Below are 144,179 nucleotides of genomic sequence, written 5' to 3'. Positions count from 1 at the left end.
GCTCCACATCCTTGTGAGCATTTGGGGTTGTCAGTGTTCCAGAATTAGGCCATTCTGATAGATATGTACTGGTATCTCATTGCTGTTTTAACTTGCGTTTCCCTGATGACACATGATGTGGAGCATCTTGTCATATACTTATTTGCCACGTGTATATCTTCTTTGAGGTGTCTGTTAAGGTCTTTGTCCCATTTTTAAAAATTGGGTTGTTTTCTTATTGTTGAGTTCTTTGTATATTTTGGATAACATTCCCTTATCAGATGTATCTTTTGAAAATTCTTTCTCCAATTTCTTTACTATATATAGGCCTATCCAGATTGTCTATTTCCTATTGTGAGAGTTTGACAGATTTTATGTTTCAAGAAATCTGTCCATTTCATCCAGATTATGAAATTTGTGGCATAGAATTGTTTGTAGTATTCCTTATTGTCTTTTTAAATTAATGGGATCTGTACTGATATCCTCTCTTCCATTTCTGACATTAGTAATTTGTGTCCTGTAGAATTACTTTTCTCATTAGCCTGGCTAGGGGCTTATTGATTTTACTGATCTTTTCAAAGAACCAGCTTTGGGTTTTGTTGATTTTCTCTATTGATTTCCTGTTTTCAATTTCATTGACTTCTGCTCTAATTCTTATTTCTTTTATTTTGCTTACTTCGGATTTAATTTGTTCTTCTTTATCTAGTTCCCTCAGCTGGAAACTTATTGATTTTAGAACTTTCTTCTTTTCTAATATACACTTTCAATGATATAAATTTCCTTCTAAGCACTTTTGCTGTATCCCAAAAATTTTCACAAGCTGTGTTTTCATTTTCATTTCATTCAGAATATTTTTTAAATTTCTCTTGAGATTTCTTCTTTGACCCATGTGTTATTTAGAAGTGTGTTGTTTCATCTCTACATATTTTGGGATTTTTTAGTTATCTTTCTGTTATTGATTTCTAGTTTAATCCTATTGTGGTCTGAGAGCAGACATTGTATAATTTCTATTCTTTTAAACTTATTAAGATATGATTTAGGGCCCATAATATGCTCTATCCTGGTGAATGTTCCATGTGAGCTTGAAAAGAATGTGTATGCTGCTATTGTTGCATGAAATCATCTATAGGTGTCAATTACATCCAGTTGATTGATGGTGTTGTTGAACTCAGCTACGTCTTCACTGCTTCTCTGCCCTCTGGGTCTGTCTATTTCTAATAGAGGGGTGTGAAGTCTCCGATTATGATAGTGGATTCATCTATTTCTCCTTGCAATTCTAGATTCTGCTTTTAGGGGAACCCATGCTAAGATAATTGGCACCAGGAGTGGTCCTAGAAAGTGGTCCCTCAGGATGGAACTTTACAGATGGGTCATTCACAGGACATAGGGCCATCAAATCCCCATAGCTGGTGGTAATGGTGGTGATAACTCCTAACACACATTGACATCACAATTACCAAGTCTCTCACCTATGGTTAACTGGGATAAGGTATAGATGAAAGGTGAAGTGTTGGGTTTGGAGGGACGGGGGCTTGAATTATCGGAGGCAATTGCAATTATAAGGATTTTGCAGTTTAGTTTTTGTTAACTGCATTCAAAGTCGTGAAAAAAGAAAATGATGGAATCAGGACAGACAACTCTCAACATACAAAACAGGCTGAATTAGCCAGATTGCTTCTAGGGAAGTATTTAGTGAGACCCCACCCTCATTTCCAGCCCCTACAGGACACACCATGCCAAAAAGCAGGCCCAGAATCTAATTGTAAAGGTACCAGAATAGAAAAGGAAACAATATGTATCTACAATAGATGTCACGTGTTAGAGTCAGGGCCCTGATACAAAAAGAATGAATTTATGAGACATGGGAGAAGGACATTTAGATGTAAGACTCTAATGATTTTAACCCCCTAGATTCCCCTGAATTGTCTATACTAGAAGAATGGCCGCCTCCCCCGTGTCAGGGAGAGCAATCTCCTCTTGCCTGGAGACTCTGCAAGGACTTCACCTGAGGCGGGTACCTTGCAATGTCGACCCTCGTCATCCTAGTCATCTACAGCCTGACAACCATGATCATGTCTCAGAGCAGCCTGAAGTTATAAATACGGTTCTTGGTCCAGGAGGAATTGTAGGGCCTAACTCCTCAGTATTGGCAGGAACCAGGGAGCACATCTGGAGTGGACCTTGAAGATAAGAGAGGTGGGGATGCAAAATGTAAGGCTGGGTAGGGAGAATACACTGATAAGGAGCACTCACCAGTGACTTGGGATGTAAGATTCTGAAAGGACAGATCCAAACAATTTACTGAGAGTTATTTCAAGCCTTTAAGAAAAAATAATTAAGAAAAAGGTTTTTTTTAATTGCTCCAACGAATACAAAACTATAAAGGCTTTCTGATTTATAAAATAAACTCAGTTCATAAAATAAAGCTAACAGAGCCCTGACGGCAAAAATGACAATAGAAATTACAGATCAATTTCTATTATCAATACAAGGGGAAATTCCTAAATAAAATATTAGCAAATCTTTTTTGAACATATGTGTATTTTTAAAGATATACCACACAGTGTCCAGATAAGTGTTTATTCCAGACTCTAGTGGAGCTATCAGAAAGAGAATACGTTCAGAGGGAGGGGGTGCTCCTACCTGATGGTACTGTACCAAACTGTTTTCAGGATTCATCTGTCATCTTTTGGAATAAATGATTATTCTGCTTTCTATGAAAGAGCATTTGAACTAATAGGAGAGTACTTAATTGTTATGTTCTAAAAATATATATTAAAAAGTCAAGGGTTTTACTACATTAGAAAGTCCAGATACAGATCAAAATATACATAACACCATGATAAAGGTGATCCTTCAAACTGGTTAAATAAAGGATAAAATTTTCAATAATTGGTAAAATGGCTAACCATTTGGGGAAAAAATGAAGTTCATATCTCACATATTAGATTTACTGGTATCGCAACCAATAAATCTAATATGTAAATGTGAAAAGTGAAATTATAAAAACCTTAAGGAAAATAAAGAAACAGTTATATATATTTTGGGGGTGGGGAAATACTTTCTAAGAATGATACCAAACACAGAAATTATAAAAGAACTAGGTCACTAAATTTTGACATAAAAAAATACGTATATCAAAAAAGAATCTTAAATAAGATCAACAGGCAAATAACCAACTGGAGGAAAATATTTGCAACTTGTAAAGGAAGCAAAGATTTACTATCTATTATATAGGCAGTGCTTTTATAAATTAATAGGAAAAAGACAAATGGTCTGACAGAAGAATGGATGAAAAGCATGATGATGCAATTCACAAAAGAAAACAAATGCTGCTGAAAAAAAAAATGGTCAAGGTCAATAATGACCAGGAAATGCAAATTTTTTTAACTTTTTTTTTTTTTTTTTTTTTTTTTTTTTTGAGACAGAGAGAGACAGAGCATGAACAGGGGAGGGTCAGAGAGAGGGAGACACAGAATCTGAAACAGGCTCCAGGCTCTGGGCTGTCAGCACAGAGCCCATTGCGGGGCTTGAACTCACTGACCGCGAGATCATGACCTGAGCTGAAGTCGGCCGCTTAACCGACTGAGCCACCCAGGCGCCCCAGGAAATGCAAATTTTAAAATACGAGATATCATTGTATACCTACCAATTTGATAAATATTTAATAATGCAAATAATAACTAGAATTAAAGAAGATGTAGGAAATGAGTCCTTTCATGCCCTGCTAGTTTGAGTATAGTAGGCATAAACTCTTTGAAGGACAATTTGGAAATAAGTATCAAAAATCTGAATAATGTTTATATATTTTTGAATGAGAAATTTAATATCTGGTGCCATTCTAGGGCATTTATATTAAAAATATGCACTTTGACTTCAAAAAAAAAGGCTTTGACCTCAAAAATCTCAGGGCCAGTAGCAAAAGCTATAGAGGCAATCTAAATCTACAATAGGGAATAGATTAATATTAACATATACTGTCAAATATAATCCTATGCAAGAATTAAAAATAATGTGTTAGAGGCATCCTCAGTGACTTGGAGAGACTGTAATGTTAAGTTAGAAATCAGTCTACTAAGCATGTGTACCACATTTTTATTTTTATAAAACAAAATATAATAAAGATACATGTCAATAGTGGTTAACACTGGCTTACGGGATTCTCGTTTAATTTACGTTATCTTGCATTACTTTCTGCCTTTTCTAATAGGCAACATGGCACTTTTATAATTTTTTAGGAAAACCATAAATGCTAAAACAAACAAACATACAAACTATAAGGTCATACGCCAGAAGTGGCTAAATTCTTTCTGTTGGGCTTATGAGCTGCCCGGGACAAAAGTGGCAATAGGAAATCGAAAATGAAGTTATTATTCTTGCATTAATTACTATTATTATGGAGGCACAATTGCAGTCTGTCGGTTGCTGAGTTCCTGTTATTACCTAAGTCTAAATCTTCAGGGAGTCTCTGTGCCCCTCTGGTCTCTTTCATCAGCAAATCTCAGAGCAGCACACAAACATCCCCTTCCGGGTGAATTAGCAATGTGGCAAAGACTGTCCTGACTTCCGGATGGATAAACGGAGGCTCAGAGGGGAAAGGGGGTTTCCCCACCACAACAGAAGAATCCTTGAACCTCAGAGCTGGAAAGCACCCAAGGAGGCATCTGTCACCCAGTGCCCTGCGGAGTCCCCAGTCCCCTTCCTCGGTGGAGCTCTGTGCTTGAACCAAGAGCCAGGGAGTGGACCACGTGACAAAAAACATTTCTTTCTCTTCCTGGGCCTTGCTGATAGTCAGAAGGCCTTTCCTGATATCAAGACAAAACGCGCATCCCTGGAATTTCCACCCACTGGTCTTGGATAGAGAAAACGGAATTTCTTGAGCTGTTCCATGCGGCTCTGGGTTTTGCTGGGGTCACCAACAGTTGTTCATCCTGCAGGAGAAATAACTCTTTGTATCTATAATAGCTCTCTGTGCTCTGCCTTTTTTTTTTTTTAATTTAACAGCTTTTGTGGTAGAACTCAGATAACGTAAGTGTGCAATTCAGTGATTTTTAGTGAATTTATGAAGTTATGCAACTACCGCCACACTCTAATTTTAGAACACTCCCATCACCCCGAAAAGAAATCCTATGCCCCTTTGCAGTCACTGCCCTGGACCCTGCCCTTTTTACCTGTCCCCTAGGCTTCCGTTTTCTATAGGAGCCTACATCTAGAACATCTCTTGATTACATTTGAGACCAGCATTTGCCTCCATACATTTTTTTTTTAATGTTTATTATTTTTGAGAGAGAGAGAGAGAGAGAGAAAACAGAGCATGAGTAGGGGAGGGGTAGGGAGACAGGGAGACACAGAATCCGAAGCAAGCTCCAGGCTCTGAGCCGTCAGCACAGAGCCCGATGCAGGGCTCGAACTCACAAACAGTGAGATCATGACCTGAGCCAAAGTCTGACACTTAAGCGACCCAGCCACCCAGGTGCCCCGCTTCTCTTTTTTTTTGTTTTTAAACTATTTACAACAGTATTCCCTGTTTTTCTCAGGCCCAATTCTAAAGAATCCCAGCTAACCCAGGTTTAGAAACTGCAGAGGGCTAAAGGTCAAAGGGATATCATGCCCACACTATGCCGAGATGCATGGGTGCTGGGCCCGTCTCCACCAACACACTTTGCAAGCGTCTTTTGAATAAGGTGGCCAGTGTGCTCATGAATGAACATTGGGTGTGAGGTAGTTCAGTTTACCAGGGGTCATTAATACCCAGGAGAGGACAGGACACATGGTCCACCTTTGAACCCTGCATATAGATTGTTTTTCAAAAAGAAACCCTTGCTTCACACTCACCTTGCTGTGGCCAACACTGATGATTCAAGAATGATGTCAGCCCTACATGGCACTGAATTGCGAGGGTGCTGGGTATCTTAAATTTTTTTTTAATGTTTATTTATTTTGACGGGGGGTGGAGAGAGAGAGAGAGAGAGCGAGCGAGCATGAGCGGGGGAGGGGCAGAGAGAGAAAGAGACACAGAATTGGAAGCAGGCTCTAGGCTCTGAACTGTTAGCACAGAGCCCGACTCGGGGCTTGAACTCACAGACCGCGAGATCATGACCTGAGCCAAAGTCAGACACTAACTGACCGAGCCACCGAGGTGCCCCAAGGGTGCTGGGTATCTCAAGCAGAAACCCTTTGTACAGCAACTGGAGGCCAAGAAAAGCCTTCCCACATCTGTGTCCAGGATGATTGGGGACGCAGTTGAGGTAGAGAGAATTTGGGGAAGATGTAACCGTCTGCGTGGGCCCTGAAATGGAGATGTGTGTCCTGTTGCTGAGTGTGTCAGGCAAAGCAAGGAACCTGAGGAGTTCTTTCCAAGTTGACTCTAACCAGGGACAGAAATCTTAAACTGCGAAAATACTTCTGTAACATACTACTCTGGCCATATGTTCCTAATTAATGCTGTTGTGCCCCCCCCCCCACTTCGTGTTAATGTCATCAAGCTAATCCCTTAATCAGCTACCCACTTCAGCCCGCCCCCACAAACGCTTTTTGGTTATATTTCCTAATCCTCCTTCTTCCAGAAACCCTGCAGCCATTATGTTTAAACTAAACTGAGATGTTCAAGGTCTCTTTACCTCCCAGCTTGTTGAAAGATTTCACTCAAACTACCATTACCCGACCTATTTCTCAGAACGTGCTTCACCCACTGAAGTCTCAAATCACTATTCTTGGGGGTGTAGTGAAGGTAAGTGGTGAAGAAAGCCTCTGAAAAGCAGAAATAAAGCCCAGGAAAGGGTTTAAATTTCCCTGGGGTTTACTTCTGAATCTAAAGTTTCTGCAGCCCATGTTAGCCATCCTCTTCCACCTAAGGGGAGAGAAGGAAAATTTTTAAATGCTTGTGAAGTTCACAGTCCAGAGGCACAAGCTCACTAAAAGCCTGAGACCCAATCACAAGATTACAGAACATTTCCCCTCCTGCCACCAACACCTTACCACCACATTATTAAAGGCAATTCCTTTTACTTCATACATCACGTCCTGCTATGAAGAAAAAATTAGGAGGCACACCAAAAGGCACCCCATTCAAAGTAGAAGCGCAAACATCAGAACGGACTGTGAAGGATGTTGGAATTATCAGGCCAACAATTTTTTTTTTAATTTTTTTTAATGTTTCTTTATTTATTTTTTTATTTTTTTTAATGTTTCTTTATTTTTTTTTAATTTTTTAACGTTTATTTATTTTTGAGACAGAGAGAAACAGAGCATGAATGGGGGGAAGGGCAGAGAGAGAGGGAGACACAGAATCGGAAGCAGGCTCCAGGCTCCGAGCTGTCAGCACAGAGCCCAACGCGGGGCTTGAACTCGTGAACCACGAGATCATGACCTGAGCCGAAGTGGGACACTTAACTGACTGAGCCACCCAGGCACCCCAATGTTTCTTTATTTTTGAGAGAGACAGAGACAGAATGCGAGTGGGTTAGGGCAGAGAGAGAGGGAGAGACACAGAATCCGAAGCAGGCTCCAGGCTCCGAGCTATCAGCACAGAGCCCGACGCGGGGCTCGAACTCACGAGCTATGAGATCATGACCTGAGCCAAAGTCGGACACTCAACTGGCTGAGCCACCCAGGCGCCCCTCAGGCCAACAATTTAAAACAAATATTAATATGCTAAGGGCTCTAGTGGATACAGTAGACAACAGGCAAGAACACAAGGATAGTGTAAGCAGGGAGGTGGAAATCTTCCAAAAGAACCACAAAACAAAAAAAGTAGAAATAAAACACTGTAACAGAAATGAAAACTCCCTGTGAGGGGCTTACCAGTAGACTGGACACAGCTAAAGGGAGAATCTCTGAGCTTGAGGGTATGTCAATAGAATCCTTCGGAACTGAAAAACAAAGAGAAGGACTAAAGAAACAGAACAAAATACCCAAGGACTTGGTGTCATCACAGAAGGTGTAACACACATGTAATGAGAATACCAGAAGGAGGAGAAAGAACGGAACAGAAGAAATGTTTGAAACCATAATGACAGATTTTCTCCCAAATTAATGTCTAACACCAAACCACAGATCCAGAAAGCTTAGAGAACACCAAGTAAGGTAAATGCCAAAAAGATTATACCCAGGCATATCATTTTCAAATTACCGAAAAACTTAAGATAAGAAATCGTGAAAGAAGATACAGGTAAAACAAACTATAAAACAAGAAACGCCTCGTCAATAGAGGGACAAAGAACGACATCTGACTTCTCTTCAGAAACCACGCAAGCAAAAAGAGTAGTGAAATATTCAAAGTGTTGAGGAAAAGGGTGCCAGTGTAGAACTCAGTGCCCCGTGGAACCATCCTTCAAAGGTGAAGGAGAAGTAAAGGCTTTCTCAAACAAAACTTGAGGGAATTTATTGCCAGTAGACCGGCTTTGCAATAAATGCTAAAAGATGTTCTCTAAAGAGAAGGAAAATAATAAGTCAGAAACTCATATCTACATAAAGAAAGGAAGAGCATCAAAGAAGAATTGAGTGAAGATAAAAAGCATAAAGCACAAAACAGGGTTTGAGGAAGACGAGTAGTTCAGTCTGCCATCTGTGATTTGCAGAAGACACATTGAGTGTGCTTCTGCTTTTTTTTTTTTTTTTGAGAGAGGGTGCAAGTGAGCGAGGGTGGCAGAAGAGAGAGAGAGAGAGAGAGAATCCCATGAGGAGCAAAGAAAGAGAGAGGCGGGGCTCACCCGAAGTGGAACTCAAGATCATGACCTGAACCAAAGTCAGATGCTTAACCGACTGAGCCAGGCACCCTGTGCTTCTGGCTTCTGAGAGAAGTCATCTGATGGTAGAACAATTAACTGCAGAGTTCAACGTTTGGAAAACGTGAACAGTGAGCAGGAGGAGCAGGGAAAGGGAAAAGAGAGAGGAAAGGAGGATGGATCTCTGCTTGATGAAAGCAGCTTGAAAAACCTTTTAGGTGCCCCAAGTAACAGCTTATTATAATTCATAATCTTGCCACATTCCCTACAGGACAGGATATCCCACTTAAAATCAAACTACTTATGACTTCCCAGGGTTTCCAATGCCAGGCTTGTGGCTACTCTTTCCAAAGATATATCTAAAGATGCGCATAAACTCAGGAAGTGTTTAAGAAGCTCCATCTCTGTCTTCTGATTTGGAGTTTTCAGATTCTCTTCTTCACCAGAACTCTGCATCCGGCATTGCTGAATCAGCTTTGATCACAGGAAGGGAAATTGTGAGGCTTATGTTTCCCGTTGGAGTGCAATGCTTGGGTGTAGAGATAACACTATCCCGCAGATTTTAAACATTTGCTTACAGTTTGGCAGAAAATATATTTTATTATTCTGGTTGGTTAGGAAGGGGAAATATATATAAGCATATATACAGCAAGCATATATATATATTTACAAATGTATGTACACTACATATACATATACATATACATATACACTTTCTTTTGTTGGCATAGAGGCAGAGATGGATAGCAGGAGAATTGTTTTCAAGTGGGACATTAGGATAAAGATCAATTTTATGCAGTCGAAATAGAGGCTTTAAGCAGCAGAATGGGGGCACATTGGGAGAGACTTCATCACGAGACTTATTGGATGGATGTTCCCTGGGCCCCACTGATCTCCTATCAGGGCATTTCTAAGCATCAGGTCCTGCTGAAAAGTGACATCATGATCCTAAAGTGTCAACCGCTTTTATGCTCTCTCTTAGCACCAGGCGGTCAAACTGACAGTTTAACACGGAACTGTTCCGTTAGGGATTCCAATACCCCATCCTTCCTGCTGCGGATCAAAGGTGGATTTTGTTGATGTTCAGTTGCTCCCTTTCAAGCTCTCAACATCCTAAAGAGCTTATACAGAATGCCGTATTCATCTATTAATTCATTTATGGCATTACCTAAATTGTGGCATCAGGGTGCCTGCAGTCAGAACAATTTTTGTTGGACCACCAGGGTGACAGTCTCTATAACTTCAGCAAGACCGTGGGGCTGATATGAAGCAGCACAGTGCTGTGTAGACTCTGAGTGTGTCGAAGGTGGATTCTTTTTCCAACTCTTCCAGTTGGACAAAGTCAGCCCCCACTCCAAATGAGCTTGTAGGGTTTCTGATAGCGTGCTATTAACTGTTTGGGAAATACCTAAACTAGGGTGACCGCAAGGGTGTGATTGGTTTGCTTAAGATGGCTTTTTATTTCCCCCAGAAATTGTAGCATTTATAACCTTCAGGGGCCCTGGTTGTTATTTCCTCATCATCCAGTCCTGTCTTCACCTACCACGGCTAAATACGTAGAAGGTGTAAGAAGGTGAACAGACAGTAAGTTGGGTGTTTTGGTTTTAGGTATATTCAGTTTTGAAGACTGCAGAATCCAAAATGCAAAAGTTGATTAGGTTCATCAGTGTTGTGCAGGTATATCTTGTCATGAGGCCATTCAGAGAAGGATACGACTGTGGATATCTTGCTTGGGTTACACAAGCCCCACAAATGAAGCACATGCATAATATTAAAGATTAGAATGAAGCCTTCTTCATCTCCTCCAGATGGTCATTCATAGAGTCGAGGTTGACAAATTAGCTCGTTTAAAACATCAGACACACTTAAAGACTGCTACTACCAGAAATGAAATAAAATATTCAGAAGAGAGTGCTAAAAGTATATTTAGAGACCGTTTATAACAAGAAAGAACACATTGCTCTTACAGAGCAGACAAATTCAATTCATGGTCTACTAGAAATAAAAGTAATGGGCTATGCATATCAAGAACTTTGGTTGAAAGTGACAGGATATAAAGGAGAAATAAGAACAGCCAATGAATATATTAAGAAATGATCAACCTCACTGGTATATGAGGAAATGCAAATTAAAAATTGGCAAAGATGAAAAAATAGTGAAAAAGTTGTTTGCAGAGTGCTGATGAGAATATGAAAAGTGATTATTTGTAAGTTTCATGTGGCAACACAACCTCCAAATCGTCATTTGGGTCACCCTTAATTACAAGCCACGGTCATACCCAGGAAATCCTAGTGTTGCCCTTGGTGCCCAAACCAGGCTTCAGAAGCCAGAGACAGCAAGGCTGAGACTGGAGAAACCCTCAGGCACGCTCATCATAACCACCACGGACTGCTGGAGGTCCTCTGACCTTGACCTTGACCATTATGTTTTTTCTTAAAAGGGAAAAAGTCTGAGAAAGGCACAGAAACAATTTTAAAATAGACTAATAATATTAATTTTTTCGTTTGTTCATTTCATGAACTCAGGTCCTATAACAAGGGCCCATAGCATCTGTGGGTGACTTCCCAGAATACATTGATCTTGAGGATATTTTTCACCTTCAGCTCCATCACTCTGACTTAATTCACTGATATCACATTAGTTAAAAACTGGATACTGGTGTTTTTCTAGATCACATTTCAATGTGCTACATAGCAATAGAGCAATTCCTGTGGATGTTGAGGTTAACACAATTGTGGTCTGAAGCATGGGTGGAGCCCCAGATGGATGCAATCTGTTATTTACAGCTGTGTGATTGAAACTAAACCACCTAATCCTAAAAGCTTTAATTACGGAAATGATAATTTGCCTTTTCCTGCTTGTTTTCAGTATGAGGACAAAATTTCAGCTAATAAAGCAGACCTTTTGTTCCATGAAGGTTTAAAATTCATATGTCCAGCCAGACTGGTATATTCAACTGCTTGCTCACTTGACATCTTTGTTTAGATATCTACTCTTAAACTTACCTTGTCCAAAACTGACCTTCTTACCCCACCCCCCAAAAAGTTCTAGTTCCTGAGCAACTAGAACACAACTGTCATTGTCTTCCCCAGGTCAGTAACTGGCTTTTCCAACCTGCCAACTGCTTGGGCCAAAAATCTCTTTCTCCCACACATTCATCAGCTCATCTTGCCATTCCTATCTATCATCAATATTTTTCCAAAATTCAAGCTTTTATCACAAACTCCATAGGTATCACTCTGTTCCAAGTAACCTTTTTCTTCCACTTGCATTATTGCAAGAGCTTTCTGCCTGATCTTCCTACATATACTCCTGTACCCTCATTCTGTTGTCAACATTGCAGCCAAAGCAATCCTTTTCAATATAAATGTCCTGTCACTCCTCTGCTTAAAACCTCCAGCAGCTCCCAACAACTCACTCAAACAATGGGCAAAGTCCTTAAAATGGCCTACAGGGCTTTTCACACCCTGCCCCATGATCAATTACAGGTCTACTACTCCCACTGCTTCTCTTTGATTCTCTTGCCTCGGGGCTTTTGCACTTCCTTAGCCTGGACCACTCTGTCCCAAATATCTGTAATGTTTACTCCTCACCTCCCTTAGATCTTTGCTCAAATGACTTCTCTTAAGGAAATCTCTCTGACTACCCTTTTTAAAAGAGCTACTCAACCCCCGCCCCGCTGTTCTCTCTCCCTCTTCCCTGTTTTACTGTACTCCATGGTACTTATCATCATCACATAGTTTATATTTTATTTATCATCTGTTTACCCACTAGAATGTGAGCTTCATAAGGGCAAGAACTTTTGTGGGGGGGTTTTCTACTCCTGTGTAGTGAGCAACTAGACCAATGCCTCGTGTATAAGTGCTCAACATTGAGGAATAAATGAATGAATGAACTTTGATAGTCTCTCAATAGTACTTACATCAAATTGAGTGTTATGGTTCTCTTTGGGTGCTATTAGCATGTTTTCTAATAAAGAGGACAGCAACATTTTGCTATGGGAGTCAACAAAATGGGCAAACATTTTTGTTTTTACCTCATAAACATCAGGCGTCCCCAGTGAAGAGGCTGGGTGCTTATGGATGTGATTACTGTCATTCTGCTTAAGGACATAAACTCAAAACTGCTGTGTGTACTTTTCCAGAACTTGTTGGTTGACCACCAACAACCTGAAAAGAATATGACCCAATGTTCTGCCATTGCTTGCACTGTAGCCCTTGGGGGGAGAGCTGGTTAAAACGGTTTCTTTGTTTGCTACAGTCCTAGGGGACCCACAAATGCAAGTCCAGCTGGCCATAGGAGGCAGGCGATCAAGGGCTGTGTACCCTGGGCAGCGGCCACAAAAGCCAGAGCACCAGACAGGTGCACAGCTTCTTCCAGGAAGACACTGATGACCTGGAGCAGTCTAGGGAGAGAATGTGGAGATGATACCTGTCAGCCTCCCCCGTCTCCCATCTCTGGGACGATCACAGTCAGCTCCTAGATGTGTGGTAAAATAGAAGCCTGGCCCTTGACAGCAGCTTTTGAAGTATGCAGATAGGTTTTATTCAGGGATAGACTGGGAGATGGGCACTTCTGTCTGCTCCCTCTCTGCTGAGCTCTGGGGGGATAGCCAGAGTCCTCATGAGTCCCTTAAGAAGTATTTGGGGTTTTTTTGCTATAGTCTTGTGGGTCTCATGGATGAAAGCCCCACTGACTTTAGAGATAGGTGCTTTGGGGTCTGATCCTCAGGTGGGGGTCTTAAAAGTTGTGGTGCTAGATGCTGAATCCAAACCCTTTGCTCCTCACGGAGAAGCTGGGGGTTGTGTGTTCCCTCCCAAATGTACGTCACTGTGAGGTTTATGACAAGAGTGTATCTCAGCCTTTTCTACCCATTTTGATGTGGGTGTTTTCTCATTTTCCCAGCATGTAGGAATCATGTAGCTAGTTTCTAGATTTCTCTCAGAGGGAATTGAGGGAACTGATCCATGTGTAGCTATAGATTAGGTGGGAAGTGAGTTCAGGAGCCTCCTAGGTTGCCATCTTGGACTGAAACTTCCAGGAAAAAGTTCCTTGGCATGGTCTGGGTAGTGATTTTTTATTTTTTTATTTTATTTTTTTTCAACGTTTTTTATTTATTTTTGGGACAGAGAGAGACAGAGCATGAACGGGCGAGGGGCAGAGACAGAGAAAGACACAGAATCGGAAACAGGCTCCAGGTTCCGAGCCATCAGCCCAGAGCCCGACGCGGGGCTCGAACTCACGGACCGCGAGATCGTGACCTGGCTGAAGTCGGACGCTTAACCTACTGCGCCACCCACGCACCCCGGTAGTGATTTTTTAGGTATGACACCAAAATCCTAGGCAATAAAAGCAAAATAAGGAAGTGGGCCAACATGAAAAAAACAATCTGCACAGCAAAGGAAATCATCAGCAAGATGACAAGACAACCTAAAGAACAGGAGAAAATATTTGCAACTATATATCTGATAAGGGGTCAGTATCCAAAATATATAACAAACTCCTAAACTCAATGGCAAAAAGAACAAATAAGATTTGTTTTTAAAATGGGGAATAGATCCAAATAGACATTTCTCCGAAGAAGACATGCAAAAGGCCAGCAGGCATATAAAAAGGTGCTCAGTATCACTAATCACCAGAGAAATACAAATCAAAACCATAAACACATATTACCTCACTCCTGCTAGGTTGCCTCTTATTAATTAACAACAAAAAAAGATAAGTGCTGGTGAGTATGTGGACGAGGGTATACTGAGATGGAAATGTAAATTAGTTACAGCCATTATGGAATACAACATAGAGGTCCCTCAAGAATTAAAAATAGAGCTGCCATATGATCCAGCAATCTCACTTCTGGGTATTTATCCACAGGAATAGAAATCAGGATCTTGAAGAGATATTTGCACTCCCACGTTTAGTACAGCAGCATTCACGAGGTATGGAAACATAGCCAAGGTATGGAAACAACCTACAGCCTGGTGACAGATAAATAGGAGAGAAAATGTGGTATATACATAGTGTTATAGCCTGAGTGTTTGTGCCCCCCACCGCCACAAATTCATACGTTGACATCGTAACCCCCAAGATGATGGTATTAGGAGGTAGAGCCTTTGGGAAGCAATTATATCATGAAGGTGGAGCTCTCATAGATGGGATTAGTGCCCTTTGAAAGAGGCCCAAGAGAGCTCCCCTTTCCCTTCTACCATGTGAGGACACAGCAAAAATATACCAGTTGTGAACCACAAATGGATCCTAACCAGACAGCAGATCTGCCAGTACCTTGATCATAGATTTCCCAGCTTCCACACCGTGAAAAATAAATTTCTGTTGTTTATAAGCTACCCAGTCTCTGGTATTTTTTTTTTTTAAGTTTATTTATTTTGAGAGAGAGAGTATGTGTGGGAGGGGCAAAGAGGGAAAGACAGAGAATCCCAAGCAGGCTCCACACTGTCAGCACAGAGCCGAACGCGGGGCTCAAACTCACAAACATGAGATCATGACCTGAGCCGAAAGCAACAGTCAGACGCTTAACGCAGTGAGCCACCCAGGGGCCCCAGTCTCTGGTATCTTGTTATAGCAGCCTAAACAGACTAAGACACATACAGTGGAATGTTATTCTGACTTAAAAAAGAAGGAAATTCTGCCTTTTGTGACAACATGGATGGACCCAGAAGACATTAAGTAAAATAAGCCAGCCAAAGAAAGACAAATACCGTGTGACTTCACTTATATATGGAATAGTCAAACTCATAGAAGCGTGGGGTAGAATGGTGATTTCCAGGGACTGCTGAGGAAGAAATGGGGAGATGATGGTTAAAGAGTACAAAGTTTCGGTTACATAAGATAAATAAGAGATTTACTATACAGCAGTGTATGTATAAAAACAATACTGTATTTTATACTTAATTTGCTAAGAAAGTAGATCTTATGTTAAGTGTTCTTACCATATATACATCATACCATCATCATTATCTTCATCATAATAGACATGGGAGGAAACTCTGGAAGTTGATGGATATGTCTATGGCCTTGATGATGATGATGGTTTCATGGTGTATACTTACGCCCAAACTCAAGTTGTATACATTAAATATGTACAGCTTTTTACATGTCAATCATACCTCAGTAAAATGGATTTAAAAAATAAAACAATGTAGTGACTTAAAACAATAATTATTTTATTATCTCCTTTTGTTGCTGTGGATCAGGAATGAAGGAAGGACTTAGCTCTATGCTTCTTGGGTTTCGTGCAGTTGTAGTTGGATGATAGCTGGAGCTTGAACACCAGGGAGCTGGAGCCGCTGGGGGCTGACCAGGTATTCACATAGTCTTCTCTTTACATAATCCAAGGGACTTTCTGTGTGATCTCTTTACATAGGCTAGTTTGGGCTTCCTCATAGCATGGCACCTCAGTGCAGTTGGAAGGCTTACGTGGAAACTGAAGTCTAAAAGAGTGAGTATTCCAATAATCCAGGTTGAAGCTGCTTTGCCATTTATGATCTGTCTAGAAAGCCATACAGCATACAAACCCATTTGGATTCAAAGAAAGGAAAATTAGCCTTCATGTATCGATGAGGCAGTAGCAAAGTCACATTGTAGACAAGCATGTAGGATTTGGATTGGGACTGCAATCCTATTTGGAGAGAAGTGATATCTAAACAATATTATATATTTTGATCCATGAACATGGTACATTTCTCCATTTCTTTGGGTCTTTAATTTTTTTCTCTCAGTATTTTGTAGCTTTCAGTGGAGAATCTTGAACATCTTATATTCATTTCTAAGTATTTGATGATCCTGATGCTATTATACATAGTAATTTTCCTTCATTTTAAATTATATATTGCTAGTACCTACAAATTAACTGATTTTTATATTGATCTTGTATTCTGCATCCTTGCTAACGTCACTTATTAATTCTAATTATACATTATATTGAATTTTATACATATGGAATCAATCATGTCATCTACCAATAAAGTTTGGCTTCTCTCCAAGCTGTATGTTCCACCCCTGCCCCCAAGACTTCAGGTTCTATGTTGCATAGAAATGGTGACAGTGGACATCCCTGTCATGGTTTCAATTTCACAGGGAAAACATTTATTAACTCACCATTAATTATAATACAAGATATAAGTTTTCTGAGATATACTTCAACCAGATCAAAGATGTTCCCTTCCATTCCTAGTTTGCTGAGAATTTTATCATTCTTCTATGTTCGATTTTATCAAGTTCTTTTTCTTCATCTATCAAAATTTTTTTTCTCTCTATTCTGTCAATACATGAATTACATTGATTTTTGCAAAACTAAATCAAACTTACATTCCTGGAAGAACTTCATTTGGTCATGATGTTGTGTCTTTTAAAATGTCTTCTCTGGGTTCTATATGCTAAAATTTTCATTAGAAGTTTTTATCTTTTTATGAGAGATACTTCCCTGTAACTGGTGTAATTATTATTAAAGCCCCCCACTTCACTCTCAATTAGATAAATTAAATGATCACCCTGATAAATACTACATCTTCCTTCAGTTTACTGAAGTTGTAACCTTTCTGAAATGTTCTTCTGGTTCTACCATATACTGTTTAAAAGAATCTTCGGAATTCTATTCCCTTTTCCTCATTCTGTAGGATTTTTTACATATGGCCAGTTTTCAGGTATAAATAGTAGGATTTGGGTGTTTTTTTTCTCATCTTGAACTAAGCTGGTCATCAGTGAGTTGCCCTTGGCCACATGCTTAGTCTACTGTGTGATGAGTATCTCCTTTTCAGACCTGGAATACAAGCTGACATGCACAATGTTCATACCAAATTTCAGTTTTTAGCAGGCATGCACCAAGCCTGGCTCAGTTCTACTGAGGTAGCACATTCCCCCACCTCATTCTCTATTCCTCTGACCTAAGGAGTCACCTGCAAAACTGCAGTTGATAGCATAATAGCATATACTGGTATTAGTGATCTTCCTGTCCCCACCCTTGCCTGTAGTGTTGAACTTGTAAATATTGCACCTCCCAGGATATAATGCAAAATTGCTGGTTCTCTTTCCTCCCGCCCCTCCCCCACATATATACACACTTCATGACCAGTTATTTCCTGGGAGGGGCTACCTCCTGATAGATGTAGGATCAGCATCCTCAAAAAGCACTTCCATGGCATATGAGTATCCACCTCATCTTCTACTTGGTACAGACCTTGGATCTCTGTACCTCTAACAAGAAGTAGGGCAGCTAGCTTCCTACTGACTTCTGTTGCATGAGATCTTACGCGGATAGGTTTGTATCAATCCAATGTGTCTCACTTTAGAATTAACGAAAATGCTCCCTAAATCTAGGTAAGCCATTGACTGGGTCGAAGTTTCTAGTATTCCTTTGAGTTCTTGTCTTTCTCTTTGTTTTCATAAGTATCACTGAAAAAAATTTGGGAGAGGCTCTCATACACTTACAACTAAATGGCATTTAAAGCCAGAAGTCATTTCTCTGTGGCTACCTATTTTTATATGTGTGTCATTAAGGGGAGAGGCAAGTTGCCAGAAATCTGTGAAATAGGACCGTATGGTTTTGGTTGGGCAAGAATGGTGTAAAGGAATAGAGTCCAGGCCTCAGAGAATGCTATTATCTTGTCACTTAAAATAAGCTATTTATATAGGACCTGATTTGCTCTGTACACATCGGAGGTCACTCCACCGATTTCAGCACAAAGAGACCCCTTTTGCTGTCTCTCCTCCCCCAAGCCCCTCTTGACGAGACACTTTTCTAACCATTGGACCACTGCCTTTCCCATCAGTTGAAACTCCTAGAATGCAGACCTCTTGTCAGTACTTTCTCTGCAAAGTGAAAACTTCAGTGTCTGCTGCTTGCTTCTCAAGTCTCCCTTGGTTTATTCTCTCACAAACATTTGATCAGGTGGTTAAGGCTGGAAAAATACAAGAAGAGGAAGGGGTGGTCTGGCAGGACCCATCAGAGGTAGAGGGTGAGCCCTTGGTAAACATACCTAATCCATAGGGACTGAGGCCCATTCTTAGCAAAAGTCTTTATTCTTCTTACCTTAAAAAAAAATAACCCAAAAACCTTTTTCAAAATTTGTGATTTCATACTTGCAGGGCCGATATAGATTTCTCAAAAACATGGATCATGGTAGTTTTATGATTTTGCTTTGGTAAAAGTTTCCAACAAGAGGGTTTGTTATTATTGGAGGATCACAGAATTTTTTGAAGATTAATTCACATATCCATTGAATGAATATTTGTATCAATATTTGGATCAACGACATTGTAGCCTGTTCTAGGCATATAAGCTTCTAACAGGGGAAAGTAAAAAGAGGTTAGAGTGGGAGAGAGCCAAAGCATAAGAGACTCTTAAAAACTGAGAACAAACTGAGGGTTGATGGGGGGTGGGAGAGAGGGGAGGGTGGGTGATGGGTATTGAGGAGGGCACCTTTTGGGATGAGCACTGGGTGTTGTATGGAAACCAATTTGACAATAAACTTCATATATTGAGAAAAAAAAACTAACAGGGGAAAGTAGACATAAAACTGACAATTTTGGAAGTCCTTACGTAATTATAATTGTGGGATGAGTATAGTAGTTATGAATTTAGATAAAAGACCCTTTACTCTCCCTAAGTCAAATTAAATATTGCCTGAGAACCTACTTGCCCAGGATGGTGAAGTTCTCGCTGGTGACTCCTGTTACCCTGGAACTGATGCCGTCCAGGAAAACAGGGCAGGGCCCCATTGCTCAGGCTGGACGGCTCCCACCCTGGCTGACATTTATCCTGACCCACATGTCCCTCAGTGGCAGGCGATTCTTCTGGAGGTTCTACCCTCTCCATCCAAGCTTGACCACGAAAGGGTCAAGGGTCAGAAGGGTCCACGTTGGCAGACTTAGTTCCTGGACTCCACAGGCCTTTTAGCAGTTGTCTACCAGAGGTGTTGCCTCCAGAGAAGACGGTGTCATCTGTTCAGGCTCACAAAATCAGCAACTTTTCCAGCCCCAATCCCTCATGTTTCCAATGCCTACTTTGGCTCCCACCCACACCCAGGAGGGCCATCACCTCCACATCCTTCAGGGGATCCTTCTATTTAACACCCCAGAATACTTGTCAGCCCAAGAGAACCTAGTGAGGGGTGAGGTAGAACAGAAGAGCATCCATATCTGCATTTGGGGGTCAGATGAAATTCCCTGAGATGGGAACAAAAGAAATGTTAGGAGTGCCCTTGAGAAGCCTGCAGGGTACTGTCAGAGTTCATGGGTGGCCCTGAGCATGTCTGAGGAATCAGAGGAGGCTGCCTTGAGGAAGTGACATTTAGGCTGAGCCATGAAAGGGAGTCGGAGTTAACTAGGAAAGTTTTAGATTCAGTGGCATGGAAGGGTGTGTGTGTGTGTGTGTGTGTGTGTGTGTGTGAGAGAGAGAGAGAGAGAGAGAGAGAGAGTTCTGAGAATGTAGCAAGGGTGAGAAGTTTGTTAATTACTTAGAAGGATGACATTTTGATTGTGATCATAGCTTGGTGAGTAGGGCCACTTCAACTAAATCTCATATTTAGATACTTCTAAATGACTTTTGGAGACATTCCCAAGGAAACAGGTATTGGTCCTTCCTTCTCAGCTGAACTGTGCAAGAGTCAGGGAATTCCAAGATGTCTCCCCAATTTTAGGTTGCCTAGAATGATCTACAGGGATAAATCATTAAACACGTTCCAGACTCTTCTTTGTTCTGACTTCAATTTCTCTCAAACTGCTCACCACCACCATACATGTGAGAGCATGTTTGGTGCTGAGATCCCTTGTGTGTGACGATGCTCGCAGGTGGAGCCCCTCCCAGAGGAGGCATGCGTGTCATTCCTCACTCTCTTAGTCACCTGCCTCTCTATCAAACTTCTTTTGGCTGTTGAGTTTTAAAATGTTTTTTTTTCGTTGTTCCTTTCTTTTTTGTCTTTTTCCCCCCAAGTTTTTAAAAATAAAAAATGGGCAAAGCCAGCTTTCTTTTTCAGAATCAAAATGTAAACAAAAAAAAAAAAAAGGAAAAATTACAGTATTTAACCCCTCCCAGTTGGAGTCCCCACAAATAATGCAGCCAAGTCTTACATTTTCATCAGCCCTTCGACATATACTCCATTATCTCTAACTTGGTGCCAAGTTTTACCTTCACTCCCAATTTTGCCAATCCCGTTGTCATTTGAAAGGAAAAATCTTTCCCAGTTGCCCAGAAAACTCTAGAGAGGATGACGTGGAATGTGAGAGTCGAATGTGGTTCATGAGGGCCAGACTTAGTCCTCATGTGAAGCTGGTTGCTAACATTTCTATTAGATTGTGCCAATGATTCTCAACTGTTATTTCTGTGAAAAATGGGAAAATTCCTTTCTTCTTCATGCAGGTAGTACAGAAAACAGTAGTCTCATCAGGGGAGCCAGAAGGGAAAATCCAAAGAGGCCAAGAAAGTTTGGAGACCTAAATAATTAATATCACAGCAGGACCATGTTTTTAATTCTTCTTTGCTGCAGGTCCTGGTAGTGGTAATGTCCTCTCCTGGAGAGGTGGCCCTCTAAGAGAGAAGCAGTGACTTTTGTTTAGCTTACAGAAGGTGTAATAGGACAGATCTTTACTGAGCCTACTCTGTGCCACGCCCTGGATTTGGAGTTCAGAGGCCAGTACTCAGATGCTTGCCCTGACACTTCCTTGCTGTGTAACCCTGGACAAATCACTTAGTCTCTCTGACTCTCAGGTCATACATCTATAAAACAGGGCTACACCCATAGCTTCACCACACATGGTTGGTGGCAGGAGCAAATGAGATAAGAATTCAGAAGCTCTTTGTAAGCGGTACCATAAGAGAGAAAGGTTGGTTATCTTATTCGGTGTGATCCAACAGCAATACCATAGAACCTGTCCTTCCTAGGAGGTCCCGACCAGGGGAATTCCAAGGTCTCACCTAACTGGAGAAGCAGGTCACTTGGCAGATTCCTGTCTGGCATCAGGAAGCCTGTAATAGCCAGCAGGCCAGATCTTAGTGATACTTAAGTCAGGGATCGGGCAAGAGGTACTGTAGGCAGGTGTGTTTGCTCTTGGATTCGGGATGCGGTTTCAAGATGCAGGTAAAGGTGAGGTCACGGGCAGGAAACCAGTTGTGCTAAGCTGTTTACTACTATCTTTGCAAACATGTGCCGTTAGGTTTATATGAATGCTCACAAGAAAAAATATTAAAAATCAGAGGTCCAGTTATATTAAGAGTAAGAAATAAAATAACTGCATAGAGTATCTTCCAGACCAGGATAGAGATCAGAGGGTTTTTATTGTTGTTGTTGTTAACTGAGAATGACATACCCACTAAAAGGGGAAAAAGTGAAGTGAATCACATCTGGACAAAGGCCAACTAAATTTAGACTTAAAAAAAAAAAAAAGATAAAATATTAACATACTCTCCTGAAACTAAGGACAAATTCTAAAACCTTACTTGTTTGAATGAAGTAAATAATCGTTGGACTGCTTAATTTCTTGTGTGGCTGGTAAACAGAGGGAGAAGGTGAGAGATGACAGAATGAGAGGAAGAGGCAAAGAGGGAGAGGAGAGGAGAGCAGGGCAGGGTAAGGGGCAGGGTTAGGCAGCAGGAGAGCAAGCTGAAACAGAGTAGAGGGGAGGGAAAGGCGAACCAACAGAAGGTTCTGGAGTCAGTCTGGAGCCAAAGAAACTGCACTTGCCACTTGACACGTGGACTTCCAGATAACTTATGACTGACTTTTGCCTTCTGGTTATTTGTCCGAGCAATCGCTTCTGCTCTAGAAATAGCTCATCTACCCATTGTAGGAAGAAATGCTGGTTTCCACTGGAACTCTGAGAAGTGTGTGATAGAATGGCTTAACACTTAGGAGTTTTCTTTGTGTGATCTTAGTTCTATCTTAAAATCCACTGGCTTACTTTTTTTTCTATGTTCCTGCTGGTGGCCAATAAAAACTCAGTGGCTAAAGAGAAGTGGGAGCACCCACCTCACCGGCTAGCTAGCTATTCTACTGCTTGGTGTCTCAGGGTCTCAACTCTAAATAACATCCCTAGAAGAACTGAATGAGGGACTCTCTGGATCTGGAATGTGACAAGCAAATGTCCCTTCAGGTATTTGCCTCTGGTGTTAGTGACTGGTGAGATTCGACAGCGCCGGGGATGATCACATGGATGTAAACCAGTGTCTCACGTTTCCCCTTTCGATACCGTCCATTTGCACACCACACACCCCTGATGGGGACACCTCACCTCACAGGTGGCCCTTCTCAATCTCACACTGCTAGAAGAGCTCGTCAGAGGGCAGGGTCAGATGTGCAGCACAAAAGCCCCTCCCCTAGGTGTCCACCCCCTTTGACCGTTACTGATGCTATGGTAGCTCCTCAAGAAGGAGCTGGTGTCAGGCAGAACACCACTGTCCATGCAAGCTGTGCTTTGCCAGAGCTACAAGCGCATCGGTTTGGCCCCATCGGCCCAAAGTGGGCAAACACTGCGACTGCCTGTCCCATTCGAGGCGACAACAGCTGCAGGTCACAGCAGTAACACGGCTGTGATCATACCCTTCACACACATCGCCTCATTTCAGCTTCATCCAGGACTCTCTGTGCTGGGTGTAATGATTATCCCCATGGTGCAGGTTAAAAAATGGACAATTAGAAAGGTTTAGAAAGTTGTCTTTGGCTCCTCAGTGCCAGAGCTAGGATCTGAACCCAGAAACTACACGCCTGCATACAATTTGTGTCACCATCACCTTCAAGAGCCTATTCCCTGTAGTCTCAGGCACAGTCTCTCAATGTAGAACCACCTTGACTTTTATGATGTAAAGAATCCTTTGCCTGATAAAACTTCGATCCTTTCGTGGGTCTCATTTCCTAAGAGATGGGGCTTTGAATGAGTATCCGAGAGGAAAAGAGTATTCCGATGTGTGGGAGGTTAGACGGGAGGGAGGGAAGACAGGGCGTGGCCATGAATCTGTGGGTGCTTCCAGCCTGTAATGGGCTTGTTGCAAAAGGTCAAAAGTCACTTGTTCCAGCTGACCAAGGTACTGGGAATGCCCCATTTCCTGGGAAATGAATGGACAATTCAGGGGCCTAGTCAGTCACTGCTACTTCTTAGCTTTTATACCATAAACCTAAAAAAATAATAAAATAAAATAAAATAAACAAGGGAAGCTCTTGAAGACTCCCTCGGCAATCTAGTCTGATTGATTTTTATTCAGGGAAGATGCCAAAAAGTGCCCAATTCACATTTTTTTTGGTAAGAAACTGAAAAGAAGGAAAATTCAAATGTTTTTGCTGTCCTTCATTTGAACGTTTCTAATCCAAAGTAAACAGGGGACCTCTGTCCTTTGTGCTGGACAGTGGCAGACACAGGGCCCTTGTTCGAGGAGCGCGGTATCGGCCCATCACAGGCCGGGCACACACTGAGGCCCTGTGTCTCGAGAGTGAGATGGGGCCCATTCCTGCCCCTGCTGGGGCAGCAGTGCAAACAGTTGGTGTTCAAACTTCATCTCTCCAGACCCACCCATGGTCACCTCTACCGTGAAAAGTGGCTCTTTCTCGGCAACCCTGAAATCCACCACACTGCCCCTCACTGCCTTTCTTTCTGAAAGAAATCAGTTTCTTCATTGTGGAATATTTAAATCAGGAGAAGTACAGAGAAGAATAGACAGAGAATCCCTCACTTTAACCACCCAGACACAAGGGTCAGACGTTTCGGTATCTCTATAGCCTTTATCTGTTTCTCTATGTGTGTTTGGATCATACTGTACATTTGTTAGGAATGTATTGTAAAGAATCCCTCGAAGCATGTCAGTTGGATTTCAGAATTAAATGTAAAAGGTGGTGGAATAAGTATAAATGACTATTTCAGTTGCTGTTAACCTGGGGTCCATGCATAAGCTTCAGGGTCTATAAATGCATATAATAATATGCAAATTTGGTATATAAATGTAGATAGAAGCAGATAAGGATACAGATACAGACAGAGCGGTCTGGGGATGGTGGGGAAGACACTTCATAGTTTTCATTAGATTCTCCAAGGTATATGTGACCCCCAAACCTATGATTTATATTATCTTGGCTTGGGGAAAAATACCTAATACAGGAAACTGCCTACCACACAGCTGGTTGGAGTGTTAATTTGTTAAACTTTTCTGTAGGACACTTTGGGTACCCTCGTGTGTGTGTGTGTGTGTGTGTGTGTGTGTGTGTGGTTTAAAATACACATAAGAACACATTATGAAGTTAAAATAATGCAAAACAGTGTAAATTAGGGGACAGAGATAGACAAATTAGTAATATAGAGTATAAAGCCTGGGATGGGCAGGACCAAGAACATAACAGATTTGTGGTATGGTGAAGGTATTATTGCAAATCAGTGCAGAAAGAATTGGGAAAGTTAACGAGTTCCAAAAACCTTAAAGTTCTTCACTACCAAATCAAATTGTATGCAGAATGTTAATTAGCATTCTTGTTTGCTTCCTGCCTGCTAATGGGAATGCTTCTAATGTTTTCAAATGAAGGATTTTATGCATGCTGATTTGACACAGGATTTCCTTATGTTAATGAAGTAGCCTATTTCTAGGTAACTAAGAACTTTTCCCACAACTATAGAGATAATTACATCTTATCTTTGATTTTAAAATGTGAAAAAGTGGGGGTGCACTTGGGTGGTTCAGTCGGTTGGGTGTCCGACTTGGGCTCAGGTCATGATCTCACGGTTTGTGGGTTTGAGCCCCATTTAGGCTCTGTGCTGACAGCTCGGAGCCTGGAGCCTGCTTCAGATTCTGTGTCTCCCTCTCTCTGCCTCTCCCCTGATCGCGCTGTCTCTCTCTCTGTGTCTGTCTCTCTCTCTCAGAAATAAACATTAAAAAATTAAAATGTGAAAAAAAGGGCACCTGGGTAGCTGAGTAGGTTAAATGTCTGACTCTTGATTTTGGCTCAGGTCATGATCTCACAGTTCGTGAATTTGAGCCCCACCCTGGGCTCTTTGATGACAGCACAGAGCCTACCTGGGATTCTCTCTCCCTCTCTCTCTCTGCCCCTCCCCTGCTTGCGTGCACTCTCTCACTCTCTCTCTCAAAATAATAAATACATAAACATTTAGAAATAAATAAAATATGGAAAAAGTGTAATTACACGTGGGATGCATTTATCTAGACTTATTATGGTGATCATTTTGCAGTATATACAAATATTGAATCATTACGTTGTACAGGTAAGATTAATGTTATATGCCCATTACATCTCAACTTAAAATGTAATTATTTACCTTGATAAAATATTACCTGAATTACCAGAGCAAACTCTACTTAGTCATAGTAAATTGTTTTAAATAACGTTTTGGATTTGATTTGCTAACATTGTATTTTACTTTTTTTCATCTGTGCTTTTAAGTCAGATTGGTCTTTAGTTTGGGTCCCCCCCCCCTTTTTTGTTCATTTTTGCACTTTTGTTAGTTTGGGATATCAGGGTTATTTTAGTTTAAAAGATTGAATTGGGATACTTTTTATCCTCTTTTATGTTCTAGAACTTTTTATTTATTTTTTTTTTAATTTTTTTTTTCAACGTTTATTTATTTTGGGGACAGAGAGAGACAGAGCATGAACGGGGGAGGGGCAGAGAGAGAGGGAGACACAGAATCGGAAACAGGCTCCAGGCTCTGAGCCATCAGCCCAGAGCCCGACGCGGGGCTCAAACTCCCGGACCGCGAGATCGTGACCTGGCTGAAGTCGGACGCTTAACCGACTGCGCCACCCAGGCGCCCCTCTAGAACTTTTTAAATAGCAAGGACATTAAAGTCCTCGAGGGCTAAAAGAAATATACTTTATAACTGTGGAGAAGGCATCTTTTACAGAGTAACTGTTTAACAACTTTTCCATTTCTTCTCTGATTATTTGTCTTTTCAAATTTCTACTTCTTCTTAAGCCAATTTGGCAATTATATTTTCCTAGAAAAGTTAATAGTTTTAATGAGATTTTTCAAACTCATTGAGTCATACATACTATTTTCTTATAATTTAAAGATCTTTTCTACATATGTTCTATCCTACTTCTCATTCCCAATGCTGTAAAGTTTTCCTCTTTTTGCCATACTTTTACCATTCTTCTCAAAAATGTTCTCGCATTTATTCTCTGATTTTTTTGCTTTTCCTAATTCATTAATTTGTGCCTTAATTGTGTGACCTCGTATTTCTGCTTTCCTTAGAGTTTTCTTTTTTTAATTTCTACTTCAGTTAAATTGGTACTTCCTTGTCTATTATTTCTTAATAATAAAAGAAAATTTGTGGCTACAAATTTTTCTTTGCATAGCTTTGGCTGAATCCCCAAATGTTTTCATTACTTACTTCATTGCATAATTTTAATTTTTCTCTTAGATCCAAGAGTAATTTAGGAAGACAAAATTTTATTTCCAAGTGATTGTACATTTAAGTTGTCCTTTGTTATTAAGTTCTAATTTAATTGTATTGTAGTTAGTGACTGTAGCCTAAACAGTTTTTTCTTCTTAGAATTTTTTAAGGTTTCATTTGAGGGTCAGCATACAATCGTTTCTTAAACATCTTCTATGAATATTTGAAAGGAATGTGTTTATATTTGCAGAAGAGAACGTCTTGATTTGTATATATGAAATTAATTGTGTTAGATAAATTATTCAAATTCATCACAACTTTACTTAATTTTTACCCTTTTGAGGTGCCACAGATACAAAGAAATGCTCAGATTTCAAAAAGCATATCCATTATCTATCGCTACATAACAAACTATTATCTATTGCTACAAACAAACCCAAAATTTGTAGTTTAAAACAATGACATTTGATTATTTTTCATGACTCTGTGAGTTGGCTGGGTTCACTCTTCCAACTGAATTCAACTGGTGGACCAGACGGGGCTAGGTTAAGGAATGGTGGCTTCTTTCTGCACACGTGGCTTCCCATCCTCTGGGAGACTAGATGGGGCTTCTACCCATGACGGCAGAAAGCAAGCTGTAATGCACAAAAGTGTTTTTAACTATTTGCTTGGACCATCCTTCTTGTTCACTGAAGTCCCACTGAACTAAGCAAGATACATGGCTCAACCCGGATTCAGTATGGGAGGGGACTACTCAAAGCCATGGGTGACAGGAAATATGCTTCACTGGGGGGCCATTAACGTGACATTCTGCCACACGCGGACTATAATTTGTCTCTTCAGTTCTTCTTATCTCCTTATATTTCTAATAGTTTTGACCAAAATGATCTGGTTTGTAATCTAATTCCTCTTTTTTTTATCCTACAAATTTTAGTTTTCTCATAATTATATTGCCTCATCAGATTTCTTTTGGTCTGCACTTACAGGGCAATTGTTTTAGCTTTTTTTTTTTTTAAGTTTATTTATTTATTTTGAGAGAGAGAAAGGGAGAGTGGGACAGGGGCAGAGAGAGAGGGAGAAGAATCCCAAGCAGGATCCACACTGTCAGCACAGAGCCTGGTGTGCAGCTCGAACCCATCAACCATGAGATCATGACCTGAGCCAAAGTTGGATGCTTAACCGACTAAGCCACCCAAGCACCCGTTTTTGCTTTTTGTATCACTGTTGAGTATGTTTCTTAAAAGCTTCTAGTTAGATTTTGTCTTTTAAAAGGTCAGTTAAAGTTATTAATGTTTAATGGGAATACAGATACATTTATGCTTGCTTAATACCATCTGATCATATATATGCTTTCTGGCTTTCACATTTCTTGCTAACTCCATGTCCCTCCCTCCCTCTCTCTCCCCCTCTCTCCCTCCACTCCCTTTTTCCTCTAGAAATTTGAATGTTGCATGTTCAATTTTTGTTCTGTTACTAGTTACTTTTAAAAATGTTTAGTGATTTGATGTATCTATCAAACAAAAGAATTTTACAGCAGCTCTTCGAGGAAAAAGGACAAAATAAGCACATTTTTGCGTTCCCTTCTCCTATGCCATCCTGTCCTCCAAGTGTCTATAATAACCTGGCCCTTTAGATTTAGATGATTATGATTACTTAACTCTAAAACCTAACCAATGCATATATGTGTTCTTTCAAGAATTATCTTCTATAACTTTATTAAATTTCCAACCATACCGTCAGCTGCACATATCAGACTACCTAACAGTGGCTTTGACATGAAGGGCATTTAATTACACCATACAGAAAGGAGGGTGGAGGGAGGCAGGTCCATGTTGGTTCAGTAGCTCTTAAATGTCAAGGTGCTATGTGGGCCTCTCTCAGATTCTCTTGGCCTTCTCCTCGTGGTCCCAAGGTTGATGTCATACTCCAGATATTTCATCCCTAGACAACCATCTTCAAGGGAGGAAGAGAGGTCAGGCCACCTCACTACCCGTCTATATCAGGAAGCAATTCTTTCCCCAGAAGCCTGACAGGAGACTTTCCCTGACATTTCATTGGTCAGAACTCAGTCACATACCCAGCCCTCGGCCAAACATCAACAATGAGCAATGAGTTGTCTTGCTTCACCCTCTGGGTCAGGGCATGTTGTGATCACACAAAATTGGGATTCTCTTAGTAGGAAGGGAAGGAAAATGTGCATCCTTCTGGCATCCACAGGAATGCCACAATGTATTCAAAATCAGGCATAAGGTTCATTCATTAAGTTCTATTGTTTCCATCACTCACTGCCATTTCTTTTACACTATTTCTCTTGCATTGTTGAGTTTATTTGCTTTTCTGGAACACTTTTATGTAGAGTCTTTTTTTTTTTTTTCTCAGTTGGGTGGTATCTGAAGAGTTTATGTTTTTTAGAGCTGCTTGTCTAAGATATCTTGATAAGAAACAAATTTGTGTCACAGTCCTCTCCCCTCAAAATTCCATGCATATTGCTTTGTGGTCTTTGGCATTTATGTAGCAAATGCAAAGATGATTTTTTTTTCTTTCTGAGGTAAGCTGAATTCTTTTGAGTGACTTCACAAAACAGAGAACACTCTACTTGTCCATTGTTGAATCCCTAGTGCCTAACTCAGTGCCTGGAACATAGCAGGCTTGTCATGAATGAATGGATGAAAGAAAACAATTAAGAGCCAGTTGTCTGTGGAGACTCTCAAAAGAGCAGTTTCGCCTTCATATTAAAGAGTTTCTTTTCCCTGCATGTAACCACATCAAGCTAGCTCCTTGGCAATGTTCTCTCTGTGCCAGGCATCAAATGTGAGCCCCCAGTGGGACCCTTGTCCTGTGTGCACCCCCATACCTGGGCATTCCTGCATGCTTCAGGACGAAGGAGATTTGCCCCTCCTGACTTTTCTGGGATTCATTTTTGCCCACAGCCCTTGTCACCACCAACTCTGGGAGCATCGCTGGGTCCTGGTGGGGGTCCCTCCCTGGAGAGGCGGTTCTTTTCTGTGAGGGGAATTGAAGGTTGTCAAACCCTTCTCTCAAACTGGTTTCATCTGCATTAAGTCTCACAGAAATTCCTTGAAATGTCTGGTATGTGGGTGTAATCCTTCTTCAGTTTTGAAGAATGACAGATTTTCCCCTATCATTATTTTCCTTTGGCTGTTTCAATGGGAGTTTGGAAGAAAGGCAGGATGAGAAGTTCAATGTGAGGGTTTAAATGTCTGTCACAGAGTGCAAGTCTGTCCTTGTACTTTTCATAGGCCCTTTAGACAAAGTCCCCTCCACCTTATAGACCTATGGGATGTAGAACCCCTCCTGGCGTCACCGACTCCTCCGATGTAGGGTACAAGAACAGTTTCTCCTCTATCAGCTCTATGCTCCCTTTCTGGGCACGTTATGAAAAGATTTTTAATATCTTGGCTTTGTCTTTCTCGGTCTCAACTTCTATCTCTCACAATTTCTTTTGTCCTTTTCCTCTGAGCTTAAGGAGAATTTCTTGAGTTTATCAGGCAGATTGAGCCACCACTGAAAACTAAATTACCCAGTCCTCCTTGTACCTCTCTTTCTTTGATTTCTCCTTGCTCAGTTCTTTATGCTTCCTTTTCCCTGCCTCCCTGTTGCTTTTCGGGATCATCACTACCCTATTTCCATCAAAACTGTTAGTTTTGCTTGCCTAAGCATTTCTAGGTGTTTAATTTAGGGCTTTTCCCTCCCACTCCTGAGAATTCTGGGGCCAGTCTTCTTCTCAGAAAGCTGTGGCTGTTGGGGCAAGGGCAGCAAAGACAGGATCGAGGGCATAGCTCTTCTGCCTCCAAGCGTGCTAGCTGGAATGGTTTGACATCAGCTGAGCTGCATCCTCTGGGTACCTCTACTGCATCCTGGTCAGCTAGGCAGTTCACAAACTATATGAGCAAATGAATGTCGTTAGTTGTAGCAGCCAGCTGGTAACTCCTGACCCGTGCCTTAATGTCCTGGAGCTGCTTAGACCACGTGTAGAGCCATCAACCTCCAGACTTCATGACTGGGCATTAGAGCCACACTGTGATATCCCTTGTGGAGGATGGAGTCAAGCCCAATATATAACTTCAGTGTGCATTCCGGAAGTAGGCTTGAGAGCTGGAGGGTGGAAGACATTAAGCAGAAGGTCAGATCAGTCTCTGGAGAACATTGGCCATGAAAATCACCCAGGTAGCTGAGGATGAAGCAAATGCCTCTCAGCGCTTCACACCCCACCCATTATGCTGATGAAAACTGTAAAAAACGATTCAGCACAAGGTTTCCTATTTTTCTTTTGGCTACAGGTAAGGAGGACACTGATAGCTAAGGCTGCAGAGGGGGCTGATACTTGGACAATACCTTACATTGGACTAGATTTCTGTTCCTAAATCCCTCGACACAGTCAAATCTCCTGTCTAAACACAGTTCTCCAGAGTTCTTTATAAAACCTTTCTTTCTCTTTCTTTCCCTCTCTCTCATACACAGATGACATTTGACTTTTGCCATCCTATTGGGCCAGGCACCCCTTCCTGTTTTCCCTCAGAGCACCCCATCTGCGGCTGCCACCCAAAACCAACTCTGGTCATTGCTCTCTGAAGCTTGTCTATAGGAATCGCAGTCCATTCAGTGCTGTGGCCCAGAGCCACAGAGTGCTTCCTCCCCAAGAGTGTCCAGGCCATTTACTCCCTAATATCTTGGGTAACTGCCGAGCTCAACAGCGAGCTTAGCTGGCCTGAATCACTCAGGGAAGACTCTGGTGCTTATGGCCCCATAATCACTTCCCAGATGAATCAGGAAGGAGGGGGAGGCTGATTACAGTGAAGAAGGGGACTCTTTAAACCATACACTCTGTAATAAGTATGTAGAAGGAAGGGGAAAAGTGACAGTGGGATTTTACCAGCTTCTGAGTAGAACATAACATAGTTCTCTTGTTTGCACAGGGAGGAGAGGCTGTCACTGGCTTAGTACAGAAGGGACTGTCCTTGAGCTCAAGGCCAGCTGAAGCAAGGGTGTGCAAAGGCAGCCCAGGCGTATTCCTGGTGGGAAGGCCACGCAGTCACCAGGCCCCACATGCACACAGAAACCAGGTGGCCTGGCGAGGGAGCTGTAGTGCCTGTAGGTGAAGGAACACACATCTCCACAGAGCTTTAGGGGCCGCAGCTAAAAAGAAAACTTCATGCAGCTCAGACAGCAACATATTCCATACGGCTAAAGCACAAAAAGAGCACACCACCCTTTAAAAAAAAATGATTTTTTGGCTCTAAACAGCATTCTGTAATTTCCCCCGCCCCCCTTTCCTCTTATACCACAGGCTGAGAAACTAATTCCATGGCTCCCAATGAGCCTATGAAACTATCCCCATAGGAAGGCACACACACACATACACACACATGAACAGGCATGAGCAAAGGAACTGATACGGAAGTGATAACGGTAATGGTAGGAAATTGAGAGAGGAGAAAATATGTCCACTGAGAGAGATTTTCTTTAAACAATAGCTATATTTTTTTGATAAATACTGTGCTACACATGCAAATAAATTCTTGCATCTAGTCCCCACAACAACCCAGTGAGTTCAGTATTATCCTTATTAAAAATGTGGTAACTGAGGCAGCAAAGCATAGAAGCCAACATATCAGCCTTGAACCAGCTCGTTTTGCTTTCAAAATCAGGTTCTCGCAGGCTTTGGAACGCTGGTTATTTTCTAAGTTCTCTGGGTCTCAATTATTGTCAAATAAAAGGAAGATGGACTCTACCTCATAAGGGTTGCTATGAGGATTCAATGAGATGTGGAAGACGCCAAAGGCAGAATGTTCACATTTTAGGATATTAGGTTTCCTCCTACTTCTATAAATAAGTGTTCAAAAACTACTTCAACTCAGTTTACCAAGAAATGCTACAGATGTTTTTTTAAGAACATGTTGATTATCTGTTTGACTTGAATGAGTTGGAAGGTTTATAAAACTGCACATGTGGGCTGGCTCCTGAACATGTTGGTGGAGAATTAATGATTCCAAAGCATTCGATGTACTTTGATTTGAGTACTCTTTAATTTACAAGATATCAAATTATCTCTTGATTAAAAAGATTTTACAGACCTGAAGGGGATAAGCTCATTGGTTTGATTCTGCTGCTACTTCCCCCCACCTACGACTTTGTGTGTGGGCAGGAGAAAGAGAAGGGGAGACTGCTCAACCCACTCTTGCCAGCCTGGACAGCTAGCTCTCAGCCACAGTGAACTTGATGTGTGCATTCTAGCAGGAAACGGGGCGATGGGTCCATTCTCCAGTCCTAGCTGGGGGTCCTGGAGAACAGGAGAAGGCCATTGAAAATGGATTTCTTCCCTCCTGTAACCAAGGCAGGCCAGTCTAGGAAGGAGATGGAAAAGCCATCAAAATAGGTTAACACCAGCCTAAAGAGGTGAACACTGAATCAGGGAGTAGGAACCACTTACTAAAGAGAGAGTCTGTGTGCATTCACCCTGTACAAGCATGGTATGGATAGAGGAAAAGGTGCACTCTGGGACTTAGCACACAACCCTCACTGCAGATTATTAAAGGTTGAGAGAACAGCAAGGTATCCTCTGACAAATGTATTGAAAGGAATGGCTTCTCAAAGTAAATTTACACTGTTTTCAAAATCCCTTTCTACACTGGTATTTCCTGCCAAATGTCAAGGCCAATGGCCTGATGCTTCCTTTTCAGAATTGGGCCCCTCAGCTCATATGAAACAAACTTAACAAAAGTCAAACCTGAGAGTCTGAGTTTTAGGCCAAGAAAACATCAAGAGACTCCCCCCATCCCCATCCTCCAAGGAAAGTGGGTGTATCTCCTCCTAGTCTGGAGGGGCCAGGAGAAGAGTGTCCCTCAGCTTGGGGCATCTGGTATAGGATGGGTCACTGCCTCTTGGGAGCATACTGTCCCCTATGGACGGTCCTAAGGGAACTTATGGATGGTCCCCAAGAAACCTATGGGTCGTCCATTCTCTACCCAGAATGTCTTCCCTCTGTCCCCTCTCCACTTCCCCAAATTCCAGCACTGGGGGAGAGCTCCAGGCCACAAATCCTGAAAGGGACACCCAGGTGGCTCCAGCCCATACATCCCTCTCTCTGGGCCCACCAGGCTGCATGCTAGCTACCCTGTTCTTGGCCCCGGCTGCCTGTGGCGGGGTCGGGGTGGGGGCTGGCCTGAATGGTAGTAATAATGGTGGATAACCAGGTGCCCCTTAGAGACCCATCTTCATTATTAATCCCAGGCCAGATGTGCGGAAGCTCGCTGATCTCAACAACGCCGCCTGACAACTTGGGGTGGCTGTGCCCTGGCCGGCATCCCTAGAATCGAGAATTCTCAGCTGGGATAGGGGTGCAGGTTGGAAACCTGGTTTAACAAATTCTTTGCTGGATACTGGGGAGCCCTTTCCTCCCGCCAAGTCTTTGGCAGGCGGCGGGCGAGGCTCTCAGGTCCCGTTCCGGGGCGCGTCTGCAGTCCCAGCGGGGAGAGCCCCCCGCAGCGGCCGTCCGCGCAGGTGCCGGACGCCCGGGCGGCTCCGCTCCCCTGCGCAGAGCCTGGAAGCGACCACCGCGCCCGGACGCTCGAGCCCCGCCGCGGCCGCACTGCGCTGCTAGTCTGAGGGTGGTGTCTGAAGTCGGGCGCTTCCTGCCTTTCCCTCCGCCTGGGTGCCAGGCTAGCGCGGCGGGGTTCCGAGATTCCCCGCTCGCCCCGCCCCGCCCGCCGCCCGCGCCCTGCACTGTGCGCGCGGCGTCCCCGCCCCCAGCCCCAAACCCCCACCCGCTGTGGCCGTAGGGGGGCACCCCCATCGGGGAGGGAGGGTGGTCCGCAGTGGCCCGGTCCCCGAGTGGCGGAGAGGTGACGGTAACCGCCTTCCCATTTCCGCCCGGCCGGCCGCGCGTCAGGGTGAGTGCAGCAGAGAGCGTTCGGTCCTGCCTCCGCCCGCCCGCGCCGGGGGCTGGCCTTGCCTCGCCGGCGCCTTTTTCCCCCGCAGCGCGGCGCCGCTTCGCCACTCGGGCACCGCAGGTAGGGCAGGAGGCTGGAGCGCCTGCTGCCCGCCGCCCGTAAGATGGTCCCCTCGGCTGGACAGCTCGCCTTGCTCGCGCTGGGTACGTACGCTGCCTGCTGCGCGCCCTGAGCCACCTGCCCTCGGCGACACCCCGCTTTCCGCTGGCCCCTCCATTTCTTTTTCCTGGGGGGTTTCTGCGCCCGCCTAGGAGAGTCGAGGGAGGTTCATGCTTTTCAAGGGTTGGAGGCCGGGGGTGGGGGGCAGTGGAAGTCACGAGGGCTTACTAGGGTTTTGGAGGAGCCCATTCCAAAGAGGGGGACCGTCGAGCGCCCAGGCTTTCCCCGGGGAGTGGCCGCCTGGGCCGTGCGTGAGAACGCCGGCCGGGGAAGGGGAAGCGGTGTGCAAACGGGCTTGAACTTTAATCCGCCGCGGCTCGGTGTTCGTACACTTGCCCACACCTACCTGCATACCTGGCTGTCTCCAACCAAGCCCGTCCTCACTGGTGGCGGTAAGCATAGACGCGGAGAAGGTGGCTGGCGTCAGACCCTATGCCTCTTCCCTGTCGTATCCCCTGCCTACCCCTGAGACCCAGTGACGGGCAGAAGGTCACAATCAGCAGAGGAGCCCTCAGTCTTCTAACTTCAGGAGCTCTTGAGCTTTGGGGTATGTTTTGGATTTTTGTGCGGATTAATTGTGCTTTTAATTAACTTCCCTGGGAGAAGTGGTTTAAGTGTCAGCCGAGGGCAGGAGTGAAACCCTAGACGGAGCGTTGCCAATTTCCTTTGAGTTTGTTCTTGGAAGGGAACGCGAGTTGGGGGAAGGGAGGGAAAGTTAAACTCGCCAAACCTGGGTGTCGTCTGTGGAGCCCGTGAGTTTTTCCGCGGTGAAGTTCACAGGACTGTATGTAAGGGGTAAGGGGCGCAGCGCAGTGCGCTGCCTGGCGGGCTCTCGCCCCTCTCCGTGCCGGGCCTCTCTGCTATTGAGATAGCTGGTTAACAGCCCAGGTGTCCAGGTTTATTGGTGCAGCTTCCGTAAAATGAATTGCTCAGTCGACATCCCCTGAGCTTAACCCTATAAAGCAAGTTGCTCCTACCTGGATAATTTATTGTAGCCTGAGAAAAGCTGTGGAGCCCTTCCCCTCAAAAAATGCCCAGAGCCGCAGCCTCACCCAGTTCCTGTACAGTTTCAGAGGGCTCACGGACCCGCCTGTAATTCTGCCCATGAAACGCTGGTTAAGAACCGCAGCAGAAGGGGAGGCATCGTTTTAGAGGGAAACGGAGCAGTGGTGGAACCCAGGCTCAGAGATGTAGCTTACCCTGAAACTCACCAACAGGTGGCATGATTATGGATGGCTTTTTCTCCCCGTTTACAAAACCTTTTTAATTTTTTGTATTGACGGTTCTGATTTTAGATGGTTTTTAAAGCAACAAAACATTACCGGTACATCAGAAGCCTCCTGTCTGCAGGTGCCTTTGTAGTGTTTTTTGTTTGTTTGCAAATTCTGGTAGTAATAATAGCTTATGCTATTTGAGCACTTACTCTGTGCCAGACACTGTTCTAAGTGCTTTACATGTATTCATTTAATTTTCCCACCAACCTGATGAAGAAGGTATTATCTTCCCTGTTTTACAGAGGAGGAAGGTGAAGTACCCAAAGCCCACAGTGAGTAAGTACTTGGGCCAGGATTGTTAGAGTGTGGGAGAATCAAGGGTTTGAAAGGTCACCTAACTGTGGTTGGTCACTAGAGTCCCATCTCCCAGTTTGGGGACTTTTCCTGAAGGTGAGATTATATGGAATACCCTAGAACTTGCTGTTAAATTGGGTTTTCTGTTGGACCCCTAGGATCTGAAGGTGGTCTTAGGTTATTCAGTGAAAATTAGAGGCAGGAAAAGATGGTGAACAAGTTTGAAGGCACCTTTGAAAGTTGCCCTGCCCTTGCCCATGAAGATTGCATGCATTCATCATGTTATTTTTCCTTTTTGCCTAGGAGTTCAACCTGATCTTTGTTTCTTAAGAAAAGAGTGTATAATCTTAAAAAGATTGATCAGTATGTAAAAGCTGGCTCATACAGTTCCAAAATATGAGCAGTTGGAAAGAAAAAAAAAAAAGGAAAAAGAAGGCAGGAATACTTTACACGAGTTTATTTATATTTCTTTTTTCTTAAGTCTTTAGTTCTGATCATTGACTACAACTTCTGCCTCCCACCTCACTTTCCGCTAGATTACTGAATAGCACTCATCAGTGCCACATGCATCTTTAATTTGCACATTTCCTCCAGAGCTGCTTTCCTCTCTAATTTCTCTTAAATTGGTTGAAGGCAGTTCCAGGCAAATCGGCAAATCTAGAAAGCCGAGATCTCTCCCCTCCTCCCCAATCTTCGTGGAGACAGTCTGAAAAGAAACTGGTTGTTTGGAGTCTCAGCTGATGCTCCTGATTACTTGGAACCTGAGCGATGATTGATGTTTTGGCTGGAAGAGTGTGGAGACTGTTGCTTAAATGGCAACATTGGAAATGTGATCCGGGTTCCTGTGGTGGCTGCCTCCATGTCAGATTTCCATCACTGACCAGGCACACCTCATAGGAGCTTGGCACCTTCAGTCCCACATCCTCCTCTGTGAGCAGGGAACAAGATGGTGTGATCCTGGGCAAGTTACTTAGTTTTTCTGTGTCTTGTTTTGCTCATCTGTGAAATTAACAGGCCTGTTGGATATATTTAACGAACATAGAATGGTGCCTGTCACGTAGTAAGAATTGAATTAATCTTAGTGCCATCATCACCATTGTTGTTATGACTTTGAACCCCATAGAATTCCAGATGTTAGAGCAGATTGTGTCCATTCTGTAGCTGGAAAGTTTGACTGTCTTATCTTCTAGCTCCCCACCTTTCCTAAGCCAGAAAATACCACCCAACCTAAAAATCCACTTAATGATTTAGTGAGGGTCATTTGGCAGATGCCAATTCAAGCAAGTTTGGGATTTTTTTTTTTTTGGACGTCATGAATTCTTTAATTTTTGATGCAAAACATTTGTATTTCCTCAGTGTTCGGTGGTCCGTTTATTGAAGTCAGCACTAAGTTCCAGTTTTCTTACCTGTAAAGTGGGAATAATAAAACTGCACCCACCTCACAGGCTGTTAGGAGAATCAAATGAGATGGTAAATATAGAAGCTATTTATAAACTATACTTATAAAGGACTGACTGCACACAAAATGAAATTGATTTTATAATACAGAAATGGATTTTATAATCCAGAAATAACCATTATGTTTATGGCAGTTCCCAGAAGTAGGACTGGTTGTAACCTAAAGAAGGGTCCTAGGACCCCAGGTGTCATTAAGGATGGGTAGAGATGAAGCAGGTCGGCTTCCCTGTGGATTTGGGACTGAGGGACCAGTAGAGGGCATGAAGTAAGACAGCCCTCTTCTCCATTACATGGAAATGATGTCTTTCAGAGTAGACAGTGGAGGTTTGCCCAGGACACATGTTTTCCTTATTGGGCAGCCATAATTAGGGAAAGTTCACTTAGAACATGGGCTGTAAAGGTGTATATGGAAGGCTTAGAGGCTAAGTTTCCCATATTTGCTTTTCCAAAATTTGGTTTCCTAGGATAAAGAGATCTTTCTGTAAATATTCAATGTCCCCTGCAAAGGGGACCTTTCTTACAGGAGTAAATGATGCTTCCTGTTACTATGGTAACATAGGAAAAATAGCTGACTTTTCCATTAGACCTATCTCTAAGGGCCTTTTGAAAGTGTGTTTGAACAAAGTCCTACTCTGTGGGCTGCCCGCTGAAAGGGATTGGGCATTGGGAAGTGGAGGTTGGGTCAGCCAAAATGGGATTAGCGTGGCACACTGAATTGGGTATCTTGTGCCTGGCTTCACACGTAAAACCTCTGTAGGACCTTCCGCAGCGTGCCTCAAATCACAGCCACCTGGAGGGCTTGGTAAACCAGTTGCCTGGTAGGAGGTAGGAGTTTGCATGTCTGACAACTGTCCAGGTGTAGCTTAAGCTGCTGGTGGGGTAGGAGAGGAGAGGGGCCCTTGGAGAACCACTGCTCTTCAGCCGGTTCCTGTTAGGGAAGCTTCTGGCTTACCCAGTTGCGTTTTATCTAAAGTACGTGCTGATGTTTCTGAATGCTGCTGTGGATTTACGAGCCATTATTAAAGGTGCTTCTGTGGCCTGTCTTGCTGACCAGAGCAGAGTTAGAACTCTTGCTGAGATCTCTTAATTGTCATAAGTGTCCTTGACCTTTACCTCTGGAAAATGTGACCATCTTCTCTCATTAGACTTAAGCTGACCAATGCTAAGCATCTCCCGCTTTCTTTTTTGGGGGGTTGCCAAAAATTGACCGTTGTTTGGCTGTCATTTCAACTATTTTTAATCACCTCATTTTAAAGTACAAATTTAATTTTATGCTGAAGGCTAATATATTTAAGATTGCATCTAGATGGAGAATTCGAGCACTTTTACAGTGACTTCTGGTTTTGTTTTGCCTTTTTTTTTTCCCCTTGTGAAATGTCAAGTATAAAAAATCTTTCATAGAATCAGGAAAGCCTAAAATCTAGGCTACCAGAACCATCTCTTTGGAGCTCTTCAAGTACAAGGTACATTCTCTTTAGACCAACTCCAAAAATCTGGGTAGTCTTTTGAAACATTATGAATTGGTTGTACTGGGGTGCCTGGGTGGCTTAGTCAATTAAGTGTCTGATTCTTGGTTTCAGCTCAGGTCATGATCTCATGGTTTGTGAGTTCGAGCCCCACATTGGTGCTGTCAGCCCGGAGCCTGCTTAGGATTCTGTTTCTCTCTCTCTCTCTCTCTCTCTCTCTCTCTCTCTCTCTCTCTCTCACACACACACACACACACACACACACACAATAAATAAATAAACTGAAAAAAATGAATTGGTTGTATTGAATATGACGTAAATAGTTGTTACCTGGGCTTGGAAAAAGAAGTTTGTTGAAATGGAATTTTATATTTGCTAGTGCCTTTTTCCCCCCTCAAGTCATAGGAAACACAATTTCACATGGAGTCTCTCCCCTAGTCAAGTGAATTCTATGCTCAGCACTTTTGCTTTTAATTTTTTGTTGTCTGCTTCCTTACCTTGAAAAGCATTCAGTTTCCCCCACTCTAGTGTTTGCATTTCTCAAGTACTTGTAGAGAAATGGTTAGGACTTCCTCAAGAAGGGATGTATGCGTAACTCCTTTGTGTAACGAGCTTGTATAACTTACAGAACACCAGCCAGCTATTGTCTTACGTTTTTTGGTTTTATCTTTGAATGTGTTAACTTTTCTGTCTGGGAACCTCAGCAGCAGCACTCTGCTCCCTCCATGTCCTGCCTTGGATTAACATTGGTTGGTGCTTGTCCTCTCTAGCAGTTGGGGATTCTTTAGAGGCAGAGATCCTGGGTCTTCATCTCTGCCCTTGGCCCATCTAGAGTACAAGTGGAACCTCAGAGGAGACCACTACGCACTTGAGGACCCTCTGGGGTAGTGTAGACTCTGTTGGCAAACACTTGGCCACATAGTTAACATTTATCCTAAACTATCAAGGGTGGTTGCATATAAATTCTACCAATGCTGATACAGTTAGTCTTCAGAATAATTGTTTTATTGTTATTTTTCAAAAATAGATTAGGATTTAATGTTTTTAATGATTGCAGAAAAACATTTTTCCCCTCTTCTAGACCATTTGCAAATTCTGGAAAGCATAAGAGAAAAAAGTGTTTCAGTGACCTGTGGTTCTAACACCCAAAGATAACCATGATTAACATTTTGTTATACAGCCTATGGATGAATATATAGGTAGATATGCTTTGAAAGCATTTCTGAATTTTGATGGATTCACACTGTTTAACTTACTTGTTTTTGCAATTTAACAACCTTCATAATAAACACTTTTTAAGTCATTCATTTTTTAAGTCATTAAACATTCACCCACTACATCATTCCTAGTGGCTGGGAAATAACCTCTTGACTAGATTTAATATAATTTAACCAATTCTGAAACACTTTTGTCCATATACATTTTTCCCATTTCTCACTGTGAAGAATCTGCACACTATTGGGAATATAAGTTGATACAACTGTTTTGGAAGGTAGTGTGGCAATAGCTATCAATTTTAGGCGGGCATAACTTGGGTTATCAGTTCCACTTTTTGATATATATCCTATTAAATAGTTGCCTAAATATGCAAATAAAAATGTGAAGGATGGTGATTATTGATTAGTTTATAACAAGTTGCCAGTACCCACTGTTATAACTATTTAAGGAGATTCCTTAAACAAGTTATCTTTATATAACAGTACAATTATTTGCTATGTAGCTATTTGAAAGAATAAAGGTTTCATGATCTATTAAATTTAGAAAGCCATAGAACTGTATATATAGGACAGTGCCTTGGTTTCAACTGGTTAATTTTTTTATAACAAGCTTATATTAATTAAAATGCCTGAAATCAAGGAAGATAAATGATACAACAGACATTTGTGTACATAAATGTTTGGCACATCTTTAGAAAAATTCCTAGCAATTGGTCTTTTCTCCCACCAGCAGTGTATGAACACCATTTTCTTGAATCTTCCATAACTCTAGAAGTTAGTTTTAACATTTGCCAAGTTGATTGGAGACCTCAGTCCAGTCTTCATATTTAATATTTGCTGAGATGACTAAATTATTTTTGTTGGCCATGTCATCTTATTTGCAACTTAATCTTTTCAATTTTTTTTCATATTGATTGAGCATCCTTAGAGCTTTATAATAACAATTTATATAAAAAGAATATTAATATTTTGCAGGTGTTTCCCCCATTTATTGTATATCTTTTTTGGTTATGGTATTTTTGACATACCAAAGGTTTTTATGTAGCAGAAACCAAAAAAATATATCTTTCCCCTTTAAGCTCTCTACCATCACTTACACAGTTAGGAGAACCTTCCTAAGACAAGGAAAATCTTGCCTAAGATAAGGCAAATATTTACTTTTTTTTTTTCTCCTAAGTCTCATATATTATGTTCAACTATTCTATCTAGAATCTATTCTTGTATATGGTATGAAGTACAACTCACATTTCATATTTTTTTAATAGTCAACCAGTTAATGGTCTCAATTGCTATTTGTGGAATAATCTATCCTGTCTACTATGGTTTTCATATTCCATTTTTATCCCATGCTAAATTCCTATAAGTACTTGAATCTGTATTTAATTTGGTTCTATTATTTTGTATTTTTGCACTTACTGTGAATTTGTTCATTCATGTATTCTGCAAATGTTTATTGAGCCCCTATTCTGTGCCAAGACAGCTTCTAGATGCTAGGGAATCAGCCAAAAATAAGACCTAGAGCTTGTGTTTTAGCGAGTTAGACATTTCCTCCTGCTCTCTATTATAACCGGTTGTTGCTATTATTTAAAAATATATATTTCTGGGGCACCTGGGTGGCTCAGTCGGTTGGGCGTCCGACTTCAGATCACTTCATGATCTCACGGTTTGTGAGTTTGAGCCCCACGTCGGGCTCTGTGCTGACAGCTCAGAGCCTGGAGCCTGCTTCAGATTCTGTGTCTCCCTCTCTCTCTGCCCCTCCCCTGCTCATGCTCTGTCTCTCTCTGTCTCAAAAATAAATAAAAACATCAAAAAAAATAAAAATAAAAACATATATTTCTTTTGTAATGGGTTTTGTTAATTCTAATAGTCCTTCAGTTTATTCTCTTTGGTTTGCTGGTACATGATCATGTAATCTTGAATAGCGATAGCTTTTCCTCCTTCCATTCCATATTTTTAGCCCTTACTACTTTTTCTTATAGCTGGCTAGGATTTGAAGAACATTTTTTTTTTTAAATATTTATTTATTTTTGAGAGGAGAGAGAATGAGTGGGGAAGGGGCAAAGAGAAAGGGAGACATAGAATCGGAAGCAGGCTTCAGGCTCTGAGCTGTCAGCCCAGGGTCCCATGCGGGGCTCGAACTCCAGAACTGTGAGATCATGACCTGAGCCGAAGTGGGACGCTTAACTGACTGAGCCAGTCAGGCACCCCAAAGAACATTTTTTAAAAGGCAATAGATATCCTTTCATTTTTCTTGACTTACTGATAATATTTGTAGCATAAACAGTTAAGGATGACTTTTGTGATTATATGTGAGGACATATTATATATACATACGTGTGAAAATGTATATATAGTAAAACCGTGGTTTGTGAGCATAATTTGTCCCAGAAACATGCTTGTAATCCAAAGCACTTGTATATCAAAGCGAATTTCAAGAACCATTTGGATCAGTTGTGATCACGTGACATTTACCGTCACGTATTACTCACATTGCAAGACGTCACTCATTTATCAAGTTAAAATATATTGGAAGTGTTTGCTCATCTTGCAGAACACTTGCAGAACAAGTTACTCGCAATCCAAGGTTTTACTGTATGTGTATATATACAAATAAACTTTATCATGTTAATAAAATGCACTTTATAACCTAAAAGATTTGGCATTTAGCTTTGTTTTTTAAAGCAGAGGAGATAATACGAGTTGTGGGTCTTGCTTCTTTCAAATGCTTTGAGGACTTTTATTGACCTGATTATGTTAAAGCCATCCTTCACTTCCCCGGAATGAACCCTCCTTGGCTCTGTGGGATTATTCTCTGTACATACTGCTGGATTTGATCCATTCTGAAGTTTGGTGGCCTTGTTTTCTTTTTTAGTGTTCTGTTTTGTGTTTTGTTTTTTGTTTTTTATTTAAGAGAGTGTGAGCGAGGGAGAGGGGCAGAGAGGGAGAGAGAAAGAATCTTAAGCAGGCTCCACGCTCAGCAATGAACCCAACACGGGTTCTGTCTTATGATTGTGACCTGAGATCATGACCTGAGCTGAAATCAAGACGCTCAACCAACTGAGCCACCCAGGTGCCCCTCCTTTTTAGGTTTTGATATCAGCATTATGTCAGCTTTATAACATACATTTTAAAACATTCCGTCTGTTATATACTCTTAAGTAGTTGAGATATGGAAGCAAATGGCTCTGTGAAGGCTTGAAAGAAATTGCTAGTGGTCAGTTTAAGTTTTCCACCTCTTGAGTCATTTTTGGTCATTATTTCCCTCACCATCTATTCAATTCAGATTTCTAAATTTTTAGCATAAATTTGTAAACAATCTCATTTTAACTTAGTTTTCTTTTGCATCTGTGGTCCCAGCTAATGTGACTTTACCAAATATGAAAATAAGTAAGTACCTAGGCCCCCAAAACAAAATACATTTTTAAGTTTGTTTTTCTTGATAATAACTTTGGGGGGAGGGGAACCCAAAACCTTCTTCTTTTTTTTTTTTTTTTAATTTTTTTTTATTTTTGAGACAGAGACAGAGCATGAGCGGGGGGCGGGGGGGGGGGGGCAGAGAGAGAGAGAGAGAGACACAGGATCTGAAACAGGCTCCAGGCTCTGAGCTGTCAGTACAGAGCCCGATGTGGGGCTCGAACTCACAAACCATGAGATCGTGACCTGAGCCAAAGTCGGACGCTTAACTGACTGAGCCACCCAGGCGCCCCTTCTTTTTAATCTTAAACCAAATTCAAGCGAAGACTTCATTTTAATAGTGTTCCTAGGAGCCCAGGGAAATAACCAGTTTATTTGCATAACTGCATGTGCCAAAGTTGTTATAGTAATGCCATTTCTGATTTGGATGATGTGTGGCATTGTAATTTCTAGCAAAGGCTACTAACTAGCTTCCTGTTGGCTCAAGCTTTAAAAAGTTTAAAAACCTCCAAATACACTACTGTGTCCATGAGATGCCACTAGAGTGTTTGAAGCAAGACAGCCAGTACTGGTGTGGGAGATTTTTGCCGTTTGCTCATTTGCTTTTTGGTTCTTTTTTGTTTTTACGATCAGAACTTCTCAGTAAAAAAAATATTGGATTCTTACAAAGAGACCATATCTTCAGCTTGAGTTCTTTAGGGCCTTTGATCTGAGTTTGAATGAGGTCAGTAAACAATTCTCCTGGGCACTTAAAGGACAGATGCACCTTTACTGCTGTTTCGTCATCTCTTGCCAGGTCAGAGGCATTCTCTGGGTAATTACTTCCAAGAGGTGCAGGAGATTAACTGGCTAAATGGTACACGTAATGCGGTGACACAAAAGTGGCTGAAGCAGATAAATGAGAGGTTTGCAATTACACACTCTGCTCCCCTCCCTCTGCTGGGCCTTGGGAACCAATACAGCGAACACAAACATAAGATACTTTTCTTGGTTGAAAGAGAAAGCGTAAGACCTATAACTTTGACCATGGCAGTGGCTCTGAGGAGCTGGCATGTGAACTATGGAGGGACATAACCTGTTCATCTTCTATGTCACTGAGCTCAGTTGGAAACTCTGGGCTTGAACACTTCTCACCTTGGGACAGTTTCTGGGTTATTATTTTTGCTTTGGAGGAGCGTATCATCAGGCCTGTTTGCATGCTGTACACATTCCCTGCCAGCAAATTTAAACAATGACAGATGTTTTTTGCACATAGCAGACCTTGGGTGTTATAATTAGGGTTTCAGGGGATGAATCATAGGCCCCTGAACTGGAATGAAAGCAAGCTTGGAGCCTGAGCATTATTTAGAGAGGTGAGGTAAACTCATAGATCACACAGATGGGGAATCTTTCTGGATCTGGACTGTCTCTAAATCTCATCGGCCCCTCCCTTGCCACACAAAGAAAACCCCAAAACGGGCGCCTGGGTGGCTCAGTCGGTTGAGCGTCCAGCTTCGGCTCAGGTCATGTTCTCAGGGCTCCTGGGTTCAAGCCTCACATGGAGCTTTGTGCTGACAGCAGGGAGCCTCCTTCGGATTCTCTGACTCCCCCTCTCTCTGCACCTCGCCTGCACTCGCTTGCTCTCTCACCCTCTCAAAAAAACAGTAAAAAGAAAACCCCAAAACAAACAGGCTTCTTAGTGTCCACAGAGCACATCCACCCTCTGGTCACCACCTCCCCACGTGGGTCATTCGGGGTACACACCTTCTCTGCTGGCCTCGGTTAAATCCCCCTCACTCTTTTTCCGAAATGAAGTTCAAATCAGAATCTATAAACGGAAGAATCAAAAAAGCACCCCCCAAATTTGACATCATTTTACTAGGTTTAACTGGCAAGTATCCTACCAGATCTCTTTCTCTGTATGGATACAGATATTTGTAAACTCACTTCTTCCTTCAAACAAAAAAAAAGCATTTGGTATTTTTAAATCTGCTTTTCACTTACAGTATGTAGGGAAGATATTTCTGTAGCAAAAATGCAAAAAAAAAAAATCTATCAACCTATCCTTTTTATGATGTCTGTAACACATTCCATTGTACGACTCTATCATTGTTTATCCATCCTTTATGGGTAGAGATACAGGTTGTCTCAAACTCAGATATTCAAACCTGAAATGAAAATTCTTGCAGCTAAATCATTACTAGTATCTTCTAATTATCTTCTATGACCAAATCCCCAGAAATGCACTACTAGGTCAAAAGGTACACACTTTTTCACCTCTTAATATGTTTTGACAATCTGCCCTCCAGAAAAGCTGTACAGATTTATATGTCTACCACCTACGTGTGAATGCCTATCTGTTGGCAAACTTGCCTATGATTAGTATTTTAATTTTCTAGATTCTGTTAATTGTGTTAGAAAAAGGGTGTCTCATTGTTTTAATTTGTATTTCTTTGGTTAAAACCAAAGTTTGATAACATTGCTTCTTTTCATGTTTGAGTGTTTGAATTTTCTTGTGAATTAGACCATGTTTCAGGTAGATTATTTTCTTATTGATTTGTAAGCAGTTTTTTAAAAGATCTATTGAAAATATTTCCTTCATTGTCCTGGGTACATTTATATGTGTTGTGTTTGGGTTTACAGAAGTATCATTTTGTTTTTGTTTTTAACTTTTAAGGACTTAAAATCTGTTCATTTTTCCTTTAGGATTTCTACTTGGGATAGGAAGGAATTTGCTGTGACTCTTTGTCTTATTTCCCCTTCTACTTTAAAAATTTTTATTAACGTTTATTTGTCATTGAGAGACAGACAGAGCATGAGCAGGGGAGGGGCAGAGAGAGGAGGAGACACAGATTCCGAAGCAGGCTCCAGGCTCCCAGCTGTCAGCGGGGCTCGAACTCACAAACCGCAAGATCATGACCTGAGCCGAAGTCGGCCCGCTCAACCGACTGAGCCACCCAGGCACCCCTCCCCTCCTACTTTTATGTTGTTACTTTTTGGATTCAAATTTCAATTCTTGGGGCACGTGGGTGGATCAGTTGGTTGAGTGTCAGACTCTTGATTTTGGCTCAGGTCATGATCCCGGGGTCGTGAGATCAAGCCCTATGTCAGGCTCAGCGATGAGCATGGAACCGGCTTGAGATTGTCTCTCTCTCTCTCTCTCCCTCTGTCCCTCTCCCCTTCTCGCTCTCTCTCTCTCACTCTTGCTCTCAAATAACAAATAAATCAATTTCAATTCTTTGGGAATATATTTCGGTGTAACATGTGGGATAGGAATCTAACTTGCCTTTTTGCCAAATACTGATCCAGTTACTCTGTGCCATTCATTGAATAATTTATTCTCTAATCACTGATTCCAAATCCTACTTTTGTCACTTGAGACAGTTTAGGAGTATTTGAGTCTATTTGTGGAGTTTTCATTCTGTTCCATTAATTTGAGGCTCATCCTATAGTGAAACATTGTTTTGAGTTGGGAATGCGTCATTTGCCCCAGGAGGTGGGGGCAGAAAATATTGAAAACTGGGAAAGTAGGCAGTGTAGTACAGTAGATATCCCTTCACATTCATGGCTCCCTTTCATGACAAGACTTCTACTTCTGTCCCACCTAGAGCCTGTTGGAGGAAGAAACACTTGTGGTGGTGGAGAGAAGGATTACTTACCATGTTTGAATGCCTGGGGAGAAAGGATGACTGACCTCATTCCTTAGCTTGGCTGAAGACTGATGGGCACTCGGTCTCACTGTTCTGAAAGGCATGGTGAAACTGCTTGTATGTTCTTATTGTTTCTGGAACTTTGTGCTTTGCAGGAACTGGGGGCATGAGGCAGGCCTGCAGTCCTCCATGTGATGTTCTGGTTAACGGAGACTGTGTATTTTCACATCCCCTTTTCAGAGGGGAGTACTGTGGAGTAAGTACGCCATGGCATTCTCAGAGCCACAGACCGAATCTGGTGTGCCTCCCAGGAATAGAGAATAATTAAAGAATCAAAGAAGAATTTAGCAGAAAAAAATCATCTATTGTCTTCTATATTAAAACAAACTCAGGGGCACCGGGGTTGCTCAGTCAGTTAAGCATCCGATATTGGCGCAAGTCATGATCTCGCGGTTTGTGGGTTCTGGCCCCGCATTGGGCTCTGTGCTGATAGCTCAGAGCCTGGAGCCTGCTTCGGATTCTGTGTCTTCCTCTCTCTCTCTCTGCCCCTCCTCCGCCAAAATAAATAAACATTAAAAAAATAAAATAAACCCTCAGCTGTATTAGTTAATAGAATGCAAGATTGAAATACCAAAATTAATTTTTAGGATATAGGACTTCAGATAAATTTCTATTCTTTTTTTCCCTTTGGAATGTTTCAGGGTGTGCCTCCAGACTCTTGAGGAATAGGTATGAGTTCCTTCTCTTTGCCATTTAGGGGGGTTTAGTGGCAAAGTTTGAGGAGTACTGTCTCACGTGGATGACTGATTTTCAGATATTTAAAGTAGTAAAAACAGTAACTAAACCTATTATTCTAGCTTCGTTATTCTTCTGCTTGTTTTAGATTTAATTTGCTTTTCTAAGTTTTCCCAAGATGAAAACTTAGACTACTGATTTTAGATTTTTCTTCTTTTCTAATATATTCATTCAGTAATGTAAATTTCCCTCTAAGCACTGCTTTTGCTGCATCCCACAAATTTTGATGAGTTGTGTTTTCATTTTTATTTAGTTCAAAATATTTTTTTAACTCCTCTTGAGATCTCTTCCTTGACCCAGGTGTTTTTTAGATGTATTTTGTTTAATGTCCAGTATTTGGGGGGTTTTCCGGTTATATTCCTCTTACTGACTTCAGGTGTAACTCCATTCCGGTCTAAGAGCAGACCCTGTATGATTTCTAGTATTTTAAATGTGTTAAAGTGTATTTTATAGTCCAGAATATGGTGTATCTTGGTGAAGTTCACATGAGGTTCTGAAGACCGTGTATTCTGTTGTTGAATGTAGTAGTCTGCGAATGTCCTATCCAGTTGGTTGATGGCGTGTCCTTACTGATTTTCTGCCTGATGAATCCATCCATTTCTGATAGGGGGTTATTGAAGTCTCTGAATATAATAGCGGATTCATCCATTTCTCCTTGTAGTTCCATTAATTTTTTCCTTCGGTATTCTGACATTCTGTTAGGCACATACACATTAAGATTAAGCCACTTCATTCTTCAATGATTTAGAAGCTGTTTCAGCATTTCTCAGTGACTTCAGTGCCTGAAGGTCATCACTAGTAAACTCTTTAGCCCCACATGGTACCCGTAGTTGATGCAAAACTTCCCATGTTATCTGTAAATGAGAAGTCAAGTCTTCTGACTTGAATAGCAGAACTCTGCTCTGTTTTAACTTATGGAGAGAAAAAAATATAAAAGTTATTACTCCCAAGTTTCTGACGAGTGCTCTATTAGGGTCAAAGAGAGTGGGATCTTCTTTGATAGAGATCATTTCAAGTACATTCTTATTTTGAATCCTATCCTCTGTAGGTTGTAGAAGATCTCCAAATGGACTGGGTATGCCCCGGTGAACCACTTGAAAGTTAGAGATTTACATTTAGGAAAACAACACCAACTCACTATGTAGTGTGAGCTTATTGTCTTGTGAAGTGCCTCTTTTCCCTACTGTGGAAGAGAGGGAAAAATAAAACAGACCTTTAAACTAAATGGGATTTTTTGGATTTTCAGATAAAAGGCAGGCCATTTTTCTTTTAACAGTAATAACAGAGGCATTTGGAGTATCTCTGCTATCATCCCATTTGGAATATATCCAAGGGGTCCAACAGTAGTTGTGATCTTTGTGAACCAAGCCTAGTGTAACTTTTGGTTCTTAATTCCCCCAAACTAGCTACTTTATTCATTTAATGCTGTGCTATAGAGCCAAAGGGATGAATAACCAAAATGAGATCTATCAGCTTGTAATGAGGGGTGCTATTTATTCACTTTAGGTCATTTGTTTTCTACATGGAATTGTTCACTGCAGCAAACATTTAATGTGTATCAGATCATCTGCTGGGTTTGGTGATATTAATGCAAAGAGGGTCATGCCCTAGCCTTTGCCCTCAAGCCCTGAATTCTTGGTAGATTGTGGCAGAAGCAGACATAGTTTTTTACAATATGACGTGAGGTACACAGCGAGCACCTTGCACCCAAGAGGAAGGTTAGGGGTATGACAGGACAAGGCACAATCTGAACAGATAATGGCCATCACTTACAACAACACCTGCTAAGTGGTAATTTCTTTAGAGTCTTATCTGTTGCACAAACTCCTTTAACCCATCTAGCAACCCTTGGGCTATATGGTGATTATCCCCATTGTACAGATGAGGAAGCCGAAGCATTTACTTGCCCAGTATCCCACAGCAAGCAAGTGGCAGAACAAGAATTTGAACCTGGGACCCTTGACTGCTGGCCTAGTAATCCTGCTGCTCTGTGTCCATCACAGAAGGCTGTGGATGCTGAGATGCCTAGACCTGTTCATGTATGAAAATGCCATTTTGTAGCAGACATTAAGCTAAATGTAATCAGATTTAAACAGCTGCTCTCTTAAGTTTTTTCTGTCATAGTGACAGTAAGTGTCATGCAAGTAATTGCCATGCTGGCTCACAAGAAATATTGCCACTTCCCAATGCTGTGAAATATAAACAAATGTGGTCTGGTCCTTTCTTCTCTCCTTCAGGTCAAGAGTTAGCTGTTCGGAAGACAGTCACATGAGGCATGCCACTTAACATGTTGTGTTGTGACCAGGGAACCTCTAAAATGAATTCATTAATGGAGGCTGCTATGCATTTCTACCATACAGTTCAGAAAAATTTTTTGCTATTTTATTTTTGAGAGAGAGAGAATGCATGCATGGAGAGGGAGGGGCAGAGACAGAGGGGGACAGAGGATCTGAAGAGAGCTCTGTACTGACCGCAGCGAGCCTGATGCAGGGCTCAAACTCACTAACTGAAAGATCAGGACTTGAGCTGAAATCGGACTCTCAACCAACTGAACCACCCAGACACCACCCCTCCACCGTACATTTCTTAAAAGGTTTTTGTTATAAAGGGTGATTTCTTCGATTTATGCAGGCAGGCTGTCCTCCAATGCGTGATGTCCCTGAAAGTCACAGTGTGTGTGCGCTCTAGCCTGTAAGACCTCTGCTGGAGTTCGGCTTCACCTCCTCACCCTACCTCCGTGTCTCTCCAGTTGACATTTCCCCCAAATAATAGTGGGAGATGGCAAAGTCTTTACTTCTTTTACATTAACACCTTTAGTTCTTCACAGCCCAGCTAAAGATAGAATCTGTGTTAGCACATTTGCTAATAGCTGGCTTACGTTCAGACTGTTCACCCTTAACTTTAGCTGTGACGTGTACCCACAAAAGAACACAGGCACTTATATTGACTTGATAGGACAGTAGATCAGGAAGGAAAGAACACTTAGTATTTCACTTGTATCTGGGAACTTCCTTTATTTGGCCGGCAGCACTTTTTGATGGCCTTTGCACCTCCGAGTAGATAATTTAATATCTGGATCCTCGGGTGATGGAGCAGTGCTGTAGTGTGGACATTTTGCAAATGTGTATTAAAAGTGCGGGTTTCCCCTTTAGGTAAAGAGGTAAGACCCTTTGTCAAGTCGTCTGCAGGTACCCCCTCCCTGTGTGCATTAGGCCACTTCACTTTTACAAAAGACCTACATTAGTACCTCTTTTCACGAACCAAAAAGAAATCAAAAGAGAAATTGTAAAAGTTAAAATAGCTTCTGGCATTTGTTTTGAGCTTTTATAGAGGCAGCATGTGCCCCAAGCAGCAAGAACGGCCATGCCAAGCTTGTTCCCCAAACTATGCTCAGCATCTAGCCGCCATATTTTTGCACTGTGTCTGTGAGCATCTGTGTTTTATCTCTATTTATTTTGTGCATCTGTTAGCAAGATGTGTCCTATAGTATCAGAAAAGCCCATGAGGTTATTTTTGGGGTCTAGGAATGCTCAAAAATGTTTCCATATAAATTAGCGGTGATTGCTTCTTCACTTCACGCCACTGTGGCTTACAGAAGATTTCATGAGAATACCCTTCTTTCAGATAGCGGCAGAAACCTGTGTGTATTGCTAACACAAAACAGCCAGCGGGATGGACTACTTCTGCAATGACACACCTCTTTCTGGAAAAAAAAAATGTGGCTTTAAAAATCACTGTCTAGGGGCAAGTGGGTGGCTCAGTTGGTTGAGCATTCGACTTCGGCTCAGGTCATGATCTCATGGTTCATGGGTTCGAGCCCCGTGTCGGGCTCTGTGCTGACAGCTCAGAGCCTGGAGCCTGCTTCAGATTCTGTGTCTCCCTCTCTCACTGCACCACTGCTTGTACTCTGTCTCTCAAAAATGAATAAATGTTAAAAAAAAAATTAAAAATTTTTTTAAATCACTGTCTTATTTAAAGGACTTTTCTAGAACATTCTCTCCTTTGCTTGTAAGTCCGAATCATTCATATCTCTAGTTTGCTTGGATTGCCTCCACTGTAGTACCTTCCCAACCCCTCTAGAAAAGTTGACCAGTTGGTAATTCTGTAAAAGCCCATCCTGCTGGCCCATGGGGGAGGAAAAGTTGATGTTTTAGGCAGCCAGGAAACTAAACTATCTCCTGAGATTTAAACACCCAGATAGCACCTCCTCATAAAAATTCCGTTGTTCTCCGAGCAGAAGGCCTGCTTGTATTTTCCATGGGGCTTTTCCTCACTGCCCTGTAGGCTCCCTTGATCTATATTTGCGTCACCTCATCTCCAGCAACCCACTATCTAACATTTCTTCCTCCGATTGATGCTCTTCAGTTGTGACATTCATCAGGAGAAAAAGAAAGAAAGGTTTAACCTTTTGGAACAGAGCAGTCCCTTTGGGTCCAAATGCCCTCATCCTTTCAACTTGCACCTCAGACCCCGATGAACCCAAATTGCACGGAGCTAGTGAGTGGTAACAAGGACAAGATGTTGGTGGAATAACCCCACTGTTTTCCAGCAGTAAAGAAAATAAATGCGCTTAATCATTCGTAGATGTGCTTCACCTACTAATCAGGGCACAACCCTCTCCAGCTGTTTTCTCTTCCCCTGTGGGAGGCGCCGCCTGCAGTGGGGAGAGGGCTCTGCTCCAGTGGGTGACTGTTCCCGGGCCAAGGATGGAGCCGCTCTGTCTGAGAGCGCCAGCTCTTGCAAGCCCGCCCTGCGGACAGTTGATCTGAGCTCTCAGCCTTGAGAAGTGAACCAGGGAGGTTGCAGGGGCGGGGGGATTATCCTAGAAAATAGGATATGATATGTGTCTTCCCTTGAATATGCCTCATTAAATGAGACAGGTACCTGTGGCCCTTGCAAATGGAGAAGAAGGTTGGACTGCAAGGTAGAAGCCCTTCCTCCACCTGTGGTCTTCATCCTGAGGGCACCACGGCCCCCAGGCTGGTCCTGGCTCAGCCAAGAATGCCCTCTGGGGGCCGTGATGTCATCTGACTCCACTGCTGGCCGTGCAGAAGTGGGCGAATGGCCTCACTGTTTGGTCTTAAAGATAAAGTCATTAACTTTGTATAAAAGCATGTTTAGGCGCCCAATGAGGTCATTAGAAAGCATTGAAGAAGTCTGGATTGTTCTAAACCACTACCCATGCACTGTTCTTGGTTTTCCCCCACTTTAGCTTCTTCAGAAAGGGCCTTGTTGTTTTACCTGGGCTGTTTATCACTTGATAAGCTATTTTAGACGCTCCAAAGGCAGAAATTTTCTGAAAATCTAGAACTTTGTTTATAGAAAAACTTTCACTTTGAGGATGGAGATAAATTGGTATGAATAGCTATTGGTATTTTTAGGTACTGCCTCCCTTATACTGGGGGGAAAGAATCCACTTTAATTTTGTCATACCAGGGAGTGTCTGCAGGTGACCTCTTGCTCCGTTGACAGTAATCGTGTGTGTGATGTGCGTCTCATCTAGAGGTTTCTGTTCCTACTTCTTGGCATTTTCTTTCACCTTCGCTCTTGCCCTTATTCTCAACTTCTGCAGTGCCTTGCATAATACCTAACATTTAATGGTTGACTGATACACTTTTATTGATGACGAATAATTTACTTCGAGTCTCTTTCCTCTTCTCTCTCCTCTTCCTTTCCCTTCTTATCCTTACTCCCAAAATAGCATCGACATAGCAGCAGATAGGAACACTGACTTCTACCTTCCTTGGGGGGAAGGACTCCTTTCCCAAGGCTATGTGGCCTGTCCTAGCATTCTAGCCCCACACGCATCTCACCATCATGACACCCGCATTAGTGGGGGTGACCATCTCTGTTTCTCTCCCACAGCCACTGTAGGGGAGTATGAAGGACAATTGAAAGCTGGGCTATGCTCGTACAGGGCATAAAAGGTTGCTACAGAGGCAGGACGTTTACAGCAGAAAAACCCAGAGCAGAGAATAGTCTCCTGGTCTGTACATTTGCAGCTTGTGTGTCCTCTGGTCACAAGTGAGTGCAAAGCCTGTTTGCTTTGCTCCTTGTGGGCCCTTCTGTCTTGATCCTGGGATGCTTTAGTCCAGCCTGCAGGTCGTAGTGGAAAGGATATGTGGTAAGTAGGGTTAGATACCGTGTAAGCTTCCAGAAAGCCTTGCACACAGCTACCATCACCCAGAGACTGACTTATCCTGGATGTTGTATGTGTGTCACACAGATGAGCCTGTGATTAACTTGGACAGAGATTCCTTGGACATGCCTGGGGATGACCAGGGGAGGAAACTTCATTCCAGTTTGTAGCATTCTGGAGGATCCGAGGGATCCTGAGAAGACTCTGGAAGGGAACTGTCAGTAAAAGCTCTTTAGAGAAGTTTGAGAACATCAGGACCAAGATAAACTGACTTGTGTGGCTTTGACTCTTGTGGGTATTGAGCCTCTAGGCCTGTGTTCTTGTTTGTTCAGTCATTTTTTTTGCTTTTTAATTTTTTGAGGGAGATGAGGTCCTCCATCTGAGGGGGTCAGGAAAGATATTTGAAGACGTTGGTGTTTGAACTGGGCCTTGAAGGTTGACCATGACCTAGGAAGGTGAAGAGAAAGCAGAGGAATAGCAGAGGCAGAGACAAGGTGAAGAGAGGAGGGCCCCCAAAACAGCCCCCAAAATAGTCTTGTCAGCTCTGTATCTATTCTGTTCCATACCTGACCACCTCTTATGTCCTCCCCCGCCACCCCTCTCACCTTTCACCTGGACTTCTGCAGTGGTCTCAGCCCCATTCTTCCAGTTTCCACTCTTGCCTCCATAAGGTTTCTTCCCTTCACAGTATCCCAAGCAATTCTTCTAATACCTACATCGGGTGCCTTTGTCCCTCTGCCCAAAACCTGCCAGTGGCTGCCCATCTGGGAAGGAAATCCAGACTCTCAGCTCTCTCTATGAGAGACATCTGCCCTGGCATCTCTCCAGCCTTGTTTCTCACCACTGTCCTGCTCCAGCCTTCTTGCTCTTCCTTGAACAGGCTGAATTTACTCTTACCCCGGTGCCTTTGCACTTGTTGTTTCTCAGCTTTGGTTGCTCTTCACCCAGATATTTGCAGTCCTTTTTCCCTCGTTCAAGTTGCCATTAGATGTCACCAGTTCAGAACATGATGACTCTATTTATCTGTCCACACACACACACGTGATGAAGAAGATGCTCCAATGTCTGAGTTATTTCTTGAAGACCTGTCACCACAGAAAAGTTCTACTGGTGTCTTCTTCCAGAATGAAGAACCTAGATTTTATAACGTCCTTTTAAAGCGTTCCTGCTCAAATAGGAATTCAAGTGTTGGCTTTTGTGGTTCACACACCCTGGCCATCCCTGGAACTGTCTGACAGGTTTGGCTTAAAAAGGAACTGAATTCATTCAGGAAGTATTGTTGAGAGCTATCTATGTGTCAGGTACTGTTCTCGGCACTGAGAATACAGCCAACCGAAAAATTCCATCTCCCCCGCCCTGACTTGATCCCAAGGAGACAGAAAATAAACAAATAAGCATATGATAAATTGTCAGGTTATGACCATGCTGGGGATGGGGAGTAAGCCACTTGCTTCATTACCTTGCTGGTTAGGTCTTCACAGAAGGATGATGTTGGACAATTAAAAAGCTCCCTGCAATGTCTTGTTCCTTTCCTGCCTAAATTACAAAAAGGACAGGAAAAGGGGGATGGAAGAGTTCTCTGTAACTGTAGCTTCATCTTGATGTGATAAAGGTTGTGCTTGACCCCCACTGGGAGTCCACTCTTCCATGTAGCTAGGGGGTCACGAAATTGGATTAAACCACCCTTCTAGCAACTCTTACATTCTGCGTCCTTGGTCTCAGAGCTGACAGCCAGATGACAACAGACTGAAAATTGTATTCATGACTTGTCCTCAGCTGAGAGATAGCATGTCTACAATATGTCATCTATTTTATATTAGAAACCACCAAAGCAAGGCCAGTTTCCCTGAAACCAAGATGCTGGATTTCCTTGGTTGTTTCAAAGGCCTCAGATTCCTGATTGTACCTCCAGCCTCTCGTTGGAAGAAGACCCCTCACTTTCCCTCCCGTCCTCTCTCTCTGGCCTATTTCTATAGGGAACATGATTCTCCTCCGCTTCCTCTCATCTGACAGGCTCTCGGTTTGAGAGTGAGGCTCGGGGTACGTGGCAGCCCAGACCAGTCACCGACCCAAGCTGCTCATTGCCTCTCCCTGGGAGCCGCGGTCAGTAAAAGTTTATTGAGCACACCCATACAACACACTTCAAGACGTAAGAGAGCTGATTGTGCTTCTTGCCCTCTGAGCTTTCAGGTGGCTGGAATTCATAGTGATGGCAGAGCCTGGCCAGGGGAGCAGGCTTTGTCCTCTGTACTTACCCCCCACGAAGGTGGTGGGCAGGGGGTGGTGCCGAGAGCTGTGGGGCTCCATAGAAGGCTGAGCAGCGTCTTGTCTGCATTTCCAGAAAAGCCCGATTCGAGCTGCTTATGCCATGGTCTTCCTAGGAGAAGGACATTTTACTTGAACTTAGGGAAGCAGTATGACTGGACAATTTAGAATGTGGAGTAAAATAATTCAGCTTCATCGTGTTATCATTTTATCAGCTATTTTTTTTAATAGATTTTTTTTTAGTAGTAGTTTCAGGGTTCTAGAAAAATTGAGTGTAAAGCACAGAGAATTCCCATGTACTTCCTTACCCCACCCCACAAAATCTCCCCTACTGTTAACATCTTGCTTGAGTGTGGTACGTTTGCTACAGTTGACGAGCCAATATTAGTCCATTACTATTAACTAAAATGAATGTTTTTTTTAACAAAATGAATGCGTAAGCAAACAGCAGAATCAGACCTATAAGAACAAACTGATGGTTGCCAGAGGGAGTGGGGGGATGGGCGAAATGGGTGAAGGGAAGTGGGAGATCTAGGCTTCCAGTTGTGGAATGAATGTCACGGTAATAGAAGGCACTGCACAGGGAATACAGTCAATAATATTGTAATAGTGATATATGGTGACAGAGGGCATCTATCCTTGTGGTGAGCACAGCATAACCTACAGAGAAGTTGAATCACTGTGTTGCATGCTTGAAATTAATGTAACATTGTATATGGACTCAAAAACATAATAATAAATGGGAGAATAGCATAAATAGTAGCTGTAAGCTCAAAGGTATCAACCACACTGTTATTACAGATCATAAATATGGTGGCCAACCATAGAGAAAATGCTGAAGAAAGTATGGGAGAGCTGCAGGGCCAACCATTAAGTTCCAGGGCATAGAAAATGGCAATTCTGAAAACTGGGCAGTGCACGAACAGTGCTTGTGGGAAAAAATCAAGATCTAAACCTGCAGGAAAAATATTCAGAAGGTGAAACAGTCAACTGCTATAGTGGTATCCCCCTCCCCCCCCAAAAAAAGTTAATGCTTTTTTGAACTAAATTTAAACTAAAGTCCTGGTTTAGACAAGAGCTTATTCTTTGTGTTGTGCATTCTTTGAGTTTTACAAACGGATAGTGACCTGTATCCCCCCATCGTAGTATCCTACAGAGTAGTTGCTCTGTCCAGAAGCCCTCTGTGCTTCCCCTATTGCTCCCTCCCTCCCTCCCTCCCTCCTTCTAAACCCCTGGCAGCCACTGATCTTTTTACAGTCTCCACGGTTTTACCATTTCCAGAATGTTGTATAACAGGGCTCCCACAGTCACAGTTCGGAGCCTCATCTGATTGGCTTATTTCACTTAGTAGCACGCATTTAATGTTTTCCCCGGGGTCTCCTTGTGCTCGATAGCTAGCTCATTTCTTTTTAGTGCTGAATAATATTCCATCATCTGGATGCACCACTGTTTATCCACTCATCTACTGAAGGACCTCTTGTTTACTTAAAAGTTTTGGCAATTATGGATAAAGCCACTACAGGCATGTGTGTGCAGGTTTTTCTGTGGACTTCAGTTTTGAGTCATTTGGGTAAATACCAAGGAGCTCTATTGCTGGACCGTATGGTGACGCGATGTTTTGTTTTGCCACAAACCACCCAACTGTCCTCCAAAGTAGCTGCACCATCTCATTAGCTGGGTTTGGTTACTACACCACTTTCATTTAGAGGGGTCTGATTTTTCTAGGTAATGCTTCAGAAATACGCTAAATATTAATCAAGACCCTCTTCTCTCTGCCCTCCTCCCTGGGACTTACATGTGCAAGGTTGCCACCCATGTTGTTCTGTCATTCTCCTGTTCTTGCCTGAGCTAAACCATCCTGGTGGAAAATGCCCTCTTTTCCCTGCTCCCTCTTCCCTTTTGCTTCTCATCTCTACCCTTGTCTCCCTCCAAAAATTCAAAAAAGTAAGTAGAGAAAGGGGCGGGAGCAGGACTGGCAGGGGAGACCCCATTCCCGTTTCCCCGTAGGAGAGCTATCATGTCCTCCCCAGGCTCTTGGTCTTCCCTTAAAATGCTTTAAGTTGACACCGCTAAGAGGTACGTGATGCTCTCCACCCCCAAGCTGCGGGGACAGGCCTGCCCTCTTCCTTACTGATGTGTCTCCTGGCAGCAGACGAGACTTCTTCCATGTGACTAAGTGCTTTGGGGGCATTCACTGAGCAGCTGCGCTGCTTGTGACCAGAAGAACATGTTAGCCAGAGAAATTCATCAGGGGCCTGAAAATGAGGCAGTGGGCCAAGAGACAGAAGGATGCATCCCTACTCCTATCAGTTCCTTCCCCTTAGGGCTTCTGGGAGTCTCTCTGGAACCCCGTGACTATAAAACACTGGGAGTGGGTTCTGTTTGTGCTTTGTCAGTCTCGTTCCTTTATAGGTAGGCTTCGTATTGTGCAACCCAAATGCTTCAGGTTAATACAGAGAGACAGATGAACATAAGAATAGAGGGAATCACTGAAGGGGGAGGGGAGCATCCCAGTTAAAGGAGAGCAAGCAGTTGAGCAGAAACCCTTTGTGAACTTCTCAAAGACCATTCACAAGGCTCTAACGAGTGACACTGTCCATTCATGTGACTTCTGCTAGCTTGTTCCATTTCCCCTGAGTTTTTGGTGCTTCTGCCCATGTGCATTTGAAGGCTGAATGCCTTGTGGTTGAAGGGACCATCCCTGTGGGGGTGCAGAATTTCTCAACAGGGTGCTCTCTGAGCAGGATAAAATCCTGTGCATTATAGCAATTTAGCAGCCCTGTTCTGGCTGCCTAAATACCAGGAGTGCCCCCCAGTCATTGTGACAATCAAAAACTACTCCCACAGGTTTCCAGAGGCATGCTAGGGAGCACCACCAGCGATGAGAACCCCTGGGGTAGAGGTGGCCTGCTCAGGGTCTCCCAGTGCAAGGAGGTCAATCCAGTACCTCCTGCCCACTCCTTGCCCGGGTCCTTTCCAGCTGCTGGCACCTGCACTTGTCACCCAGGCCCTTTCTCACCCATTCTTTCCTCTTCCTCTCCTACCCCTCACTTCCAGAGCCCAAGGAAAAGCACTTAGATATTTTCCCAGTCAGCAATGTGATGTGGGTTGAGAAATGTAGGGTTACAAGAACTTCGGGGTGTTTTCCCCTTAACTCTTAAAAATCCGTAGTTCCAGGAATCTGTTTCCTCTGTTTGCACCTCAGTGGCCCTCATCTGATCAAGAGAGTTCTCCCAAAGGGTGTTCTGTGGCCAGCCTTGAGAACACAGAACACAGTGGAAAGCTGACAGTGGTGATTGGCATTGGGGCATCGCTGACCCCTCTGTCCACCACCCCCTTCCTGGGATGATGTTGCATTGATCTGAAATTCTTCCAACTCATACTGGTATTTATCTTGGCCCAAGCACCCCAATGCCTTTTTCAGGGTGGTTCCGGGGGTGTCCTGAGTGAAACAGTGGGAAGGGATGAGTTTGTCACCACCAAGCTATTCACATGGAGGAAATGAGGCAGGGTTCAAGGATTGCTTATTTTTTATCTCCTCCCAGCACATAGCCTGCTTCTAAGCCACTAGCTGTGAGTGCTGTGTACATATAGCTGAGGGATTGGCCTGGCTTTGTTGGGACTTCTGAGAGGCTACCTCTGCTGGTCTGAGGTCCAGGTGGAGCTACTGCTGACCCTTGGCCTGGAGGATGGCAATTCTGGGGCCAGAAGGCCCGGGGAAACTAAGACGTGGCCATGGGCCTCTGTGGAGGGGAAGGGAGATTATAACATCCGGCAGACTCTTCCAGAGCTGGCATTTGATTTCTGGGTTTTCTGGCAGCGAGGGCTTAGCCCATCTGGTCCTGGTACTGGGGGGACTGAGACCTGCGGATAAAGCCAGCACCTCTGCCGCTTCACCCTGGCCTGGTCTCTAGCCCAGTCCTCCACTCCTTCTATCCTCTGGGACTCTGGCAAAGTCAAGCATGGCCTTTTCCACAGACACTTTGATGCCTCATATCAGCTGGCACAGGTTTCTGAGCGCCTCAGCTTGGCACAGTTTCTTGCGACCTTAGAGCTCAGCCCTGGTCGAGCCTGTTGGTGATTCAGCAGCCGGGGATCTCCAGCCGGCTCGAGAGGGCTCCGGGATCCTCGCCCTGCTACCCTGCAGTCCCTGGACAGGGCCCTCGGCCAGCCAGCATGGGAGCTGGCCTGCCAGAAGAGGAAGTCTGACTCAGTACCCGGGTCTTTGCTAAGGCTTTAACTCTCCCCGAGAATGACTGCTTCCTCCCAACAAAAAAAGGACGTGGCATCGATCTGTGTGGGTGGGAGTGGGCACAGGGCCTTTCCCAGCCAGAGGAGGTGCTTGGTGCATCCTGGTTAACTGACTTTTTGATAAAGATATTTATGCTGTTTGCTTCGGCAGAGAGGGTCCTCTTAACCACGAATCAGTGGCCGCATTGTGCTATGAGACTTTGGAGTGGGTGGGGGTATTGGAAAAGGAAGATGTCCGCAGGGCGGTGTGAGGTGCGACATCACCTACCAGACCTTACAAACAAAGGTACCTCAACAAGCAGCCTCTGCATCCTCCTGTGAGGGTCTCTGTGGCTTTTTTTATTTGGTCCTTTTTTTTTTTTTTTTTTTTTTATGCATGCGTTTCCAGAAGTCGGGAAGAGCATCCATCATCCTTTGTAGCTGCCCTGCTTCTCTGATGCCTGTGCACACAGTGTCACTCCTGGGCGTTAATCAAGTTCTTGACTAGAAAGAACTCAAAGCACTTTGCAAATGTTTGCATTTGCCCCTTGATGTAGGGGAAGAAAGACTAGATCAGAGGTGGTGGGAAATGAGGCCTGGGCTGAGAGAGGGAGAGTGAGGGAGACGCGGCCCATGTGAGTGACTGCTCTGGGCCCCACACCCACCCAGTGCTGAAGGGACTGACGGTGTCAGGGGGGTGGAAGGAGAGGGTGTGCCTGCGGGAGAGGTCTGGAGGGCGCTCTGGAGGATGTTTGGGTCTAGCGGGCCCAGAAGGCTGGGCGGAAGAGGCCAGGGCAGCAGGAAAGAACGAGTGTATTTAGGAGACCTGAACCAGGTAGATACATTGGGTGGAATAAAGGGCTTGAATGGGGAGCATGAGAGATACTTGCAGAACATGGGTGAGTGTGTTTGCTTCACTTGAGTCTCCTCCTCCAGACTGCAAAGTCCCTGTGGCAAGTCCTGCCTTTGCCCAAAGAGCCCCTGGGCGTGTAGTGCTCAGCAAATGCTGGGGCTGGCCATCCTGCTGCACCAAGCCATTCTCTAGGCTCTGTACCCCTTCTGACACTGTGCCTTCCTCCTTGGGGTCACCAGGTGCAGGTCTTCCTGTTTTCTCATCAAGTTTTCAGGAAAAGCCTACAAAATGAGTTAAGGATGTGAAAATGGAGGTTTCTGGGGTCATGTCATCAAGTGACCAAGCAAGTCAGGGTCATCTTCGCGTGCAGGTTCAGGAGACTCGCTCCAGGCTCGGGGGAAGGACGGCACTCCCCGCTTTTCCTCTGCTGAGGCTAGTTCACTCTGTTATTGAAATAGAAGACACACTTTAACTCCCCTCCCACCACAATTGATGGTGCGGTCAGACATTTATAATGTAGTTCAGTGTGAATGGTTGCCAAAAATTGGAAGGATTATTTCTCACAGGAAGGATATGTTGCAGACACTGTAAGAGAAAAGACTTTTAGTCCTTTTCTTTGTCTGCAGCACTCGGAATGGTGTCTGCCCTGTACTGGTGCTCAGCAAATACTTCTTGAATGAATGCATGCACGCATGCCAGGTTTCAAGAGTTCTTCATCGTCGCTGAAATCTGATTAAGAACCAAGACTGAGAGCTGTAGCTCTGGAGGGTCCCACATAGAAGTGAGGAAGGAATTGTGAGGATCAGCTGGTTTTCCCATTCCCCCTCCGCACACTCTCAACACTCACCTCCCCCCGCCCCGACTCTGTTTTCAAGCTGGTGACCTCTTAGAGAAATTCAGTTCAACCCACATGTGTCAAAAACCTAACTCGGTGTGGGGCGCCTGGGTGGCTCAGTCGGTTAAGCCTCTGACTTCGGCTCAGGTCGTGATCTCACAGTTCGTGAGTTCGAGCCCCACATTGAGCTCTATGCGGACAGCTCAGAGCCTGCGGCCTGCTTCAGATTCTGTGCCTCCCTCTCTCTCTGCCCTCCCCCACTCATGCTCTGTCTCTCTCTCAAAAATAAATAAACGTGAAACAAAAAACCTAACTAGGTGCAAGGCATGGTGCCTACTGTGACGGCAGAGATGAGCGCTGCATGGTTCCTGGCCGCACCAGATGGGGAGATGAAGATGTGAAAAAACTTCCAAACTACAAGGCAGAATCCGATAAGGACTGCTCTAAAAACGAAATGATTATTTCTGACATTTGGGTGGGGATTTGACAGGCGAATTTGACTTCCATGGGTGGAAGAAGGGGCATGCCAACTTGAGAGATTAGAATATTCATGGCATCTCTCAATGACAGCTACCGGGTGTTGTGTGTTTATTATGTGCCATTCAGTACACGCCACGTTTTCCATGTGTCCCCTCCCCCATTTAATCTTCACAACCCTGTGCAGGAGAGGGATATCTTTATCTCTTTCTACAGCAAAGAAAACTAAGGCTCAGACAACTAAGCAAATATCACAGAGCCACAAGGATTGGAGTCGGGCCCTGGTAGCCTGAGCCCATGGCACTGAGCTGAGTGAGGGCAGGTTGTGCACAGGGAAAGAGGGGGAGTGACAGGCAGCTGGAGTCCATGTGTCCAAAGAGAGTAGGCAGGAGGAAGCAGATGGAAATGGGGTTTGGGACCAGGTTCTGTACCTTACATCTCTGCTCAGGACTTCAGACTGAATTCTCTGAGCGGGGGAGCCTGCGGGAAGTTTAGAGGAAAGAAGTGCTATGGCCCAGCAAGTGTTTCAGGAAGCTCACTCTGGCAGCAGGAGCAAAGGTAAAAAAAAAAAAAAAAAAAAGGCTCTTGGCAGGCAAACCAGTTAGGCAACTATTATGATAGCTCAGGAGGGATGATGAGGCCTGAATTGGGGCATTGGCAGTAGGGACATGGGGTGGGGGTGGGGGGTGATGGATGAGATGGATAGTGTGGGGGTGATCTGTGTAGGAGGCCTTGGCTTGAATATGGAGTAAAGGGGAGGGAGGGGTAGACGATGTCTTTCGGGTCCTCGGCCCCACCCAGAAGCCAGGTGGAGGTGGAACAGGTCAGGGATGAGACGGAGTTTATTTTTGAACACATGGTTTGAGGTGCAGTCTTCTGGAGAGTGGTCAGGGTGCTTGGGGCATGGGAGCAGGGGAAGTGTCTATGGAGACATGTGACCTCCATGGGTGCCTTTGGCAGCCCATACTCCTCTTCCTTTGCTTTAGTATGGAAGGTTCTATTTTTTTCTGATTTCGTATACTCCATTTTATTTTATTTAATCCTTGCAGTGGCCATGTGAGGAGTTATCCTTATTCATGAATGAGGATATGCCAAGGCTCAGCAAAGTTAGATAACACACCTTGAGGTGTCACAGGTAAGGAGTGGTAGATCTAGGATTTGCACCCAGTTCTGACAGCAAGGCTCCTTTCTGTTCTGCCATAACAGGCCCTGAGTCAGAATTAGAAAAGGGTGGAGGGCTGCAGTCTAGGCACCCATCTGCTCGTCTCTTCCTCCCTAATCCTGAAGGTTCATTCTGAATACGTTGTTTTTTTTCCATCTGCAGATATATTGAGATGGTTCTAGAAAATACCTATGAGCATGTGGGTAACACTGGCTTATCTTCCATGATGTCATAATCATGAGGTATTGCCTTAGCCTCATCATGGTGGACTTTGCCACTTATGGCCACCCCAGGGGTCATCAGGAAGGGCACCCTGGTCCCAAGCGCACTGACCTGAGTGCATTGCATTCCCCTGTGGATGGCGAGCCTGTAGTCTATTATTAAGACTGTGTTGAAAACGTAGAGATGGAAAGTGCTTGTTTAGGATTAGATTTAGGGTCTCCTCCATCTTCTGATATTTGATGTAAATGCCATGCTAAATTGAAGGACAAAATTACCATAAACCAAGTTCACTCACTGAGACAAGAACACAAAGCCTTTACTTTGTCTGATCCTCCTTCAGGGCAGGGATCTACCTACAAAGTGTTGGAATGAAGCCAGTGGGCCCCCTTGTCCCCCAATTAGATGGTTGAGGAAGATGGACAGCCTTGTATCTTCATAGATGCCTGGAATTTATGGACTGGGCAGATATTCTGGCCCAAGTCTGCCATTTAAAGACAAAGAGCCTAAGATTGAGAGAGGTGAAGTGACTTGCTAAAGGTGACCACATTCATAGTTCACCCTAGTCTCTGGACTCCCTGTTAGCCTGTGTTCCCTAGGTCACAATGGATACCTGGCTTCTAGGCAGGACAAAAAAAGGAGGAGGAGGTGGTCTTCTCTAGCATGTCTGTGTTCTTTGTACTTCACGAGACAAGCAAAAGCAAAGTGAGGCCAACTGGACCTTGTGATATGAGCTTGCAACGTCTGTCACTAATAAGCTAGGTGACCTTGGGCAGGTTATTTAATCTCCTGTACCTCTACTTTCTTACCTCCAGAATGGGAGCCTAATAGGACCTACTTCCTAGGACTTGCTCTGAGTACTGAATGAAACTATGCAGGGCATGTAGTAAGTGCTCAAGCAAATGTTCTGCTTATTACTATTACTAACGCCATCAGCCGGAATGGTAATCGTGACTGAATCATGTGAGGAGGGAGCTTGGGAGACCAATCAGACTCCAGTGATTTTCCCTCTGCCACCTGCCACTGGCATAGAAACATCTTCCTGATTAACTTGTCATGTCATGGCTGTGTTTGGACAAAGGGGCCAGGACCTCACCTGTATGGGTTTGTAACTAAAAGCTGCCCCCTCCCTTGCATAGTTGGTTTTCTTTCATGAGCACCGGGACCTGCCACCTGAGACACAACACTAACTTTTTCAGATAATTTCTCTGTAAGGCTCTCTCCTTGGGTAGCAGGGTCCAGCTTGTGTTTTAAAAGCAGTGTTCCAGATGCTGGGATGGCAAAAGAAAGAGCCCTCTGTCCCATAAGCCCGTCTGCCCATGGTGATTCATTCCCATGTCACATATTTCTACACTCTCCCTGCTATCCCCAGAGTATTCCTAATCCTGTCTGGCCAGTTCTTCCACAAATTCCTCTGCAGCTTTTCCTGACATCCTCTGAAGCCGGTGTCACTGGTGTATCCATAAGCAGGGGCAAATATGAATTGTCGCCCCTTCCTTGGAGAGAAACCATGGACTCTCTGAGGGCCATCCACCCCACACCCGGACGATGGAGGATGCCATGTGGCTGCTTTCTGCTATGACCTGTATGGATATCCTCTCCAGGGGCAGGCTCTTTGTCTCCTGGTCCTGCCAGCTTTCTGCCTTGTCCCTACCTGCAGTGTGTTCTTTTCTTTGTTTTCCTTCCTAATCAGTTCTTATCCTGAAGCCAGCATCTTCACCTAGATCAAAACCTTTTGCATTTAAAAATACTGATAAAGTCATACAATATTGCAGTTTTTGCTCTGCAGTTAAAACCCTGCCACATTTGCAGGTAAGATTTAAATGTTGGGATGTAATTCATCGTATTTTTTTAATGTATATTATTTTTGAGAGAGAGAGACAGAGTGCGAGTAGGGGAGGAGCAAAGAGAGGGAGACACAGAATCAGAAGCATGCTCCAGGCTCTGAGCTGTCAGCACAGAGCCCAAGGCGGGGCTCGAACCCACGGACCACGAGATCATGACCTGAGCTGAAGTTGGCTTAACCAACTGAGCCACCCAGGCTCAGAATTGGGATGTAATTCATAAAGGAAGAGGCCTTAGAAGCTGTACCGGAGGCCCTGGGTACAATGTGACCCATTTACACAGTTTTGTGCCCACACGATTGCCCCGTGCATGTCCCTGTAGACCTCATGCTGAACTCAGGATGCTCGCTCTAGGTACCACCCACCACTTCCTTAGTTCCTGGCTGTGTCCCTTATGACCTTCCAATCCCGAGTATGGTAGGAGAGGAAGGGGAGATCTTGGCTCACCCCACCAGCACCCACCCTCCCTGCTGCCTCTCTCTCCCGCCTGCATTGTTTATTTACCCATAGGTCTTTTCTCAGAGCCTCCTTTAAATCCAGGGTACACTTTATCCAAAAGGACCTCCTGCAGCCTCTCTCCATCTTCTCCACATCTCCCTGACACCACCACCTCGCCTTCACCCCTTCACTCGGGCAGCCTGACTTAGGGGATCTGAAACTGGATGGCATATGGAACTCTCGATTTTGGGGGCGGGGGGCGGCGGGGGGAGGGGAGGGAGAGGAACAACTGATCCAACCAGTGGAGTAGGTCAGAGCCTGGAAGCAAATACTGGCTGTCACAGAGGCCAGAGCCTGAGGCTGCTTCTCCCCTATCTGGGCACTAGAGCTGGGTATCCACAGAGGGAGGTGGCCACAGGCTGGCAGGTGGGATAGGATAGAGAATGTCCCATGCTAAAGGCCCAGCCTGGGGCCCAGTCCCATACATGAGTTAGGGGCTGTGTTGAGGGGCTGGGGAAGGAGGTGCTCCTCTGTGGCCCAGGGAAGATAGGGACCCAGCACCTCTCAAAGCATTTTCCATTGGTACATCAGTGGATGGGTTTCATGGTGGCTTCAGTCTGTGAACTCATGAGATAAAAATGCTAACCTCTCTTATGGCATTCTTGCTATTGTAAACTTTTATTTACTCTCCAAACAGCTGAATTATAAGCACTGCAACCCTTGTCCCCCCTTGAGGGCAGGCCTGGGTTTCTACTCTACTTTGGGTGGGGGATCAGCTTTCATAGGTTTTTTCTTCCCTCCCTTCCTCCCCTTATTTTTTTTTTCTTTTTTGGAATCCACACAATCCAGGGATTCCCCTGTTTGGAGCTGTTTAAGCAGAAATATGCTGGCAAGAGCAGCCTGGTAGGGATTCTTGCCCCCGAGGGAGGCCGCTGGGGGATCCCTGCAGCCTCCAAGCTTCTGCCTGAACTCAGGGTTGTCTTCCTGGAGCCACTGCATGTGGCAGCTGTACTGTCCCCACACAGGTGCCCCAGACTGTACTGTTCTGATGAGCCTCAGAGCCTTCCAGGGCCACGTGTTTCTGGAAGACCTTCACACAGCCCGACTTTTCCAAGCATAGCCACGGGGCTGGCAGTCCAGGCACCTGGGCTTACACAGACTAGGCAGCAGGGGGTCTGGGTGTTCACACCCTGGCTCCTCAGACCTTGCTCAGAGCGGGGTGCAGGGGGGATTTGGGGTCTGCTTTCAGAATACAGAGATCAAGCTTAACTGCGGGGCCTGCCGAATCTGTTGTGCATTTGGGGGTTGTAGCTGGTGAGTATACACCCACCAGTGTTTTGTGACAGACTATGGTTAGAGGTCTCCCGAGTGGTGTGGTAATAAAACAGTGTCTCGGGCATGGGCATGGGACAGACTTGAACTTGACTGCAAGAGCTTGGGCAAATTCCTAACCTCTGTAAAGCCTCCGTTTCCTCACCTGTTAAACCGTGTGTTTCCAGAGGCTGGACCAGAAGGCAGGGAGGCTGGGAGGTGCCTAGATTGTGGGTAATCATGAAGAAGAAATAAGATAGCACATAAGTGGTACCCGCCCCCACTTGGCTGAAGGAGGTCTGACCCCTGTCCTCTGGTCTGGGCCCCTCCGGAAAGCAGAGGCCTCACCTCTCATCACCAGAAGCTGTGCCTGAACAGAGATTGCAGAGAGATGCTCGGGCATTAAGCTATTTACCAGGGGACTTGGAGGGTATAGAGAGCAACTGTTCTATTCCGTGTTGCTCAAATTATGAATAAAAACCCAGTCGTCTCTCATCTGTGGAACATGGTGGTTTTTACAAACTCTGATTAGTTCCCAGAACGCCTTTGTGAGTTTGGCAGCTGGTAGCTTATGGTGAGGGACCGAGCGGATGGAGTAGCTTGCCCCACAGCTGGGGTAGTGGCCCCCCATGTATTCCAGAGAGTCCGTGTTCATCCCTGCTCCGTCCTGGCTGCATTTGTACAGTATTTGCTTTCCTGTCTTGGTTTTGCTCTAGCAGAGATCGATACGGAGACCAGAAACGGTGCTGGCTCTGCTCTCGATGACTGACCGGATATGGGGCCAGGGAGGGAGGCTGCAAGGTAAGTTCAGGGACAGTTTGCGACAGGCCAGCAGTGCCTCCTGAAAGATATGCAAAGAATTCCTGTGTTCTTTATGTTACTCTGGGTCACTGGCTGACTTTGGCCCAGAGTGGTTTGTGGCAGTACCAGCGAAGTCAGGTCGTGACAGGTTCCCAGCTGGCAGTGTGGAACCTCTAAAACCTTTCCTGGCCTTGGAAGGAATGCTTCACTTTGATGCTTAGTGTGTGGATTGCAGACTCGACTGTTTAAATATATCCAGAGGAACCCTAAGAGCCGTGCTTCCAAAATGAGCAGCAAGAAAGAATTGCACGGGGAAGGCATTTGATTTTACTCCCGTTCTCTCCTTGCCCCCCGCCCCTACTCTAGCCCAATATCTGGTTCCAGGATGGTGTAGCAGTACTTGGGAAATCCCTGCCAGGCCTCCAGGAAAAGGAGTTTGAAGTTTTTATGATGTTTCTTGTTTCAAAGGCCTAAAGAAAAGTCATGAGCGTGATTACTTTACCTGTTGCGAGTATCTTTCTTGCCTGAGAGTCCAGGCCTTCTATGTCTCTACCCTGAGTGAAAAGGGGAGGGGAGTCCTGGCAACATGCATAGCAGAGGTTTGGGTTAGTCCTGTGCAGCAGGCGGTGACAGCACAGAACCTTGCTGGTTTTCTGTTCTGCCTTGATTCAGCTGCCTTCCAGGCTAACCCACAGGTGGCCCAGCCTGTGCGGGGCCACCATGGCATCTTTTTGCCTTTCAGTTTTAGGAAGTCAGTCTAACTTAGTTCATGCTGATTGCATAACTCCCAAGAGGTTCCTTCTTCATTAGAACTTTGCTGCTGTTTCTGGAAACTTTTGGTACTTTAACATGAGGTCACATAAGGTCATCTATCTAAGAGGCAGCTTCATGGATGTGCGACCTCTGTAGTCTCACAGAGTCCCATGTTCAGATGTCCCGAGCTTGGGGTTTTAGTGCTATGCAGCGGTAGTCTTGAAATTGTTAGTGATTTTATCTTTGAATTTATAGTTTGTAAGTGAACTCCAATGGGACAATGGAGTGTGTCCTGGGAACTTGGAGCCTTGGCCCAAGTTGATCGTATCAACTACCGTCTATCAGTGGGTTCTCGCCCCTGCCACACTCTGCCCCTGTTAGGGCCTGGACACAAGAAAAGTTGGTGTTAGGTGCGTGTAGCCCATGGCATCTCAGGGCAGGGCATGGTGGCAGCTGTTCCCACACTGGGCTGCTAGCTCCACGGCCTGCCTGTTCAGTGGGTGACTAGACAGGGGCAAGGCTCTCCTCCACCCCTGATCGAGGTACCTGATGATGCTTTCTGACCACGGAGGCTCTAATACCCTCGGGGGTCAGCTGTCTGCCTCAGTTGGGGTCCCTGAGAAGAAGAAATACCTGTCTGGATTGCCCTGCCCCATCTGGGTCACAGCACATCTGTCCAGCTTCTGGCAGGAAGGAAACCCAGCGGTGGGTGGTCGCCTGTGTATTCACTCACTTGTCACGAGGGCCCCCACGTGCTCAGCCTGAAAGAATCCTCAAGCCTCAAAGAGAGAGATCATGACATGCACAACAACGTGAATGGACTTAATGCCACTGAACTGTATGCTTGAAAGTGGTTAAAACAGTAAATTTTATGTATGTTTCACCACCACAAAAAAATTACATGGTATTAAAAAAAACACCAGAACAGGTGGAGAGAGACCGTGGAAGGAAAGAAGGAAAAAACTTGTGAATAGGGGACCCACATTTTCATTTTGCACTGAGCCCCCCGCCCCCCAAGCTATGTAGCCAGGCCTGCCTTTTGGCCACTTTGTAAAGTTGCCTGGTCTTTACCTTTCAAGCAGCCTGCCCTCGAGTCCTGAAAGTGCTTTGCTGAGCAGATGCTTACCTTTCCTCTCTTCTCCCCACACAGGTCTTCTGTTGGCTGTGTGCCAGGCCCTGGAGAACAGCACGTCCGCCCTGAGTGGTGAGTCCTGTCCCCTCCACGGGAGATGGTGTGGGAATACAGGAAGGGGGCAGGCCTTGGCTATTTTGTGGAGCCTGCTCTCTGAACTTCCTCTGGGGCTCCTGCCCTCTATGGTCACACGGGGCTGTCCCCTGAGCCCTTGCTGCCCTCCATCCCAGGGCCCGATTGCATTCCTGGGGGGTCTCCACTGCGGGAGCAGGAGGGCTGTTCCCCCTCCCTCAAGGTTCGCCATCTCCCATCTCTGCTCTGACAGTCTGTGTGGGCAAGCGTCGTGGACAGCAGAGCCTGCAGGACCCGAGATCTCGGAACCATCCTCAGTTTCCCCACTCATGTAATCATGCATCTAAAGTGGAACCCACATTCCTAAACCCTTTTGTCTGCTTCTGCCTGGTGATCTGTGTTTCGTTATTTCATGGCTTATCTTTGACATTTCTAGTAGTATTTCCCTTATTTCATTTTAAAGATCCTAGATCAACATATTGGAAGGTTTGGGAAATGTAGGAGGCAGACCTCCCCTGGTCAGAATACCACAGACACATCCACTATTGCATTGTGCATTGCTTTTAGCCTTTGTCCAGGTGCGCTCATGTTTTTATACAGTTAGTCATGGTGAGAGAACTGTTCTGATTCCTGCTTTTTAAATGCAAGTTTTGGAGTTGTGCATTTTTCCATGTCGCTGGAAGGTCTTGAAATGTATCCTTTTAAAATGTCATGATGTTCCATCAAGATGGATAGATGTGATTCAATTAAGCATTCCCCATTGGATATTTATGCTACCCCCACTTTAAATTATGGTGCTACCTGTTCATACCTAGAAGCTTTTTCTTCTTAGGTTTCTTTCCTCAGGATATATCTCTGGGAGCAAGAACAAATTTATTTATGACCCTTGTAACAAATCACCAGATAGCTTTCTGAGGGAATTAAGCTAACTTTAATGTCAGCAGTGCATGAATCTTCCAGGTTCACTATTCCCTTGGTGACATGGAGTATGCTGTCATCTGTCACTGCAGTGGACACCTGCTGTATCTCCCTAGTTATTTCAGGGAGGTATATGTGGGGGGGGGGTTGTTCTTATATATTCATAAATTCTCTCACCAACCACACAGTGTCCCTGGTACTTTGCTCTTCTCTTCCAGACCTTTCCCTCCAAACACACTGGAGGTATGACTCCCACTGGGTACCACTGATTCTGTAGCCCCACAGACTGCCCCTTGGAGCTGTTGTCCTTGATGCAATTGAACTCTTAAGGTGTCCAAACCACTTGGTGGGGCCCATGATGCTACAGAAGAAAATGCCTTACTTTCTCTATATTCTATATTTCTGGGGCTGGGGTGGAAGGGTGTGTCCATCCCAAAGCAGTACTTCCCAAAGTTCAGGATCTATCAGAGTTTCTACTTTTTAATGACCTCCCCCATCACAAAGGGCTCAGATGTGAATATATTGGGGGTAAAGGAGGGGCATTGGTTTATGACTCCACCATGCTGGTCTCAGAATTGTCCTATCTCCCTTCCTAGGATCCATTTACCCCCAGATGCATCCTCAGCCTCTCCTGGTCCTCACTGTAGGACCTGGTAGGTTAGAGCCAGATCGTCTACTGAGTCACTCAGTAAGTGATGTAGGCGGTAAGTTGCAGTGATGGCAAATACTGATGCTACCATCCATGGGGAGAGGGGGCTCTTCTTCCCAGTCTCCAGCCATTCATACAGACTACAGACAAGAAAGGCCTGGGGGATGTTGTACCTGAGCCCTATTCTCTCAACTGTGGCTCCTGCCAAGATCCTTTGGAGTTTCCCCTGTCTCTCCTGGGCAGACATGAGGAGACCTGCTATATTCATCCCAAAATTACTGTCTTTGGTGCACTAGTGAGCAGCTTCTGTTCCATCTTCTGGACTTGCTTCTGTGAGAATGCCTCTGATATCAACAAGTACTTGAGGTTTAGTCTTCTGCATTGTGTATCTTCAAAGAACTAGTCACACCCTACTGTGTTGCACATTACCCTATAACTGGCTGAGGGCCACTCTGTGACCCAATGTGGTGGGTGAGAGCAGGGGCAATGCCACAACTTCTAGTGTCCAAGGGACCTGAGGATTCCAGTGCTGGTGGACAGTCTATGGAGAAGGGAAGTGCGCTGCCTGCCTGGCCTCTGCATTACTCTCTGTTTGATGGGTCAGTTAGCCATGGGACTTGTGCCCCAGAGAGGTTGATGGAATAGCTCTATCCATTTTTACTTACTCTCCACCCTGCCTCTTTGGACCCAGACATGAGTCCAGAGAGAGCTGGGCTGGGAGACAAGTCCAAATGGCAGTGATGGTATCATAGCCACCTCTTCAAGGACTAGGGTTTTGTGACTGAATCAGGCTTGTTTGCTTAACTTCCTCTTCCTTTAGAGTGACCTTCCTTCTCCCCGAAGACTCCTCAGGCCCTGGGAGGCCTTGAGCACTCCCATCCCACCCCCACTCTGACCTTACCAGACATAACTGAAATCCTGTTGTGGGTGCAGTGCAAATGGGGGACCACCCCACCAGCCATATTCACCACCCCAACATCAAAGTGTGTGTATTGAACTCTAGGCTAATTCAATAAGTAAAACTATTTGTTACTGTTAACTATGGAAATCTTCATACCCAGAAGTAATAATGAAATCAGTCCCCACATACCTGTCACCCAGCTTCAGCAGTTACCATCGCTCTGCCATTTTTCTTTCATCTGTTCTCACGCCATTTTGGTTTTTTCCCTTTGCTGGGATATTTCAAAGCAAAGCCCATTTCACTTGTGAATGTTACTTCTCTCTCACAGATAAGGACCTTAAAAAACAAACCGATAGTCCCGTTACACCAATAAAAACAACAACAATCCCTTTTTGTTCGATCCTTAAATATGGAGGGTAGATGATGCTGCATTCAGTTTTTCAAGCTGTACTTTCAAGCTATATTTAATTTGCATTTCCTTTAATGTTTTCATATTTTGCTTTCTAGTTAATTTCCTTTTTGGTGAACACTGTTTTTGTAAAGTGTGCTCATTTGTATACTGGATGACTGACTCACATCTGAGTCCCTCCTAACCCCTTATCATCTGGATGTTGGCAGGCTCACTTACCACTTACTGAGTCTCAGAGCTGTGCATTGAGGTATAAAGATGGGTTGTTGTAGGACAAGAGCTACAAGGCTTTACCCATGATGTGAATATTCAGGTCTCTTCACTCAAGCGTTGACAGGAATGAGAAACAATATTGGTTATGAGAAGGCTTTGATACATTCTGTGCTGGAGCATAGACGTACTCAGGATTCAGCTCTCACTTCTTGATGGAGCAGCATAGAGAGAAAATTACAAACTCTGTATGCCAATCAAGGGTGGTGTGTGCACTTGAGGGAACATGGGACTGATCCCATGTGGCTTTCTTGTGCTTTTTGGGGAAAAAAAAGTTCCATGCACTTATTACTTAACAGTTACCCTTGGCCTTTCTTGTTGAAGTTTCATTGGTTTCTTCCAATCTTCCTCTCTCTTAGACCCCCAAATGTGAAGGGTAAATTATGCCAGAGGCAGAGGAAACTGGCATCGTTGTCGTAAGTGCTTTTCAGACCTCCATTTTGAGTGGGACACTGGAGCGATACATGCCTTAGGCTGGAGGTCAGGAATGCTGTGCGTTGGGGCCCAACTGGTCTCAGTTTTGCCAAGACCCTGGGCAAGTTGTTCATCTGGTTCCTGTTTGGATCTGAGTTTCCTCATCTATTGGACTTGAATCAGGAATAGCCTATAAGATTTTCCACACAACCACTCTGATAAATTGGTAGAGACTGCTTGGAAAGCTTTGTTCAGAAGGATTATAACCCTGCCTTGAGGCTGTTAGGAAATATGGTCACGATCAATTATTGGTGATGCCTGCCATGGACCCAAGGTGGAGAAGCAATGGTGTGACTGCCATATATTTAATTCTCTTGGAACCAGATTCTCTTTTACATTTCGGTTCTAACATTCTAGTTGAAGAAGCAGACCTTCTTCATCCTTGTCCTCAGGGAGCCCACCACACAGGTGACAAGAGAGTGTGGGAATCCATAATCCGAACCTCATTATAACCTGAGGTCACCTCAGCTGACTGCTTCGTGGGTGATTTAGACAATAATTGCTGTGGGAGTGAAGTCAATAGTCTGGGGGTTAGGACAGAAAATTTGTAACTGGTTGGTTGTTAATTCGTAAAGCACACAGAGAAGCATAGCTGGAGGCAGAATGAGGGTGACAGAACCTACAGCTTAGAACATCCATCACACCCTCCCAAGGAAGGAGTTACAACCCATCTTCAAAAGGCACCTTTTAATGCCCCTTGAAAGGGACAGAATGCACCCGGTTAAGTTATTGTGTGGCTCCTTGCTTAACCCTCCGAAATGTTGTGCATTTCCCAGGCTGCCCATCTGGTTCTCATGTTTTCATGAGACTCTAATGACTGAGGGGTGTGGTAAGGGCCTTGTTCAGACACCTGGCAGCAGGCTCCGGGCTTCGCTCTGCTATCTGCCTTGCTTGATCTGCGTGCCTCTTTACCTCTGAACTTCTCCTTCCTCTAGCCGTGTCTGACACCACCTAGCTGGAATCAGGAAGCCTTTGAAGGCCCGCTTGAGTTAGCATCTGGGACTTTTCAGAGGTGGTGGTGAAAGAAGATGGTGAAGATGTTCTTTGGGGGTGTCGTTCGTGGGGAAGGTCACCATGATCTCTGGCTTGGGGAGGTGGTGGCCGGATTTGGGTGAGGACATCGGGCTTAACGATACAGAGAAGGTGAGCTCAGGCTGAGGGCACACAGAGGGAGGGAAATCAGATCATATGGAAAAGCCTTTGAAGGCGTTACTTGTTTGAGAAACAGGTAGAATGTGGATCAGCCAGCAAGCAAGAGATCTATTGATTGCTCATCTCCCCTAACAAAAGCTTTTCAGAACTGCAAACTGCTTCCCCGTTCCATTGTCTGGAGTTTTCCCATGTGGAGCTGGAGTCATTCTAAAATTAGAAGGCTCACGTGCTCTACCCAGGTACACAGTTCGCCGTTCCAAGTAAGTGTCTGTAGCACAAGACACGTGGTGTGCTTTAGTTCGGGGGGAAAAGCACATACAACTGAGTGTGGCAGGACTTGCCTGCTGCAGAGAATGTTTGGAGGAAAGTGGGGCCTCAGGAGAGAATCAGGGATTCTTTCCTTTCCTCTCTAGGATTTATCCGTGTCATCCAATTCTTCATTTGAACTTCTATTTTTTGCAGAGGAGACTATGCCAGGGGAGAGGGAAGGTAGCTCAGGGTAGTAGACAGGCCAGAGGATGTGGAATCAAGGATTATAATTCTGACTCACTAGCTGCATAGCCTTAGTAGATCTCTTCAGTCCCCCTGAACCATCAACAAACTTAAGGAGGGGGATTAGGCAGTATCTTTTCAAACCCTGAGTCACAAAATCACTTTAGTGGATCACAGCCAGCAGTTTCAAAAATGAAATTAAATAGCTTAGAATAGACAATTTTAGAGTGAAGGAAGGTCAGGGAATGATTCATGAGAGTCTTGTTTTAGTTATGAATGGGCACATACTGACTGGCATTCTGCATCATTTACTTGTATAAACTATACCTCTATTGTACCCTCCATAATCTCCAGATTTATTTCTTTAGTATGAGAACTTGGACACTTAAAGTGCTATAAATCTTTCTAAACCTGTATATTACCCTCCCCATCATACACCTAGTTTTTTATAGCTGACTTGTTCACCTCTAATTTAAAGCAGTTCTTTTAATCTATTCACCTTTATCAAGTCTTTCCAAAACAGTGAACTTACAATAGAAACAACCACTTATACACAGACAATTCATTAGTTTATGTAATATATAATTAAGTTACGTAAATACTGTGAGTATAACCAACATAAACAGGTTTGGGAACAAAACACAAATGTCCTGTGGGTAAACAGTTGGCTTACCTGGTAAAAACAGAAATGGTCTGGTAAACCAGACTAGCTAACTCACTACGTTTTTGCACGCTGATCTAGATGATTTTAGGAGAGAATGGGGCTGTGTAAATCAGGGGCTTGGTTTAAGCCGAGCTCAGGTAAGAGACCATCTGCCATCTTCGAAAGAAACAAGGCAAGCGATGCAACTTGTGGATTTTTAAAAACATCAGGGCCCATAGAAGGCTTCCTGTTCTCCCACTTCTTAGCTGTGGACATTTGTTAGCACACATTGATTACTACCTCCTCCTGGACATGGGGCTAGGCCCTGGGGATACGTGTGAGAAGTAAATGAGCCCTGCCATCAGAGAGCATAGGGCAGGTAGATAAAAGTGGATGATTTTTACATCTCAGAGAAGAGCATCAACAGAGACAATCTACCAAAATGGATTTCTTTGAAGAAGACACCTGCTTTTGTTATATTCAGACTTACCTTTAAAAAAAATTTTTTTTAATTTTTTAATGTTTATTCATTTTTGAGAGAGAGACAGACAGAGTGTGAGTAGGGGAGGGGCAGAGAGAAAAGGAGACACAGAATCCAAAGCAGACTCCAGGCTCTGAGCTGTCAGCACAGAGCCCAATGCAGGACTCAAACCCAAGGGCCGCGAGATCGTGACCTGAGCCAAAGTCGGACACTTAATCGACTGAGCCACCCAGGAGCCCCTCAGACTTCCCAGTTTTAATCAAAGTACCACCTTCTACTTTTTATTCTCTTCGTTAAATTGTGTCTTGCTCCTTTTTTCTTTTTTTCCTGCATCCACTGTGAGCACGAAGACCTTGTCAGCCATCACTCCAGAAAACATCAACATCTCTCTGAAGGGCCCCGCTGTTATTGTGAAGGGCCCCAGAGGAGCCTGTGGAAGGACTTCAGTCACATCAGTGTAGAACTCAGTCTTCTCTGAAGGAAAAAAGAAAAGGCTCCGGGTTGACAAACAGTGGAGAAATAAAAAGGAATCGGCTACTGTTCACACTGTCTGTAGTCATGTACAGAACATGATCAAGTGTTACACTGGGCTTCCATTACAAGATGAGGTCTGTGTATGCCCACTTCCCCATCAACGTCGTTAGTCAGGAGAATAGTTCTTTTGTAGAAATCCAAAATTTCTTGGGCAAAAAATACATCCGTGGGGTTTAGACAGGGCCAAGAGTTGCTCATTTAGTATCTCAAGCCCGGAAAGATGAGTTAATTCTTGAAGGAAACAATGCTGAACTTGTATCAAATTCAGCTGCTTTGATTCAGCAAGCCACAATGGTTAAAAACAAAGCAGAAAATTTTTGGATGGTGTCTATGTTTCTGAAAAAGGAACAGTTCAGCAGTCCAATAAATAAGATCTAGGTTGTCCAGCTACAGAAACAGCAAAATCCTGGCTGATTCCTCAGCATTTTGATATTTTAAATGTGGAATAAAAGCTGTATATTGATTTGAAGGGGGAAAAAAATTGCGTCTTGCTCAGCGTGGCCCATGGTACTGAGCTGGCTTTCCCTGTGATTGGTCATTCTCCTGACTCTGGCAACACAAGGTGCCTGGAAGAACAGAACCTGACTACACATCAGCGTAGGTAAAAGGGCCTTGATTTTTAAGGGATCGGCCCTCACAGAATCACTGGAAATGCTGCACAGCCTGGCCCAAGGAATGCAGGAGCCAGGAGATCCTCAGCTGTAGCCGTTTGTACACCCTGTACCTACTGCAGAGATCATTCTATACCAACTCCTCCCATCTCTGTGCCTCTTAACTCAGAGTCTCCAGAGAGAGAATCAGGTTTGTCTTGTCTTCCTTGGTCAAGCGGTCACCTAGATGCTGTGGTCAGGCTGGGAGAGGAATTACCTCTGGCTAATGGGAATATAGGTGATTTTAATTTCCTTTGTACTTTCCTATTTTTCTATCATGTCAGCAATGGGCATATTTTTTTTTTAATTTTTTTTTATACGTTTTTATTTATTTTTGAGACAGAGAGAGACAGAGCATGAACGGGGGAGGGTCACAGAGAGAGGGAGACACAGAATCTGAAACAGGCTCCAGGCTCTGAGCTGTCAGCACAAAGCCCGACGTGGGGCTCGAACTCACGGACTGTGAGATCATGACCTGAGCCGAAGTCGGACACTCAACCGACCGAGCCACCCAGGCGCCCCAACAATGGGCATATTTTAATACCATAATCAGGAAAGGGGTTGGCTAGATTTTTTAAAGGACAGAAAAGGCAGTAGCTCCTGTCTGTTCGCAGGTCTGTGGGTCAGCATGGATTGAGCGCAGACACGTCTGTCTTGCCCGGCGCCTACTGCTATCACTGAGTCCCAAGTGGTGTTGCTGTTTCTGGAGCATGGGGACCTGCCCTCCTGGCCTGCTTGAGGGCTGCCTGCTCCCTGCAGCTTGAAGCCTACACCTTGCTCCTCGGCACAGCAGGCCCTGCAGAGACCTTGCTGTTTGGAGAGATGGGCCCTGATAGGACAATCACCAGTTCACCTCCCAGTTCTGGGGGTGCTTCTCCAAACTCTTCTCCAGTAGCCCTTTGGCTCCTAGATCTTGATCTACTTTGCAGAAATGCTAAGTACCTGATACCTCTGAGTTTCAACAGAGAAGGGGGGTCTTTCTGGGCTCCTGGCCTTGGGGCCAGTCTCTAGAATGTGAGACTCTAGAACTAGACAGGCTAGGTTCAAATTCTACCTCTGCCCCTTACTAGCCATGAGACCTTAACTACTTAACCTGTCTATACCTCAGCTTCTCTATCTATAACATAGGAATGGTTGTAGCACCTGCTCGTAGGGTTCTTCTGACAATGAAGAGCTTACATGGCAAGCACTTGAAGCTATGTGGGCATACAGTAGGTGCTCGAAGTGTGAACTGCTGTTGCTTCTGTGCTCAGTATATGATTGGTGATGCGCATAGTGTGAAGCAACACCTGTATCCTCACACTGCTCTTACCCCCTGGAGTGGCATCCTCAGGCAGTGGTTCTCATTTCTGTGTGTGTAAGAGTCCTCCCGGTGACTGCTGAAGCTCCAGTTCCGGGGCCCCGCCCCAGTGTGGTCCAGAAATCTGCACTTTTAGTCCTCAGCCACATGGTGCTAAGGCCCAGTGGGAAGAAGCCAATGGCACATGACCTCGTAGGCTACGGTGCGTTCTCCTGAGGGCAACGGCACTTCCCTTCCCTGGAACTCTCGCTCTTCCTCAGCTGGACAGTGCTGGTTCTGGGAGTCCACAACAGACTTTCTAGCATTCACTGGAGAGCTTGGTAAAGAGAATCAAACACCTCAGAACTCAGCCCATCACCTCAAAAGATCCTCTTTCTCATTATCTTTGCCTCTAGTGAAATGATGAACATGATAGCTTGGGATAAGGATCAGCTTTATTTTCTGAGAGCCCAGGCACAAGCCTCCAACTTCTGAGTTTGGGAACAGCCTGGAGGGTCCAGTTATTTACTAATGAAGGGACCTTTAGCTAATCCAGCCAGGCTCAGATGTCCTCCTTAGCAGGCTCAGCAGCTGTTTGATTTGCTGACTCCTTCCAAATCTTTCTTCTTAATTTCCTGACTTGAAAGTTATGGCCTTACTCTTTTATCAGGATGTGTAATGGGAGGTAATTTCTATATCTGGACATTTTTTTCAACAGGTTGCATTGACTAAGATGTTTCTTGAATGCCAAAGCATACTAGTGCTGTTTTAAACGAGGGGAAAAACAGATAAGCTGAAATAGAATAGAGGTCTGTCTTAATTCTGCTCATGTTGGTGCCATGTAGCCTGGGGTTCAGAAGGGGAACCTTTTTCTTCCCAACTGTCATTTGGCAGCCGGGCTGAGAATCTCTTTTTCTGGGCCTTTTTGCATCCTGTCTTTGGGGACTTGGGATATAATGAACATCTCTCCTTGCCTTACACAGTACGTCTCAGAAAGGCATTTTTAGAATCTTGAAAGGGGAAAGTGTTAGATCTTGCTATGAAGTCTGTCACAGTGACTCTTCCTGGTGTTCTGAGGCAGGACAAATGGCAATAGAATCAGGAATCACACAACACTCAAGGGGAGACTTGATAAAATTCTGGGGCTAGCAGGCTTTCCACCTGATACCCTGTTAAAGAAACACAGCCCAGCACAGTGAAAGGCTCTAGAAACCCAGACGCTCATCCAACCAAATGACATTCATATTGCAGTTGTCATTACACACAGTTTCCCCAGGTTAGTACTCCCCAACCTTTTCCAGAGTAAAGACCCAATCTGAACATCAAAAGTGTGTGACACACCACAGTGAGGTACCACTTCATACCCGTCAGAGTGGCTGCTATCAAAAGGCAAGAAATAACAAGTGTTGGTGAGGATGTGGAAAAAAGAACCTACTGGTGGGAATGTAAATTGGTGCAGCCACTATGGAACACAGTATGGATGTTCCTCAAAAAATTAAAAATAGGGGGTGCCTGGATAGCTCAGTCAGTTGAGTGTCTGACTTTGGTTCAGGTCATGATCTTGCAGCTTGTGAGTTCAGGCCCCACATCAGGTTCTGTGTGGTCAGTGGAGAGCCTGCTTTGGATCATCTGTCTCCCTCTCTCTCTGTCTCTCTCTCTCTCTCTCTCTGTCTCTCTCTCTCTCTCTCTCCCAAAAGTAAAGAAACATTTTAAAAATTCGAAAAATAGGGGCGCCTGGGTGGCGCAGTCGGTTAAGCGTCCGACTTCAGCCAGGTCACCATCTCGCGGTCTGTGAGTTCGAGCCCCGCGTCAGGCTCTGGGCTGATGGCTCAGAGCCTGGAGCCTGTTTCCGATTCTGTGTCTCCCTCTCTCTCTGCCCCTCCCCCGTTCATGCTCTGTCTCTCTCTGTCCCACAAATAAATAAACGTTGAAAAAAATTTAAAAAAAAATAAAATAAATAAATAAAAATTCGAAAAATAGAAAAAATAAAAATAGGGGCGCCTGCATGGCGCAGTCGGTTGGGCGTCCAAATTCAGCCAGGTCACAATCTCGCAGTCCGTGAGTTCGAGCCCCGCGTCAGGCTCTGGGCTGATGGCTCAGAGCCTGGAGCTTGCTTCCGATTCTGTGTCTCCCTCTCTCTCTGCCCCTCCCCAGTTCATGCTGTCTCTCTCTGTCTTAAAAAAATAAACATTGAAAAAAAATTAAAAAAAAAAGAAAGAAAAAATAAAAATAGAACGACCCTACGATCCAGCAGTTCTACTTGAGTATTTATCGGAAATGAAAGCACTAATTCGAAAAGATATATACACCTCTGTGTTCATTGCAACATTCTTCACAATAGCTAAGATATGGAAACAACCAAAGTATCCACCGATGGAAGAATGGATAAAGAAGAGGGGTGTGTGTGTGTGTGTGTGTATGTACACACACACACATGCGCACACACATACACACACACAGTGAAATACTACTCAGCCATAAAAAAGAAGGAATTCTCTCCATTTGCAACAACATGGATGGACCTTGAGGATATTATGCTAAGTGAGCTAAGCCAGAGAGTGAAAATGCTATATGATTTCACTTGTATTTGGAATTTTAAAAAACAAAACAAATGAACAAATAAACTCATAGATGCAGAGAGCCAGATTGGTGGTTGCCCCAGAGGAGGGCACTGGCAAAATGGAAGAAGGGAGTCAAAAGGTACAAACTTCAAGTGTTAAATAAGTCATAGGGATATAATGGATGGCATGGGGAATCCAGTCCATAACATTGTATTTCATATTATGTGACTTTATATGGTGACAAGGGCTACTAGACTTACTGTAGTGAATGTTTCACAGTGTATACAAATACTTAGTCACAGATAGGTGTTTCTTAAAAGAATCTTTTTCATAGATTTCTCTAAAACAACAGTGTCATTAGGCATATGAAACACAGGGGAATAAACCTGTAGGACCCCGAGCTCACACAGCCCATAGGGATGAAAACACAGTCTTCCCAGGCTATGTGCAGTGCCCCCACTTGCTAGCTGCCTGGGCTGTGTATCCAGGGGGGGTGGTTGCTAGGTTAGAAATTCTCACATTATTCAGAGCTTATGCTTTCCTTGATTTCAGCTTCTCATTAGCAGGTGAGGGAATTATGCCTTTTTTCATCTATTTAAGTTTGGCTTGATGGCAGGGTGCTTAAAATAAAAATCCTATGAATCTGATAGCACAGTGGTTGCAGTATAGGCTAGAGCCAAACAGCCGTGGTGTAAGCCTTAACTGTGCCCCTTGAGGACTGTGACCTTGGGGGAGCTCCTTAACCGCTCTGTGCCTCAGTTTCCCTATCTGTAAAGTGGAGACAACAACTGAGCCTACCTCATAGGGCCATTATGAGGATTAAATGAGATGACCTATGTAAAGCATTTGAACAGTGCCGGGTGCATAGGAAGTTCTGTGTAAGTATCTGTTACATGAATCTTTTTGTTTAGATTTACAAAGACAGAGTGAGAAAGCAGTAACGTTTGTGTGAGAAATGGCATCTGAAATACCAAGATGGCCTGAGACAGTTGGTGGCAGGGATGTGATTAGAGTCTGAAGGCAGACCAGTCCGAGGCAGGGTCAGCCTCACAACTCAGTGCTCAGGAGCGTGCCCTTGACGCACAGTGCAGGTCAGAGGAAGCCCCATTTTGCCACTGGGAAGTGATGTTCTAGAACCTGCTCCTCCAGTAGATGCTGAAAAGTGCAGCTTTGCTTTCAGAATTACGGCACCCAATGCAGAGGAAACGGTCTTCCCCTTTGGTGACAGGGGAAGCGTGGGATGGTGTGCTCTCTTTCTGAGCGGTGAGATTTAGGAGGAACAGAGGGAAATTGGAGAGCCACCATGTGGAAATGCTGGAGGTCAGCCAAGGGACCAGAGGGTAGAGAAGGTTGAGAACTTCTTGGCTTCCTGTGTCAGGTGCCTGACACGTGTCACAGGACCCCAGAAGGGAAAATGGTGTGGTCACTTGCCCGAGGATCTCACATTCTCTCTTGCTACACGGAAGCCCTTGGACACCGTTGTTTGAAGTCTGAACAGGCTGCTGTCACATCATGGGCAGGGTTCAGGGAGAAGATGATGATCACATGTAGGGACTATTTATAGTGATTTATATGAGAACAGTGCGCTCCTAATTCCCCTTTTGATTGTAATGATTTAAGAATCTAAGTGGGAGCACAGGTTAGAAATGCATAAAGATGGGAAAATAATTAGACAGTTAAGCCGAGAGTATACCTAATTGAGGAGCTGAAGGTTGGGATTCAGTGGCTCTTAGGATTAACCATCCAGGTGACAACGTGGAAGAAAATCCTATCTTTTCAAAAAAAGAAAAACTAGTTCTTTGGTACCCTTGAGAAAGGGGATATTATACTGGAGGGATCTTTGGCCCAATTTGAGTTGAATGTATCTATCTAACTTCTTTTCTTTCTTTCTCTTTCTCTCTCTCTTTCTTTCTTTCTCCCTTTTTCTCTTTGCTTCAGGATTCTTATGTTAAGAATATTTTAAGATTCTTATGATTGAATGTGAGGACTTACTGTGGAGGGCTGTGCTGGGCACCAAAGACAGACAACGGACAGCCCCTGCCCTCGGGGCCTTTAAGTGGTGGGGGTGAGGGATAGAACTGCAAAGGGTAACCTGAATTAGATGACTGTCCACTAGAATTATAAATCGAGCAGTGGCAGGAAGGGCCCACCACGGGCTGTCCTGCCTGAGGGGACTGAAGAAGGGCGCTGCAAGGCTGAATCTTTCATCTGTGCTCTGCTGAAAGGAAGGTCTTCCTGGTTTGGAAATCGCTTCAGCCATGACGGAGGGCTTGAGGATGTGTGTTGAGAGGATCCTTGATGGATTCAGAATCCAGGATCTCTTGTCTGTGAACCATGGAAAGGAGTACAGCCTCCAGACCGTTTTTTAACAAGTTAAGTTTAATGTTTGTTAAGGATTCTGAAACACAGTGAAACATCTAGGCCTCCTGTTACCCATATGCACGATGGCATGTCTTGTGCCGGTTATGCCCACAGTTGGCTTCTCTAAAAGGACGAAGGGCACTTCTGATTAGGAGAGAGCGGAGGAGGCCCCCGACAGCCTGTTTTCACTGCGCTTGAGGGAAGGAGCTCAGCTGAACAGGTCTTCCCCCGCTGCTCGTCCCTCTTCAAGTTAAAATTCTCAACCTTGGTTAAAGAGTGTTGATACTACTGAGCTATCCAAATAGTGTACTCTTGTAAAAAAAAGTCTTAAAAGGTGTGCTTTTGCCATTAATACTGCACATTGACTTATTTTCTTAAAGTTGGCTTAAGTACTATAATTTGTGAGTAAATATAATCTCCTGAACCAAGATGTTGTTTGGGGAGAGGGCTTTGACAATGATAATATTTTTAAATATCCCTGTATTTTTATTGGTGTTCAAAGGCTTATATAGTTACAAATATGACACATGGAGGATACTGAGTTCTTGTTTTGTTTTTAAGGGAATGAGTGCCCAGTGCTCAGTGTATCCTCCTTGAGGAAAGTACTTTTTTTTTTTTTAAAGTAAGCTCTACACCCAGCGTGGGGCTTGAACTCACAACCCCGAGATCAAGAGTCGCATGCCCCAATGACTGAGCCAGACAGATGCCCTAGAAAAGTGTGTCTTTAGAAGCCTCTGGCAGCTGTCGAGAGCTGCACGGTTCAGCACTGCAGCTACAAGTGGTCACGGAGCGCTTACCACGTGGCTAGTCTAAATTGAGGTGTGTTAAAAATATACAATGTACACTGGATGTTGAAGACTGTTTCTTTATGCTTCTTTTTATGCGCTCTTATTAATGTTTATATTGGTGGCTTATTGAAATGACACTATGTTGACTATGCTGGGTTAAATATTCAAATCCATCTCACTCTTTTCTTCCCCCTAAAGGTGGCTTCTAGAAAGTGTGAAATCACCTAGGTGGCTCACATTTGTTTCTACCGGACAGCAGGGCTCTAGAACCTTGCATTACCTTTGTTCCCTCTCACTTCCCTCCATCCCTGAATGCCAGCCCCTTGGGCCATCTCTCCTCAAGTTCATCCTGTTGTTTTGCGCCAACTTAGCTGTCTAATGCTTTCTTGCATAGCTGTACCCATGAACATGCTCTGCTTAGGCTGTGTTGACTTGTCCTTTAAGATCTAGGTCCTATACCTCCCCTTTCACAAAGCTGCTCTATCTTCAGGCAAAATTAATTTATCCCTCTTCTGTCCCATCCCCTTGTTTTTTTAAATATTTAGTATTTCCCCCTGCTGCCTTTTCTCTTCTGGTCTGCTCCTAGAGGACAGGGGTGCCTGCCTTATTCTTCTGTTTCTAAGGTGAACACTTAAATCAGTGCCCAACATGGGTGAGTGCACAGTGAAAGTTTAACGAATCAATGAATCCTCCCTCCCTGAGCTCAACCAATTTCTGTATAGAGACCTGAAACACACACGCACACGCAAAGACATGAAACACAGGAGGTTAACCCGGCATTGGGCTTACTTCTAAAAGTGGAGGCCACAGGCTGCTAGCATAAGAATCACCCCGATGTTTACAAAAAGTAATATTACCGGACTTCAGACCAACAGGTTCTGTCAGGAAATGTTAGGTTGTGCCGCAGTGACACACGTCATTACCTTCATAGCAAAAGTTTAATTCTGAGTGTACTGTGGGCCCTGGGTCACCCTCCGGGGAAACTGATGATTCAGGTTAGACCTTCATATCAGCAAGAGGGATGTAAGATCTAGTGACAGTGGTTGACACTCTCACCCAGATATGTGTCACTTTTTTTAGTTTTATTTTTCATATTTGTGAGAGAGATTGAGACAGAGCACGAGCAGGGGAGGGGCAGAGAGATGGAGACAGAATCCGAAGCAGGCTCCAGGCTCTGAGCTGTCAGCACAGAGCCCGACGCGGGGCTCAAACCCATGGGCAGCGAGATCATGACCCGAGCTGAAGTCGGACGCCCCAGCGACTGAGCCACCCAGGCGCCCCGATATGTGTCACTTTTTAGTGTTCACCTTTCATTACCTGAAGCACTTATGTGGCTATTCCAAACTTCAGAGGTTGAGGAAGACCAAGACTTCTGCATGCCTAGAAGTAGAGAGACGTGTATATTGCTACACAAGCCTAATATGAATCTCGAAGTGAGGTCCAGGAATCTACATTTTTAATTCCCTTGGTGACCCACATTCACACTAAAGTTTGAGGGCCATTGGGTAGGCCAGGAGTTCTCAACCTTAGCTGCTCACTATAGTTGCCTGGGGAATTTTAAAAACACTGAGGCCCTAGCCCTACCCCCAGAGATCCTAATTCACAGGGGCTAGGGGAGAGGCCAGGCATCAGTAATTTTTTCAGTCTTCCTAGGGAATTCTAGTACATGTCCAGGGTGGAAAGCCACAGGGGTAAGAAAAAGAGCAAAGGCCTTTGAATCCTGACTATAATACTGACTAAGCCTCAGTTTGCGTATCTGTCAATAGTAGTGAAGATCAAACAAATGTGAAAATATTTGTTAACGACAGTATTGAACAAATATTGGCTATTATTATTCACTGGCAGGTACGGACATTTAGATAAACTGGGTTTGTATACACTCTTACATGCACATGCCGTTCGTTTACTCCCTCCCCCACACAAAGCCAGGGAAGAAGGAAAGTGTCCTCTCCACCTCTGCCTTCTGCCTCCTCTTACAGTCAGTAAATGGGCGGTCCCTTCTCCCTCCCTTCTGCTGATGTTGCTGATAAAGGGGAGAAAGGGGAGGAGAAAAACATCTTCCCTGCCTCTATCTTCCTCTCCATGGCCTATTCCAGAATCCTTAGCCTAGGGCTTTTGTTCTGCCATAGCCTTTCCAAGGCCCCTTCCCCTCACACTCCCTTCAGTCCAAGACCTGTGTCTTATGCCTGTAATTCATTACAACCCTATTTCCAACCTCTTCCCGTAGCTCATTCCCCACTGACCCCCAGTCCCATGCCAGGACAGACAGCAAGCATCATGGCCCTGGGGGAGGCCCTTTCCTGCTCTCCAATAGGTCGAGCAGCATAGGAAATCCATAAACTCAGAAAATGGGTCTCCAAGGCATTGTCCCAGAGCAGTGTCATTGGGACTGGCAGATTCGGCAGCTCTGTGTTTGAGGGGTAGGGTAATACCAGCTCTTTATAATATGTTGTTTCCTGTGATTTAATATTTGGTGTTAGGTTAGATCCTGAGGTCTAACAACTGGTTTGTAAACAACTTCTTGAAATGCCTCTGGTCTGTCACCTGGAAATTGCCTCAGAAGTAGGCTTTCTTTAGTTACAAAAATACCACATTGGCTTTCTTCCATTGACAGAGCTAAGAGTTAATGCTGAAGTAAGCTGTTTTTAATTATTTTTCCTCTCATGTCCAACAGTTTTCAAGTCAGAACAATGCACGAGTCCCTCGCAGGAAATAAATGCAATACTGCTTATAAAAAATACAGATTTGTGCATGTGATGTGAATCGTGGGCTTATAAAAGGATCGAACAAATCCCTCAGCCTAAACAGCTGTGATATTATAGATCCTTGGAAATGATTCTTACTGGTATGACTAATACCACTGAGGTCCTTGGCAGTGGAGATTTGATGTCCATCATCAGATTTTGGCCACCGTGGCTTGTCCAAAAGCTGGACCCCACTTCCTTCCTATGCAGCAGTCAGAGCCTCCCCGCTACCATGGGCTCTTAATCGGAAGTCAGCGGGGCTGGAATGCAGTGTGCCCAAAGGGAAAGATGCTCAGAGAGCTTGCACTTTGTCAGCAGGGACTGCTGGTGCAGCTTTTCCCTATTCCACCTGCCACATAGGTGCAGTTTTGTTTTGTTTTGTTTTGTTTTTCATTGATTTGTGCCTGACATTAGGTCTAAAATCGATACTGGAGACTCATTGAATGAAACAGAAATGCTTAGCAATCTTAAAATGAGCCTCTGTATGTCTCTGTGGTATACTTTCTTGCAAATGACATAGTTGAACATGTATTTGAGTTTCAGATTTAAATTACAATCCAGTGCAGTATCTCCACGTGTCACCATCAGTTATAAGAACAACAGCAGGGGTGCCTGTGTGGCTCAGTAGGTTGAGTGTCTGACTCAGTTTCAGCTCAGGTTATGATCTTCCAGTTCATGGGATTGAGCCCCGTGTTAGGCTCTGCACTGACAGCATGGAGCATGCTTAGGATTGTCTCTTCTTCTCCCTCTCCCTCTCCCTCCCTTCCCTCCCTTTCTGTCTCCGTCTCTCTCCCCCCTCCCTTCCCCCACTCACTCATGCTTTCTCTCTCTCTTTCCCTCTCTCTCTCAAAATAAGTAAATAAATTTAAAAAAAAAAAACAAAAAACAGCAGCAGCAGAAGCAGTGTGCTTTCAGAGTAAGACCCAGGCAGTCTCCTGCTGCATGCATCCCCCACCTCCCCTCCCCGGCTGCAGCTAGCAGATCTGTCCTCCTTCCTCTCTGTACTCCAGCTCTCTGGCATCCTTTCCTTTTCTCCCATGTGTTGGACACCTCTCTGTCTCTGGGCTTCTGCACTTGATACTCCTTCTGCCTAGGATGCTCTTTCCCCAGTTTCCCCCACGACTGACCCATTTGTGCCCTTCGGACCTCAGATCTGCTTCCCCTTCTCAGAGACATCTTCCCTAATGGTAACATCCTACAGCAGCTCTCTGTCCCACCTCTGTTCATGTCAATTCCAAGTGCTCACTGCTGTCTCTAACGCTTTCATTATTTCATTTGTTTGTTTACTTATCATTTGTCTGCCTCCCCCAGTAGACCTAAGTTCCTTGAGGGTGGTGATCTTGTCTGTCTGGTTCATTCATGTAGCACCCAGTACAGTGCTTGGCACACAGATGGCACTTGATATTTGAGTGAGTGAGTGAGTGAATGAATTAATACCGAGCCTGGCCCAGTGCTTTACATCATGTTTTTATAACATTCACTATTGATACATGAGGAAACTATGGCCCAGAGGGTTTTGAATTAGTAAAAATTAGTAAAAAGAGGTCAGAATTAGTAAAAAGAGCTGAGATTGGAACTTAGTCTACCTGCCTGCAAAAGTTTGTGCCACAGTCGGGTCTGAGGTTACGGTTCAATCTTAAATTTTTGCCTCATTCTGTAACTTTGTAGATTTGTTTAGTAATAAATATTTTGCTTATTCTTATGGCTTAAAACTTTTTGTCCATAGGCCATGAAAACAGGTCATTTCCCATAGTTTTGTGCAAAAGAACTCGGTGGTAACAAAGAAATACTCCGGCAGAAGCATATTTTGGGAAGAGTTGCAGACATCTGCTTGAGCGTGGGGATTTTGGATGATTCTTATTTGAGAAGCAAGGCATGTCTTAAAGTCTAGTTTTTGGAAAACAAAACAATGAAAGTAATTGTGGCAGCAAACAGAGAGCAGAGCCAAGCTCCAGACAGCATCGATGAGCCTCTGGTAGCAATCTTGCCCCCAGCGACAGGAGCTTCTGGGGCTCACCCACGTGGCCGTGGAGGGCAGCTCTGCCATGTTGCTGAGATCCGTGCAGCACCTGACTCTGTAGACTAGGCGTCTGACAAAAGGTGCTCAGTAAACTCTCGTCAGAAAGGAAATAAATTGCTGCTTTTACAAACTATATAATTACATACCTGAGGAATACAAACTACCAGAATGCCTAGCAGAAATATTAAGAGTATTTAGCAGGGTGCAAGTAAGAAAATAAACAATCCGTGGTTTTCCTATACACCAGTTAAAAATATGCTGGGGAAGATCACCTTCAAGATGGTTGTGAAATAGACTGTAGACTATGTAGGAGTGAACTTCAGAAGCTGTTCAGAATCTATTTGAAGAACGCCATAAAAGTTTCCTTTTGAGATAATTTATTTAACTAAATACGGGAACCTGTGCCTCGATAGGAAAGTGCAATGTTCTAAAATTGTTCGTTCTTCCCATTATTACTTTAGAAACTTAAGTGAGTTCTAGTCTTTCAGAACAGGTAGCAGAAATTTGACTAAAGGTTTCTAAAGTTTGCCTTCATAAATAAGGCACAAGAAAATGTTGATTTGAAAAGTAGAAGGAGGGGTGCCTGGGTGGCCCAGTCGATTAAGCATCCAACTTCAGCTCCAATCTTGATCTCATGGTTTGTGGGTTCGAGCCCCACATCGGGCTCTGTGCTGACAGCTCAGAGCCTGCTTGGGATTGTGTGTCTCCCTCTCTCTCTGTCCCTCCCTTGCTCGTGCTCGCGGGCGCACTCTCTCTCTCTCAAAAATAAACATTAAAAAAATTGTTTTAAAGAAAGGTAGAAGAATTTGTACTATTAAATATTATTAATAATATAAAACTGCTTTAATTAAAACTTTGTGACACCAGCACAAGAATAGATCCATTCAAGTCAACATGGAAACCTCCGGAAGAGAGCCAATCACACAAAATAGTTTGATGTGATACAAAGTAGCATTCCACATCCCTAGTGGAAAAGAGGGAAAAGGTCACAAATGATTCTGGGGTCATAGGCTAAACATCGAAAAAGAAATAAAGTTAAATAGGATAGGCTAATGACATTCTTAAAAAAGTTCTAGGTTATGGGAATATTTTTTAGTGGAAGTGTAAAATTTCTCTCAGAAAATATAGGTGAATATTTATATAACTTCTAAAAGAGGGGACTAATCAGAACATTGAGGACAGAAACCATAAAGGAAAATAGGTACATAAAAATTATAATGTTCTGATCATCACCCAGAAAAACACAAAAACACTGTAAAGAAAACCCATGGGCAATATTTGCCAATATTTGAATCCTAGAGAGGAGTCCTATCTGTAATAACAAAGTACTCTAGGGGCACCTGGCTGGCTCAGTTGGTTAAGCGTCTGACTCTTGATTTTGGCCCAGGTCATGATCTCAGGGTTCGTGAGTTTGAGCCCCACATCGGACTCAGTGCCAACAACACAGATCCTTGCTTGGGATTCTGTTTCTCTCTCTCTCTCTCTCTCTCTCTCTCTCTCTCTCTCAAAACAAATAAACATTTAAAAAATAGCAAATTGCTCTTACAAACAGATAACAAAACTTTTAACACACCAATAGGAAAACAAGCAAACTATTTGAATAAGTAAGTCACAAAATAACAACTGTGACCAACAGACATTGGAAAAGATATCTAGCCTTGCTAGATATCATCAAAGAAATGCAAATTAATGTGAGATATCATTTTCACTGATCAGATTAGCAAAGATAAAAATAACCAACTTGGTTGATGAACAAAGTAGATAAGGTTGGAGACTGGTATTGTTGGGTGTGTAAATTGTTACAGCTTACATGAGCCATTTGTTCATATTCATCATAAGGCTTTAAAATGCCTTGCCTACCCGTTGACCCAGAAATATCACTTCTAAGAATTTATCCTAAGAAAATAAGCATGGGTAGGTGGATTTGGATTGTATGTTAGCTACAATGATGTCCACTGAAGGAAGATACTGAGCAGGAAAACTCCAAGTGTTGAGATGGTAAGAGGTGCTGGGGAAGGATTAAAATTGCTTTGAAGTGGATTGGCAGGGCCTGTGTCCGTATTACTGGACCACACTGAACATTTAGTGCTCAGATCACTAGCTGAGGCATGCATGTTAATGGCAATGATGCATTTGGTGGTCTATTGTTTGGGGTTTTTTTCCCATTTTGTTGGAAGTTTTTCAAGCTTGTATTTTTCAAGTTACTGAGAATTTGGGGCCAAATTTACAGTTTTACTGTTGAATATCTGCTTAGGTGTGGATACTACTTGTGAACATGGTCATTTGCTTCAATTTCTAACTTATGTTAGCCCTCGGATTATAACTGTACAGACAGAACGCTGGTTTCTTCTTCCTACTGCTCTACCCAGCTTTGCATTTTAGAGGGGCTGACAAATTTGCAAATATTCTTCTATAGACAGCAGATAAGTGGACAAACACAAGAGAATTCTTTTTGCTTGGTATAGTAGGATGAATAACAGTCTCCCAAAGATATCCACATCCTGAGCCCTAGAATTTGTGGACATGTTGCTTTACATGACAAAAGGACTTAGCAGATTCATTAGGGTAAGGGCTTTGAAATGGAGAGATTATCCTGGTAGGCCTATTGTAATCAAAGGACCCTTGTAAGAGGGAGGCGGAAGGTCCAGAGTCAGAGTGGGAAAAGAGTTAGGAAGCCGAGATTGGAGTCAAAGAATTCTGGCCAACCGTAGAGCTGGAAAAGGCAAGGAAATGCATTCTCCCTGAAAGACTGTAGAAGGAATCAGCCCTTAATGACACCGTGATTTTAGCCCATTCAGATTCCTGACCTCCAGAGCTGTAGAATGAATGATACATTTGTGTTGTTTTAAGTTGCCGAGTTTGTGGTAATTTGTTACAGCAGCGATCAAAAACGAATACGTTTGGAAAAGATGAAAAACTCAAATGTATACTTGAGCCAATAGTTGTGCATCAGTTGGTCCTGGGTGAGAAGTTCGGAGACCTGGATTTGGGTAACAACTTCTCTCGATCTCATTTTCATCCCTAAAGTTGGCTTCTTGCTCCAAAATTCTGTTCCTCCTTAAGCATTTGTTTACCACCATTAGCTACGTCGCTGTTATGACACCAAGAAGTATGGGTGAGGCTGGTGAGTAGATTTTAGTTTATTTGTTTTGGAAGCTTGCTACACTGTTGTTAGCATTTTCCTTTTTGGGGTGTGTGCCTGGGTGTGTGGCATGTTCTCATACAGCAAGCAGATTCTGGAATATTGCAGTGAGCACTGTGAAGGCAAAGGGAGACACACACAGAGGTTAGAAGCCACTGGGACCATGACAAAAGAATAGCAAAGTGAGCCTGAGATTGGGTACACAAGCTTCACGAGGCCTCCCATGATGATCTGAGACCCCCCTGAAGGATTTTTCTGGAAGATCCCTCCTACTCAGACCCCTCCTCCAATGGCTGCAAAGGTTTGCACACACAGGATGAGAAGTTTGAGGTTATAATGGCCCAGCAAGGTCCTTGTATAGGAACAGGCTAGGTGTCAGTCACTTGCCCAGCAGACCTCCAGGAGCTGCCCAGGAGAAAGAGTGGGGCTGATTCAGGCTTCTCTGCTCACATGCTGTGTGCCCTCTGGACCACGGGAGGCGCCCAGTAAGTGCTGCCAAAGAACAGTTTGAAATGTTAGCAGTGAGCATTATCACTTGACATCACAGAGCGTATGTGTGTTTAGTAATTTGGTCTGTGGGCATTTGTCCATGCTTTCCTCTACATATTAGCACAGGAACCATAATCAATATCCATTACTGTTTGAGTTTGAATATATGAAAGATAAATATATACATATAATTTTCAAACTATTGTTTGTGCCTAGGGATCAGGACTGCATTTAGGGGCGCCTGGGTGGCGCAGTTGGTTAAGCGTCCGACTTCAGCCAGGTCACGATCTCGCGGTCCGTGAGTTCGAGCCCCGCATCAGGCTCTGGGCTGATGGCTCGGAGCCTGGAGCCTGTTTCCGATTCTGTGTCTCCCTCTCTCTCTGACCCTCCCCCGTTCATGCTCTGTCTCTCTCTGTCCCAAAAATAAATAAAAAACGTTGAAAAAAAAAATTTTTTTAAATAAAAAAAAAAAATGAGAATGAGGGGCGCCTGGGTGGCTCAGTCAGTTAAGCGTCAGATGTCAGTTAGGACATGATCTCACAGTCTGTGAGTTCAAGCCCCACGTCAGGCTCCGTGCTGACAGCTCAGAGCCTGGAGCCTGCTTTGGACTCTGTGTCTCCCTCTCTCTCTCTGCCCCTCCCCTGCTCATGCTCTGTCTCTCTCTGTCCCAAAAATAAATAAAAACATTAAAAAAAATTTTTTTTTAATGAGAATAAATTAATCTTATCACCATTAGGAACAAACTACCGTAGAATTTAGCATTCGCACCAAAAGTAAAGCTGGTTTTATTGGGGAATGACATGAAAGGCACCTTTGTTTTTTGGCGCACATTTGAAACACGATTGGTGATTGAGAAACATGCAGGGGGGGTCATAGTTATCACTTGTTATCCCAGCCTATGGTAAGAAAGGTTGTTAAATGGACCTGGGGTTTTGCAGTTTAGCATGGGAATATGGAAAACCCCTACTTTACACAGATGGAGTTCAAAAAGGATTCAAGGAACATCAAGGTGAACAAAAGAGCCGAGCACAGTGAAAAGGGGCGGGGGTGGGGGTGGGGTGGGGGTGGGGGAAGAATCCCAGGCTTGATTAACCAGACAGGCTCAGGTCCCTGCCGTGGCTCTGATACCAACCAGCAAACCAACTCTTGATTCTGTTTCCTTGTCTATTAAACAGGAAAAATAATAGTTGCTTGTCTGGTGGTGGTGAGAAAGAGGGGCAAATGGCTGACACATGCAGGTAGATAGTCATCTAGTCCCTGCCTGACCACAAGGGATGCGCAAGCCACCTGAGAAGATTGCCAGGGCCGTGCTCAACTGAGTAGGATCCAAGACATAACTCATTAATTCCTGCTCCACAATCCTCTCCCCTCGGCCCCACCTTGGCCAGGTGTGAAGGAAGTGCACATCTGAGTGCCTGTCAAGGCCCATGGTAGGCCGTGGAAGGCTCCAATCATTATGAGACACGCTCGATGGCTCTTCTTCCCTTTCTCAATCCCCTATTGTATTGAGGCCAAGGTTTTGTCCACAGTGTTTCCCTCCTTTCCTCTCATCCCTCTGAATATCTTTGTTTTTCTCAGTATTGTGGTTTTCTCTTCTACAGTAAGTTTTCTATAGTAAGTTTTCCCTGCACGGGTAATAAACCCTGTTCAGTTAATATGTGGTGGAAAAAAGTGTAAAGTTGAAGGTCTTACCTGTGAAACACTGGAGATGTGCCCTCATGCAACTCATTCCTGGTCTTTGTGAACTCTTACCCCAAGCCATGTGGACTGGTGCCCTGGGAGTTCCCAAAGGATGAGGGTAGGAAACGGACAAAGTCATGGTATCTGCCCTATGTCAAGGAAGCTGTATGTGAGCCTTTCCTTAGGGGATCAGAGGAGAGCAGAGAGGGCCATTCACTCAGCAGAGCAGAGCCCTTCTGAGAAGGAAGATGGTGCCACTAGTCACGTGTATAAGACCCTGTTATGCCACTGTCTCCAGGAAGGGGCCTGGCTGGGGATAGGGTATGAGGGAGGCTTTTCACAGTGTATGCTTGTGTTCCTCTTGAATTTTCATGAAGATAAAGAGAACTGATATTTTTGAAAACCAAATTTTCCTGTAGGCCGGTTCATAATCCAGAGAGACTCATGGAAGCATAGGTGGGCTTTGGTGGAGCCCTCTGGAGTAGAGCAGGTCTCCTTTGCACATGCGTGGTAGAGTGACTTCGGAATCATGCCAAGCTGGAAAGTTTGGTTTGAGTCTAGAGGGTTGTTGGTCCCCTGCATGCAACAGAACTGAAAGGCACTGGTCCTGGCCGACCTCCTGACAGCTCATTGTTTCCTACCTCAACATGCATCTGTCCTGGGGGACTCCGTTCCAATGCCATTCCTGACACCGCATACCTCGGGGGCTGACTAGCCTTCGGGAAGCGCAGCAGCCCAAGTCCTTGTCCTCAGCCCGCTCTCCGAGAACTTCCTGGGTTTCTGGTGGGGCCATGGGAGCTAACAGCACCTTCTTTAGAAGTTAAATTAAAGGTGGGTAGACGGGGGTGTGAAATCTGTGCTGCCCCTGGGCTTGGAACACTGAATACTGACCGTTTTTTCCGATATCTGTTTCCACTGAATATAGTCACGTCATATGTAAAACCTGATATGATTGGGGAAACCTGAGCCAAGAGTCACTTGGTATCTTCCCGAGTGACTTTTACGAATGACTCGAATTGAAAGGCAGCAGCAACCGGCATACAGATACGTCTACACATTGTTGCGTTGACTTGCTCCCGCACCAGATAAATGTGCAAAGCGCAGGAAACACCAGAACCCTCAGCTTGGCTTTGGGGCTGCCATCCTGCCTAGTGGCTGGAACGTTAGGGCAGATGTCTTTTCATAGCTCACCTATGAGTTTAAAGCAAAATAAGGCAGGAAGTCAGAGAGAGACCAATTCATACTCCCTTGATTATTTACTCAACATGATGCTGAAAGACATTTGTGTTTTTTGGAAGTTCTGTCCCCTGGCAATGAAATAAAACCTCCTTTTTAGGCTAGAAAGATTGATGTCCAACTACATTAAAGGAGTATGTGAGTAAAAGGAAACTCTGTATTCTGCAAGTGAACACAAGAACTTCCACTGTACTTACGTTACCATAAAGCAAAGCTCATTATTGGACCCAAAATGTGCAATGCAAAAATAAAATTGTCCTAATAAGACCAAAGCATGAAAATATTCTCACTTGCTGTGGTCTGAATTGTTATGTGAGGAGGAGGAGTTGTTGTTTTTTTATTATTAGTCACAAGATGGGAAGAAGATAGGAGAGAGGAAGTACTATCTTTTAACTTCACTGAAGAGTATGATTCACCCTTGTTTTAATTCTTCTCAAGGACATCATTTATGGATGCTATATGATAAAGATACATCAAATAAGCGGTTATATGTTCAGTTTCTTCTCAGTTGAATTTGCTTAGTTTGCAAAGCTTTTTTTAATTTTTTTAATGTTTGTTCATTTTCTGAGAGAGCAAGAGAGAGAGAGCACGAGTGGGGAGGTGCAGAGACCGAGGGAGACACAGAATCTTAAGCAGGCTCCACACTCCAAGCTGTCAGCACAGAGCCCAACGCAGGGCTCGAACCCATGACCTGAGCTGAAGTCAGATGCTTAACCAACTAAGCCACCCAACTTTGCCCCTGCAAAGCTTTCTATGATTCCATTTTATAGTACTAGGAGGAATTTCTTTTTTTTTTTTTTTAAATCTATTTATATATATACTAAACCAGAGATTTGCTGGGGAATCACCTGAGGAGTCTTTTAAAGCTCCCATTGTCTCAGCTGCACACGGGAGTAATTAAATGGTAATCTCTGGGGGTGGATCTAAACATGGGTACTTTTCCAAGGTGGTTCCGTCTTGCAGCCAAGATTGAGGAGCACTGTACCAGGGCAGCACTTCTCAGTCTTGGGGGACTTGGGGACCGGGTGTGGGGAAGGGTCCAGTTAGGCTGCAGATTCTGATTCAGCAACTCTAGGGCGGGGCCTGAGATTCTGCATTTCTAACAAGCTCCTGGATGGCACCAACACTGCTGATGTGTGGGCCACAGTTTGAGCAGCAAGACCCTACACTATAGAACTGACAGCTAGAACACCAGAGACACAGTTTGGAGACACAGTGATTATAAAATGCTGCACGGGTTCTCACTTGTCCCTTGACTGCCAGCTCCTGCTTTTGCAAACAAACAGCAAAGCCACCTGAGTTCTTTCTCTTCCTTTTTCTGCAAGGGTTTTATTATTATTATTATTATTATTATTATTATTATTATTATTTGCAAACCCAAAGGAAAAACCCCTCTTTCTCAGACATTGCCTGACAGTTTTCTTGTCCTTGAGAATATCAGCCACCCCCGAGGTGGCGATTGGGGTCCTTCCCCCTGGAGGGGTGGCCGGGTGCTGCGGTCTACAGGGTGGCAACCTGTGTTCTCTGCTCTGGCGGCTCGCCCAGTTGTGGGAACATTCCCCAGGCAGCCCAGGGAGTCCTGGTCTCGTGCTTCATCTGGTGGGGAGGAGAGATTTTAGTAAACACTGTGTGGGAAGAGGAATGAAATGGCAGAGAATGAGGTTAAGGAATGGGTGTGTGAAACTCCAGGTTGAGCGAGGCCAGGGTGCCTGGGAGCAGCATTCCTACGCCCACCTCTCCACCAGCTGGTGGGAGAAGGAGCTCACCTGCGGAGGGAGACAGGCAGTGTGGAGCTTTGGGACGCGTGTGCCCCGAGGGCCCACAGGCCCGCCACTCTGGCACAGCTCTGCGCGCATGGCCTGTCTGAGCCTCACTCTGGGGCCTGAGTGTGCAAGGAAGGGGCAGCTCCTGCCTGTGTCTCCTATTCTGGACACTCCACAAAAGGTCTCCATGCTCTGTCCTGTTTCCTGGGCCAGGAAAGGTCATATTCTCTGTCTCCCCAGGCCCTCTCTACTGCTATAAAGGTCTGATTCAAGGCCAAGATCCCAAAGTCAATTTACCTGGATTCTTTGGCCATCTTTGGACTAAGGAAATCTTTTAAATTTTTTTTTTTTTTCAACGTTTATTTATTTTTGGGACAGAGAGAGACAGAGCATGAACAGGGGAGGGGCAGAGAGAGAGGGAGACACAGAATCGGAAACAGGCTCCAGGCTCTGAGCCATCAGCCCAGAGCCTGACGCGGGGCTCGAACTCACGAACCGCGAGATCGTGACCTGGCTGAAGTCGGACGCCTAACCGACTGCGCCACCCAGGCGCCCCCTGGACTAAGGAAATCTTAGGATTGGGCTGCACTTTCTGGACAAGCCCTCTCTGGGGAGACTGGCTGGATTCTATGGCACTGCCCCCCCCCCCCCAGGACTAAGCTAAAAGAAACAAACCTATGAAAACTGGCTCAGACTCTGTATTCCTCCGGTGTTACTCTCAAGTCAAGAGTCTACCATGGTCTGACTCTCCGGTGCATTAGATCTTACCTGCCTCACCCTCCCCGCCAACCCTTATTCCTGTGCTTCTGTACCTGTGCATATGCGCTCTGCATCAGGGCACTGATTCCCACAATCAATCTCACCACCTCCAACAAGCTTTCTCAGATTAAACTAGCCTCAAATAATCACCCCGATATTCTTTACTCCTTCAGCACCTAAGCATACCACTAATAATAGGCATCACACTTTAATTTCGGTGAGACTCCATCCTCCTCAAGGGTTCTCCCATCTACCATCTCACTTTTGGGAGGATCCTAACTTTAATATGAAGGGAACCTTGGCTATATAGAGAAACCCATTTTACAGAGGAGCAAACAGAGACCCATGGAAGGGAATGATTTGGCTAGAATCATCAAGAGTCTTAGCCACCCCTAAGACTCATGTTGCTAACTTGGAGTTATTGCATGGCTCCCCTTCCAGCACTGACACTCCCTTGAAGCCTCCAGTGCACACTTTTGCAGTGAGCAGAGTGGCTAGAGGCCTTTGCAGGTCCTATCGGGGACAGTTAACACGATGCTGAGGGTATTAACACAAAAATAATAAACCCAGCATGGTGGTTGTGTGTGGGAGCTCTATGGAACTTTACTGCAGGATGCACAATGAAGACTAGAATAAATGGAAAAGCATAGCATTTGTGACTAGGAAATCTTCGTATTTGTATGAGTCAGTAATCTCTAAGCTAATTTAAAATGTCAGTCTCCAAAAGATTTGGCTATGGGGGAGGGAACTTGAAAATGAGTTCATCGGGCAAAACTAAGCATGAGAATATCTGTTTAAAAAAAAAAGAGTGAGGACAAAGGAAAATGACAGATTTGCACTGCCAGGTGTTCAACCATGTTGCAAGCTTACGATAAATAAAACGGTTTGGTACTGGTGCAGAAACAGCCAGAATCTCAAAGGAACTAAGTAGGAAGAACACACAAGGAGCACTTAGTGCATGATAAAGACAACATTTCAAATCAATAGGGAGGTGACGAACTGGACAATAAGTGGTATTGGGAAAATTGGTTGGCTGTTCAGAAAATAACAAAGTACACACTATGCACTAAAGTATAGACGGCTTAGAATTAAATGTAAACAATAAAATAATAGAAGGAAAAGTAGGTACATGTCTATATAATTAAGGGAAGGCCTCTACTCATAATGCAAGGTGACCTCTGCATAAACAAAATGAAGATCCAACTACAAATTATTTGCAATATATAGATAACAGGATACCAAGCTCATATTATTTTAAAGAACTCTTACAAAGAAATAGGAAAGGACATATCAGTAGGAAAATGAGCCAAAAATGTAAACAACTAATTAACCAGAGTTAAAATAAAAATGCTGATAATCATATGAAAACACGTTGGACATCATACGTAATCAAGAAAATGCAATCCGAGATTTCCACATACCTGCATGAAGTTGGCAAAGAGGGAAAGGGAAGTTACTATCCAGTGTTGGGAAGGATACGTAGAACCATTTATCTCCCCCTTAGGGGAGTGTAAAGTGTTACAAATGTCCTGGAATGCAGCTTGACATTCTTAGAAGTCTTAGAAATAAGCATTCCTTTGTCACACTAATTTTATTCCCAGGAAAATGATCAAGATGTGCATGAACAAAGATGATGTAGGAGGGTATTTGGTTCTGCATTATTTACAAGACTGAGGCATTGGGAAGCGATCACAGTGTCTGACAGGAGGAGGAGGTTGGCTGAAGAACATCTATCAGTGGAAAACTTCAGTCATTGAAGATTACCTTGCACTATAATACTTAGCTGGGGAAATGTTCATGGTAGTATCATTTTATTCCCTCTTGGGGACAAAGTGGGGACACAGAATAAAGAAAAGACAAAGGTTACCCTTCAAAGTGTTAACAGTGATTATCTATGAGAGATAGGCTTACAGGTGACTTAGGTTTTATCTTTCTTTGTGCTTTTCTGTTATCTCAAGTTTTCTGCCTTGAACACATGTTGCTTTTACAATTTCAAAAGTTACTAAAACAAGGGGGGAAAAGGGGCTGCAGTAAGAATCTGGGTGGGATTTACTCAGATATTTTTGAGAGGTCTCTTAGATGTTTGTGGTTGGGGTCTGCACCCTGTGGTTGGAGGAATGCACCCTGGAGATACCCAAACAAAGATCAAAGGGGTGAAATATCCTGCCTTGTTCCTTGGGTCCTTCCCATAAGGACTGGTGTGGAATAGATGTGAATGTTCATTGTTTCACCATCTAGGTCTACAGGGGGCATGTTTGCTATGTTGTCTGGAGGCAAAATATAGCCCTTCCCCATTTTTATGAAGTATCTCACAAGTGGCACATGCAGAAAAGGTCCACTTCAGTGGGCAGTAAAAAGCAATGACTTACTGACTTGGGAGGCTAGGAAGAATATATGACACATGAACAGGACACATGAACTAAGAGACTTACTTGCTCTGTGAGCCTTTGCCTTTCAAATACTATCACCTTGATACATGGGAAAGCAGAAGATCCTAAAGAGTCCCCAATTCCAGGAGGGGACAAAATGGTTAGGAGTTGTGATTTCTTATCCAAGGGTGTAGTGTTGACTCTGACGCAGCCAGTTAGCAGGTATCTGGTTTTTCTTGACCATCCATCTGAGACATGATGTAGAATGGCCAGCACAGCCATCAAAGTGGTCTTCTGCCTATACAAACATTATATATAATTACGACCACGGGGTGCCTGGGTGGCTCAGTCAGTTAAGGGTCTGACTTCAGCTCAGGTCATGATCTCGCGGTTTGTGAGTTCCAGCCCTGCATCAGACTCCACGCTGACAGTGCACAGCCTGCTTGGGATTCCCTCTCTCTCTCCCTCTCTCTCTCTGCCCCTCACCCCCACTTGTGCACCCTCTTTCTCTCACAAAATAAGTAAATAAACTTAAAACAAAAACCTACGACCATGGCCTATAAAGATTCCTTCAGAAGAAGGACTATAGCATGTAAAGACAGGGAAATAAGTACAGGTTTGGCAAAAAGAGCCACCCACCTGACAAGTATGTCCTTAAACAGAAATTTGGAGGAGAGAGAAAAACTCAAAACTGTAAACCAGATGCTATGGAGAGGGTAGCAGGTGTAGTTTGAAAACTAAGTAGCACTCAGTCCTTTGAATTGATTCTCAGTTCTCAGATACAATATTGAATCTATTTTGAAATTTCACAAAACATTAAAGGAGGCCATGAAGTTAGGTTACCTGCATAGGGACAGCTTGAGTTAAGAAAGAACAGTAATGATGTAGAACACAGTATTACTATAAACAATACTTAAGACTTCAGATTACTAGGGGTGCCTGGGTGGCTCAGTTGGTTGAGCATCTGACTCTTCATTTTGGCTCAGGTCAGATCCCAGGGTCGTGGGGTTGAGCCCTGTGTCAGGATCCACACTGATTCTCCCTCTCTCCCCCTCATCGCCTCCATCATGTTCTCTCGCACGCTCTCTAAAAAATAAAAAGACTTCAGATAACTATAGGCTTAGAGCTCACTTGGAGGCAGCCAATAGATTAAACTTGAAATTTTAATTCCCCTGTCCCTTGTGAGCTTGTTGGGGAAATGTTTTGGAAATGGAAATAGATGACTCCAGTGAGTTGAGTAGGTGATCTAGGATGCTGTGGGCATCAGAGACTTGGTGGAAAGGAACAGTATTGGAATCCATCATTGGAGAAATGTGCCTCGTTCTGGAGCACACCAGCCGGGGTTCTTTGGTCACAGCAATCAATTCTGACTTGAACAAAACAACCTTGTTGGAAGGCTGTTGGAAGCCCACAAATCAGAAAAAGAAAAAAACTGGAGAATCGTAATTAGGAATGAACAGTAACCAAGGCAGCCCCAGGAAACCAAGAATTGGGAATTAGAGAACCCTTTCCAAACACACACCGTGTTCAACATGCCACAGTTATATGCATGACCTCCACTTCTGCTGTGTCTTTGTCTTCTCCAAATTCAAATTCTAGAGAGAGAGCATGTAAGGGAGAGTAGGGCATCTGACTGTGGCCTTAAACCAGTGTAAACCCATGATGGAAAAGATAATTCCCAAAAAGAAAATCTGTGTGCTATTAGGAAGTAGAAAAGTGTTTTCCAGGCAGCCCCAAATTGTTGAGCACACGCTCAACAGAAACATGTATGTTTGATTCAAGATTAAAAGGAGGGAATGTCAAAAGTAATATCATATCACAGATCAACTCCGTGGATGATTTATCCAAGTAATTAATACTGGATGTTGATTACAAAGTAGTCATAAAGATAGAATGTGGTTTGACAGCAAACTTCAGATTGGTACATTTTCTGGAAATTTCAGCGTGCCACAAATTGAACACCTGAAAAATTCTTTACATACCTGCTGGCTGTGGCATTACTCAAAAGGTTAGAGAAGACAACAGGGACACCTGTTGCTTTGAATGCATCTTGACCAGAAAGGATAGCAGGTTGATATCTGTGTCATTTTAAAGTTTGTAACCTTGAAAGCTGGAAACACTGGACATAGTTCAGCTCCAGGAAAGCAGAATCTACAAAAATTCAGAGAAAAACCAGATGTGATTCCATGATTAGAATTCTAAAAAGGAATATGGCCTGAGGAGGTTGGAAGGCTTGTAAAGGTTCCAATTTTTAGTCAGAGGGTGCATGAGAAAGACAAGGAATTCACATTTAAAGGCCCAGGTACATCTGGGTTCTCTGATGTAGTTCTCTGGTGCACCATTTAATAAGCTGTGCAGAGAAGATCAAAAGAAAGACATGTCCCAAGAGGTATGACAAAGAACGGTATTGAATGACACTTTGTTGAGTGAACAAGGATGTTGGTGCTTCCTGGGTGGCAGGTGTTACTGTGGGTGCTGGCAGGTGTTTACGAGAATGTCAGGAAAACTGAAGGACAGAAGAAACTGAGGCATGGCCCACATGGCGATTGGCCACACTCGAATAAAGGGCATTTTAAAGCTATATTTGGGAACAGACAAGTGAAAAAGGAAGGAATAAGTCCATTCTTTGGGGCAGGTGAAATACGGTTAGTATGGAACCAAGAAAAGACTACTAACTATAATTTTGTTTTCATATTTTCTGTCAAGGAGAAGGATCTTCAAATTAGAGAAGATAAAACAAAGATAGTAAATAAGAAATAGAAGGAATCTTAGTAAAAGACTACCTAATGCTATAAATCCATTTATTTTCAAGGGTACAGCTGAATCACACTTCAGTATACTGAGGAAAGTTGTAGCAAATATCATTCCATCCCTGTTGGCAATTTTTAAGAAGCAGTAGCAAATGTGAAAATGGCTCAGACAGTTGAAGAAGGCAAATATGCTCCTGATTTTAAGTAAAAATGCCTGGAGAATCTTTAGACTATAGATGATGGGGCACCTGGGTGGCTCAGTTGGTCAAGCATCAGACTCTTGATGTCAGCTCAGGTCATGCTATCACAGTCTCTGAGATGGAGCCCTGCCTCAGGCTTGCTTGGGATTCTCTCTCCCCCTCTCTCGTTGTCTCCCCCTCACTCGTGTGCACCTGTGCACATGCTCTCCAAATAAATAAATAAATAAATAAATAAATAAGCATTTAAAAAAAATACAGATGATAAAATTTAATGGTTCTTGGAAGAAAACGCTAGACCAAATTACTGCAGCAGAGAATGAATATTTGGGCCCCTGAATGGATCCACCAAAACTGAGTTACAGCAGACTGACTTTATTTCTTTTCTAGCATTATAGGACTGATGAAGGAAATGCTGCTTCCAAGATAATGCTATCAAGAAAATACAACCTGATTTCAGCAAGGCACATGACAAAATCAAAGTGTTCAGTAGGACAGAATGGAGAAGTGTGAGTTAAAAGGGTGGCTGGTCAGTGAGATGGAACAATGACGGAGACCTCCTTAAATGAATGGGTCCCCAGGCATATCCTTTCTAGGTTCACCTGGGAGCTTTTAGGAAGGGTAGGAAGTTTTTAGCCAGAGTATCCCCAGAAAATGTTCATGATGTATTCATATTGACGTGGGAGGGGATGTCTGGGGTGTGCCAGTAATATTTATCTTCCACTCCTGTTGAGATTTTATGAACAAATGGAAAGAAGGCCTATACAGCAAATGGGTCACATTTACAGACGATGCAAAGCCCACAGTGATAGCTGGAGTGTTGGATGACAGAATAAAGACTCAAAGAGTAAAAGTATTTTGCTGGCACGGTACATCAAAGCCAATCAACCAGGTTAAATTGAACAGTGACACACTTAACACTATTTAGGTTAAGAATGATTTAATTAGGAGGAAAGAATGATTTAATTAGGAAGAATATGAGGCCAAGTTTGACAACAGTTTATGTGGAGAAAATCTAGAAGCCTTAATTGACCATGAGCTGATATAACCCAATAGCATTCCAGCACTGCCAGCAAAATTGCTGGAGAATTAAGTTATATTAGTGTAGAAATCAGGTCATAGGAGATGGTATTTCTACTGCACTCTGTTCCCATAGCGCAGAGCTTTAGAGTATGGGCTCTGGGGTCACACTGCCTGTTTTTAGATTTCCTCTCAGCCTCTTCTAGCTCCATGACCTTGGGCAAAGCCCTAAACTTCTCTAAACCTGTATTCCTCATCTGTAAAATGGGTAGAATAACAGAGCTATGATGTCATAGGTTTTTCTAAGAATTAATCTAGATAAAGGGTGCCTGGGTAGCTCTGTTGGTTAAGCGTCCGACTTCAGCTCGGGTCATGATCTCGCAGTCTGTGAGTTTGAGCCCCGCATCAGGCTCTGTGCTGACAGCTCAGAGCCTGGAGCCTGCTTCGGATTCTGTGTCTCCCTCTATCTCTGTCCCTCTCCCACTCACACTCTGTCTCTGTCTCTCTCTCAAAAATAAACATTAAAATGGGGTGCCTGGGTGGCACAGTCGGTTAAGCGTCCGACTTCAGCCAGGTCACCATCTCGCGGTCCGTGAGTTCGAGCCCACGTCAGGCTCTGGACTGATGGCTCAGAGCCTGGAGCCTGTTTCTGATTCTGTGTCTCCCTCTCTCTGCCCCTCCCCTGTTCATGCTCTGTCTCTCTCTGTCCCAAAAATAAATAAACGTTGAAAAAAAAAATTTTTTTTTTTAAAATAAACATTAAAAAAATTTTTTAAAGAATTAATCTAGATGGTACATATAAAACTCTTAGCACAGAGGCCAACCCCTAAAGCATTTAGTCAGTGTTTTTGTTATTGATGTTATTGTTGTCATTGTTACCCTGTAGTGGACTATTTTAAGGTGGACACTAAAAAAAAGTCGGCATCTATCCGGAGGTAAAGTGTTTACGGGTTTGCTTGCTTAAAGAAAATTTATAGGAACTTGGAGGGTATATTTGTCATTTATTGCAGTATAACACATTACTCCAAAATTAAGCAGCTTAAATTGGTAAACATTCATCACACACAGGCTCTGAGAGTCAGGAATTCAGAAGCAGCTTAGCTGGAAGTTCTGATTCAGGGTCTCTTCTGGAGATTGCTGTCAAGATGTCCACTGGGGCCGCCCTGTCATCTGAAAGCTTGACTGGAAACCAGATAATGGCTCATTCACATAACTTTTGGGAGGAGCTCTCAGTTTCTTGCTACATGGACGTCTCCTTTGGGCGCCCCAGTGATCTCTCAACCAGCTTCCCCCAGAGTGAGCCATGAGAAAGAAGGCAAGTGAGCGAGCGTGTGCAAAGAAGAAGTTATAGTGCCTTTTGAGACCTAGCCTCTGAAGTCACTCGCCCTGAGACAGCGTGGGAGGGGACATTACAAGGCCATGGACACCAGGAGCTGAGGATCCCAGGAGCCATCTTGGAGGCTGGCCATTACACAGAGTTGATCACCACAAAGATTCAGATTTGGTGGCTGACTGCACCTTGATGAAAGATTTGTTGTTTAGAAGAAGGACGCTTAATCTGTGTGGCTTCCAAGGACAGAATTCAAACCAACAGGCAGAGATATCTTTAGGGCTTTTCTACTTACATCATTTTACTTTTTTTTATTACGAATTTTTAAAAAATATTTATTTTGAGAGAGAGAGAGAGAGCAGGGGAGGGGCAGAGAGAGAGAATCCCAAGCAGACTCTGCGCTGTCAGTGAAGAGCCCAATGTGGGGCTTGAACTGACGAACCATGAGATCATGACCTGAGCCAAAATCAATACTGAGACACTTAACTGACCGAACCACTCAGGCGCCCCTGTATTATTTCACTTTTGATGCAAAAGAACCATTTTGTTGAAATATAAGGTCTTTGTTCCTGAACCAGTATGCCCTCAAGAAACTATTAGGAGAGAAAATGACCTTGGCGTTTCTGGAATCCTCTAACATTTCTTTTTTTTCAACGTTTATTTATTTTCTTTCTTTTTTTTTGGGGGGGGGGGGCAGAGAGAGACAGAGCATGAACGGGGGAGGGGCAGAGAGAGAGGGAGACACAGAATCGGAAACAGGCTCCAGGCTCTGAGCCATCAGCCCAGAGCCTGACGCGGGGCTCGAACTCACAGACCGCGAGATCGTGACCTGGCTGAAGTCGGACGCTTAACCGACTGCGCCACCCAGGGGCCCCTGGAATCCTCTAACATTTCTGCTTTTAAGAACAAAGTTCCAACGTGGCCGGTTTATACTTAGCCTATGGGGTTTAAACCAGGAATTCACAACTTTCTATGGGGCAAAGCCTTTAGATGACAGAAGGGCCAGAAACCTGGGCACTGGGTTTTTCTCACTGGGAATGTGGCAGACCTTGAAGAGAGGGGTAGGGACCCAGTTCTGAGAGATATTGACCAGGTAAGGCTCAGGCGTCCAGCAGGGGAAATGGGTCTACTCTCTGAGCATGCCGAAGTTCTTGCTGCCACTTTGCTGGGGATTCCCATTGGGAGACAGATAATCCACTCAGTTTTTAAATAGCATCCAGGAGAAACTTTTTAAGTGGTGGAGGTGGTGAGGTACTATTATATTAGTCACCCAGTTTGCACATAAGGTAGGAAATGTCTGGCTTCCTGGATAATGCTGGGGAACTTTTATTCCTCCCTTCTCTCATCTGCCCCTGGATGCTCACTGAAGTGAGTGATCAGTGAAATATGAAACTATCCGTACTAGAAGCGCTGAAGGATTTCTGTCACTGAGTGTACAGATGGGACCCATTCTGCCCCAGTGCAGCACCCATTCTTCCAGTTGGAAGACGAGGTGAGGGGATTATCATAAGCAAAATCACATCAAAAGCCCAACCTTGGAAGGCCAGAGCATGGGGAGAAAGGCAGGCCATGTGGCAGTGGGGTTGGGGGAGGTCAGTCTGAATCTTACTGATGCCTCAAGAAAGGACACCAGTGAAGGCCACACCTCATGATGAACCCAGTCAGCTCTCATTCCTGGTATGGCATGGATGCCTGGCAAACAAGAGAAGAAAACAATAAATTCCTTCTTGCCCAAAGAAGAAACTGCTGTGTTTGCTTGGTCTCCTGCTTCTACCCAACAGATTCCTCAGATGTTTGAAGCCAGTACATTTAAACTGTCCCTTTTCTGTCTTTATCTGGAGCCAAAATATTGAGTGGGGCACACAGTCTTTGATGGAACCTACTTTAACTCCCCATCATACTCAACAATGTAGATTTTTGTCTGTAAAAATGATGATGAAAGAAATTACTGGGCAGGTGAAAAGATTCATTATATGAGAACATTATTGAGGAATTTCAGCAACTGTCTATACTCCTAAGAGATGGGAGAAGGTATTGGGTAATCTCAAAATGTGTCTTTAGGAATGAAGTTGACATTACATCTATGAAACCATACCAGAGAGCTGTAAGTAAGAGACATCTGCATACACCTCCATGTTCATTGAAGCATTATTTACAATAGCTAAGACATGGAAACAACCTAAATGTCATCAGTATGAATGGATGATACACACATACACAGAATGGAATATTATTCAGCCACACAACAAAATGAAAGTTGCCGTTTGCAACAACATGGATGGACCTGGAGGGCATTATGCTAAGTGAAATAAATCAGAGAAAAACAAATGCCATATGATCTCATTTAAATGTGGAATCTAAAAATGGGAAACAACAAGGTCATAGAAACAAAGAACAGATTGGTGGTTGCCAGAGGCAGAGATTGTGGAGGATGTGTAAAATGGATAAAGGGGGTCAAAAGGTATAAACTTCCAGTTATAAGATAAGTAAGTCATAGGGATGTAGTTTACAGCATGGCAACTGTAGTTAGTACTGTATTTCACACCTGAAAGTTGCTAAGAGAATAGATCTTTAGAGTTCTCATCTCAAGAAAAGAAACTAACTATGTATAGTGATGATGTTAGACTTACTGTAGAGCTCATTTTGCAGTACATACATTTCAAATCATTATGTTGTACACCTGAAACTAATATAACATGTCAGTTATACCTCAATAAAAACTATTCCCTTTACTTAGGCAAATTATACTGTGTATTAAACGCTAAGAACAGGGGTGCCTGGTTGGCTCAGTCGGTTGAGCGTCCGACTTCATGAGTTCAAGCCCTCTGTCGGGCCCTGTGCTGACAGCTCAGAGCCTGGAGCCTGCTTCAGATTCTGTGTCCCCCTCTCTCTCTCTGCCCCTCCCCTGCTCATGCTCTTTGTCTCTCACAAATAAATGTTAAAAAAAAATTTTTAATAAAAACTAAGAACAGTTGGTATAGAAATCTGAAATATATTCAGGTTATTAGTCAAGTAGGTATTAAGAAAAAGAAATGGCCAAAAGAAAAAAAAAAAAAAGAAATTGCTGCAAGGAGATAAAAAATATGACAACCAATTTTGAATATTCACAGTGGACCAATGAGCAACGGATTGTATATTACAGTAAATCAAATCAGCAAAATTTAAAGATGACCTGGTAAATATCTCCCAGAACTCAGAAGGACAAAAAACCAAAAATCATGACAAACAAATCTAGAAAATAGAACTAGATGCTGCAGTATACAGTATAATAATTCCAAAAGGAGAAGAGAAAGCAAACCAGGGTTGACCTAAAGAGATAATTACAGAGAACTTTCTCAAGCTGAAAAAGACTTGTTCTTAATGTTAAAACTATTAGCTTTCAATGTAATTTAACCATTTGCATTACAAAAAAATAAAATGGTAGAAGCTCTATGGAGTCTACAGATTGTGACTCAAGTTGCCATTCATATGCAAAGCCATGAATCTGGATGGGAACACAGATGTTCTTAGACATATAATGCTTCATTATGTAGACATACCCTCACATGCCTCCCTCCCTGGAAAAAAAATATCCCAGGCAGGCTCTGTGCTGTCAGTGCGGAGCCCGACGTGGGGCTCCAAATCACAAACCCTGAGATCATGACCTGAACTGAAACCAAGAGTCAGACGCTTAACCGACCGAGCCACCTAGGTGCCCCATGAACACGTATTACTTTTTAAATAACAAACTATAAAACTCTTTGTGCAGTTGCTATAAAAGTTGTTTACATAGAATACACTACCAGTAAAGCTAAAGGATGGATAAAAAGCCCCCAGTGATAATTATGAGATATTATCAAGATATTCTGGGTCAGGTAGTCACATATTTTTTTCCCCAGTATTAATTTAAGATTTTGCAAGATATGGAAATTTACTGAAATTATAGGGCATTCACCTTCTGGCTCCTGAAGACTGAAGTTATAGTAGTTATGGTGCTATCCTGCCTTGGTGATTTTTGTCTAAAGGGCTGTGATGTCCCAGGAAATTGACATCAGCTGTGTCATTTGGGTCCAAACAGCTGGGTGCTGTCTGTTGTTGACTGTGGCAGCCCTGCCTTATATTTTGTTTTGTTCTCAGACTTTGACTTGAAGAAGCAACCTTTGCTCCATCCATACTTTGCACAGGTACAAGTGCTGATCTCCTAAACATTCAGAGCAAGGATGGGTCACTCCTGGCCCCCAAAAGACTATTACCACCCTTGTAGAGGTTTGTGAGGGTTGACCTGACCTCTCTATGCTGGAGAACAGACAGGACGTACTTTAAGCCGAAGAGCAAGGGTTTCAAAGTGGAGGCTTCCAGTCATGGCCAGATTGACTTCACATCAATTGTAAGACATGTTAGTGTTTGGGTGAAGTTCCCAGAAAGGACAATGGGAGAAGGGAGAAAGGGATATGATCTATTGTGAGGATTTCTTCCTCATCAGAAACTCCATAACCAACCCCCCAGACGCTATTCAGACTTCAGGCTTGGCATTAGAGTAACACTCCCTGCTATAACAGATAAGTCCTGAGTGCTGTTTACGTCCTGCTCATGTCAAAGTCTGTGCAGGTGTTCCTAGCCTTGCAGACTTCTTTCCATGCAGTTAGTCAAGAACCCAGGCTATTTCCATCTAGTGGTTCTTCCCTCCATGCCCTTGGAAGAATTCTCTCCTTCCACCCTCAGCTAGGGAAAGAAAAAGAGAGATCCCACAGAGGTTGTTATGGACCAAACCTGGGAAGGGCACACATCACTTCTGCTCACATCCATTGGCCACAATCTGGTCACATGACCATACTTATCTGCAAGAGAGCTAGGAGATGTAGTCTCCGTGTCCAGCAGGGAAAGGAACACAAGTTTGGGGAAACTCCTGGGAATCTCTGTACTAGTTATTTTCCTTCTTCTCATTCCCTGCCTTCTTCAATAGAACAGTTTCACTGTTGTTGGCTTTCAACTGAAAAAGCAAAACAAAAAGTGTGAGTATATGGGTTAGAAATGGAGTGGATCACGTAGGCCATATTTTTTCTGGTGTTTGTTTATAGTGAGAGCATTTAAGGTTTCTATGCCTAGAGGCCAAGCCTGAACTCAGCCTTTACTACACATCTTTCATCTGAGCATCCTCTGTCTTCTCTAAATGTTTATTTTGTGTCTCCTTCTTCCTGATCCCCTTTTAATGATAAAACGTGAGACAGTAACATGTTTTATGCAGATCCAAATCTAGATTCCTTAAGGCCAGTTTCCTAGAGAGCTGCAGTCCTTTGAGCAAAACAATAAAAAATTTTTTAAATTTTAATTATCTTCATAGTGTTGTATATAAGGTTTTGTTTTGCTTTGTAAGTTTATTTTGAGAGGGATCGAGCATGAGTGGGGGAGAGGAGCAGAAGGAGAGGGGGAAAGAGAGAATCGCAAGCAGGCTCCATGCTCAGCACAAAACCTGACAAGGGGCTCAATCCCATGACCGTGAGATCATGACCTGAGTTCAGGTCAAGAGTCCAGCGCTTAACCAACTGAGCCACCCAGACACCCCAAGGTTTTAATTTTAAATAATGTTTATTTTCAAACTCAAATGTTTATAAAATTTGGAAAATTATAAAAGAGAAAATGCCCATAAATCCCACCACTCCCTTAAAATCTAGGCGTCTTCCCTCTGGAATATAATCTTGATCAGAGGGCTTTTTATCTAAGGGCAACCAAATATCATCGCTGTAACACCAGGATGAAAAAAGAAGAGTCACATTTTTGTCATGGGACAAATTCCCAGCCACTAATTCACATCTGTGTTTTTAAGGCTCTTGAGCTTTGCCTTAAATTTACCTCTGGATGCCTCAATTTCCTCACTTAAAATGAAGAGTATCCTTCATCCACCCAGACTACATCTACAGACCGTAAATGAAAAAAGGCATCTGTCAAAAGTTCTGAGGGAATAGAATGTTCTAGAAAAATAATCATCCCAGTAATACTTATATGTATTCAGTGTGGAGGGTTTGAAGGGATTATGATTCAAAGACTCAACAAGAGGAAGCATTTTTTCCTAAGGGTGGATTGAGGATTTCCTGCCAGCCACTTTACCTAACAATTTTGATATTAATACAGAGGAGAACAGAGACACACAGAGACTGTAAAGCCAGGTAGCCCTGGGCTCCAACGGGGCTGTTCCTTCAACAAAGCCAAAACAGAAATCCCCATCCAGCAGGACTCGGCTCTAGTTCCCAGAGCCATTCACGTTGTGGTTCAAAGCTGGCTGATGAGAGCCAAACATAGATATCCTTGTTTGCTTTGTAAATGGAAATTTGAAATGAAGTTTTAGATGCTGGTTGACACCCAAGAGGATGTAATTAGAATAAGGGGCTTTCTGGTTTGCAGATATGAAAGATATGATCTATCTCTCTGAAATCAAATTATTAAGTAGTAAGAGAGATGAGAGGTTTGGCTTTCAGTCTTCAAAGCAAAATTATGACCTGCAATTTTCTTAATTGATTTTTTGCTGAAAATTACTAAGGCCAAGGTAGGGAGAGAAGGAGCAACCTACGGGCTGGAGAAACAGGATGATGAAGAGGAAGAGGAACTCAGTGGGAGGGGTAATCTTCTGTGTCAGGTGTATCCCCTTTCTATTTCCATCTCATTTTAATCTATAATGGGTCTAGATTGCAGTCGGGGGACAATTTGGGGCATCTCACACATGCATCTCCCTTCCTCGTGCCCTTTAGGGGAGGAAGAAGTGTTACTGGGGGCATCTGGGTGCAAGTCAGAGGCCATGTTGAAATATGCATGCTGGGCATAATTAGAGGAGTATACAAACTCTGGATCTAGCCTGTACTTCACATGACTAGGCTGAGATTGTGTTTTTGATTCCTGAAGCCCTTTGCTAATTAAAGCCATTTCGCCAGGGAACTTTTAGCTCTTTACTTCTAAAATGGTCCTGAGGATTTCATGTCTCATGGTAATTCCTGATTTGTTTATTCATCAAATAGAAGAGTTGTCTTAACTACAGAAGGTGTCCTTAAGGATTTCTTAACCTCAATTTATTCATATTCTCTCTCTCTCTCTCTCTCTCTCTCTCTCTCTCTCTCTCTCTCTCTCTCTCATACACACACACCCTCTGAAGTCACAGTGTGATATATTACAGCAAGAGCTTTAGAGACAGCCGCCCATGAGTTCTGGTTTCAGCTCTGCCATTTGCTAACTTAGCATCATTGAACAAGCTTTACCTCCTTCATCTTCATTTTCCTCATCGATAAAATGGGACTTGTGAGGATTAAATGGAATTCTCTATATACAATGTTAGGGATAGTGCTTGCAGTTATAGACAATTTATTAGTAGTAGCTAGTATTAATAATAAGTCATCATTAGCACCATCATAATCCAACCTCAGAAAATCCACACTGAGTTAAAAACTCTAAGCCCAGATACTTTAGGTGGGATATGAACCTAGCAAAGTATTCTGTGTTCATGTTGTCTTTTCTCTGTGTTGGACTAGTAAAAGGTGATACAGGTTCTGCTTCTGTAGAAGCACAAACAGGATGAACCCCACTGGGGTCAAATACCACCTGTGACTTTTCTCAGAATGTATATGCTTTCCCATCTCCCTCTCTCTCTCTCTCTCTCTCTCTCTCTCTCCCTCTGTCTCTGTCTCTCTCTCTCTCTCTCTCTCTCTCTCTCTCTCACACACACACACACACACACACACACACACACACACACGTGTTTTGTGTAACTGAAAACCAGTATCTTTGTGGGAATGTAGAAAATATGTCCTCTACTTCTTTATTGATACCCTTCTGTGAATTCAGTTCCATCACATCTGATGCCCCCCCCCCTTGGATTTTACCCAAAGAGAGAAATGATCACAGAGGGAATTGAATTAGCTCAAATGTTCCCTTAGGGTCCCCCCCCCCCCCCAGCATCTTGTTTAAAGCTAGAAAAGCAATTCAAGAGTCCGTTGTAACTCTGCTCTGAGCCAGAAAGCTCCCAGTCTTTTCGGCATGAGCACCACCTAGCCCAGAGGTTGGGGCTGTGGTGGGGGTGTACTTTGTGAGGGGGCTGAGTACCATCCTGTGAATCAGCCCCCACCCTACTGCCAGCTGTTCCTCGGTTAACCATAGTCTGTGGACGTATAGAAATCTCTTTTGCATCTGTGTTTCTCAGCCACTGCTCTCTTGTGGGAATAATAAGTTCCATATGTGTAGTTTCCCACTCTTCCCCAAAATAAAGTAATGCTTCTTCTTGTTTCTCCTAAAAGTGCCCCTTTCTGATTGCCAGAAGCTGCCTAACAAATGTTCTCCTTCCTCACTGCCACATGATTTGTAGACTTAGATTGTGTGCCTTCCCAGCATTCTTCCTGGACCTGATAGTGTCTAATTTTCTGCAGCTCTGCATTCTCTTAACATCAGAAAGAACAGAGATAAAATTACAATTCTAGTACCTTCTAGCACTTTCTAGCTATATGTACATTGGCAAGGTTATCTAAACCTTGAGGCTAGTAATGCTTACACCATAGGGTGGTTGGAGCTTTAAAGAGATGATGCTGTGTCTATTCCGTTGAGTGGGGTAGAGGGGTGGGTAGGGTCTAAAACCGGTTTAAGAAAGCCAAGTAGGGTTAAGATGAGCCAGTTTGGGAAATGATTACTGAAGAATCAGTAAATCTGTGTTCAGGGATCGTGTTATAGGAAAAATCTGTATCTTTTAGATATAGGAGTTACTTTCAGGAAGTTGAGAATCTTGGGGAGGGGGATGGTAATGGCAAAAATGGCACTGCCTTCCATCCCCCACCCCTTCCCCCCACACACACCTCATCAAGTGGAGTGGGGGGAGGAACCTCAACACTACTTACGGTGACTTTTTTCTTTCGTTGCTTAATTAAAATGAATGTCCCTTCTCTCTTAAGTGACGGTCCTCTGAAGCCAAACTGTCTTCCAGTTGCTTTACATCTGTTTTTAAGGTATTCACTGCCTTGGTTTTAATAGTCAATCAGCTGGATGATTATATTTATCTCATCCTACACACACATCCCCAAAACAGCAAAACTGATCCCCTCACCGGTCAGTAGTGCTGGAGAGTAAGATGTGTTCTACTCCCGTGAGCGTGACTGGGATTTCTTTTCTGCGCTCTCCTGATTTCCACTGCTGGTCTGAAAGCTGCCCCCTTGTTCTGCCCACTCACAGGGCCTGAGGAAATGTCCGTACTGATTCTCTTTCTTAGCGGGCATTCCTCTCTGTGGTAAAGGTCGGCAGCGTTGCCACACTTGAGACTGACCGTGCTTTCCGTCTTCAGGATCCCTTATAAATCTTCTCAGAGTTTTTATTCTCACCCCTCAAACACCCAGGAGCCAGAGTTTCTCCTCACCAGTCTGTACCTGGAGAGGCACCTGGGTTCTATACCACTGATTTCTCTCAGCCCTGGCTTAGCACTCCTGCCACCCTGCACGTAAGCCTCTGCACCAGCCTTTCCTTCCCACGCACGCTGACTCTGTAGGGTCATTCATTGCTTCATGTGAGCTTGGAATGTCATTCCTGTAAAATGGGCCTGATGGTGGCCTGAAGCAAGCCTCCCCCGTCCGAGAACTGAGCCTAGAACCGTGTGTGACTCTCGCCTGGCACCTGGGAGCGTCAGACTGCAGGTCTCACGTGCATACACTCCCCCAGCTTCACCAGGGGCTGCTTGCCGACTCCCATCTTCATTAAATTAATCTCCTGCCTTTTCTCCTAGACATTCCAGAAGCATTAGTTGGTTTTGCCATTGTAGTGTCTGAAGAGAAAATATTTAGTCCCAGGTCAAAAACCTTGGCTGCAAGTTCCTACTAAAAAGCCAGGCGTCGTTATTAAATTGTCACAAAGTTAGCCGTGATATTCGAGGAAGTGATGAAATGGCTATAAATGATGTAAGCTTTGCAGAGGGCAAGTGTGTCCGCAGCTTCTGACATCTGGAGGAGAGAGTGAGGAGCGGCCGCTTCGGCCGGCTCCCCCTGGCCAGCCCAGAAAGCCCAATTAGGACTGCTTTGAAAGGGGGGTGATTGTACTTGGTGATGTGGATGCTGCTCTTCGGGGAACCGTCCAGATGGCTACCACCCCCGCCCTTCTGAGCCAGAGAGATCCCTCCTGTGAACTGAATCCCTGGTTTCCATGCCCCTCGATTGCTCTTCCAGACCCTCTTCCCGTGAGTGGAGCTGGGCTCCAGGCCCTATTAGCGGGCCTGTGGTCTCTGGGCAAAGCTATCACAGCTTCCCTGGAGAACAGTGGTGTCTGCAAGATGTCCATTTGCTTAACAGGTCGGAGAGGCCTCTCGTAAATTTCAGAGCAACAGGAACCCAGCAGCTTTGAAATTCCAGCTATGGATGGGCTCAGTATGAGGTCTGTTCTGAAAACTGGAGCATTTGGTTTTCCGATCAGCCCTGAGTACTAATCAGACTCGGGGCCTGGAGGCAAACACGGGGTCCAGAGCCCTGGGGAGTGCAGCCAGCTGGGTCTCCCCTCTGCCTGGGCTTCCGGGGAGGCCCTCCTTGGAGTTGCTTGTCAGCCTTCACTGCCTTCCTTTCTTAAGTGGGAGGTTTTCTACATTTTAAGTATCTATGCCTTTCCTTCCTTCTCTTGATATTTCTTTGAGTTTTCAGAAAGAAGAGAAAGAAAAATTAAGAGGGTACGATGCAAGAGAGTGGAGGAAGGTAGAGAAAGGAGGAGGGGAGAGAGAAAGATAAGGAGGAAGGGAAAAAGAGAGACTCATTCTCTGGGATGATGCTGGGAATTTGGAGGTTTCCTAGTAAAGCTCATTTTTACTTAAATTACTGAGCAAATCCTCCACCTATTACTGCCTACCCTGCCTAGTTTGGAGAGGTGATCTATGAACACCACCTGGCACACAGTGCACAGTCAGAAAGTGGTAAGCCCTCTTCTCCCCTCCCCAACCTCCCACAGACTCCCTTTCCTCCTTCTTCTGGTAGTTTGTATCTATTGACCTGACACTTTGCTACAAAGACTGTTAGCAGATCTCGAGTTTTAGTGTCATTTATATTTTGAAGAGCTGACAGATGACCAGCTCCAAAAAGGGTCCCTTTCAAGACCCCTGATGTATCACGTGTGATACAAGCCCGTGTCTCAGCCTGTGCCTAGCAGAATCACCTGAAGGGCACAGGTACTCTATATCAATTCTATCCCAGTAAACCTGACTTTTGAAAAAAATCATCCAGAGAGCTTGTCACACAGATTCCTGGGCACCATCCCCAAGACCCTAATTCAGTATGTCTAGGGTATGGACTGTGAACTTGGCTTTCTGACTAACTCCAGGGGATGTAAAGCTGCTGGTCCACAGACCACGTATGAAGAGCCCAACTCTGAGCCCTGACGGGGGACTCCCACTAGCCACTTGGAGGTAGTCTTCTAAATGGCCTTTTGTGGAGCTTATCAAAAGCCTTTTTCAGGGTCTACATCAAATTAGATTCACTAGCCCTTCATCATTCTGTGTTTGCTCCTCGACGAGTTTGATGAACACAGAGAAGCCAGTTATGAGAACCGCAGCAGATCTTTCCAGCCTCAACATCCCAGTGTCCACTGTCAGCCAGTGACCAAGCCCGTTCATCAACTACCCAGGCCTGGGACTCATAGGTAACTGTAACCAGCAGAGGCACTTGGAGCACATGTCCTGGAGGCGGCTGCTAGACAGGGACAGCAAGACTGGCCAGCAGCTCTGGGTCTACATCTCCACCTGGCTTTGGGCATCTCTGCCTGTCCTCACACGTGAAAGTATGTAAGGACGCTTGGACTTTTAGTTACACTACGCTGGATTTATGGCAGCAGGGAGAGGTTATATACAGTAATGGTCTTGCCACATATGGAGGTTCTTTAGCATCTTGGGACTATCAGTGATCATGACAGAAGAGCAGCAGCTGAATGATATGTACCAGACGATTGGTTGAGTACAGTACTGAACAACTTTTGCCTAGTTCAGCCCTCAGAGCCACCCAGGAAGCAGGTGGACTCCCCATGGCAGAAGCAGGCTAAAAAAGCTCAAGTAGTCCTTCATCCAGGTGGCAGGGGCAGGATTCGAACCCCTCTCTGCTTAAGCCCATGTTCATAGCCACTAAGCATTCTTTCACCTTCTGCATCAAGGAATCTTGAATTTTCACCCTCTGCTTTTTCTACTGGAATTATGAGATTTCCAAATATGATACTTCTAGAAGCAATTCCTGGAGAGAGAAGAATGTGGTTTTAATATTTAGTGGTAGTCTAAAACCCCACAATAAGAAACGGACTGCCTTTTCTCAAAGAGCAAGAGTTCTAAGAACATGTTTTTGCCAAATAAATAAATAAATAAATAAATAAATAAGTAAGTAAGTAAGTGGGAAGGGGACCTGGGTGGCTCAGTCAGTTAAGTGTCTGACTCTTGACTTTGGCTCAGGTCATGATCTTGTGGTTCGTGAGATTGAGCCCTGCATCAGGGTTTGTGAGAGCCTGCTTGAGATTCTCTCCCTCCCTCCCTCCCTCCCTCTCTCCCTCTCTCTCTCCCTCTCTCTCTCTGCCCCTCCCCTGCTCACCCACACACTCTCTCTCTCAAAAAAATATATACATAAATGAGGAAGACTCACTCCCCAAAACACAAACATAAGAGGACCTTTTGAAAGAAGCAGTGGCAACTGCATCTGTCATGCCATTGTAAACTAGCTACCTACTGCGTCTCGAGTGTTATTTGGACAAAACAGGGCTATTGGAGTCTAATAAAGTAAGCCATAGTGAGGCCCTTAGGGTGGTCAGTGGCTGGCTGTTTTTATTCCTATCTGAAAGCCAAGGAAGGAAAACCCTGAGAGGTTTGGTGACACCCCAAGCTGTTATGAGTTACAGGTGTGAGAGCTGCAACTGGGACCCATCCCTGCCCCCCACTCCACTGCCTTTGCCGCCCACTCCCAGCTTTTCCAGTACTGTCTGTGCTGCTCCCAGATGGACTTCTGGGCTTTAAGTCCTCTTCGTGGCAGCATCACTCCCAATCACCCTGCCCCAGAGAAGCTCTTGCTACCATTTTTTATGTACAGCTTTCCCGGACTTCTTTGGATCTAAATTTCTGTTTATTTAAGTAGAATCCTATACAGACCACATTGGAAATGTACCTAATTTCACTTACAATAATATGTCATGAACATCTTTTTGTATCTTGAACTGTTCTTCCTCGGCATCAATTTAATGGTTATTTAGAACTCCTCTGTAACTACGTTCTGGTTTCTTGTCTTTAAAACAGAGTTTTATGAAGCCTATCTTAAGAGAATGATCACGGTCACTTTACAAAAGTAAAATTAGATCACGCAGGTAATAGGCTTTAAACGCTCTGGTAGCTAACACTGCTCTGGTATCTCTGAATAGCACTGAATCTTTTGGAGAGATTGTTTTGTTTTCTACGAAGATAAGTAAATAATAAAGCCCCGCTGGAAAGCACGTGACACAGATGTCTCTGGTCTTGGACTAGTTGTTAGAAAGTGAAGGAGAGCTGACCAGGAAATGCTGCTAGGGACCAGAAATCCCAGCCATCAGGGTTCCTCTGCAACTTGATCGGTGAGGTAGGGACCTGTGGGTGTGTCTGGCTAATCCGGATCTGAGCCAAATGTCTTTTCTTTCCCCAGCAGACCCGCCTGTGGCCGCAGCTGTGGTGTCCCATTTTAATGACTGCCCAGATTCCCACAGTCAGTTCTGCTTCCATGGAACCTGCAGATTTTTGGTGCAGGAAGACAAGCCAGCATGTGTGTAAGTGTTCCCTGGTATCCTGGGGTCCTGGGGCTGGAGGCATCCCAGCAACCAATTAAAGGGACATTGACTTCCATAAGGCATGCCTGAGACCCCTGAGGCTGGGCATGTTGGAGGATCAGAAAACAGGCTGAGGGACACCTGCTTCAAACCCAGCTGGCTAGTGCGCCTGGGTGGTTCAGCGGGTTCAGCGGGTTAAGCGTCCGACTCTTGCTTTCAGCTCAGGTCATGATCTCAGGGTTTGTGGGATCGAGCCCCGAGTTGGGCTCTGCGCTGACAGTGTGGAGCCTGCTTGGGATTCTCTCTCTCCCTCGTCCTATCTCTCTCTGCCCCTCCCCCCTCAATAAATCAATAAACATTTTTTAAAAATAATAAAACAGGTTAAACATTCAGGTTCCAGGGCCCTCGCCCAAGCCACTGAGGCATAACCGCTAGGGGTTGGAGCCTGGAAATCTGCATTTTCAACAAGCACCTCAGGTCACTCTTGGGTTCAGCAAAATCTGAAAATTCCTGGATTCAGGTTTAATTCACCAGTTAGAATTTGTGGAGGGCAAGGCACTGGATTGGATCCCACCGAGTAGCAAGTCTCCAAAAAGAGGTCTTTGCCCTCCAGCATCTTTACAGCACAGCTAATAAAATAAGCTGGAAGTGCCTGCAAACGGTTAGTGTACATAAGTAGTAACAGAACAAAGAACAGCTTGGAAATAAAGATGCCTGCCAGGGCACGGTGGTTTCCACACCAGGGAGAGCATGAGCCCCCTGGGGCTTCTGAAAGTATGGCTGAGCCCCACCCCAACCCACTGAATCGTAATCTCTAGGAATGGGACCCGGGAGTCACGTTAGTTAAGAGCCACCAGGGATCGCCGTGGTCAGCCAGGCTGGACAGAAAGGCACTTTGGGAGAAACTCCCCAGAGCAGGTGTTAGGGTTTGCCTAGTGGGGAGAGCAGAGAGGTTATTCCAGACCCGGAGTGTTGAAGGACCTGCTGTTATAGGCTACCTTTTGTGGCTACAGCAGGAGGAGATAAGACTGGAGACAAATTGGAGGCCAGAGCCTACTGGAAGTGAGCCTTCCTTCTCTAGGCAGTGGGAGCCATGTTGGTTTTAAAAAGGGATGTTTTAAGACAATCTGTGCAGGGGCGCCTGGGTGGCTTGGTCGGTTAAGCGTCCGACTTCGGCTCAGGTCATGATCTCACAGTCCGTGAGTTCGAGCCCCGCGTCAGGCTCTGTGCTGACAGCTCCGAGCCTGGAGCCTGTTTCAGATTCTGTGTCTCCCTCTCTCTCTGCCCCTCCCCTGTTCATGCTCTGTCTCTCTCTGTCTCAAAAATAAATAAAAATGTTAAAAAAATAAAAATAAAAATCTGTGCATAGTAGAATACTATTAGGTGGCCCCCTACTCACCCTTGGCACTATTGACTTTGGGGCTGGATAAGTCTTTGCTGTTGGAGTTCTCCTGTTAACATCCCTGGCCTCTACCCACTAGGTGCCAGTAGCACTGCCATCTCACAGTCTCCAGATTGCCACATGTCCCCTAGGAGATGGGAGGGAACCTCCACCCCCATTAAAAACCACCCATCTATGGGGCGCCTGGGTGGCGCAGTCGGTTAAGCGTCCGACTTCAGCCAGGTCACGATCTCGTGGTCCGTGAGTTCGAGCCCCGCGTCAGGCTCTGGGCTGATGGCCCAGAGCCTGGAGCCTGTTTCCGATTCTGTGTCTCCCTCTCTCTCTGCCCCTCCCCCGTTCATGCTCTGTCTCTCTCTGTCCCCCCCAAAAAAATAAATAAACGTTGGAAAAAAAAAAGAAATGTAAAAAAACCACCCATCTATATGAAGTTGCCATTTTTATAGGTCACAAATGCTGGAAAGGCAGCAATTCCATTTGGTTCAACTTAATAGCACCAGTAAGTAATAGTAAATGTGAACAAAAGCTGGAATTTATTGAGCTTTTGCTTCATGCCAGACTTCCAGGCATTCGCCATATGTTAACTCATGTAATCCTCATAATGACCCCACGAGTTAGGTACAGAGAGGTTGTGCCCAGGTCGCATAGCAGAGCTCACATTCAGACTCAGATAATCTGGCTCCTGAAGCTGAGTTCTTAACTATGATGCTAAGGGTATCTGATGCTTTAGCCCAGGAGAGATTGTGGGTCCAGAGAGCTGCCACAGTAAAGTGGTGGGCTGGAAGTTCCTCTTCCTGAGATGCAGCTGTATGAACATGGACAGGCCCCTCAGGTGGCTCTGAGCCTCACCTGGAGAAGCATGCCAGCTACCTTCCTCCAGACAGGACTGTGGGAGGCCCCCAGGTCTTGTCCCCAGAGCTTGAGCCCTCCCTACCCTGTAAACGCAAAGCACAGTGATGATGACAGTCAATCATTATTCATGATCATTTTTATTCAAATACACATAGGGGGCCCTGAGGGACTTTTTGTTAGTAGCCAAGTCATTGTGGAAAACACTAGCCCTGAAGGGAAGTTTTACCTCTGGCCCAGACATCAGGAAGCCCCCCCAGTGCAGCAGGCAGAAGGCATTTGACCCTCCAGCAGTGCCCAGTGCACCCGTCTAGGGGTGGGGAGGATCCTCTTTGAAGAAAGAGGGCAAATCTTTGCCGAGTTCTGACCAAATTTGTGTCAGTTGAGTTTTCCTTCCTCGGGTGCCTTCCCCACCAGATGAGAGGCTGGTGTAAACTTTTCGAGAGCGGGCAACCTCAAGCCTGGGTCATCAGATGAGTCAAAACAACAACCTCATCTGTGGCTGAGACCCCCAGCAGCTGGCGGAAGCCCTCTGAAAGCAGGGGAGGGGCAAGTGCTTTTCTTAGCCTCTTCGGTCTGTGCCCCAAGCCCTGCTCTTGGCTCAGGGAGGTGACTATCCATCACATTTACACACCATTGCATTTTGATAATCAGGATGACCGGCTGTCCCTCCCCCCATCCACATTATAAATATTTCTATTAATAATCAGCTTTCAATGAAAACTGCAGCTATGTGCCAGGCATGGTTCCCAGCACTCTATATACAGTGACTCATGCAGTCCTCACAACTCCATCCTCAAGTGGGAATTCTTGTAGAAATGAGAAAACTGAGTCGGCTCACAGGAGCAGTTTTCCCAGAGTCCCAGAGCGAGTTAATGGTAGAGCATGGGATTCAGGCTGATCAACTCCACCTACCAAGCCCATGTTCTCAGCCACTGCCCCAGAGGGCACTCTGTCTCAGCCTTAAAAAGTTCACCTCTGTTACAAAAAAATAAATAAGTACAAGTTCACCTCTGTTTAAGAAAAGGACAGCAGGTCCAAAATGGAGTCTCTTGTGCTAAGTCCACATCACCAAACCAAAACTTAATACCTAACCTAATTGCAGTTTCAGCCTTCACCAGAAATGTGCTTAGCTAGTCAGGCTGGAATTTCCTGGTGTGCTCTAGTGAGGTAATTCACCTGATAGACCCCTTCTGTCCCCCAAAGAAAGATGAGGTCATCCACTCTTTCCCTGTCCCTGCCCCCTCCTGCTTATACAAGTCTTCCATCTCATACAGCTCCTTGGAGCTCCTTTCTAATTTGATCTTAAAATTTACAAAGTTGGGGGCACCTGGGTGGCTCAATCGGTTAAGCGTCCAACTTCGGCTCAGATCATGGGGATCTCATGAGTTCATGAGTTCGAGCCCTGTGCCAGGCTCTGTGCTGACAGCTCAGAGCCTGGAGCCTGCTTCAGATTCTGTCTCCCTCTCTCTCTGCCTCTCCCCCACTCACACTCTCTCTCTCAAAAAATAAACATTAAAAAAAAATTTATAAAATGTACTCAATTGAATTTTGTTTTTTAACACCTCAAATCACTAAGCTCTTTTGTTTCCAAGAACGGTGTTGGCACCTTTCCCCAGCATGTGAAGAAAAAGGTCAAGGTCATTCTCAGGTTCTTTGCCTTGACCACAGACTTAAAGTCCTTTCTGTGGGCTGAGTGCAGGATCTCTGGAAACAGCTGGGCCATCCTTGTGGTTTGGAAAAGCTGACCATCTGTGGGGATGCACAGCAATGCAAGCAATTACCACCTCTTTACCTCAGTTTCCCCACTGGATCTTGGCAGTCCAGGGGGTGGTATTCAGCCAACAGATAAGTTTTACATAGTGGTAGGTGATGATCTGCATTGTTCTTTGGTAGTTTTAGTTAGTTGTCAGGATTTTAGAAGTCAGGTTTCACTCTCTGTACAGATGCCCAGCCCTCTTGAATAGGCAGCATCAGGCCTGAACTCCCAAATGTGCCATGTGGCTGGAACACAGGTGCACCTGCCCCACCATCCCCAGACAGGGCTTGCCCTCTCCGCTTCTCATTTCCACCTCTCTCTCCCCTGTTCCCCAACACTGAAGCAGATGTCAGCCCCTGATCATTCCGCTGCCACTTCTGCTCTCCTCACACCAGCCCACTTTGCTCACTTCTGCCATGTGAGTTTGTAAGCTTGGTGAGGACAGGACCACACCTTATGCCCTTTGTATTTACAGCGCCTAGAAGAATGCAATAATTAATTAATTCCCACTGGACCAGAAACTCTGAGTCCATGCAGAGAAAGCAGAACATTCTGTTCTCACTCTTAGGAACCACCCCAGATTTGGGTCACTGACATTCTGGTCAATTTATTGACATTCTGGCCAATAAAACCAACATACCTTGAGGTAAGGCCACCATCTGTCAAGGCCATATAAAGAAAACCCACAGTGACCCAAGACTAGTCTCAAAAGAGGGAGCGCTTTCTAAAATACTGTCACGCCAAAGCTTTGTTTTTTATAAGAACAATAGTCTTTAGGTTTCCGGAAAACCTAAATAAAATGACACATCACACTAAATAAAATATGAGGTAAAGAAAAAAAGTTAAAACAAATAACTAGTCAGAAATAGCCAAAGGTAGTGAACAAAACCCTTAAACATTTATGTTTCCGATAAACCCTCAATTTTATTTTGTGTCTTCCTTTAGTTAATTCTCACTAGAACCCAATTACATCAGGAAACGAATGGGAGAAGGATTGCCAAAGATCATAAAGCCATAGAAATGCAGGGTTAGGACTTGCACACCGTTTTTCCCCTGAGGCCAATGCAGCACACTGTTGGTCTGCTGCCTGCAGAAGCCTTCAAACAAAGGAAAACAGTTGAAGGAAGACACCCAGAAAAGTTCCAGTGTCGTCAGCCAGCGGCAACCAGTTAGAAGTTTCTCACCTGTCCAAAATGCTCTTCAGTGATTGAACTCCCTGACTTAACTTTCCCACAGCAAAGTGTGAAAACAAATTGCTGAGCCAAGGAAAACATCTCACATGGCCCTGGCCACAGTACATTCTAGAGCCAAACATCCACAGAGAAGTGAGTGCCATCAGTGTGCCAGCAGGCTGCGATGTGACTAAGGATGTATCCCCCCACCCCGCACCAGCCCCACCAAGGGTTTGGTGCTTGAGTGACTCGACGTAGATCTTGTTTCATCTCAACGGCCGCCAGATGGTGGGGTAGAGGGGTTAAGAAGTTACGACATTTGGGCACCTGGCCGGCTCTGTCCATAGAGCACGTGACTCTTGATCTCAGAGTCATGGATTCAGGCCTCACGTTGGGTGTAGAGCTTACTTTGAACAAGAAAATAGTTATGATATCATTCCATCCATATGTCTGGAGAAAGCGCATGTCCTCATTCTCTCTCTCCCCACACCAGAAGCAGACACTGAGAGTCGCACGCTAGGCAGGATAACGCAGCAGTTAAAAGCATGGATTTGGAGGTCAGACCTGAGTCTCTTACGCAAGTGACTTAGCCCCATTAATCCTCAGTCTCTTTGTGTATAAAATGGAGATGTTAATATTTCGCAGGATTGTGGTGAGGACCCAGTGACCATATGTGTGTATAGCTATTGCTGTCCCGGATGAGAGCCTCTAGACACCCGGAGCAATTTAAATTAATTCACTCAATTAAAATGTAGTTTCCTTGGGGCGCCTGGGTGGCGCAGTCGGTTAAGCGTCCGACTTCAGCCGGGTCACGATCTCACAGTCTGTGTGTTCGAGCCCCGCGTCAGGCTCTGGGATAATGGCTCAGAGCCTGGAGCCTGTTTCCAATTCTGTGTCTCCCTCTCTCTCTGCCCCTCCCCCGTTCATGCTCTGTCTCTCTCTGTCCCAAAAATAAATAAATGTTGAAAAAAAAATTTTTTTTAAAAATGTAGTTTCCAAGGCTCACTAGCCACACTTCAAATACTCAGCACCTGCAGGCCTAGTGGCTACTGTGTTTGCCAGCACAGATATGGACTGTTTCCATCGTTGCAGGAGTCCTATTAGATAGCAGTGGAGAACATCCAAGCCTGGTTCCCCGCAGAGCATAAGGGCTCTGTTACCAGGCATTGTTACCGTTGCCGCAGCTGGAAGATGCTATAGGGTCCTGCCAAAAGGAGCCATGGAAGGCGGGTAGACCATGGAACCCATGCTGTCCATGAGGCCCTGGGATCAGAGCTGCAGAGAGCGAGCCCTTACCCCATCCAGACCCCTACTCCCCAGCCCTTGAGGCAGAGAAGCTATAGGACTTTGCGAATCCACTTCTTAAGAGGCCAACAGTGGGTAAGCAGAACACAGGTGTCTTTGTGCTCAGGTCCCCCACTCCTACCCCAGCCCTATGGAACTTGTCCATGTTAAAGGCAAGTTAGTGTAAACGTATTTTTAAAAGCATGGTCCTTGGTCCTTAATCACTTTGGTCCTTGGCCCCCATATTGAAGACCATATCTTAGGACCTATGCCAAAAGACTTGGCTAAAAGACAGAGGACTAGCCTCCCGCCAGAGAATACATCATTGTTTATAAAGACAATGTCTCTCAAGAGCATTAAAAATGCTGCCATCCTTTTATTTACATTTTTAGCACTTACACAGCACTTGTGTCAGACACGTCACAATCTTGTGAAGTGCTTGTAACAACTCCGTAAGTTTTACTATCCTATTTTAAAGATGCAGAATCAGTGGCACAGAGAGGCTAAGTAATTTGCTGAGGGTCACACAGGCATTCAAGTGGGGGTTGAGATTTGAACCCAGGAAAATTTGGCTCCAAAGTCTGTACCACGTTGTGCCCTCGCGTGGGACCCTATCCTGAGGAAACAATCTCAAATGCAAACAAAGTGTGTACCTTAAGGTAATCACCTGACAGTATTTATGCTATCAAAATTGGAGACTGCCTAAATGGTAAGGGTTTGGTGAAGCGAACTGTGCACGTATATTACTGCACAACATTTTAAATGACTTGCAATTCTCTAATGACAGCAAAATAGTAAGGAGATAGGAGATGAGATACTGACACAAAACTGTAAAACAAACAAAACACAAAAAACGCCAAAACTATGTTTAAAAGTACAGAGAAATAGTTCAAAAAGAAACGTGTCAGTTTGCAATTTGGGGAGGTGGGCAACAATGTGAGCTTTTACTTTTCTGCTTTGTTATTTATGTGCTTTCCAATTTGCGTAGACACATTCCTTTTCTAGTTGGAGAAATTTTTTTAAGAAAAATTTAAGAGCATAACTCTATATACATTATTATATTTTTTTGAAAATTGTAAAAGGGCCCTGTGAACCAGGCAAAACAGGAACTTAGGGGGAAAACTTAGCAACTCGTGGGGACCAGAAGGCCTTAAAGCCCTCAGCACAGGAGAAAGAAAGGCGTATCATGGATAATGTCATTCTTCTTGTTCAGACGGAGAGGCCCACAGCCACAATTTGCTCCTGTGAAAAGCACCAAAGCATTCTTGACTTAGTAACCAAAATGAAAGGGCCTTGGGGATCCACCTGGCTGGAGCACATTGCCTTTTTCTCCAGCCACAATGGCTCCTTTTCCCTTCTATGTGGCACTCTTTCTTTCTTGTATACTTCTTTCATTTGGGTTCTTATTTGGGGGAAATAGCCTGAATGGGATCCCAGAGCCTCATTTCAGAATTATGAAGACAAAACAGCATTCCACAATCTTGAGTTTGGCAGAACCCACTCTAGACAGATGAAATCGGTCAAATGATGTAAGGACGTGTTCAGTCTTACACATTTTCCATTCCACCCTTGTGATAAAACGACTCCTTTTTTATTCAGATTCCTTTCTTAAACAGGGGGACAGCATCTCCCATTTCTCCTGCGCCTGATAGGAGGGGGCCCATTTTATAGCCACCATCCTGGGGCAATGCCCAGAAGGAGGCAAGGACAAAGGAGACTTAGAAATAGTAGGTTTTGAGTTGTTGGTTCTTGATTGTGTACTTAAATAATAGTTCTACCTCAGTGGTTCTCAGGCCTGGATGCACATTCGAATCACCTGGGTGCCCACTCCACTTGGATGGGCATTTCTGGGGGTGTGACCTTGGCCTTGGCATTTTCCAAATCTTCCCTGGTGATTGTACTGTGTAGTCAGGTGGGAACCAAGGCCTACTTGAGGTAAAGTACAGGACCTTAACTGAGTCAAGCATGATTCATTTGCAACCAGGTGAGATGACTCTTCCCCTCCTTATGTGACTTGTACCTAAAATAATGGGCATAATTAAGTCGGGTATCAGTAGAAGCTTGGGAAGTTAAAAAAAAAAAAAAAAAAAAGGTATGTCACCAAACCTTTTCTTTTTCCCCACCTTATAAAAAGCAACTGTGAAGCATCCCCATTACTACCAACAATTGGGGAGGAGAAAGAACCTCCCGCAATCTCAAGGCCAAAAATTCTCAATTGTGTTTCTCAACTTTAGCTGCCCAGGGGAATCATCGAGGAGCTTTAAAAATACTAATATTTGGGGCGCCTGGGTGGCGCAGTCAATTAAGCGTCTGACTTCAGCCAGGTCACGATCTCGCGGTCCGGGAGTTCGAGCCCCGCGTCAGGCTCTGGGCTGATGGCTCAGAGCCTGGAGCCTGTTTCCGATTCTGTGTCTCCCTCTCTCTCTGCCCCTCCCCTGTTCATGCTCTGTCTCTCTCTGTCCCAAAAATAAATAAACGTTGAAAAAAAAATTAAAAAAAAAAAATACTAATACTCAGGCCTTACTCCCAGAGATTTTGATACAGTTGGTCTAGGGTGTGGCCTGGACATCAGGATTTTTTCAAGTTCCCCAGGCAATTCCAGTGGGCGGCCAAAGTCGATGTCACTAATAAAACCTTCATGGTGGCTCTCAACTCTGGCTTCATCAGAATTACCTTTGGCCTTTTCTTCAAAACACCCATTTTCAGAGAAATTCTGATCTTGGGTAAAGTCCAAGGATCTGAACCACAGGTTATTCTGCCTCCCAGCTGCAGTCGTGCTGCCTGGGGCTAAGATCTGCTATTCTCAGAGCTCACCTAGGCCATGACCTAGAGTCTCGCCTGTTAGGCAGCAACCCGTGTGCCTCCTGTGCCTCGCTGGAGAAGTTTTCGTTCATAGGCACATTGGGCTCCCTAATTCAATGAGACTGAAATGTGAGTGTTTGCAGCCGTGACACTAGGTGACTGGGGCATTCCTGTTGGCATGAAGACTTTCCCGGTGGGCTAGGACCCCTGCCAGGGGTGTTTTTGAGGCAGGGCTGGTTGTGAAGGGCCCAGCACACAAATGGGAAATGTTCCAAAGAGTTACCTTTCTTAGTGAGTTAAGACGACACCGTCTGGGGGCATCTTGGCACCTTGCCACACCACAGCAAGGAGCCCTCTTTACAGGGGAGTGAGCAACCTGGCCTTTTTGCAGTGAGGTTTGTGAGCTTGTCACGAAATCACTGTCCCAGAGTATCTTCCAGACCAGTCTGCATTACCCTAGAAAGGTAGCCTTCATGGTTGAGATTGTTAGTTTTTAAACCCAGAAGCCCCTGTTTCCTCATCTGTAAAGAAGGTAACTAGCAACGCTGACCTCACATGCAGCTGTGATTGTTGGGAATAAGAGAGATGGATTCATATGGAAGTTTGGCACAGTGCCTGCAATGAATGGTGTGTGTTGTAATTAGCGCTTGGCTGCCGCTCGTTTATTTAAACAGGTTTTCTTGGAGTCCCCAGCATTGATGTGTTAATCCGTAAGGTTTGCAGAACCAAGTGGTTGTGAAGGTGTTAGAATCCTTCTCTCCCAAGGGCCTGCAGGTCAGAGTAGGACTATTTCGGAAATAGGCGTGCTTAGCCTGGACCTCTCACAGATAGTTACACAGATCCTCACTGCACTGCCCTGGGAGGAAGCAGCATAAACACCTGTCTGTAGACGTCCCATTGGCTCGGCTGCAAGTCCCAAGGAGGAATGTAACAGTTGACCCCAAGGCCCAACCTCCTCAGCCCCCTCCTGTTCAGTGGTTCACCAGTCTTTGTAGACCTGGGTCTTGCCCGAAGGAGCACAGAGACTGACCTGAAGTGAGGCTGGTGGGGAGGGCAGTGATTCTGAGGGCGTTCAGAAGAGGCGAAGTTAGATCCATGCAAAGAGATAAGGCAAATGGATGTATGGGTGACTGGGTGAAGGAATGAGTCTGTAAATTACCTTTTCGGAGAATGTGATCTTTGAGACCGAGTCTGATGGGGAGAGTGAGGAATAACATTCCAGTCAGAGAAGGTGGCAGGAGGTGAGATGGGCAAGTGGAGAGTAGTAGGTGATCATGCATAGATCAGGCAGGTATGTCCATGTGCCTATATGCCCGGCACTGGTTTATTTGACACTGGGCTGGGGGGGGGGGGGGGCGCATCTTGGGTCAGCTGGAACTTAGGTTATGGGAGATAAAGTGGAGAGGATTCAGGCCCTGCAGAGAGGGGGTGTCAAATACCAAAAAGTGGAAGTCCACAGGGAGCCATCTGGGTGCAGGGTGAAAACTGAAGGTCAGGCTGGAACAGGGACCCCATACAGGGTTCTCTCCGGATGCTGACAGCTTTGATCTATGCGGCACCTCCACTGTTGCTTAGCCCATCAGCCTCCGGTCCAGTCCACTGTCTGCTTCCCCCAGTGGGAAGGGACCAGTGCCTTTGTTTTCTCCACAGCCCCCAGGTTGAGCTGTTTCTTGATTTTGACCTTCACATAATTTTGTTATTAAAACCAAACAAAAACCTGCCCCTGGCCCACAGGCCCTCAGTCTCCTCCCTCAGCCCAGGTCTGGGACAGTCAAGAGTTCTGTGATCTAGATCCTTTTTAAGGAAAGTCTTGCTAGAGATCCCCCTCTACGACTTTGTCCCTCCTGCATCTGGAGGCTGCTCTCTTGTCCTCGGGTCTGTAGAGAACCCTACATGGTGCCCTGTGTCCTAGTTGGCCCTCCTCAGCTTCTTTACTTGCACCTTTGTTGAACCGAAAACTTCAAATCTCTTTTACCTTTTCAAGATTGGAGCCTAAACCAAAAGGCACGTTTGATCAAGAGCTTAACCTGTGGCATTCTTACCAATCCCTTTTGAGTATGTGGGGGGAAGCAGCCTGATGAATGAGCAAGAATCCAGACTCTGGGCTAAACAGACCTGGGTGTGAATTTCTCTCTCTTGTCTAGCAGTGTGACACAGGCAAATGACTTTGACTTTTCTGTGCAAGGATTAAATGGGAAAACGTAGGTGAAATGTACAATAACCCTTAACAGAAAAGCAAGGGCCTGAATTCAAACTGAAAAAAAAAAACCCTTTAAGAAAGGTATATAACAAGTGGGCTATGGGACAAAGAGCCCCCACAAAAGACTTTTCCATTAAGCAGTGCTAGAGACAAGCTTCTATGCTGTGGTAGTTCAGGGTGAAGCCTTAACCAACAATTTTCGCAGCATCTCCTGTTTGGCACAAATCTTAAACTCTACACTACCTGTTCCTTTAACATGAAAATTGTTACATTTTTGTTAACATTGAGCAAAACCTGTGTTCCAGAAAAAGATACTGTGTTTATCCTGTGGCCCCAAGGATCCCTCTGGCATCTGGGGTCTGGTGGCCCAGGAGTCCAGGTGTAGGGGAACCACAAATGTAACACCCCTGGGGCTGGCCCTGGGCACAATAGCAGGCAACCAGAACCCTTAATCCCCTTTTATTTCTCCTTGTTCTTCAAAGGCCTTTAAATCTAAAAGTGAAGGAGAGAGACTGACTACTTCATCAAAAGGTAGACTCTTGGGAAAAAAAAAAAAAATTTACAGCTATCATTGCCATGGCTGGGGGGGAAACCAAAACAAAACTTTAAATCCAGTGTGTGATGTTTGGTGCAGGGCTACTCTTGGGGAAGTCCCCTGTGGGAAGGAAACTTCCCCACCTGAGAAGACGATGGTGATCAACCATTTTCTTTATAATAACAAAATCACCCGAACAAAGGGACCTGTACCTAAGCAAAGTATCTTCTGTTGAGAAGAACCCTATGCTTGGAGGGGGGAAAAATGCCTTCATCAGAAAATGAGCATCCCTTCCTTATGACTAGAACCTTTCCTGAGGGTTCGTCCTCCAAGAACCACTTGTGGCTGCCCCAGGATTGAGGGGGTGGGGAGGTTAGCATAAGCAAGAGTTATATATATGGAAGGAGTAGCAACAGCCTTCTGCACACAGGAGGAGGCTGCTACAGAAGCGAAAGAGCCCTTGGATACTAGCAACACCAGTAATAATATCCCCTTGTGTCAGTATTGCCCTTCACAGGCCATGTGCACGTTCAAGAGCATGGCCTCTTTTGTGCCCTTTACTGATCCTCCTCCAGTGGAATGAGGCCAGGTGGTGTTGGAAATGAGAAGCAGACTAGTGGCTTCTCAAGTCCTGCATTTCCCAGAGAGTGGCACCGGCCCCTACTTGAGTACGCCCCCACCCCCACCCCGTGTGCCGGGCACTGGGTAAATGCTTGCAGGGCTAATTAAATGTGATGAAGAGGATAAAAAAGCAAACCACAGCCTGTGTCTCCCTCTGGGTTAGCGTGTGTTCTCTCTCTCACCATCGAATTCTGAATACACACACTTAGTTTAAAAATAACCTGGATTTTTATGAACTGCCAAAATGAACTTCGTGTCCTGAACACGTTTGCTGCCTTCTCTATGCCCACCATCTGACATGGTAACAATAATAATGAATGCTTCCACAGATGAGCAAGCCGATTAGTTACTCCTCATTCTCCAAGGAAGAGGTGCCCATTCAGGGAAATGGCAGGGAGTTTGCTGATCCCTTTGCATCCAATAGCAGAGGCTGGAGGGGCCCCTTTGGGCTTTTCCTAGGGCTTTGGGTCCCTCTGGCCCAGCCTTCCTAGGGGAAGATGGGGGAACAAGACCTTCCATCAGAAGAGCATGCTGACATTCCTTTCTTCCCCAGCTGCCATTCTGGGTATGTTGGTGCACGCTGTGAGCATGCCGACCTCCTGGCTGTGGTGGCCGCCAGCCAGAAGAAGCAAGCCATCACCGCCTTGGTGGTGGTCTCCATCGTGGCCCTGGCTGTCCTCATCATCGCATGTGTGCTGATACAGTAAGTATTTGCTGCCCCTAAGTTCGAGGCCCTCTCCGGGACATTTGCGGCATGCCCGGATAACAGGGCCACCTCGGCATGGTTTATTCTGTGGTGTCTGACTGGTGTCAGCAAAGCCAAGGGGAACTCGGGTAACAGCCAGGCTGTGTGAAGGACACACATCCTGGGAAGGTCCCCCAGCAGTGAGTCTGCACATTGCTGGAAGCTGGCATAGAAGCAAAGGCACGTGCTCTCTCCTGCTGTTGGGTTTGGAGCCTTCAGAGTTGTGATAGCAACGTGCAGGTGTTCCAGAGGAACTAGAAATGGCTCTCAGCCTCATTTAGCAAGTGGCAGAGGTGCTTCCTCTCCACCAAAGTCACTTTGCAAATCCCAAAGCCACGTCAAAGGTCTTGGTTGTTATTTTGACAGGCTGGTGACAGCCCTTCTCCATGTCTCTGCCCCTCCTCAGCTTCCAAAACTCAGTTTCTGCCCTGCTTCTTCCAGAACATCTTCCTGAGCCAGTAGACACCCTTTTCTTGGGCCTACTTGCTTGCCTGTATCTCCCAACGGGACTGCTCCACAAAGCCAGACACCCAAGTCCTGTATTCGCAGCCCCTGGCCAGATTTATTCCCTGGAAATATCTAGAGACCTCTAATTCACAGAGCAAGTCCTCTGAGAATTTATATCTAATTGGATATGCACAAGGAATCCACAGAATAACTAAAGGCTACCAGTCAGCTCGGTGTGGATTAACTCATGGCAGAGACTAGTGGATGGGCCATTCCGGCAAAGGCTGGAGTAAGCGGCTGTGTGTTAATGAAGGAAGCCAGACTTCAGCCCTCTAAGGTTGTCCGGAATTTGGACAGATAAATATGAGTCTCTGTCCTGTTTATTTATTGGTTTGTTGCTGTTGGGGCAACCTGGTTCTGGCAGTGAATGGAGTGCCCCTCAGAGCCATAGTTTCACATCCTTCTCCTGGCCCAAGCCAGCATTAAGTGGTGAGGGATGAGGTTCAATTGAGCTGGCCTTTCCTTCCACTTCAAGCAGTGTCTGTTCCACTCTCGCCTGCCTTGGAAAAGGTGGTAGGCAGACAGCTCTGGTTGAGACTGGGGCGTAGCCCAGGCTCTGCCACTCACAACGACAGTTCTCATGACTAGCTGTGTGCACACCCATCATTTCCATAGTCCTATTTCTATGGCCAGGAGGGTTCCAGAGTCTTAGGAACAAGATTTGGTGCCTCCATGAGCTTCTTCAAAGGGATTTAAAAGCAATTTTGCCAGATTCTCTGAAGATAGGGACAATTTAGGATTCCTGGGCAGCCTGTCTCATTCTCAAGGAGGCAGCCAGTCCCTCCTCTCTTCTGTCTTTTCCCAGCCTATCCTTGCCAAAGACCAAGGTCAGAATCCCTGAGCCAGGGGCGCTTGGGTAGCTCAGTCAGTTAAGTGACTCTTGATTTCGGCTCAGGTCATGATGGTTGTGAGGTTGAACCCTGCATTGGGCTCCACACTCAGTGTGGAGCCTGCTTGGGATTCCCTCGCTCTGCCTCTCCCTCTCCCTCTCCCTCCCCCTCTTTTCTTCTCTCCCTCTTCCCCTGCCTTTCTCAAAATAAATAAACATTTTAAAAAAGAATCCCTGAGCCAGAAACCAAGCCCTCACCCCAACCAGGCTGCTGGTTGCCTAGGCATGGGGCCCTCCTGAGGTGCATAGTTGGTTGGGACCAGCTTATCTCATGCCAGAGGGACCTGGAGGCCTTGGTCTCACTGCCCTGGGATGGATGCTCCTTGTTAGGCAGTGACTGGAGTAAGCCCACTGCTAGCTGACTGCAAAAGAACAGTCTCTGGTAGATCTGTAATCAGATCCTCTAGATCCTTCCCGATCTTGGACTCTACGATCAGGAGGGCGCCATGCCGAGACGGACTGCTCTGACCACCGTGACAGAAGTATGTTGGGCGGAAAGGTCTTGAGCTCCTTCTCGGTTCTGCTGCCCAAAGATTTGGGGGCCCTGGTAGCCTTCCCAGGACAGCACCAGGAAAGAGGGGCTAGGGTAGAGGTCATGAGATGCCACCAGGTACCAAGAGGGAAGCACAGCAACACGGGCTCGTTTTCTCACTTGACTCCGGGCCCATGTCCACCAGGAGACCCTGCCCAGCCCTGGTGGGTGGATGCATGGATTATGCCCATGTCAAGGTTAGAATGAGTAGAAACAAAGTCCTCTGCAGTATCCCACAGGACACAGCTCTAAGTGTCTCTAGGTAATCAATGTCTTACTCCATGCTTGCTTCTCTGCCCTCCTTTTGGGCTCCCTGACTCTTTTTTCATGCTAACTCTGCAAACTGTTCATTCCTGCCCACAGAAGAAGGCAGGAGCATTCATAACTCTGATGCTTCAGGACTCTGGGTGACAGAGGTTCACCAAGAGGTTGGGTTTGCCAAAACTAGAGAGTATTAGTCCTCAGAGAGAGATTCAAAACCACAGAGACTCATGACTCATTCTTTCATTCTTTCCACGGGTCAGTTCAGCCATGCTGCTGGCAATACTGATGGACGATTCCCCTCCCCAAGCCCTCACAGCCCTGCCAGCCTGAAGTGGCTGCTTTGTCCCAGTCCTGACAGCAGTGCTGAGGCCATTACTACATTTAGGGAGTCACCCAACTGCTGCTTTATGGACAGAGCAACCGGGTGGGTGGTCAGGTTGCCCTGAAAGCCCAGAGCAGAGCTGTGCAAACAGAGGCGGTTCCTTGAAGTGACCAGCAGGTGCTCTTGTTAGCTGGCCTCTTCCCCCAAAAGACACCATCCTGCAAGACACTCGGCCGCCTGCTGTGTGTGTCTGTCCCTCCAGAGGCCTCCACAGGAAGGCCGGTTCAGAGCCCAGAGCTGCCCAGCAGGCTCTTTAGGCAGACACTGCACCAGCCGAGCACTCCTGCCAGGCTCCCGCCCAGCCCGTGTTCTCTGTGTCTGCAGCTGCTGCCAGGTCCGGAAACACTGTGAGTGGTGCCAGGCCCTCATCTGCCGGCACGAGAAGCCCAGTGCCCTGCTGAAGGGAAGGACTGCTTGCTGCCACTCAGAGACAGGTAAGGGGCTGCCTCGGGGAGGGGCCTTTTTCCCTCGGGAGACACAACTGGGTGGAGAAAACAACCACCTTCTCCAGGGCAGGGCAGAAGTTCTTAGAGGGTGTAGCAGGAAGAGGGAGAAAAGAGAGAGGACGTTTATCCTACCAAGTCAAGTTTAGTTTATTCTGAGATATGTTTTACACAGAAGGAAGCTCTTTTGGGGCACCTGGGTGGCTCAGTCGGTTAAGCTTCCAACTTCAGCTCAAGCCATGATCTCAGGGCTCATGGGTTTGAGCCCCACGTTGGGCTCCAGAGCCCGGAGACTGCTTCGGATTCTGTGTGTGTGTGTGTGTGTGTGTCTGTCTGTCTGTCTCTCTCTCTCTCTCTCTCTCTCTCTGCCCCTCCCTCACATGCACTCTGTCTCTCTCTCATAAAAATAAATAAACATTTTAAAAAATTTTTACAAAAGGAAGCTCTTTTATCTTTACTGGCCTGTGTGACCTTTGACAAGTTAATTAACCTCTCTGAGCATCCGTTTTCTTATTTAAAAGATGTGCAAATTGAATGAGTACCTACATAAAGTACCTAGTACAGTGTACCACAGGTTGTAGACACACAACCGATGTCTGTTCTCTTTCCCTTGAGAAAGTCCCCTTCCTTTTCCCATCGGTGAAATTAGGGATTTAACCTACAGGTCTCTCAGGACTCTTTAGCTCTTACATCCCGTGATCTTCGTTAAGCTTTGATGTCTGATGTTTCATGAACATTTTCACTGACACCCACGACGAATATCGGGCATCCCGATGTGGAACCAAACCCGCACCTCAGGAGTCCTCATCTGAGCATTACTAGCTTGGGGCTCACGGAGGCCAACAGCTCTTTTATCAAGACGAGTTCTGAAAAGTTGCACGTCAACAAATTTTTCTAAAATGCTCTTTTGACCAGCAGAGCCCATTATAAATTTAAAGTTCCTTTTCAGGAAGTAGTGAGACAAGAGACAGTCACCACAGGCTAATCCACCAAGAGTGACCTCTAGTAAACAGTTGGCATTCCAGAAGCTCAAGGTTGCATGAACAGAGTAGGAAGAAGGGCGACTGGGAAGCTGGAGCACCAACGTGTTCACTAAACCTCCTGGCGGTCTGACCTGGAAGGTGCTGAAGGCCCAGGAGCAGGTTATTCAGGACCTGTAGTAATCATGCATGAGCAGGTCTTTTTAATCAGGGGGCCCGAAACTCTTGAGGATGTTAATCCATCAGTCCTCGTAATGGTCTTCAGAGGAAGAGGATTTGTCAGTGATGTAGGTAAACTGAGTCTGCCAAAGTTCTGCATGCATCCCACCGTAAGTCCATGGGTGAGCTAGGATGCGAGCCAGGAACTCTGAAGACTCCACTCAAATCTCTCTTCCACTGACTCGGAGGACCATCCATTGAGCTAACGTGCTTCTTATTTTGTTATTTAGCACCAATGGAGAAATTATTTAAAATTTATAGATTTTGTACTATTTGTGCGCACCTCAGCAGAGTCATTTAGGGTAGAGTAGTTTCTTATTAATGTCACTTCTCTACCCACATTTGGGAGGACATTAGCTTGGAGCCTCAGATGGGTCAGGCCTTCCACAGATGGGCACTGAGGCTAAAGCCCCCTCCCTGAGATGATGCATACCTCTCCACCTCCAGAGGAACCACAGGAGGGACCAGGGCAGGAAGATGTCCGGGCCAAGCTGGATTCTTGAGCTGTGGGGAGCTAAGTCCATGCTGCCTCCCGTGAGCCACAGAGGATGCCTCAGAGCCCCACCCATTGAGAAACAAATGAGTCCATTCTCATATGGCCTGAGGAGAAGCCATTCTGCCACCAGAGCCCTCAGCCAGCTCCTTGGCTGCCCATGAAGCCACCCCTTACGGAGGCACCAGCACAGGCTGGGCTGACTGTCCTCCAGTTGAACGAAGGCCCTCATAACACGGTGCATCCCCATTCTCTTCAGCCTTTCCTTTGGCACTAAAAGTACAATTTCAGAAGCTGCTGCCCCTGAGGTTGAACCAGAGGACCTTGGACCTGGGCCTGACTGCCCCAGAGAACCTGGTGACATTGGCTGATGCATCTCCAAGTTTCTGTCCCAAGCTTATCTTCCTAGCATGGCTGGGGTCTGGCATGCAGAACTTAACTTGTCTCTCCTTCCTTCCAGTGGTCTGAAGAGCCCAGAGGGAGTTTGGCCAGGTAGACTGCGGCAGCCTGAGGAAGAAAGGACTTCTTCAGGACGAGCCGACAGACCTTCCTACTCTGCCTGCAATCACCTGTGCAGCCTTTTTGTCTTTTGTGGGCCTTCCTTCGAAACTCTGTCAAGAACTCTGTCTGCTTGGGGTTATTTGGTGTGACCTAGAGAAGAAATCAGTGGACCACAGTTTAAAGACTGGTCAAAAAAGAATTGCAAAGGGGTGGACTTCCTGTTTACCTAGCTAAGGTGTGTGCATCTGTCCGCACCTGAGCCCAGGTGTAGGTGTGGTTGCCTTCTGCCGGTCACGGAGGCTGGGCTATGTTTCTTTTTAATGGACTCCTGTCCCCACAATGGTGTCCATCCTGCCCAAAACTGGAGGTTGCCGTAGTTGAGTTTTTCCTCATCCGCTTATTGGAGAAGAAGGCGGAGGAAGGGTAACTGTTTGCCACATGAAGATGCCAAGGGTAAGAGGAACTGTGTATGTCCTCTGTCTCTGTCCACGAGACCCTCAACCAGCCTGACGTCTTCCACAGACATACGACGCTGAGGATCTTCCCAAGCCGTCGGCACCCTCGGAGATAATTTCTTATTTATTAGATGGATGATGGTTTTATTTTATCTTTAATCTCTTAAGTCGATGTAAAAAGCATCAAACCTTTTCAGACTTCTACGTTAACAATGTATGTAATGCTGGCTGAAAAGTCAACTGACTGATTAGAGCTGTCTGGCCTCTTTGGGACAGCTAAGGCTTGGGGAAGGCCACCCGGGGGGGTGCAGAGATGGAAGCAGAGGATGGGTTGCTGATGAGAGCAAAGATGGGGTCTCAGAGGCCTTGTCATTTAAGACACAAAACAGGTAAAGGCCCCCCAATACATTCCAGTAGAAAAGTTAGCAAATCCAGCAGCAGAGATCTGTCGGCTTTGTTGGGGGAGACAGGAAGAGAGTGCCTGTGTGCCTCTACACAAGAGAAACACAGGACCACACTGCTTTGTGATTAAGCATGTTCACTTCCTAATGCGCCCTCCAAGTGCATGTTTAGAAACAGAGCACATGCGGAAAGCCACGGGCATTTGGGCCGCATTCGTGAAAGGGGGGCTAGGCATTTCCTTCCTATGTTGTTGCATGGTTGATTTGTTGCTTTATTTTTAAAAGGAGAAATTTACCTTTCCTATTTATTTTCTAGCATTAGGAAAAATATCCCAGTGACTTATCTTTCCCTTTTCCCTTCAGGATGCTGGTTTTATTAACAAAAACTCTTAACAAGTCACCTCCACCAGCGTGGGCCTCGCTTTCCCTTGAGAGAAGGAGAAATTGTTTTCATGGGCATCTGGGTACATTCTGCCCCACTGGGCTTGCCTGTGGAAAGCACTGGTTCCCTCTCCAACTAAGCAACAGCTCATCCCTAGCAATTTTCATTAAAATTTGGAAGTAGAATAACAGCAAAATAATATGTGAAGTCCTTATGTGAGGAAACTCTTTGTTCACTAACATTTGAAAACTGAAAGATTTCTACCTATTAACTTCGTGCCTCTAGCTTCCACACATCATGAAAGGGACCTTTAGAATATGTCAGGTTGGCTTAAAATTTCTGTCAGGTAGTTTTGTCCCCCTCCAATTCTTCTTCCCCAATCTGTGTATTTCGATGAATTTTCTCTTTATTCTGTACGACTGAGACAATGGTATGACCCGTGTCTTAGCTTTGGCACTTTTCTGGAATGATGCTGCACCTGAAGCAAAAGGAGAAATGGGATCAGTTCACCAGCTGGCCCACTGACGATATACTTGACACAGTTCCCGGGTCTTGATATAAAAGAATAGGTTTAAGCTTGCATTTCTTGGGCACATCCTACAGCAGCAGGTATGTGGGCTGAGGCCTAACTGTAGCATCTTGCTCAGAGACCAGTCCCGTTGACACTGGTTTGTAGACCCCCATTTTCACTCCTCTCTCTCTCTCATCAGACCCTCCTGAAAGTCTGAGAGTCTGGTTAGAGAGACCAATGGCAGTGGAGTAGTGTGTTTTTAACTTGAGATCACATTTTACTTAGAACAATCTTTCCTCGGTCTTTTAGAGACTATTTGAGATCTGACTGCCTTTAAAGAATATGACCTGATGGGAAGTGTTTCGTTCAGTCTTCAGGCGTCCCAGAGCCTTTGCAGAGGTGTGGGAAGAGGATGCAAGCAGAGGGAACCTTCTCGGTTCCCTGAAGGGGCTCCACAGTTAGGGTCCGTGAAGGCTCTGATCCTCACATTACAGGTGCCAGCACCCCTTTCCTTGTGCCAGGGCAACCATGCGGTGAACCGTGCAGAGAAGGAGCGTGTGCCTCCCTGCAGGTGGCTCCCAAGTCAGTCCTCTGTAAACCAGTAGGTCTGAAAGAGTTGGAAGCAGAGGCTGGGGTGAAGTCAGGCCTCGATGGACCTTCGTCCATGCCCAGGATAGGAGAGCCTTGCTTCTTTGGTGATTTCTCTTTTAGAAATCAGGTGGCCAACAAGCATTGGATTCCTGTGCCATTTCGTGGTGTTGATACTTTTTGGGTTAGCCCCCTTTTCAGGTTAAAAAAGCATCTTCTAATCCGTCTTCACAGGTTCCCTGTTTCCTTGCCCTTTAGAAAGCCGAATATTACAGTTCGGGAATTGTTCCTGAGGCCCTTCCTGGTAAGGAGCCGCACACCTGAGAGTGGGGATCAGAGCCGCTTCCAGTGTCTATCTCAGGAGAAATGAAAAGCCCCCATTAGAAGGAGGGGGTGCTTCCAAATATTTTATGGAGCCTAGATTCTCCCACTGCTCTACAGGCTGTAACGTCTTTGAGCATACTGGCAGGAAACATTTTCTTCTAGATAGAAAGACCTATAGCAGCCAACCCTGCTCTGGAAAAGATGCATCTGGACACACATGGAATCAAGCAAGATACGAGCTCGCCATGGTGCTCCATCCAAGTGGGCAGAATGGCCCAGAGTCTATTTTCCTAAGAAAGGAGAAGGAGGAGTGATTGGTGAGGGAGGAGGAGGTGTGGTTCTAGAACTTCTTGGGAAATTATGCTCTGCAGGTGGAGAAAAGTGTCTGTCTTCACCCAGGTTTTCCAGGGCCAGGTGGTCTCAGTGCACACGGGCCACTAGTCACTTTTCCAGGCAATTTTGGCAGAAATGGATTGGCAAGGTTCCAGCACCATTCAGGAGACCCTGACCTCCTAGTAGGGCCTGGGCCTCGATTTCTGCCAACCCACTCAGCCAAGGAAGGTGGCGGCTTCAAAAGCCCAGGACCAAAGGGGACATCACAGAAACAAGAGGAACACATATGTTTGTTCTTAATGTTGGAACGTAAGACCTGTTCTCTGCAGCCACTGATTTTGCCAGGCTTCCTGAAAGATCTAGTGGTGAACATACACACAGTACTGAAAAACAACCCCTCCCCCTGGTATAGTAACTTACTGAAGTATTCAACTTTTCATTATCCTTATTATAACAAACCTGATGCCTTTTTTTTATTTTTAGAACTTGTTACTCTGACTTCTGTATATGTTGCACTGAAAAGGTTAATATTTAATGTTTTAATTTATTTTGTGTGATAAGTTAATTTTGATTTCTGTAATGAGTTAATGTGATTAGCAGTTCTTTTCCTTAATATCTGAATTATACTTATTTAAAGAGTAGTGAGCAATATAAAATGTAGTTGTGTTTTTCAGTCATGTGCATTGTTGTCTAGTTGTACTGTTTGTACCTTGTTTGGAAGGATGAAGGAATGAACTCTTTTTTTTTTTTTTTTTTTTTCCTAAATCAAGACTGGAGCTTTTCTTTCATGAGACTGGCATGTTGCTGAAAAGCAAATTAAGAATTTTCTCTGCAAATGTGAATGATGAGAAAAAATTAGATGCTCTTTTGCAAAATGTGGGGATACTAAAATTAACTACAGTTGATCCCTGTCTGCTTGAAGAAACCAAATCCTCCAAAGTTCCCAATATATGTCTTTCATCCACTATGGGTCTGCCAATATGCTAAATAATGCAGAGGGAAATATAAAACACACAATCCCTGCCCCAAAAGAATTGAGATCTGCCTGAGAGACTGACATGCAAAAAATAGTTCTGGACAAATTCCAGACAAGATACAAAGCCTGAAATTGTAAAGTAGAGAGCATGTGTTAATAACTGTGGGTCTCCAAGTGTGGTCCCCAGGCCAGCAGTGTCTGTATCACCTGGGGCCTTCTTGAGTCTCTTAGGAATGCAAATTTTCATGCCCCACCCCAGGCTGTTAAACTCCAGAGTTGCCCCACTCCCCCTCCATATTCTAGGTGATTCTGATACATGAGCAAGTTTGAGAACTGCTGTGCTATAGGACTCAGCAAAGGGCAAGTTAATGTGGGGCCATAGTTTTTAGGAAAAGCTTTATAGAGGCCTTGCAGAGGAAGTGAAGTGTAATTCAGTTCACCTCTTCAGTGTTCAAAGTTAACAGCCATCAGAACGTAGGGGCTTGAATTAAGGCCTGCATTTATTTGGATCTTCTCTGCCTAGCCTCGTTGAAGGGAAAAACAGGCCTGTCCACCCCCTACCGTACCCCCACTCACCCACCCCGTTCCCC

At 44.7% G+C, this 144,179-nt stretch overlaps 1 protein-coding gene and 1 pseudogene across 4 annotated transcripts; both read left to right on the top strand.

Moving 5' to 3' along the window:
- The first annotated feature begins 34,896 nt into the window (after positions 1 to 34,896).
- On the top strand, positions 34,897 to 143,488 carry TGFA (transforming growth factor alpha). 4 transcript variants are annotated; one of them, XM_047853945.1, is made up of 6 exons: positions 34,897 to 35,154; positions 71,195 to 71,248; positions 120,926 to 121,043; positions 134,218 to 134,367; positions 137,308 to 137,417; positions 139,579 to 143,488. In XM_047853945.1, the coding sequence occupies exons 1-6, from the start codon at positions 35,115 to 35,117 to the stop codon at positions 139,584 to 139,586; spliced, it is 480 nt and encodes a 159-aa protein (XP_047709901.1). In that variant the 5' UTR covers positions 34,897 to 35,114; the 3' UTR covers positions 139,587 to 143,488. The 4 variants fall into 4 exon arrangements, with proteins under 4 accessions (XP_047709901.1, XP_047709900.1, XP_047709898.1 ...); XM_047853944.1 differs by having other exon boundaries at positions 120,923 to 121,043; XM_047853942.1 differs by lacking the exon at positions 34,897 to 35,154 and adding an exon at positions 47,902 to 48,039.
- LOC125162043 (60S ribosomal protein L9-like) lies at positions 73,302 to 78,542 on the top strand (annotated as a pseudogene).
- Positions 143,489 to 144,179: the final 691 nt, after the last annotated feature.

This window comes from Prionailurus viverrinus, chromosome A3 (genome assembly GCF_022837055.1).
Source record: "Prionailurus viverrinus isolate Anna chromosome A3, UM_Priviv_1.0, whole genome shotgun sequence".
Lineage (NCBI taxonomy): Eukaryota > Metazoa > Chordata > Mammalia > Carnivora > Felidae > Prionailurus > Prionailurus viverrinus.
Note: the sequence above shows the minus strand (reverse complement) of the source record. Positions and strands in the feature narration are given on the sequence as shown.

What these genes read in the sequence shown, in the direction of transcription:
- TGFA (XM_047853941.1), top strand. Translation starts at nt 47,994, where the DNA reads ATGGGCACTCGGTCTCACTGTTCTGAAAGGCATGGTGAAACTGCTT. An exon ending in AAGGCATGGTGAAACTGCTT is followed by an intron (nt 48,040 to 71,194) that starts GTATGTTCTTAT and finishes CTCCCCACACAG; the next exon opens with GTCTTCTGTTGGCTGTGTGC. An exon ending in ATCGCATGTGTGCTGATACA is followed by an intron (nt 134,368 to 137,307) that starts GTAAGTATTTGC and finishes CTGTGTCTGCAG; the next exon opens with CTGCTGCCAGGTCCGGAAAC.